At 45.3% G+C, this 144179-nt stretch overlaps 2 protein-coding genes across 6 annotated transcripts; both read left to right on the top strand.

Annotated features, from left to right (window-relative positions):
* The first annotated feature begins 37814 nt into the window (after positions 1–37814).
* On the top strand, positions 37815–40037 carry LOC143777056 (uncharacterized). The gene is made up of 3 exons (XM_077266999.1): positions 37815–37983; positions 38137–38299; positions 39049–40037. The coding sequence occupies exons 1-3, from the start codon at positions 37887–37889 to the stop codon at positions 40028–40030; spliced, it is 1242 nt and encodes a 413-aa protein (XP_077123114.1). The 5' UTR covers positions 37815–37886; the 3' UTR covers positions 40031–40037.
* Positions 40038–54904: 14867 nt separating this feature from the next.
* On the top strand, positions 54905–142257 carry MARK3 (microtubule affinity regulating kinase 3). Of its 5 annotated transcripts, XM_077266941.1 has the most exons (18): positions 54905–55343; positions 73784–73975; positions 76639–76692; positions 87235–87283; positions 88936–89001; positions 91892–91962; positions 93641–93697; positions 95117–95353; positions 95817–95936; positions 97180–97279; positions 98006–98118; positions 111870–112023; positions 112433–112644; positions 113255–113358; positions 126058–126315; positions 136516–136542; positions 139474–139518; positions 141451–142257. In XM_077266941.1, exons 1-18 carry the CDS (start codon positions 55293–55295, stop codon positions 141794–141796), a joined length of 2256 nt encoding a protein of 751 aa, XP_077123056.1. In that variant the 5' UTR covers positions 54905–55292; the 3' UTR covers positions 141797–142257. The 5 variants fall into 5 exon arrangements, with proteins under 5 accessions (XP_077123056.1, XP_077123065.1, XP_077123072.1 ...); XM_077266950.1 differs by lacking the exon at positions 136516–136542; XM_077266957.1 differs by lacking the exon at positions 139474–139518.
* Positions 142258–144179: the final 1922 nt, after the last annotated feature.

Genomic DNA, 144179 nt, shown 5'->3' with positions numbered 1-144179 from the left:
ATGTGTGTCCAAGGCCTCTTCGGGACAGGCAAGGGCAAGAGCAACCCGCTGGCACGAGAACAGCAAGGCTTAGCTCGAGCACAAGTCCCACAGGACTGCACAAATGACCGCACATCCCGTGACAAGGAAGGCCACCAAAAGGACCTAGCCACCAGATCTCTGGTGCCAAAAATTCCCGGATGCCCTGCCAACACCGAGGAATGAACCTCGGAAATGACTCTGCTGGTCCACTTATCAGGAACAAACAGTCTGTCAGGTGGACAAGAGTCAGGTCTACCAGCCTGAAATCTCTGCAACACACGTTGCAAATCAGGAGAAATGGCCGACAAGATAACTCCCTCTTTAAGAATACCAACTGGTTCTGCGACTCCAGGAGAGTCAGGCACAAAGCTCCTTGAAAGAGCATCAGCATTCACATTCTTTGAACCTGGTAAATACGAGACCACAAAGTCAAAACGGGAGAAAAACAATGACCAGCGGGCCTGTCTAGGATTCAGGCGTTTAGCAGACTCGAGATACATCAAATTTTTGTGATCAGTCAAGACCACCACACGATGCTTAGCACCCTCGAGCCAATGACGCCACTCCTCAAATGCCCACTTCATGGCCAGCAACTCCCGATTGCCAACATCATAATTCCGCTCAGCAGGCGAAAACTTCCTAGAGAAGAAAGCACATGGTCTCATTACCGAGCAACCAGGGCCTCTCTGCGACAAAACGGCCCCTGCCCCAATCTCAGAAGCATCCACCTCGACCTGAAAGGGAAGTGAGACATCAGGCTGGCACAAAACAGGCGCCGAAGTAAACCGGCGCTTCAACTCTTGGAACGCCTCCACGGCTGCAGGAGCCCAGTTAGCAACATCAGAACCTTTCTTGGTCATATCCGTCAAAGGTTTAACAACGCTAGAAAAATTAGCGATAAAACGACGGTAGAAGTTAGCAAAACCCAAGAACTTCTGAAGACTCTTAACTGACGTGGGTTGAGTCCAATCATGAATAGCTCGGACCTTGACTGGGTCCATCTCCACAGCAGAAGGGGAAAAAATAAACCCCAAAAAGGGAACCTTCTGTACTCCAAAGAGACACTTTGAGCCCTGCCCCAATGGCAGAGGGTCTCAGAAATAATTACTAAGTCTGCAAACACAAAAAACCAGCTCATAGGGCAGTGGTAACTGAGCTGACCATATATCTAATCCTAGCACCACAAATAGAAGCAGCCGGGGAACGTGCCTACGTTGGTTCTAGACGTCTCGCGCCAGCTGGAGAACTAACTAACCCTAGAAGGGAAAAGAAAGACCTTTCTTGCCTCCAGAGAAAAGACCCCGAAAGTAGGATACAAGCCCCCAACAAATAATAACGGTGAGGTAAGAGGAAAAGACAAACGTAAGAATGAGCTAGGTATTTAGCAAAGAGAGGCCCACTAGCTAATAGCAGAATATAGTAAGATGACTTATATGGTCAGCAAAAACCCTATCAAAATATCCACGCTGGATATTCAAGAACCCCCGAACCGTCTAACGGCCCGGGGGGGAGAACACCAGCCCCCTAGAGCTTCCAGCAAAGTCAGGAATCACATTTAGTACAAGCTGGACAAAATAAGAGCAAAGCAATTAACCAAAAAACAAAGAAGCAGGACTTAGCTTAATTATGCACGAACCAGGACCAGCAGACAGGAGCAAACAGAAGGATCTGATTACAACGATGCCAGGCACTGGACTAAGGATCCAGGAAGTTTATATAGCAACACCCCTGGACTAACGGCCCAGGTGGGAGCCAAACTGAGGAAAGACAATCCCAGAGTCATATCACTAGTAACGACAAGAGGGAGCCAAAAAGTCTAATTCACAACAAAAGCCTGTTAACTTCCCGAAGGAATATAGTATTGGCCGTTAGTGGTCATTACTGGGTAACAAGGATTTGGTGATGTGGTGTGTAGCCTTAGACTAAGATGTTCACCACCAGGAGCAACACATTTCCCATCCACAAAATGGCCGCCGCCAGAATTACATTTGCCATCCACAAAATGGCTGCTGCCAGCATTAACACATTTGCGATCCACAAAATGGCTGCTGCCAGCATTAACACTTTTGCCATCCACAAAAAGGCTGCTACCTGTATTAACACTTTTGCCATCCACAAAATGGCTGCTGCCAGCATTAACACATTTGCCATCCACAAAATGGCTGCTGCCAGCATTAACACATTTGCCATCCACAAAATGGCTGCTGCCAGAGTTAGCACATGGCTCTGGGCCACCATTATACGATGGTGGCCGCTCACAGGATATATTTTTGTAATACAGATAACTCAAAACTCTACCCTTTTTATTCCTTTCCTCTTCTACCCAATTTTCTCTATACAGACCATCTGAATTTGGCTTAGTGCTAATACGGCAGAACTGCATTAATTTCTCCATCTTTCTATAGATATATATCTATCTATCAAGATAACAATCACCAAACAAACAATAACACGGGGGAGATGACTCAAACCTGAGATTCTAAAGAGAACTGAGTCTGCAGCACACACTTCCTATTCCTTCTTGTCACGTGGTCCCTGTCTGACTTCCGTGTTCCGTACTTTACAAACCAATTATTCCCTACTTAATCAAATTACTCCTAAATTACCAGGCCCCGTGCTGAGTCAATTCACTTGAAGTCACAAGGCAAAACTAAATTTATTAGGCTCGAACTGAGTCATCTCACTCCAAGTTAACGGGCCGCTACACAATTTATTAGGCGCCGAACTGAGTCATCTCACTCCAAGTTAACGGGCCCCTACTAGGCCGAGTCAATTCACTCAAGGTCCTAGTCTCTCCTATACAGAACTGAAAATGGTATCACAGGCGACAACCGTGTACTGTACCACAGACATTTTTTTTTTTTTAAACACTGAAAAATCGGCTTTTATTTATTTTATTTAAACGCTGAAAAAAATCCGCTTGCTCTCTTAACTACAGTCATGGCCAAAAGTATTCACACCCCTGCAATTCTGTCAGATAATACTCAGTTTCTTCCTGAAAATGATTGCAAACACAAATTCTTTGGTATTATTAGCTTCATTTAATTTGTCTTAAATGAAAAAACACAAAAAGAATTGTCCTAAAGCCAAATTGGATATAATTCCACACCAAACATAAAAAAGGGGGTGGACAAAAGTATTGGCACTGTTAGAACAATCATGTGATGCTTCTCTAATTAGTGTAATTAACAGCACCTGTAACTTACCTGTGGCACCTAACAGGTGTTGGCAATAACTAAATCACACTTGCAGCCAGTTGACATGGATTAAAGTTGACTCAACCTCTGTCCTGTGTCCTTGTGTGTACCACATTGAGCATGGAGAAAAGAAAGAAGACCAAAGAACTGTCTGAGGACTTGAGAAACCAAATTGTGAGGAAGCATGAGCAATCTCAAGGCTACAAGTCCATCTTCAAAGACCTGAATGTTCCTGTGTCTACCGTGCGCAGTGTCATCAAGAAGTTTAAAGCCCATGGCACTGTGGCTAACCTCCCTAGATGTGGACAGAAAAGAAAAATTGACAAGAGATTTCAACGCAAGATTGTGCGGATGTTGGATAAAGAACCTCGACTAACATCCAAACAAGTTCAAGCTGCCCTGCAGTCCGAGGGTACAACAGTGTCAACCCGTACTATCCGTCAGCGTCTGAATGAAAAGGGACTGTATGGTAGGAGAGACCCAGGAAGACCCCACTTCTTACCCCGAGACATAAAAAAGCCAGGCTGGAGTTTGCCAAAACTTATCTGAAAAAGCCTAAAACGTTTTGGAAGAATGTTCTCTGGTCAGATGAGACAAAAGTAGAGCTTTTTGGGCAAAGGCATCAACATAGAGTTTACAGGAGAAAAAAAGAGGCATTCAAAGAAAAGAACACGGTCCCTACAGTCAAACATGGCGGAGGTTCCCTGATGTTTTGGGGTTGCTTTGCTGCCTCTGGCACTGGACTGCTTGACCATGTGCATGGCATTATGAAGTCTGAAGACTACCAACAAGTTTTGCAGCATAATGTAGGGCCCAGTGTGAGAAAGCTGGGTCTCCCTCAGAGGTCATGGGTCTTCCAGCAGGACAATGACCCAAAACACACTTCAAAAAGCACTAGAAAATGGTTTGAGAAAAAGCACTGGAGACTTCTAAGGTGGCCAGCAATGAGTCCAGACCTGAATCCCATAGAACACCTGTGGAGAGATCTAAAAATGGCAGTTTGGAGAAGGCACCCTTCTTGCCAAAGAAGAATGGTCTAAAATTCCAGCAGAGCATTGTAAGAAACTCATTGATGGTTATCGGAAGCGATTGGTCGCAGTTATTTTGGCTAAAGGTTGTGCAACCAAGTATTAGGCTAAGGGTGCAAATACTTTTGACTGGCCCATTTTGGGAGTTTTGTGTGAAATGATCAATGTTTTGTTTTTGCTTCATTCTCTTTTGTGTTTTTTCATTTAAGACAAATTAAATGAAGATAATAATACCAAAGAATTTGTGTTTGCAATCATTTTCAGGAAGAAACTGAGTATTATCTGACAGAATTGCAGGGGTGTGAATACTTTTGGCCATGACTGTACCAGTCATCTCCCCTCTTCACAACATGTAACAGGCAGTAGGCAATTAAAACATGTGACGGTTCTTGCAATTAAATGACCAGCAGCGGAGAGACCCTTCTGCTGTCTTACAGATACTGTGAAAACCAGACACGTCAGGAAATCTGCACAGGATACTCCGAAGGACACAGGTAAAGACTGCAGATTATAAAAATCAGCAGACTTACCGTGCTCTGATAAGGAGGTGATCAGTGTCCTGGTTCGGAGTATTCAGCGCGTCCTGCCGTTCCACTCGCCGGTCCTCAGGGTTCAGGGCTCTTCCTCTGCTGGCCCCAGGTTGGGCGGCCAAATATGTTAGGTTGAACAATTAGAAATGTTCACTTCAGTTGCCTACTCCTGGCCTAATGGATATTGATCTGGTGCGCACTAAAGAAATACACCAGACAGACACACAGTCAGATGTAAACTCTCCTTGATCAATCTATGGCTCAGCTCCAAGGGCTTTATTTAGTCAGAACACAGGTTTATATAACCCCTGTAAGGGGGCTCGTTTAGCTCTAAAATGGGAGTGATTGGATGTATTTCATTGGTTAGTGGGTTGGGCAATGAGCAGGTCCATGGGCGGATCCATGAGGTCATCAGGGTGGGTTGGTCCATGAGGTCATCAAGGTGGGCGTCACTGTGGGTGGATCCATGAGGTCATCAGGGTGGGCGTCATCTTGGATACCAGCACATGGTGTGCTGAAACAGGAAATGGAAGCCATCTTTAGTGTCCCACTGATCATCTTGGATATCAGCACATGGTGTGGTGAAACAGGAAATGGCAGCCATCTTTAGGGTCTCACTTTGATCTGAGAAAGCTTATGTAAGGTTAAACAATACACGTTATGTGTTGCTTCTCTCAATCTCTTATGTCTTGAGGTTAATTAGGTATTTGATCTTATGGCTCTCCTCAACAACTTCACATGCCAGAAATGCAAGCTTGTGTCCCTGTTGGAGGAAAAGTTGCAAAATCTAGAAGAAAGGTTAGCTTCATTGAAAATCATTAAGGAAGGTGAAGAGTTTTTAGACAAAGCAGAATTATCTCTTCCTGTTACAGAAAGAGAAGAAATTCGAAGTGCACCTGAAGAAACCGTGGAATGGAAGCATGTGACCCAGAGAAGCAGGAGAATCAAGAGGCAGTCAGCACCCATACTGCTCAGGAACCAGTACCAGGCTCTCACGCAGAACGACTAAGAAATCCATGAAGATAAGACTTTGCCCACAAAGAACAACCTTGGAAGCCCTCAGTGCCCTCCTGGATGGAGAAAGCAAAATGTTGTGAAGAAGCAAAGGAGAGTTGTGGTCATGGGGGATTCCCTGTTGAGAGGAACAGAGGCCGCAATCTGCAGACCGGATATAACTTCAAGAGAAATGTGCTGTCTTCCAGGCGCAAAAATTAAAGATGTGTCTGACAGGATATCAGTACTCTTCAGACCTACAGATGACTACCCATTCCTGCTAATACATGTGGGGACAAATGACACAGCAAGAAACGACCTGGAAACCATCTGCAGTGACTTTGAAAACTTAGGTAAGAAAGTGAAAGAACTGGGAGCGCAGGTGGTCTTCTCATCCATCCTTCCAGTGGATGGCCATGGAACAAGGAGGTGGGATAAGATTCTGCAGGTGAACAACTGGCTACGTCGATGGTGCCGTGAGCAATGATTTGGATTTCTGGATCATGGAGTGAATTACCTATATGATGGACTACTTGCTAGAGATGGGGTGCACCTTACGAAGACTGGAAAACGTGTATTTGGGAGTCGCCTTGCTACACTCAACAGGAGAGCTTTAAACTAGAACAATGTGGGAAGGGAAGCAAAAAGCCAGAAAAAGCCATACACATGACAAATACTATTGAGAACACTGCTATTAGAAGTAGAAGGGAAAAACAGACAAATCTAAAAAAATAAAAATATTGGAGAAAGAGAAACCAATCACAAACTAAAATGTTTCTATACGAATGCACAAAGCATGGGCAACAAACAAGGAGAATTGGAACTACTAACGCAGGAAAAGAAATAGGATGTCATTGGAATCACTGAAACTTGGTGGGACGATACACATGATTGGAATACAAGGCTTGAAGGATACAGCCTATTTGCAAGAAACAGACTTGATAAACGAGGAGGAGGTGTCGCATTGTATGTTAGAAAAGCGTATATCTGCACAGAGATTGAAGCTTCAGAGACTGGGAGTTCTGTGGAAACTGTTTGGGTAAGAATATAAGGACAGAACAATAATCTTTATCTTTATACAGCGCTAACATATTCCGCAGTGATTTACAGTTTGCACACATTATCGTCGCTGTCCCCGATGGGGCTCACAATCTAGATTCCCTATCAGTATATCTTTGGAATGTGGGAGGAAACCCAAGCAAACTTGGGGAGAACATATAAACTCCCTGCAGATGTTGTCCTTGGTGGGATTTGAACCCAGGACACCAGCGCTGCAGTGCTATCCACTGAGCCACCTTGCGGACACCATTGTAGGCATTTACTACAGGCCGCCTGTGCAAGCTGAAGATATGGATAAACTCTTTATGCATCAAATGACCAATCTCCAAAAAATATGACATAGTTGTCATGGGAGATTTCAACTCTCCAGACATTTGTTGGGAATCTCTCTCAGGCAAAACTAAGAGGTCAAGAAAATTCTTATCCTCTCTTGCTGACAACTATATCTTCCAAAAGGTAGGGGAGAAAACAAGGGGATCTGCTACTTTGGATCTAATCCTTATAAACAGGGAGGAAATGGTTGAGGTAAAAGTGGCTGGGACCCTAGGAGGTAGCGACCATGCTATTTTAGAATTTTGGATAACTAGAGGAGGAAGACCTGTTAAGACTCAGATGTCAAGGTTAGATTTCAGAAAGGCAGATTTTAAGGGACTCAGAAAGAGAATCGGTGGGATACAATGGCTGGATATCCTTAAGGACAAAAATGTCCAGGAAGGATGGGAAATTTTGAAAAATTAGATTTTCAAAGCACAATAGTTAACAATTCCGATAAGAGGGAAGAACAGGAAGCATTTAAGGAAACCAGAATGGATGAACACAGAACTTAAACACATGCTAAAAAGGAAGAAAGAAATGTCTATCAAATGGAAAGAGGGAGGCATATCTAAAGAAGAATATAATGCTGTCTGCAGAACCTGCAGGGCACGAATCAGATTATCTAAAGCTGACAATGAGTTAAGGCTTGCAAGAGACATCAAAAGCAATAAAAAAGCATTTTAGGGATATGTCAAAAGTAAAAGTCAAAGATGCTATAGGATTTTTACAGGATGAAAATGATGAAATGGTAAGAAAGGATGTTGAGAAGGCCGAAGTTTTAAATTCCTATTTTGCATCTGTTTTCTCTCAGAAAGAAAATGTAACATCAACTGATTTTCACTGTCCTATTAAGGGAATGGAAGAATCCTGGATATCTATAAACAGAAAGATAGTGAGGAAACACTTAGCTAACATAAATTAATTCAAGTCTCCAGGTCCAGATTACACCCCAAAGTACTGAAGGAGATAGCAGAAGAAATGTTTGAACCACTCTCCATAATCTTTGAAAATTCTTGGAGAACATTTGAATTCCAAGAAGACTGGAGAAGAGCAAATGTTGTTCCTATCTTCAAAAAGGGGAAGAAGGGGGACCCAGGGAACTATAGGCCGGTGAATCTGACGTCTATGCCAGGAAAGATCTTTGAACAAATTATTAAACAACATGTATGTAAGTACCTGGATAAGAATGAAGTGATTAACCAGAGTCAGCATGGGTTTGTAACTAATAAGTAATCTCAGACTAACTTAATTTCCTTCTATGACAGAATCACTGACTGGGTGGATCAGGGAAATGCTGTAGATATAGTATATCTTGATTTCAGCAAAGCATTTGGCAAAGTATCTCACACAATCCTTATTGAAAAAATGACTAAGTATGGCATAGACAAGGCAACTGTTAGGTGGATTCAAAACTGGCTTAGTGATCGGACCCAAAGAGTGGTCATAAATGGCTGTACATCCAGTTGGAAGAATGTCTCAAGTGGGGTACCAAAGGGCTCTATCCTGGGCCCTGTATTGTTCAACATCTTTATCAATGATTTAGATGAAGGAATTGAGGGTAAACTGATTAAATTTGCTGATGACACAAAGCTAGGAGGGATAGCTAATACTAGAGAAGAGAGAGGATTCAAAAATATATAAATAAACTGGAGCAGTGGGCAGCAACTAACAGAATGATTTTTAACAGGGAAAATGTAAAGTACTACATCTGGGCAATAAAAATTAAAAAATCATATACAGAATGGGAGGAATAGGGCTAAGCAACAGCTCATGTGAAAAAGGCTTGGGTTTACTAATAGATCACATACTTAACATAAGTCAACAGTGTGATGCAGCAGCAAAAAGGGCAAATACAATTCTGGGATGTATTAACAGAAGCATACAGTCAAGATCACGTGAAGTCATTATTGCCCTCTACTCCTCTTTGGCAGACCTCATATGGAATACTGTGTCCAGTTTTGGGCACCACATTTTAAAAAGATATCAACAAACTGGAGCAAGTTCAGAGAAGAGCGACCAGAATGGTGACTGGTCTGCAAACCATGTCCTATGAGGAACGTTTACAGGATTTGGGAATGTTTAGCTTGCAAAAAAGAAGACTGAGAGGAGACTTAACAGCTGTCTACAAATATCTCAAGGGCTGTAAAATTGTAGAAGGATCATCTTTATTCTCATTTGCACATGGAAAACTAGAAGCAATGGGATGAAACTGAATGGGAGGAGACACAGATTAGATATTGTAAAAACATTTTGACAGTTAGGGTGATCAATGAGTAGAACAGGCTGCCACGAGAGGTGGTGAGTTCTCCTTCCATGGAAGTCTTCAAACAGAGGCTGGACAGACATCTGTCTGGGATGATTTAGTGAATCCTGTTTTGAGCAGGGGGTTGGACCAGATGACCCAGGAGGTCCCTTCCAAAGCTACCATGCTATGATTCTATGACATGTAATACACTGACTCTCTGGTGATGTCTCTAGTTGAAGTCCTTCTTCTCTTTTCTTCTTTAGCCAGCACAGACCGCCATCACTTCTTCCAGCCAGGACCCATCTCTGCAAAAAAATAACACACAGTCCTTAATAGCTGATCGCTTCCAGAGCACTTTCCCCACTTTTTCCCTGACTTCTACACTACGTCAGATGAAGAAAAAAAGCGACGTAGTGTCGCCCTGCACAGTAACAGGACCCCCCTTTTGCTCCCTCCATGGAAAACAGTTTCCTAAAAAGTAAATTGTATTAAATTAGTAATAATGACTATAATTGGACCCTAAAGAAATTTTGCTCCCCACTAGTCACCATAAACTAATATACCGTATATACTCGAGTATAAGCCGAGAATTTCAGCCCATTTTTTTAGGCTGAAATTGCCCCTCTCGGCTTATACTCGAGTCATTCCCAGGGGTCGGCAGGGAAGGGGGAGTAGCAGCTGTCTAATAATACTCACCTGCTCCTGGTGCGGTCCCTGCAGATCCCTGGTTCTTCGGGCCCTGATAGCTTCTTCCTGTATTGAGCAGTCACATGGTACCACCCATTACAGTAATGAATATGGACCCGACTCCACCCATAGGGGTGGAGACGCATATTCATTACTGTAATGAGCGGTACCATGTGATGGCTCAATACAGGAAGAAGCTGTCAGCGCCCGGAGAACCAGGGACGTGCAGGGACCGCGCCAGGAGCAGGTGAGTATAACGGGGGCATATTCACCTGTCTCACGTTCCACCGTCGGCGCCGCTGTGTCTTCCGTGTCCTCTGCACTGATGCTCAGGTCAGAGGGCGCGATGACGCAATTAGTGTGCGCGCCGCCCTCTGCCTGAACAGTCAGTGCAGAGGACGCAGAAGACACAGCGGCGCTTGGCGGTGGAACAGGGGACAGGTGAATATAGCAAGTGTCGGGGGCCTGAGCAACGAGAGGTGAGTATGTGATTTATTTTTTTTTATCGCAGCAACAGCATATGGGACAAATATCTCTATGGAGCATCTTATGGGGCCATGTGCAGTTATATAGGGCAAATATTTCTATGGAGCATCTTATGGGGCCATATGCAGCATTATATGGGGGCAAATATCTCTATGGAGCATCTTATGGGGCCATAATCAGCATTTGTGCAGCATTGTATGGGGCAAATGCCTGTATGGAGCATCTTATGGGGCCATAATCAGCATTTGTGCAGCATTATATGGGGCAAATGTGTCTATCGAGCATCTTATGGGGCCATGTGCAGCATTATATGGGGGAAAATATCTCTATGGAGCATCTTATGGGGCCATAATCAGCATTTGTGCAGCATTATATGGGGCAAATGTCTCTATGGAGCATCTTATGGGGTCATAATCAGCATTTGTGCAGCATTATATGGGGCAAATGTGTCTGGAGCATCTTATGGGGCCATAATCAGCCTTTGTGCAGCATTGTATGGGGCAAATGTCTCTATGGAGCATCTTATGGGGCCATGTGCAGCATTATATGGAGGCAAATATCTCTATGGAGCATCTTATGGGGCCATGTGCAGCATTATATGGGGGCAAATATCTCTATGGAGCATCTTATGGGGCCATAATCAGCCTTTGTGCAGCATTGTATGGGGCAAATATTTCTATGGAGCATCTTATGGGGCCATGTGCAGCATTATATGGGGGCAAATATATCTATGGAGCATCTTATGGGGCCATAATCAGCATTTGTGCAGCATTATATGTGGCAAATGTCTCTATGGAGCATCTTATGGGGCCATAATCAGCATTTGTGCAGCATTATATGGGGCAAATGTGTCTGGAGCATCTTATGGGGCCATAATCAGCCTTTGTGCAGCATTGTATGGGGCAAATGTCTCTATGGAGCATCTTATGGGGCCATGTGCAGCATTATATGGGGGCAAATATCTCTATGGAGCATCTTATGGGGCCATGTGTAGCGTTATATGGGGCAAATATTTCTATGGAGCATCTCATGGGGCCATGTGCAGCATTATATGGGGGAAATATCTCTATGGAGCATCTTATGGGGCCATAATCAGCATTTGTGCAGCATTATATGGGGCAAATGTGTCTGGAGCATCTTATGGGGCCATAATCAGCCTTTGTGCAGCATTGTATGGGGCAAATGTCTCTATGGAGCATCTTATGGGGCCATGTGCAGCATTATATGAGGGGAAATATCTCTATGGAGCATCTTATGGGGCCATGTGTAGCGTTATATGGGGCAAATATTTCTATGGAGCATCTCATGGGGCCATGTGCAGCATTATATGGGGGAAATATCTGTATGGAGCATCTTATGGGGCCATAATCAGCATTTGTGCAGCATTATATGGGGCAAATGTCTCTGGAGCATCTTATAGGGTCATAATCAGCATTTGTGCAGCATTATATGGGGCAAATGTGTCTGGAGCATCTTATGGGGCCATAATCAGCCTTTGTGCAGCATTGTATGGGGCAAATGTCTCTATGGAGCATCTTATGGGACCATGTGCAGCATTATATGGGGGCAAATATCTCTATGGAGCATCTTATGGGGCCATGTGTAGCGTTATATGGGGCAAATATTTCTATGGAGCATCTTATGGGGCCATGTGTAGCATTATATGGGGGCAAATATTTCTATGGAGCATCTTATGGGGCCATGTGCAGCATTATATGGGGGCAAATATTTCTATGTAGCATCTTATGGGGCCATGTGCAGTATTATATGGGGCAAATGTCTGTACGGAGCATCTTATGGGGTCATAATCAACATTTGTGCAGCATTATATGGGGTATATTTTAATATGGAGCATCTTATGGGGCCCATCATAAACTGTATGGAGCATTATATGGGGCGCATTTTGTATGGAGCATAATATGGGGCCCATCATGAACTGTATGGAGCATTATATGGGTAGTATTTTGTATGGAGCATCTTATGGGGCCCATCATGAACTGTATGGAGCATTATATGGGGCTCCTGATTCAATATGGATATTCAAAAACACTTAACCTACTGATGTCTCAATTAATTTTACTTTTATTGGTACCTATTTTCATTTTTGACATTTACCGGTAGCTGCTGCATTTTCCACCCTAGGCTTATACTCGAGTAAGTTTTGCCAGTTTTTTTGTGGCAAAATTGGGGGGTTGGCTTATACTCGGGTCGGCTTATACCCGAGTATATACGGTAGCATGTTCCTCATTCTGGGCCCCAAACAGTAATTAAGTCCCTCATCCTGGCCCTCTTTATTTAATAATCTCGCCCATCCTGACCCCCTTTATTTAATAATCTCACCCAGTCTGGCCCTGTTCCCCATATATCCATCCTGGCCCCTTATCCTGGCTTCATGGAGAGAGACAGACAGAAGATTTCTCTTACCTTCCTGTGCTCCCAGTGCCGGGTGGCGTCCTTCTCCTCTGCAGGTTCGGCGCACACATAGTAAAATGACCGCCGGCCTAGCAGAGGCCGGCAGCTGATGTGCACCTGTCGCATGACACTGACGTCATACGCCGGTGACGACGGGCACACACTTGCCAGTATCGATTGGGACGTTCGACGCGGCGGCTCAGGTAATAACTGCTGCGTGTGTGCGCCCCTGCGCTTTCTCTGTCTGCGCTTTTAAAGGGCCCGCACCCTTAAAAAAAACAGACTTTTTTTTCTGTTTCTCCTCCTCTCCTTCTTCCCACTGCCAAGGGCCCACCGGGGATTTCCCAGATACCCCGCCAGGCCAGTCTGACCATGACTACGGCCATGTACATGTAGCGCCCCCACTGCCGCAGGGCCGAGGGGTACCCGGTACCGGGCCTCTGAGTCTCTGCTCTGGGGTTGTCACGGTGGCTAGGCCCAGTCCGTGACCCTGCCGAGGGGCGCACAGTGAATGATGTGACGGATGATGGTAGTGGTGGTGAGGCTGTGGTGGTGCGGTGCAGTAAATAACGAGGACACCAGGTTGCAGTCTCTTTACCTCTTTACTGAAGATTTCTGGGTCCTCAGTCCGGAATCCGGATAACCAGGCTGCGCAAGTCCGGCCGGTCCAATGGCACCTCCAGAGTTCTCTTAGCAGGTGGAAATCTGTGCCTTCCTGCTAGCGCTAGGTGTTGTGGTCCTTCCCTGCTGTGCTTACGGAAAGTCCCCACAACTGTTGTGTCTGTTTCTTAAGTTCCCTCACAACTCGATTAGATGATGTTCTGCTAATCCTCCGTCCCTCCCTGATGTTCTGGTTGGAACGGCACCCGTTTGACGGGTAGGCTCGGAGCTCTTCCGGGACCCTAGAGTCGCCCCTCTCCACAAGTTGCCCCCCAAGACTGCATAGGTGATTTAAGTTAGACAGCCCGCCTTAAACTGACTGTCCTGCCGCTGTTTGGAGTATTGCTTGAAGCTGAATGTTATGATACTCCCTCGGCGTTCCGGCCACCGGTAGTGCGCCTCAGTAGGATGTTGCTTCGGTCTTACAGCACGACACCTACTGGTATTTCTCCTTTTGCGTGATCTCGTTTCTCACTCAGCACAATCTATCTCGCTTCTAATCCTTCCTTGGGCACCGCCGCTATGCTGAGCAGGCACGGTCCCGTTACGTTCGTTCAAGTTGCCAAGCCTCTGTCAGGATCCCACCCCTGACAGAGACCCTACTGTATCTTCCCCCACAACACCCTCTGCCACAAGGTGTTGCCTGGTTCCAACCCAGTCAGCTTTCTGATCTAACTTCCTGCCTGACCCCCAGTTTACCCACTATGGTGGGGAGTGGCCTAGTGAATAGAACCCTTAGCTCCCCCCGGAGGCCCGACTGTGAAATGTATTGGTGTCTGTGATACCTGATCAGATGAACTCCTTCAGTGCCATCAGACGTACCATAGCTCCCCTTAGTGGCGGAGCCACAGTACTGCAACGACCAGGACTCTGGGGCGCTGCACTCCCCCCCTGGTTAAACACAGTACTCCGGGACTGGGAAGAAAACAACAATACAGGTTAGCAGAAAGACATACAATTTTTTTGTGAGTGCAATAACAGTAAGCATATTTAAACAGGCTTCCCTTTATGGGAGGTAAGGACACTTGAACGTTACAAACATGGTTAAATATCATAGCAAAATGCTATAACTAACTTTCTTTTACCCAACCGGGTATTCTACTAAGTGCAAAATTGTTGAACAATAATTTAACATCGCCTTTAAGGATGTACACTCTGAATCCGCTAAAGACCTTCTTATAATCACATTATAAGGCAATTTAAGTTTTTCATTCTCCTTCTTTAAATCTGCAGGACCGCCTGTCCTAACGGCACCAGACCTACTGCCTCTCCTTTCTATTACAGGACCGCCCCGTTCAGCCCGGGCCTACTGCCTTTTCAACTACTATACACAGTATAGAGCATAACATTACTTTCAGTTTAAGAGCACCGAGCCATTTCTATATGGCTCCTAGGAGGACTCAGGGTTCACCTTCTATCCCCATTGTCTATCAACATTATCAAGCATTTCCTATAGAACATTAAACTCTCTTCCATCTTTCACTTTCTTTCAGGGAACATCATCAGCATTTCTTCACAATTAACTAGTTGAATACATATAACTTTCTCATGTAGACATTATCATCACTTCCTTTCGTCAAAACATTATTGCTACCTGTCTTAAAGCAATATCACCGTTTAAGTGCGACAAATGAACATCCCCTTTAAGAGGGGACCAAGTCTCTATGAGGTAGCACGTCTTCTCAAGCTACCAGTCCATACTCAGCAAAGGTTCCAGTGTGGTATCTTCACAAAGAGTCCTTCTTTAAGTAAAACCAGTAGGGAGCACCTTTAATAAGGTGCGAACTATGTACAAAGAGTTTGTATCATGCACTGTTCATGATTGCGGCAGTTCTGGAAACTTTGTGCAAAACTTTAGAGAAATCAAACAAAACAATAGGGATCCCGGGTCAACAAAAGGATCCCCTTAAGAGTTAACCCTGGACGGGTCTAGCAGCAACATAAGAGAACAGTAACTATTTACATATATAAAGCATTCATGCTCACTCATTTTTCGGGGAAGAAGGTGGTTTCCTTCCGGGCCTCACCAGACCAACAGGTCGTGCTGCCGATCCAGGAAGTGGTTCTGGTCCCAGCAACGACAGGATCCCTCGCCGCGATGCTCTTTTCACCGAGGATCCAGCACGCCCCCAAGGTACATGGTGGGTCCGGGTTCCCCGCTGCTCCACAGGGTCAGGTTCCATGGCCTTGTCAGCGGGAGGTTCGTCCTCGGATGTTGCAGCGGCGGCCTGGAGCGCGACGCACCGCTGGACGCCCCGCGCCATCCAGTCAGCTTCGCCTGTTGCCCTCCTCCACCTGGTGTAGGTTACCGCATCACCTGGCTCCAGGTCGCGAGCGAACCTTCCTCCGCAGGGCTCCACCTCCTCCCGGTCCACGTGGACTTGTAGCGGCTCCCCGATCTCCTGTATAACCCCTCTTCCATGTCGGGGGTTGAAGGAGACCACTACACCCCAGTGTGACGGCGAGGTTTCTCCCACACTGGTCAAATCAATCTGAGCTGCAGGCTGGGGCCGGCTCCGCCACGCCGTCATCAGGTGCCGCAGGTGTTCGGCCTCCGGCAAGATCCTCATGCCCTGTGTTTGCAGCGTACCTTCAGCCGCGGCCGGGTTGGGAGGAGTCGGGGACACCGGAGATAGACGGATCTCCGTGGGCTGGCCCAGCCGAGCGAGCACGCGGGCATCAGCCTCCAAGCGGCGTGCTATTTGTCGGGCCTCGGCTGCGGCCACACACTCCTCGGACATCTGCCAGTTGGGTCGACCCATCGGTGGTTCCGTAAGGGCCAGTCCCCGCAACGATGGCGTCTCCGAGGCTGTGTCTGGTGATGCGGCTCCATGCCGAGTAAGGTTATCCCCACGCGGTGCTCCCGGCGTCGCCATCTTTATCTCCTCCCCAGTGTCTTCTTCCCGCGGTCTCTTTCGTGGGCGGCCCCGTCTCCATGGTCTCCACCCTCCAAACAGGATCAGGAGGCGGACCTCAGCTGTTGACGGACACGTCCTCAGGACACAGAAATATTTAGACTGGGCGGCCATTGTTGTTCGCGCTCTCCAACTTGCCTACGCCCACTCCACGCCCCTCCTCTTCTCCTGCGCTCTCCTCAGCGCTGTAATGGCGGCGGATTTTGGCGGTAAATGGCGCAGCACACAGTCTTTTACAATAAAGTACAGTCCAAGCACAATAAATCACAGTTCCAAGGCACACATGACCTGATTCTTCAGGCTTAAGTACATCCTGTTCGTGACGCCAAGTTGTAGCGCCCCCACTGCCGCAGGGCCGAGGGGTACCCGGTACCGGGCCTCTGAGTCTCTGCTCTGGGGTTGTCACGGTGGCTAGGCCCAGTCCGTGACCCTGCCGAGGGGCGCACAGTGAATGATGTGACGGATGATGGTAGTGGTGGTGAGGCTGTGGTGGTGCGGTGCAGTAAATAACGAGGACACCAGGTTGCAGTCTCTTTACCTCTTTACTGAAGATTACTGGGTCCTCAGTCCGGAATCCGGATAACCAGGCTGCGCAAGTCCGGCCGGTCCAATGGCACCTCCAGAGTTCTCTTAGCAGGTGGAAATCTGTGCCTTCCTGCTAGCGCTAGGTGTTGTGGTCCTTCCCTGCTGTGCTTACGGAAAGTCCCCACAACTGTTGTGTCTGTTTCTTAAGTTCCCTCACAACTCGATTAGATGATGTTCTGCTAATCCTCCGTCCCTCCCTGATGTTCTGGTTGGAACGGCACCCGTTTGATGGGTAGGCTCGGAGCTCTTCCGGGACCCTAGAGTCGCCCCTCTCCACAAGTTGCCCCCCAAGACTGCATAGGTGATTTAAGTTAGACAGCCCGCCTTAAACTGACTGTCCTGCCGCTGTTTGGAGTATTGCTTGAAGCTGAATGTTATGATACTCCCTCGGCGTTCCGGCCACCGGTAGTGCGCCTCAGTAGGATGTTGCTTCGGTCTTACAGCACGACTCCTACTGGTATTTCTCCTTTTGCGTGATCTCGTTTCTCACTCAGCACAATCTATCTCGCTTCTAATCCTTCCTTGGGCACCGCCGCTATGCTGACCAGGCACGGTCCCGTTACGTTCGTTCAAGTTGCCAAGCCTCTGTCAGGATCCCACCCCTGACAGAGACCCTACTGTATCTTCCCCCACAACACCCTCTGCCACAAGGTGTTGCCTGGTTCCAACCCAGTCAGCTTTCTGATCTAACTTCCTGCCTGACCCCCAGTTTACCCACTATGGTGGGGAGTGGCCTAGTGAATAGAACCCTTAGCTCCCCCCGGAGGCCCGACTGTGAAATGTATTGGTGTCTGTGATACCTGATCAGATGAACTCCTTCAGTGCCATCAGACGTACCATAGCTCCCCTTAGTGGCGGAGCCACAGTACTGCAACGACCAGGACTCTGGGGCGCTGCATACACGTCCTGGCAGAGAAAGCAGAGGCTTATTTATAGTCTACTAGATGGTGGCCCGATTCTAACGCATCGGGTATTCTAGAATATGTATGTATGTATATAGCAGCCACATAGTATATAGCACAGGCCACGTAGTATATAGGAGCCATGTAGTATATAGCAGACAAATAGTACGTGGCCTGTGCTATATACTATGTGGCTAATATATACATACATACATACATATTGTAGAATACCCGATGCGTTAATACAGGCCACACAGTATATAACACTGGGCACGTAGTATATAACACAGCCCACGTACTATATAACACAGTGTCAGGGAGAGACTAGGTGAGCGAGAGCTAATAACCCGGGCCCCTGCAGTTTCCCTCAGACTAGGGAAATCCTGACTGGCCCTCTACCTGGAGTTTACACTGAAGGTGTGCATGTCCAGGCCTCGAACCTCACCCTGTCTCCTGAGCTCAGCCCTAGGTTGAAACCTCCGCCCACCACCCAGTGAAGATGTTATTCCCCAATACCCACAGTTAGCACAGACAAGGATAAAGGAAAATATACACCACGCCGCAGTCACTCAGGAATACACTATAAATGTGCAGGGCAAAATAAATACAAATATAGGAAGGAGTAAATAAGACAAAGGAAAATACACCACCAGCAACGAATCTCCTACCACCAGCTCTCCTCACCAGACCGAGATAACAAGCACAAGACAAAAGCTATAATCGGCGACGCCCAAAGATCAGGAGAACTATTTAAAGGCAGTGGGCATGGCCCAGCTTCCAATCCAAGGATTAGGTAAATTAACCCCGGAACAGCTAGATAAAATCTAGCAGACGCCAATGAGCAAATAGTGGTCAAAAGCGGAATTACCGCTGTCTGTCGAATGACCTGGTCTGAACAGCATCCGACATGACAGTACCCCGCCTTCTACGAGGGACCCCAGGGCCCTCACGGCTAATAGGACCCGGCTTGTCCGGATGACGGCGGTGAAACAACCTGACCAGCCGGTCAGCATGAACGTCCGAGACTGGTACCCAGGACCTCTCCTCAGGCCCATAACCACGCCAATGTACCAAGTACTGTAAAGTGCGACGCACTACATGAGAGTCAACCACCTTGGAGACTTCAAACTCCAAATTACCATCCACCAAGACTGGAGGTGGCATAGGCGCCGCGTCCACAGAACCCACCACCTTCTTTAGAAGAGACCTGTGGAACACGTTGTGTATCTTATACACCGTAGGGAGCTCCAATCGGTACGCTACTGGGTTAATGACGGCGGTGACCCTAAATGGACCAATAAACCGTGGACCCAATTTAAGGGATGGTATTTTGAGTCTTATGTTTTTTTGTGGATAACCACACCCAGTCATCCACACTCAGGTCCGGACCTGGCACACGCCTACTGTCAGCCACACGTTTGTACCTAGCACCCACACTCAACAGGCGCTGTTTAACTCTCCTCCAGACTGATGACAATTGTGTTCCTAACTGGTCCTCCTCCGGAACGCCGGAAGAGCTCCTCTGACTCAAGGTACAAAATTGAGGAAGTAGCCCGTAAACACAAAAAAACGGAGACTCCCCAGATGACTCCTGGCGGTGATTATTGATAGCAAACTCAGCCAAAGGAAGAAAGGTAGACCACTCCTCCTGGTTATCAGAGACAAAGCAGCGTAAGTACTGTTCCAAATTTTGGTTCATACGCTCAGTCTGACCATTTGACTGAGGATGAAACGCCGAAGAATGAGATAACTTGATTCCCAGCCGTGAGCAAAACGCTCTCCAAAATTTTGCCACAAACTGAGACCCCCTATCAGACACGATGTCAGACGGAACCCCATGAAGTCTGACCACCTCCTGCACAAATATTTGGGCCAGAGTCTTAGCGTTAGGCAACGCAGGCAAAGACACAAAGTGCGACATTTTAGAAAACTGATCAACAATCACCAAGATGACCGTGTTTCCAGCTGATGAGGGCAAATCAGTGATGAAATCCATGGAGATTTCCGTCCATGGCTTACTAGGTACCTCAAGAGGAAGTAGTGTGCCAACAGGACGGGAGCGAGGCGTCTTAGCCCTAGCGCACGTGGTACAAGCTGACACGTATGAGACCACGTCCTGTCGGATCTTGGGCCACCAAAACCGACGTGACACCAACTCCAAGGTACCTCTAACCCCTGGGTGACCAGCCAGGACAGCATCATGATGCTCCACCAAAACCTTTAGGCGGAGATGAAGCGGTACAAAAGATTTGTTGACGGGAAGCTCAGATAGTACCTCCTCCTGAGCCTCGACAATCTCATCCTCAACCTCGATAGTGAGAGCCGAAACCACAACACCCTTTTGGAGGATGGGTACTGGAACTTCCCGAGGTTCTCCCCCCGGAAAACACCTGGACAGAGCATCCGCCTTAGTGTTTTTAGACCCCGGTCTGTAAGTGACCACAAAATTGAACCGCGAGAAAAACAATGCCCAGCGAGCCTGCCTGGGGGACAGACGCTTGGCCGACTCCAAATACAGCAGATTCTTATGATCGGTAATAACAGTTACCTGCTGTACCGACCCCTCCAAGAAGTGTCGCCATTCCTCAAAGGCCAACTTAATTGCCAACAACTCCCTGTTGCCGATATCGTAGTTACGTTCGGCGGACGACAGTTTCTTGGAGAAATAGGCACACGGACGTAAACCACTCAAAGATGAGCCTTGAGATAGTACCGCCCCCACACCTACCTCAGACGCATCGACTTCCACAACAAAAAGTTTTGATACGTCTGGCTGCACAAGAATGGGGGCTGAAACAAAACTGTTCTTAAGAAATTCAAATGCGCGCACAGCAGCCTCAGGCCAAACGGAGAAATTGGTACCCTTTTTAGTCATGTCAGTTAGCGGTTTAGCAATGATGGAAAAATCCTTGATAAATTTCCTATAGTAGTTAGAAAACCCAAGGAACCGCTGAAGTGCTTTCAGGTTATCAGGACGTTCCCAACGCAGCACCGCCTGCACCTTAGCGGCATCCATTTTAAAACCAGAAGCAGACACAATATAACCCAAGAAAGGCAACTCTTGAACAGAAAATACACATTTCTCAAGTTTAGCATACAGCTTATTCTCTCTGAGAAGCTGTAACACCTGCCTGACATGATCTAAATGAGTATCACGGACGCAAGAATATATGAGAATGTCATCTAGGTACACAATAACGAATTTCCCCAAAACATGCGAGAACACATCATTGATGAAATGTTGGAACACTGCAGGTGCGTTAGTCAACCCAAACGGCATCACCAAACTTTCAAAATGACCCTCAGGGGTATTAAAAGCCGTCTTCCACTCATCACCTTGACGGACTCTTATGAGGTTGTACGCCCCCCTGAGGTCAAGCTTGGTAAACCACTTAGCACCTGCCACCTGGTTGAACAAATCTGGTATCAGAGGCATAGGGTATGGATCACGAACCGTAATCTGGTTCAACTCCCTGAAATCCAAACACGGGCGTAATCCGCCATCTTTCTTCTTCACGAAGAAGAACCCTGCTGCCACCGGCGAGGATGACGGCCTGATGTGCCCTTTGCTCAAGCTTTCAGCAATGTAATCTTTTAACGCTTGTCTCTCCGGACCGGAGATGTTAAACATCCTTGCTTTAGGCAATTTGGCCCCTGGTTTAAACCTGATAGAACAGTCATAAGGACGATGTGGCGGCAACTCTGAACAACCCTTCTCAGAGAACACATCCACAAAATCTTGAAGTGACTCCGGAACGCTCGAAGTCACTGCAGCCACACATGTGGCCAGGCAATTCTCCTGGCAGAACTCGCTCCACCGAATTATGTCCTGAGTTTTCCAGTCAATTACCGGGTTGTGCATAGACAACCAAGGAAAACCCAAAACCACCTGAGCAGGAAGATTCCTGAGCACATTACATGTAACCCGCTCGGAATGTAGAACTCCAATGTGGAGTTTCACCTCAGCCACAAATTCAGTAATCTCCCCCTGAGAGAGAGGAGCAGCATTGATGGTGACCACGCGGATAGGATGAGACAGTTTTTCAATCCTAAAACCTGCTGTGCGCGCAAACTCCTCATCAATGAGATTTGTGGCTGAACCACTATCCACAAAAACAGTAATTGGCAGCTCACTGCCAGCAACAAAAACCTTAGCAGGGAGCATGCACTGAGAAACCACCATGGAGGATATACATAAGCTCAGACTGGTCTCCTCCACACCCTCTGAGCTTAGAAGTTTTCCGCCGTTGCGTTTTTCTTAGGCAGCAGAGGACAAATGTTAATAAAATGACCCGTTTTACCACAGTAAAAACAGGTTCCCTGCTTCCTGAGCTCAGGGATTGGACCCTTCACATGTGACACCCCTGCGATTTGCATAGGCTCCGTGGGCTCACCTGCAGCAACCTCACGTGAACCTAAACCCTCTCCCATAGGCGGTGTCACATGCTTCCCCTGACGCAAACGGCGATCAATGCGGACAACCAGACTCATGGCGGAATCTAGAGAAGCAGGAGTCTCGTACATCAGAAGGGCTTTTTTAACCCTTCCAGAAATCCCATGTATAAACTGACACCGCAATGCTGGATCATTCCATTGTGTATCAATCGCCCAGCGACGAAATTCAGAACAGTAATCCTCTGCAACTCGCTCCCCCTGGCGAATAGAGCTTATCTTAGATTCTGCTAGAGCCATTTTGTCAGGTTCATCGTAGATTTTCCCAAGACAGGAAAAAAAACTCTCCACAGAGTCAAATGCAGCAGAATCAGATGGCAAAGAAAACGCCTATGCTTGGGGATCCCCACTCAACAATGACAACACCAGGCCTACAAGCTGATCCTCATTACCTGAAGATATCGGGCGCATACGGAAATATAGTTTGCAAGCTTCACGAAAATAAACAAATTTACTGCGTTCCCCAGCAAATTTTTCAGGCAAAGGAAATTTAGGCTCAGCAACTCTTCCTGTCGCTCCAGCTTGCACATTAGACACTGCTAGTCCCTGTTGCTGTACTGCCCCCCTTAACTCCGTGACCTGTAGGGACAGCGCCTCCAACTGGCGGGTTATGGAAGTCATGGGATCCATGACAAAACACAAAAAAAAGAAACCCCTTTTTTTTTTTTTTTTGTGTTGTTGGGCTGATTATAATGTCAGGGAGAGACTAGGTGAGCGAGAGCTAATAACCCGGGCCCCTGCAGTTTCCCTCAGACTAGGGAAATCCTGACTGACCCTCTACCTGGAGTTTGCACTGAAGGTGTGCATGTCCAGGCCTCGAACCTCACCCTGTCTCCTGAGCTCAGCCCTAGGCTGAAACCTCCGCCCACCACCCAGTGAAGATGTTATTCCCCAATACCCACAGTTAGCACAGACAAGGATAAAGGAAAATATACACCACACCGCAGTCACTCAGGAATACACTATAAATGTGCAGGGCAAAATAAATACAAATATAGGAAGGAGTAAATAAGACAAAGGAAAATACACCACCAGCGACGAATCTCCAACCACCAGCTCTCCTCACCAGACCGAGATAACAACGCACAAGACAAAAGCTAAAATCGGCGACGCCCAAAGATCAGGAGAACTATTTAAAGGCAGTGGGCATGGCCCAGCTTCCAATCCAAGGATTAGGTAAATTAACCCCGGAACAGCTAGATAAAATCTAGCAGACGCCAATGAGCAAATAGTGGTCAAAAGCGGAATTACCGCTGTCTGTCGAACGACCTGGTCTGAACAGCGTCCGACATGACACACAGCCCACGCAGTATATAGCAGCCATGCAGTATATAACACAGGCGACGTAGTATATAACACAGGCCAAACAGTATATAACACTGGCCACGTAATTTATAGCACAGCCCACGCAGTACAAAACACAGCCCACACAGTATCTAACACTGGCCACATAGTATATACAGTAGCAGCTACGCAGTATATAACACAGCCCACATAGTATACAGCAATGTGGGCACCATATCCCTGTTTAAAAAAATAATTAAAATAAAAAATAGTTAGATACTCACCCGCTGGGATCCAGCGAAGCTCTGGCGATGCGCGCGCGGCTGCCGCCATCTTCCGTTCCCAGGATACATTGCGAAATTATCCACATGACTTAGCGGTCTCACGAGACCGCTAAGTCTTCTGGGTAATTTCTCAATGCATCTCTGGGAACGGAAGATGGCGGCAGCCAAGCGCGCCTGGGCGGACTACGGAGGGTGAGAATAGCAGGTTTGTTTTTTTTTTTTATTATTTTTAACATTACATCTTATTACTATTGATGCTGCATAGGCAGCATCAATAGTAAAAAGTTGGGGACACACAGGGTTAATAGCAGCGATAACGGAGTGCGTTACCCACGGCATAACGCGGTCCGTTACAGCTGGCATTAACCCCGTGTTTGCGGTGACTGGAGGGGAGTATGCGGGCGCCGGCCCTGACTGCAGGGGAGTAGGGAGGGACTAATCGGACTGTGGCCGTCGCTGATTGGTCGCGGCAGCCATGACAGGCAGCTGGCGAGACCAATCAGCATTGTGGGATTTCCGTGACGGAAGTTGACGATCTTCTCTACTTTTGCAAATACTACACACTAGATATTTTGTCTTCCACTGATCTTTTTGTTGGGGGTGTAAAGTTTTGCAAGTGGTGGTCCTATTCTAAGGATGGTTCTTCTGCAACCTCTCATGGTGCTGTCGTGGGTGATGGGAAAAATTATAACTAAACTAATCAGTAATTAGATTTTCCAGAGCCCATAGCAGCATTCCTGTCATTCCCTCTCTTTTGCTGTAGTTTGGTATAAGGGTCATATCACTTTGGGTGTGCATGAAAAATGTTCTCATTGTTAAGAGGTAACAGGAGGGATGAAGATCTGCACAGTGCCACTATTGTGTGGATGTAACCACACAGCGCCCTCTACTGGAACAAGTGTGTATAGCGGATTTTTGTCACATAACTACTAAGGCTGGTTTCACATTTGCGGTTGTGTCCGCAGCGTTTATACCGCATATATCCGCATGCATTGTGTATTCCTATATTTAACATTAGGGACGCATGCGTTTTTTTTTTTGTGTGTTTTGCCGCGTTTGACGACGCATGCGTCGTTTCGTCGTTTGCGACTTGGCGTGGAAATGCAACATGTAGTAATTTTTAGAGGCGTCAATTTGCCGCCTGGAAACGCATGCGGTCGATTGAGCAAGGATTGCGGCAAAAAAATGCATTGCTGTCTATATGAACGCATGCGTTTCAATAGAGAAAAACATGTCTAGACACTGATAAGCCACCCCCCACCATCAAGGTGATAAAGGGAGGGAGTGGACATTTGCAGGTCACTACTCAGCAGACACTGAAGCAGACGAGACACAGGCTACATCTTGGAGTAAAACAAGACCCTGAACAATGTGAGTATATCCTAGCCAATGCCTTTATTTTCTATTTTCTGTCTCTACATGTCCTAATTTCTTGCATTTCTTTCTTTCTACATGCATCAGAATGTCTTCTTCTTCTGATGAGGAGTTTCGTCCTGGGCAGTCGGAAGTCGAGCATGTCAGTGAGGTGAGTACTTGCCTCGTCAGATTGGTAAGTATTCACTGTCACATCTACACATGTGACAATTTGAATTTTTCATTTTTTTAGAGCACTTCTTCAACTGCGGCACAAACTGGGCAGGAGCAGCGGACTCAAGGTCGGGTGGAAAGACGGCAGCGGGTACGTATACAAGGCTGACTGTTTACTGTATCCTCAGTCTAATATTCTTGAATCTTCTTTTCTTTCCATTCCTATTTCTTAACTTTTTTCTTCTGGAATCCTTTTGTATGTTGACTTTCCTATTCATGCTATTTCTCAGCATCTTTTTTTTCCTTATGTTAATTCACTAAACTTTAATGACTTTATTTACTTTTTAGGTTCCACAACGGGAGGATGACCTAATTGAAAATGACCTCCTCATCTCCCTGGTCCAGGAGCGAGTCCCGTTGTGGGACACCCGGGATCCACTGCACTCAAACAACGTCACGATCCGGCGCCTATGGAATGAGGTGGCCAAAGAGATGTGGGATGGCTGGGACAATATCTGAATCAAAAAAGGCAGCAAATTGGTCCTGCATGTGACCAACTGCTGCAGTTGACCGCAGCGGGTGATGCTGGGTGAAATCGGGCAGTGGGTGTGCAACTGGTTCATCCAGTTCAATGTTCTTAGCCATTATATAATTATGCAGAGCCACACAGGCTTTGACCACCTCGTCGACTGTTTCCACTTTTAGATTTATGGCTGATGCAAGAATGCGCCATTTAGCGACCAGAATGCCAAAGGTACACTCCACTGTTCTTCGGGCCCTGGTCAGTCTGTAGTTAAAGATCCTTCTAGTGTGGTTCAAATCCCGACTGGAATAGGGCTTCAGTAGGTTTTCACACATCTGAAAGGCCTCATCCCCAACCATAACAAATGGCATCGGTGGACCTTGAGTGTTGGGGAGAGGTTGAGGCGGGGGAAAATTTAAATTTTTGCCATACACACGGCGGCCCATATCCGAGTTCTTGAAAGTCTGGGAATCGTTGCCACGGCCAAAAGTTCCAATGTCCACGGCGATGAAGCGACAGTCCGCATCGGCTATTGCCATGAGCACAACAGAAAAATATTTTTTATAGTTGAAATACTCCGATCCTGTTCTGGCAGGTTTGATAATACGGATGTGCTTTCCATCCACCGCTCCTAAACAGTTGGGGAAATCACACACACTCCAGAATTTTTCCGAAATTTCAAGCCACATGTCGACGGTGGGTAGTGGTATAAACTCATCCCGGAGTACATTCCACAAAGCCCGACAGGTGTCCGCAACTATTCTGGACAGGTGGATATTCCAAGCTGGTATTGGAAGTGGAGGGATGATAAACTCTCTCCGGTTGCCAGAAATCTGTAAGAAAAAGAAACCCCCCAAAAATTACAATCTATTCTATTTATGGTGTGGTTACGCTAAAGAAAGAAAGGAAAATACCCAAAACATACATGTCAGAAAACACAAATGTTAGACTGTCATTGTTTTAGATTTTGGAACGTACCTTAATGTAACCAGCAGACGTTCCTCGGATGGAATCGCTCTACGGAGCTGGGTGTCCTGTCGCCGTATGGCTCCTTGGACACGAGCAAGCAAATCACGGAACGAGTCTTGCGACATCCTTGTATATTCATGGAATTTCTCCAGGTTGGCATTAAGCTCGCCATACAGCGTGTGATAGGCTCCACGGCTCTCACGTAGTTCGATAATGGGGTGTCTCCAAAAACGCCTACGTTGTCTCCTTCTCCATCTTTCGCGATTTCTGTCTTACTCCCAAGCTAAAGCACAGGCAAGAAAGAGCTTGAAGCTGAAATCCAGGTTGAAATAAAAGCTCTCCATGTGAAGATCCATCATGACACAGGATACAGGAGCAAAATCTGAAGATTCCAGCTATTCAGGGGTCTATATAAAGAAATCCCATAATACACACCCTCTGTAGTCCCATTGGCGGTGTCTGGTTATCTTGATTTTTCTCTTGTGAAATTTCTCATCATGTGCACCAAAAACGCAAACGCATGAAAAAAACGCAGATAAATGCGTACAAACGAGGCGTTTTTTTAACCGCATGCAGTAACGCATGCGTCTAAAAAACGCCGCGTTTGTACGCGTTTATATGCGTTTTTTCAACCACTTGCGTATGCGGATTAAACGCTGCGGATTTAAACGCTAATGTGAAACTAGCCTAACACTACGGAGCTTCTCTGCAATCAAATGCAACAATATTGATGAATTTGGGGTGAAGCATTTATGCATATTTTAGGCTTTTCACGTTATATGTCCAGAAGTGATACCAGTATTGCTATATTCCACAAAAGTCTTATTGATACAATTTTGGGGTACAAACTATGTTTTGATTGCTTCTTATTGCATTTTTTTTAAGGTGACAACACCCACCTGGACTTAAAAAAAAGTTAACTAATTGAGTGTCAAATACTTTAATTGCTAATGAGAGACAAAACTGAAAAAAGAGCAAAAACTTTTTATTCCGCTCTGCAGCCCATTACATCGTGTGTACAGTTCAGCATGAAAAATTTGGTGAAAAGTCTTCTGTAATTCTTCACACAAACAACCTTTGTGAAGCCTTTGCCTTCATAGCTTAGCAAATCTCTACTCTGCTGAAATGACAGGAAACACAATGACTATGGTAATAAAATTGCTAACTTAAGTGTTGGCCACCAGGTGTCTCACGTCTATTTTTATAGCTGGCACTAACTGTGTTATCCTGCTTTCCTGCCTATCAAACTGTATACAGATATAATAGAGGAGGGCGTTCTAGGCAGTCAAGCCTCTGGACAATCGCAGGAGCAATGTTGGGAAGTAAGAGAACGTTCTAGAACCTACAGTGCTGGCAGAATGCTGATAAAGAGGAAGCTCAAACTTGAAAAGAGTGAATGGCATGTTACGGAGCTTGAGATTCATTATGGTTTCTGGACATAGTAGACCGAGTGTGTTGAAAAAGTCATTTTTTCACCTTACACCCACAAAGTTAAAGGGGTTATGCACTACTAAGACAATCCTTTCTCATTACTCATGTTGGGCCCCGTTAAAATAAAAACAACTATACTCACCTCTTGTTACAGTGTCGACACTTGCGTTTCCGTGACTCATATGACATTGTTCCGTCATGTGAGCCCTGCGTCCAATCGGTGCTGGTTTCACTGTTTCCGTAGTGGACAACTCCTTTAAATGTATTTTATTGGGATTTTCTGTGATATACCAACACAAAATAACAACTATTTGACGTGTAAAGGAAATGATACCTGGTTTTCTAAATATTTACATTTGTATTTGCTCCCCTGTAGTCAGATACCCCTAAATTAAATGGTGAGTGACTAATAGCCTCCAGAAGTCACATAATTAGTCAATTGAGTCCATCTGTGTATAATTTCTTCTCAGTATAACTACAGCTGTTCTGTGAAGGCATCAGAGGTTTCTGTGAGAATATTTGGGATAAAACAGCATCATAAAAATCAAAGAACACACCAGACAGGTCAGGGATAAAGTTGTGGAGAAAAGTAAAGCATGGTTAGGTTATAAAATAAATATCCCAAGCTCTGAACATCTCACGGAGCATTGTTCAATCCATCATCCTAAAATGGAAGGGAGTATGGCACAACTGCAAACCTACCAAGACATGGCTGTCCACCTAAACTGACAGCCCAAGCAAGAAGAGCATTAATTTGAGAAGCAGCCAAGAGGTCCATGGTCAACATCTGGAGGAGATGCAGAGATCCACAGATTAAGGCTGGGATCACACATACGTGAGATAAGGCCAAGTCTCGCAGGTGAAAACCCAGCTCTGGCGCCGGCACTTCGGAGCAGAGCGTGCAGCCTTACAGCAATACATGGACCTGCATGCTCCGCTCTGGAGTGCCGGCGCCAGAGCTGGGTTTTCACCTGCGAGACTCGGCCGTATCTCGCGTATGTGTGATCCCGGCCTACGTGGGAAAACCTGTTTACAAGACAACTATTAAGACATGTTCACACAATCAATATTTGGTACGCTACATCAGTATTTGTAAGCCAAAATCAGGAGTGGGGTGAAAGATGCAGAAGTGGTGACGTTTTGTTTATTATACTTACCCTCTTATTGTCCCACTCCTCGTTTTGGCTTACAAACACTGATGTAAATTTGTTGCCTTAGTCATCTACTCCACATGGAATAGTGGCAAGAAGAAAGCCATTTTTGGAAGAAAGCCATAAGAAGCCCTGTTTGCAGTTTGCAAAGCGCCATGTGAGCATGTGTAAGAAGTTGCTCTTGTGAGATGAGACCAAAGCAGAACTTTTTGAGCTAAAAGCTAATTGGTATGTGTGGCAGAAAACTAACACTGCACCTCACCATGAAAACACCATCCCCACTGTCACACATGGTGGTAGAAGCATCATGCAGCAGGAAAACTTTTCGTACGCAGGGTCTGGGAAGCTGGTCAGAGTTGATAGGAAAATGAATGGGGCTAAGCATAGGCAATCCTTGAGGAAAGCCTATTAGAATCTGCAAAAGTCCTTAAAAGTATTGTTTCGGGAGGGGTTAAATGCAAATATACATCAAAATTTTCAAATGTTTATTTTTAGATTAATGTATGTATCATTTCATTTACACTTCACAAATACTTGCTACTTTGTGTTGGTATATCAAATAAAAAATAAAAAAAAAACATGGATGGTCCGACACCTAAAATGTATTTTACATCCTAACCACTTTTGTAATTTCCTTTATTACATAATACCCTACACTTCTCCCTATCTAGCTAATCCTTAAATGTGCTTTTTTTTTTTTTTTTACTGTACTTCTTGTGATATTTCTCTTGAGAGGAATCTCAAACGTGATGTCACAGGAGGCTGGAGCTGCACTCACTCCCCGTAGCACACATCGCCCCTTCTTGAACAGGATGTCAACAAGGGAAAGTGCTGTAGTTACTTACTAGTTTCTTACATATTTGCCACTTCCTGTATCCTGGGTGAGGGATGCTGTTGGAGATGTGAGTGCAGAGCAGACTCTCTATTTTTGTCTCCACCGCTGCCATAGTTTCTGTAAAAGAAGACAATTCACGTGAGGGTGGTGCGAGAAATCCCCTGATGACGTCTTATTTCACAAAAGTTACGATGGTTACAGAGTCAGAAGCAGAGAGCCAGTGCTGCACTCACATCTCCTACAGCGTTTATCACCCAGGATACAGGACATCTTCAGAGGGGGTGGCGATGCAAGAAAATAGTAACTGGTGACGACCTGTTCCAGGAGGGGAGATGGATGCTGCGAGGAGTGAGTGCAGCCCCGGCCTCCTGTGACGTCACGTTTGAGATTCCTCTCAAACGAAATGTCACAAGACGTACAGTAAAAAAGTAGGGATCAGCTAGATAGGAAAAGATAGTTAGAAAATATGTTAGGTGCCAGAACACCCCTTTAAGCTTTTGGGTGTAATGTGAAAAAAATGTGGGAAAAGTTCACGGGGTATGAATACTTATACACTGTACGCATCAAAAGCAGTTTTAACTTGTTGCAGATAACTGGAACTACTTAATAAATGTAATGGACTAATTAAGAATTTAATTAAGAAACTAAACAAAATATACCAAAAGCAGAAAACACAAGATGTCAAACTCAGTACTGATGATTTGTGAGTAGATTATTTTAGATTAAAAAAGTTGCAAAAGAACAATAGAAAAAGAAAAGAAATACATAAAGAAACAATTATAAAAAAAATAACCACAATTCACTTAATGAAGAACAGAGTGGAAATTCATCATAAGAATGAAATGAGCCTAAATTTAGCTTACCGCCCCCATAAAGTTGTGGGTGAACACAAGTGTAGAATATATAAAACATACTTCCAGTTGGCTCAAACTTTGAAGATTTGTCAAAATTAGGTTTACTGGAAAAACAGAGACCCTACAATATTACTTAGAAGGTACAGTACCAATTTTAAAGGGAACCTGTCAGCAGGATTGTGCACAAAAAAAATCACAGAGAAAAAAGCAGAGATGATTACCTGCAGAAGCCTCCAAACAAATGCACTAGCATCGGGTCCGATGCGCCCTGCTAGTGCATTTGTTTGGAGGCTTCAGCAGGTAATCATCTCTGCTTTTTTCTCTGTGATTTTTTTTCAATTTTCTGGAGGATTTTTAAGTCCTCTTTTTGTGTCTGCAGCATTGTGCACAGTAACATACACACAGTGTCAGGTTGGCGCCGTTATACTGACTACAATGATACCTGGTGATGAAATCCGTCGTGTGGTTGTTGTGTAATCTTTATTTTCAGTTTTGTGTTAATGATATGCTTGTGGTCCGGGGCGGCCTGTGGGGGGTCTTCATGTGGTGCTCTGATTAGGTATTTATAATGCAGAAGGCTGACAGGTCACCGATCCCTCACTGACCTACCCCCTAGTTTATATAATGAATATTATATATACATATTGAAAAAAAAAACTTCTGCAGGGTATTTGCTTAAATTAAGTGTTACCACTTTTGTAAATCAATTAAATCAGTTTTTGCAACAATAAAAAAGTGCATAAATAAGTTAAAAAATACACATGGATTTTAGATGTTTATTTCACTTTAGAAATGCACGAATACAATAAGCACCAAATGGGCAACCGAGGCAAATACCTATTTTATGTAACAAGTCCACCAGTTCAATAAATAGAATATCTCCAATCAGTGCTGTGCTCTGTGGCGTACTCTGCGTAGACACGATCTATGTTTCTATCCCCATACAAGATGGACGATTCTGAACCACAGACACACAGAGGATGGAAAGACAAATCATATGTAGCTCTTGTTCAGGCCACAGAGATGTCACAGACCAAGGTTGCCCATGTCTCTGTGAATTTTTCAGATAATGACTAAAAAATTGTTTATCGGGTTAATGTGTTAAATGGATTAATTTAAATTTATGATTTTTTTTTCAATTTTCTATATTACTATATGCAAAACGAATCAGAAATCTTACACTTACACTAGGCTTTATATCTGTCTCTTACTTATGTACAAAAGATCTTCAATGGTCTCATTATCATCACTAAACAAAAAAAAAAAGAGATGCAAGGCACATCATTTGGCCAATTCATGCATGCCCAGCAACCAACAACAAGGTAGTCTCAAATCTGCTGGGTCCTAATGTGTCTAGAGTGAATACCTCTCTAAGACTGAAGTCTAAATTCCTGGGCAGATGTGAATACCTCTCTTCCAAGTCTGATTTTATGGGTAGGTAGCACCCAATTAAAATCCACCACATGCTGAAGGGCGGAGTGCTCAGTCAGAGAGCTAATATACGAATTACAAAAAGACTGACTGACACTTCCAAGCTAATGTAAATTTATGATTTTTGTTTTCAATTTTCTATATTAATATATGCAAAAAAAAAAATCAGAAATCTTGCACTTGCACTAGGCTTTATATCTGTATTGTATGCACAAAAGACTTTTCAATGGTCTCATTTATCATCACTGACAGGATTGCAAGTAAAGTTATATACAGTATATAACAAAGGATCCACTATTCACAATAGGTGATGTCACAGCTCACCTCCTCCTCCTGTACAATGACTGATAACACCTCTATACACAGTAGATAACACAGGATCCACCATTCACAATAGCTGATGTCACAGCTCACCTCCTCCTCCTGTACAATGACTGATAACACCTCTATACACAGTAGATAACACAGGATCCACCATTCACAATAGCTGATGTCACAGCTCACCTCCTCCTGTACAATGACTGATAACACCTCTATATACAGTAGATAACACAGGATCCACCATTCACAATAGATTATGTCACAGCTCACCTCCTCCTCCTGTACAATGACTGACAACACCTCTATATACAGTAGATAACACAGGATCCACCATACACAATAGGTGATGTCACAGCTCACCTCCTCATGTACAATGACTGATAACACATCTATATACAGTAGATAACACAGGACCCACCATACACAATAGGTGATGTCACAGCTCGCCTCCTCCTGTACAATGACTGATAACACCTCTATATGCAGTAGATAACACCAGATCCACCATACACAATAGGTGATATGACAGCTCACCTCCTCCTGTACAATGACTGATAACACCTCTATATACAGTAGATAACACAGGATCCACCATTCACAATAGATGATGTCACAGCTCGCCTCCTCCTCCTGTACAATGACTGATAACACCTCTATATAAAGTAGATAACACAGGACCCACCATACACAATAGGTGATGTCACAGCTCACCTCCTCCTCCTGTAAGATGACTGATAAAACCATACACGATCCTTTAGGGACGGTCCTCTTTGGCCAGCTCCTCCACATATTGTGATGAGACATGGATCGGCCACAACCCTGAAGAGCCGTTGTCACCGATGCATCACATAGATGCCCATTAATCTAGAAATCAGCAGGGAACATGATGCCATAACTAATCACAGGAGGGGTCCCTGCTAGCAGACAGCTGACGGGGGACGTCCACCATCTGTAAACCTATAAAGTGCTATTAATCATATGGGCATCCCCTAGTGTGATATGTTGGTCCTTTGGGGTGCGAGGTTTGGGTTTCACTGCGTCCCCCTATAGTTTCACCCTACAAAGCTGATTTGGCTCTTCTTGCTGTAGATCTCTCACACAGTCCCACAATGAAGCCGTGTAGGATCCCACCCGCAGGGTCCTAGTAATCCTGTTACACTGGAAACTCTGCTACATTGGTCTATTTCCCATAGAAACTAATGAAACTGTTTTCACCTTGAAAACAGACAATTCCCCCATTTGTAATTACAACACCTGGCCTAATTAAAGAGACACTACCCTGAAACAACGCTGAGCCAATACCTGCTAAGTAAAAGGTGTGTGATGTCATCCTTAAGAAGTATGTGTCACCGGGGCAGATGTCATAGTAATAATAATAATCTTTATTTATATAGCGCCAACATATTCCGCAGCGCTTTACAGTTTAACAGTATATACACAACAGTCATGAGTAAGAACGTTAACAATACAATAATTAACCCCTTCATGACCCAGCCTATTTTGGCCTTAATGACCTTGCCATTTTTTGCAATTCTGACCAGTGTCCCTTTATGAGGTAATAACTCAGGAACGCTTCAACGGATCCTTGCGGTTCTGAGGTTGTTTTTTCGTGACATATTGGGCTTCATGTTAGTGGTAAATTTAGGTTGATAATTTCTGAGTTTATTTGTGAAAAAAACGGAAATTTGGCGAAAAATTTGAAAATTTTGCAATTTTCACATTTTGAATTTTTATTCTGTTAAACCGGAGAGTTATGTGACACAAAATAGTTAATAAATAACATTTCCCACATGTCTACTTAAGGCTACGTTCACATTTGCGGTGTGCGCCGCAGCGGCGTCGCCGCATCGCAACGCATGCGTCGTGCGGCCCTATCTTTAACATTGGGGACGCATGGCGCCGCATGTACATGCGTTGTCATGCGTTTTGGTGCGTCGTACGCCGCATGCGGCGTTAGGGCGCACCTGCCAGGGCGCGGCAAACGCAACATGTTGCATTTTTTGGGCGGCGCAGACTTTTTAAAAAACGCATGCGTCGTGTTTGCGTCGTGTTTGCGTCGTCGATGCGCCTTTTTTCCCATTGACTTGCATTGACAACGCAGACGACGCAAGTACTTGCGTCGTGATGCGTTGTACGACGCATGCGTTTTTCTTTCAAAAATGCAAAACATTGTCTAGACTTTGTCTAGACACTTAAAAAAAGCACTATATGTATAAAAAAAGGGGGGGGGGGTTTGCCATTGTCTTTCACAGAGCACACAGAGCAGACCGAAGAGAGGAGCAACCTGCTTTCCAAACCTGTAAGTATATATTTCTCTTTGCATAATTTTTTTTCTGTGTTTTATTTCTTGTTTTTGATTTAATTTGTGCAATGTTTGCTCTGTGATATTGTACGGTTATGGCACTGTAGGTTGTTATTGAATACTAACATTTTTTTTTAATGTGTTTCTGATATATGCTGGCGTTTCTTGTGTGCGGCCTTGCTGGGTTTGGATTGGTTTTGGATTTATTTTTGGTTGTTCTTGTGTCATGCGGATGTTCAATGCCTTTTTTTTGTAAGATTTTTTATTGTAAAATTGGTGGTGCATGTCTTTTTCTGGCTTCTATTGTTGGGGTAACCGTATGGCGTTTTCTAGGCTCATGTCTTGCTGTGTTTTATTATGCTGTTGGCATTTTTTTTTCTTTCCTTGAGTGTCTTTTCTTGCTGGTGGGGGGGCTACATTTATGATGTTTCATTTGTATTGTATTGTTCCGTGCTGCTATATGCCATTATATGTTCAATTGTATTATGGTTACGTCGTTTTCTGTATGGCTTCCATATATATATCTCCTGTCTTGAATGTTTCCATAGCCAAGTGTGTAGTTAAATTTTTTTTTTTTTTTGTTTGGGCCCTTTTTTCAAAATTTCTTGTGTTCTCTTTTCTATTTGACTATGGTTTTTCTTTTGGTTGCTGTATATTGTAACAGCGGTTGTCCCGTAATGTTTATTGCTTATTATCTAGAATGGTATTTATCGCCTTTTTCAAATGTATTTCTGTGGTAGATGTCACCAGATGGTGTTGTTTTGGATCATGTCTTGTTGCTATTGTAAAGTATGGCGTGCAGTTTGCTATTTCATTGTGCCTTTTTTTTTTCTCTTTATTTTTTAATTTTTTATATTTTAAAATTTGGACATAGGTGTCTATTTTTGCTTAATTTTGTTTGGGTCTATTCTTGTATTGTTTCTTCTATTGTCTTCTCTTGCAATGTATGGCGTTGTGGTGTCGCTTTTTGAGTTTGCATTGTCCTATCAGTCAGTCAATTGTGGTTGTTTTAATGTTTTATTGTATGTGGCATTGTTAGCTTTGGATGTGATTTTTTGCTCATTTTTTCATTGCAGAGCAAACTTCCAATGGCGAGTGACTCACAGCATAGCCAATCGGCGAGGGGGAGTGCGGTGAGTAATTATGTCCATTAGCTTACTAGTCGCTGCCATTTGTAGCATTGTCACTAATTTTTGTATACATTTTTTTACAGGCTTCTTCAAGTGAGGGGGAAGGCACACAGCGGGAGCAGGGAGATCGGTGCCAAGATGTGGCGTCAGGCCGGCAAGTGAGTATTTGTTTTTGTTTTTTTATCTTTTTTTTTGGAGTAGCATCCTGCTGGGAGGAACATTAAGGCCCCGTCTCACTAAGCGATTTACCAACGATCACGACCAGCGATATGACCTGGCCGTGATCGTTGGTAAGTCGCTGTGTGGTCGCTGGGGAGCTGTCACACAGACCGCTCTCCCCAGCGACCAACGATCAGGGGAACGACTTCGGCATCGTTGAAACTGTCTTCAACGATGCCGAAGTCCCCCTGCAGCACCCGGGTAACCAGGGTAAACATCGGGTTACTAAGCGCAGGGCCGCGCTTAGTAACCCGATGTTTACCCTGGTTACCAAAAAAACCAAACAGTACATACTCGCCTTTCGGTGTCCAGGTCCCTTGCCGTCTGCTTCCTGCTCTGACTGAGCCGCCGTACAGCGAGAGCAGAGCGCAGCGGTGACGTCACTGCTGCGCTCTCACTTCTCACTGTACGGCCGGGAGTCAGTGAGAGCAGGAAGCAGACGGCAAGGGACCTGACGGACATCAGAAGGCGAGTATGTACTGTTTGTTTTTTTTTACATTTACGCTGGTAACCAGGGTAAACATCGGGTTACTAAGCGCGGCCCTGCGCTTAGTAACCCGATGTTTATCCTGGTTACCAGTGAAGACATCGCTGGATCGGTGTCACACACACCGATTCAGCAATGTCAGCGGGGCCTCAACGACCAAAAAAAGGTCCAGGCCATTCCGACACGACCAGCGATCTCGCAGCAGGGGCCTGATCGCTGGTACGTGTCACATAGCGAGATCGCTATGGAGGTCGCTGTTGCGTCACAAAACTAGTGACTCAGCAGCGATCTCGCTAGCGATCTCGCTATGTGAGACGGGGCATTTAGGAGCAACCTGGTTTCACTAGGGCTGTTTACTAAGCTTAATTACATATAGCTTTTCAGGGCAGCAAGTATTTGGGGGAAGGTAACATACAGTTGAACTCCCTGCACAAAAACATATACATACATCAAATGGCAAAGGATAGGGCAAAGGTACAAATCATGCCACGTGCTGATGATGGTTGTTTATATTTGCCTATTTGTAACCTTTTTGTTTTCTATTTTTTCTAGGTTGCACAACGGGACCACAGGGAGAGTATTGATGTGGAGCTCCTGATCTCCAGCATCCAGGAGCGTGGCCCGTTGTGGGACAGCCGTGACCCCCGGCACATGGACCAGGTGGTGTCTAGGCGTTTGTGGGCAGAGGTGGCAAAGTCGCTGTGGGATGGCTTTGACAGTGCCTCAGCGAAGGACAAAGGCACCTTTAGTGAGTATTGCTGAGACGCTGCTATGACCCATCTTGCCAGGATAAACACAACCGTGTGTGATGCTATCAACGCCTAAACTTTGCATCACACACGGTTGTTTTATCCTTTTAAAATGCGACATATGTAACCTTTTTTTTTGTTTGCATTCACAGTGAAAAAGTTGAGGACCAGATGGCGATCCATAAAGGACCGTTTCAATAAGGGGCTCCGTGCTGAGGAGGAGCAATCGAGGAGTGGTGCTGCTGCGGCCAAGTCGGTGCCCTACAAGTATAACAGGGCACTACAGTTCTTAAGACCAATCCTTGGCCGCCGACAGTAAGTATTTTGTCCACATACCATATTGCACATTGTACATTGCCCAGACACATAACATATTGCACAGCCACATAGTTCATTGGCCAGCCACGTACATTGTGCATCCACACACATAGTATATTTACAGGCCACTATATCGCAGCCACATAGTACACGTTCTAGCCACGTATCCACATAGTACATTTCCCAGGCACATAGTGTATTGGCCATCAATGTAGTCAGCGTAGCATATTGGCCATCCACGGTAATTTTTTTAGGTTAAGCAAGAGTCCTTGTAGTTCCTGACAGGTTCCGTTCTGAGTCAGTGTAGTTCTGATCGCAGGAATAATGATGACGTCTCGATCACATGATCCTAACGTCATGGACATTCCTGCGATCAGATCAGCAAAGTCTGGTTTTTATTTTTTTTTAATTCTTTTATAGACCTTAAATTTTATATTATTTTTGCAACATAGCCAGCATCTTGAAATTAGTTTTTCACACAATAATTTTTTAAAAATATGACAGGGGTATGCATTGCCTTTGGCAGAGGGAATGTACAGTCATTTTCTGCCGTCGGTATGTCCATGATTGTTATCGTGAGCCCTAATGGTCAGCTGGCGATAACAATCAGCAATTTATTATAGGCCACACAGACTGAGAGACAGGGGATTGTAATGTTTTGATGTGTCATGTAATTTTTTTGACAGGAGTTGGCGTATGTGATAGGTTATTAATTGAAGAATAATTTTTTCATTATCTTTTCACAGGACACACAGCAGCACCCTCCAGCGAGCTCCCCCCTGTGAAGCGGAACTTCATGGATCGCCATCTGAGCCGTCACAGCCATCCCACAGCGACAGCAGGCCTGCACCACCATCATCTGGAGAACCGGCTGCCGGTACGTCAGGTTTTCCCCTGCCCGAGGCCTCTGGCGCACCTTCGTTCGGGTATTCCCGACAGCGCCAGCGGGCCTCGGACAGGTCAGTCATGCCTGAATTTTTGCACTTGGGCACGGTGTTCCAGAACGGTTTCAAGGCGTTGAGAGATGAAATGTCCAGTATGGGACGGCGCCTTGAAATCCTGGAAGCCGAGCTCACAAATCCGGCAAAACATTTCTTTAGCACAATGGCAAAAGGCATGGTGGAAAACCTTACGCCGGAACTCCAGATTTCGGTGATGCAGGACTGCAACAATTCTTACGTGAGGGCTCTGCAGCAGGCTCGGGTCGTGCAGTCAGCGACACTGCCCGTAGTGCCGTCGCTGGCTAGCATGACTCCGACTCCTGCTGCAGAGTCACTCCAGCCACCCCACCCTGGTCCAAGTGCCGAGCGACGCCACCACAGGCACCATAGCAGTGTGCCGCCGACTCCTGCTCCTGCCAGGCCCTCATCCTCCCGCAGCCATCATTCTAGGGGAGATCGGGGAAAGAAAAGAAAAAAAAAAAGAAGCAAGAGGACACGCACTGAGGCTCTGGCTGCTCCAGTACAAACAACAAGTAGACATAGGGGCTCTAGCCGCAGTAGGAGCAGCCAGAGCCAAACAAGAACCTCACAAAGGCTCGTGTTGCCTCCTCCCTCCCCTGCAGAGGTGGCGGTTTGCTCCCCATTAGACCTGCCATCCAGCCTCCTGGACTATAATAGGTCAACATCCTCCTCCTCCTCGTCGTCGTCATCATCCTCATTTTCCGGTCCCCATTCCGAAAAAGATACCTACCATTCCCCCTTTGTGGCACATGTTGATACCCCCTAAGTTTATTTCCCCGTTTTTTTTTTCTGTTTCCCCCAAATAAAAAACTTTGGTTTAAATACAACAATATTTGTTCTTACTTTCATGTATACTTCTCAGCAAGTCACACCGTGCGCCGTCTACACATATTTTGTGTTTCAAACAACTCATATGCAATGTCAGACACTATTTTTACCATTTTTATTTTGCCTTTTTTGGTGTGTCTCTCATTGCTGTATGAGGTGTTTACAAACAATAAAGTGTATGAGGTGTTTTCAATCACTAGGGTATGTGTCCACGCTCAGGATTGCATGAGGATTTGGTCACGATTTTTCATCAGTGTTTTGTAACCCAAAACCAGGAGTGGGTGATAAATACAGCAGTGGTGCATATGTTTCTATTCTACTTTGCCTCTAATTGTTCCACTCCTGGTTTTGTATTACAAATACTGAAGAAAAATCGTGACAAAATAATCATGCAATCCTGAACGTGGACACATACCGTAAAGGTACCTTCACACTTAACAATGCTGCAGCGAAACATATAATGATGCAGATCACAGCAGCATCGCTATTTGGTCGCTGGAGAGCTGTCTGTGTGACAGCTCTCCAGCGACCAACGATGCCGAGGTCCCCGGGTAACCAGGGTAAACATCAGTTTGTTAAGCGCAGGCCGCAGCGCTTCCGATGATTACCCTGGTTACCAGTGTTAAATGTAAATAAAACAACAGTACATACACTCAGAATTGCGTCCCCCGGCGTCCGCTTCCCTGCCCTGACTGAGTGACGGCCCTGACAGCAGAGCGGTCACATCACCGCTGTGCTGTGCATTCACTTTCCGGCCGGCGCTCAGTCAGTGCAGGAAGCATACGCCGGGGGACGCGAAGATGAGTATATGTACTGTTTTTTTTGTAAACTTTCACACTGGTAACCAGGGTAAATATCAGGTTACTAAGCGCCGCCCTGCGCTTAAGCCGATATTTACCCTGGTTACCAGTTTAAAACATCGCTGGTATCGTTGTTTTTGCTGTCAAACACAACGATACACGGCGATCTGACAAACAAATAAATATGTTATATGGTATGGTAGAAATTTTGTCTTTGAAGCAGGGTAGAAAACTTAAGAAAATTTTTTTATTAAAACACAACATTTTAAAAACAAAGGGTTCCAAGTTTTTTAGATAAGGCACATTACATTGGTGAACTATTTTTAGCATAGTCACACCAGAATACAGTCCAACAGTTTACTACACCATATTATCTTGCCATGACAGACGGCCAACATCTGACACAAAATAGGCCGCAAAACGATCCCTCATCTGAGCAATTTCAACACTTGTCCTCAGAGGGTGATCATGGAAATTGGGCAATGGGTTGGCTATGGTTTCATCGAGATCAACGTTCAGTCTCTCTTTGGCCAGAATAAAATTGTGGAGAACCACACACGCCTTCACCACCTCATCCACTGTCTCAGTTTTCATATTAATGGCGGATCCTAATATCCGCCATTTTGAGACAAGGATGCCAAAGGCGCACTCCACAGTCCTTCTGGCCCTGGATAGTCTGTAATTGAACACCCTTTTCGTATGGTCCAGGCCCCGACTTGAGTAGGGTTTCAATAGGTTGGCAGACATTTGGAATGCCTCATCCCCAACCACAACAAATGGCATCGCAGGGCCTTCGGTGTGGGGAAGAGGTCGTGGCTGGGGGAAATTAAAATTGTTAGTATATAATTTTTGGCCCATATCCGAGTCTTTGAATGTGCGCGAGTCATTTGAACGGCCAAACGCACCAATGTCGACTGCAAGAAAACGGCAGTCCGCACCGGCAATTGCCATAAGCACAGTAGAAAAGTATTTTTTGTAGTTGAAGAACATGGATCCACTTTTCCCTGGCTTGGTAATCCGAATATGCTTTCCGTCCACCGCGCCAATGCAGTTTGGAAACGAACACACTTCCTCAAATTTCTCGGCGTTGGCCAACCAGATATCGCTTGTAGGGACGGGTAAAAATTCTGCACGGAGATTATCCCACAGAGCGCGGCAGGTCTCAGCAATAATCCCGGAGAGAGTGGAGACTCCAATCCGGAACTGAAATTGAAGGGATCGCAAGGTCTCTCCGGTAGCCAGGAAACTGCCAAGAAGATAAAGAAATTACATTAAAGTACATTGCAATTTATAAAAGTACATTGACCATACCACCCCCAAAAAAAAATTAAGAAAAAAAAACAAAGGGAAGAACATATCTCAGTCATTCGAACAGCTACGTACCGTAGAGTCACCAGAAGCCGCTCCTCTGCGGAAATAGCTCTCCGAAGCTGAGTATCCTGCCTGGTAATGGATCCTTCCACCCGACGAAGAAGATACCGGAAGCTCTCCTGAGACATCCTGGTGTACTCGAAGTATTTCTCCAGGTTCTCATTCAGTTCGCCAAACAAACTATGGTATGCTCCACGGCTCTCCCGAACTTCCAAAATAGGGTGGATCCAAAATCTGCGACGACTCCATCTCCGTTTTTCTCTTTCTCTTTGATGAGCACAGGCAACAGCATAGGCATGAGCCAAGGCTAAATCCATCTCCATATCCATGACGATACTGTCCATGGGACGCTCCATCATGAATACCAGCAAAATGGGAGGAATTCATGTCTGCCATGGTATATATACACAATTACATAAACACCAACCCTCTTCTAGCCATTGGTGGTCCTTATCTATTGTGTAGACACTTTTTTTGGTGGGTGGGATGAAGAATGACTCACTGCACAAAAAAACGCATGCGGCGCAAAACGCTGCGTTTTTTATTGAAAACGCAACTGCGTTTACAAAAAACGCAGCATTTTGCGACGCATGCGTTGAACGCATGCGGCGAAAAACGCAGCGTTGTGCATGCGGTTTGCTGCGTTTTTGTTTGCGTTGTGCGTTGCGGCGACGCCGCTGCGGCGCACACCGCAAATGTGAACGTAGCCTTACATCAGCACAATTTTGGAAACAAATTTTTATTTTGCTAGGAAGTTATAAGGGTTAAAATTTGACCAGTGATTTCTCATTTTTACAACAAAATTTACAAAACCATTTTTTTTAGGGACCACCTCACATTTGAAGTCAGTTTGAGGGTTCTATATGGCTGAAAATACCCAAAAGTGACACCATTCTAAAAACTGCACCCCTCAAGGTGCTCAAAACCACATTCAAGAAGTTTATTAACCCTTCAGGTGTTTCACAGCAGCAGAAGCAACATGGAGGGGAAAAATTAACATTTAACTTTTCAGTCACAAAAATGATCTTTTCGCAACAATTTTTTTATTTTCCCAAGGGTAAAAGGAGAAATTGGACCACGAATGTTGTTGTCCAATTTGTCCTGCGTACGCTGATACCTCATATGTGGGGGTAAACCACTGTATGGGCGCACGGCAGGGCTCGGAAGGGAAGGAGCGCCATTTGACTTTTTGAATGAAAAATTGGCTCCAATCTTTAGCGGACACCATTTTTTTCACACAAAATTTCTTTTAGCCTCAATTTTTTCATTTTCACATGGGCAACAGGATAAAATGGATCCTAAAATTGGTTGGGCAATTTCTCCTGAGTACGCCAATACCTCATATGTGGGGGTAAACTACTGTTTGGGCACATGGTAAGGCTCGGAAGGGAAGGAGCGCCATTTGACTTTTTGAATGAAAAATTATCTCCATAGTTAGCGGACACCATGTCAGGTTTGGAGAGGCCCTGTGTGCCTAAACATTGGAGCTCCCCCACAAGTGACCCCATTTTGGAAACTAGACCCCCCAAGGAACTTATCTAGATGCATAGTGAGCACTTTAAACCCTCAGGTGCTTCACAAATTGATCCGTAAAAATGAAAAAGTACTTTCTTTTCACACAAAATTTCTTTTAGCCTCAATTTTTTCATTTTCACATGGGCAACAGGATAAAATGGATCCTAAAATTTGTTGGGCAATTTCTCCTGAGTACGCCGATACCTCATATGTGGGGGTAAACCACTGTTTGGGTGCACGGCAAGGCTCGGAAGGGAAGGCGCGCCATTTGACTTTTTGAATGGAAAATTAGCTCCAATCGTTAGTGGACACCATGTCGCGTTTGGAGAGCCCCTGTGTGCCTAAACATCGGAGCTCCCCTACAAGTGACCCCATTTTGGAAACTAGACCCCCCAAGAAACTAATCTAGATGCATAGTGAGCACTTAAAACCCCCAGGTGCTTCACAGAAGTTTATAACGCAGAGCCATGAAAATAAAAAAAATATTTTTCTTTCCTCAAAAATGATTTTTAGCCCGGAGTTTTTTATTTTCCCAAGGATAATAGGAGAAATTGGACCCCAATTGTTGTTGTCCAGTTTGTCCTGAGTACGATGATACCCCATATGTGGGGGTAAACCACTGTTTGGGCGCACGGCAGGGCTCGGGAAGGGAAGGCACGCCATTTGGCTTTTTGAATGGAAAATTAGCTTCAATCATTAGCGGACACCATGTCGCGTTTGGAGAGCCCCTGTGTGCCTAAACATTGGAGCTCCTGCACAAGTGACCCCATTTTGGAAACTAGACCTCCCAAGGAACTAATCTAGATGTGTGGTGAGCACTTTGAACCCCCAAGTGCTTCACAGAAGTTTATAACGCAGAGCCATGAAAATAAAAAATTATTTTTCTTTCCTCAAAAATGATTTTTTAACCCACAATTTTTTATTTTCCCAAGGGTAACAGGAGAAATTGGACCCCAAAAGTTGTTGTCCAGTTTCTCCTGAGTACGCTGATACCCCATATGTGGGGGTAAACCACTGTTTGGGCACATGCCGGGGCTCGGAAGGGAAGTAGTGACGATTTGGAATGCAGACATTGATGGAATGGTCTGCGGGAATCATGTTACGTTTGCAGAGCCCCTGATGTGCCTAAACAGTAGAAACCCCCCACAAGTGACCCCATTTTGGAAACTAGACCCCCCAAGGAACTTATCTAGATGTGTGGTGAGCACGTTCAACCCCCAAGTGCTTCACAGAAGTTTACAACGCAGAGCCGTGAAAATAAAAAATCATTTTTCTTTCCTCAAAAAAGATGTTTTAGCAAGCAATTGTTTATTTTCACAAGGGTAACAGGAGAAATTGGACCGCAATATTTGTTGCCCAGTTTGTTGTGAGTACGCTGATACCTCATATGTGGGGGTAAACCACTGTTTGGGCGCATGTCAGGGTTCGGAAGGGAAGTAGTGACATTTGAAATGCAGACTTTGATGGAATGGTCTGCGGGTGTCACGTTGCATTTGCAGAGCCCCTGATGTGCCTAAACAGTAGAACCCCCCCCTAAGTGACGCCATTTTGGAAACTAGACCCCCCAAAGAACTTATCTAGATGTGTGGTGAGCACGTTCAACCCCCAAGTGCTTCACAGAAGTTTACAACGCAGAGCCGTGAAAATAAAAAATCATTTTTCTGTCCTCAAAAAAGATGTTTTAGCAAGCAATTTTTTTTTCACAAGGGTAGCAGGAGAAATTGGACCCCAATATTTGTTGCCCAGTTTGTTGTGAGTATGCTGGTACCCCATATGTGGGGGTAAACCACTGTTTGGGCGCACGTCAGGGCTTGGAAGGGAAGTAGTGACATTTGAAATGCAGACTTTGATGGAATGGTCTGCGGACGTCACGTTGCATTTGCAGAGCCCCTGATGTGCCTAAACAGTAGAAACACCCCACAAGTGACCCCATTTTGGAAACTAGACCTCCCAAGGAACTAATCTAGATGTGTGGTGAGCACTTTGAACCCCCAAGTGCTTCACAGAAGTTTATAACGCAGAGCCATGAAAATAAAAAATTATTTTTCTTTCCTCAAAAATGATTTTTTAACCCACAATTTTTTATTTTCCCAAGGGTAACAGGAGAAATTGGACCCCAAAAGTTGTTGTCCAGTTTCTCCTGAGTACGCTGATACCCCATATGTGGGGGTAAACCACTGTTTGGGCACATGCCGGGGCTCGGAAGGGAAGTAGTGACGATTTGGAATGCAGACTTTGATGGAATGGTCTGCGGGAATCATGTTACGTTTGCAGAGCCCCTGATGTGCCTAAACAGTAGAAACCCCCCACAAGTGACCCCATTTTGGAAACTAGACCCCCCAAGGAACTTATCTAGATGTGTGGTGAGCACGTTCAACCCCCAAGTGCTTCACAGAAGTTTACAACGCAGAGCCGTGAAAATAAAAAATCATTTTTCTTTCCTCAAAAAAGATGTTTTAGCAAGCAATTGTTTATTTTCACAAGGGTAACAGGAGAAATTGGACCGCAATATTTGTTGCCCAGTTTGTTGTGAGTACGCTGATACCTCATATGTGGGGGTAAACCACTGTTTGGGCGCATGTCAGGGTTCAGAAGGGAAGTAGTGACATTTGAAATGCAGACTTTGATGGAATGGTCTGCGGGTGTCACGTTGCATTTGCAGAGCCCCTGATGTGCCTAAACAGTAGAAACCCCCCCTAAGTGATGCCATTTTGGAAACTAGACCCCCCAAAGAACTTATCTAGATGTGTGGTGAGCACGTTCAACCCCCAAGTGCTTCACAGAAGTTTACAACGCAGAGCCGTGAAAATAAAAAATCATTTTTCTGTCCTCAAAAAAGATGTTTTAGCAAGCAATTTTTTTTTCACAAGGGTAGCAGGAGAAATTGGACCCCAATATTTGTTGCCCAGTTTGTTGTGAGTATGCTGGTACCCCATATGTGGGGGTAAACCACTGTTTGGGCGCACGTCAGGGCTTGGAAGGGAAGTAGTGACATTTGAAATGCAGACTTTGATGGAATGGTCTGCGGGCGTCACGTTGCATTTGCAGAGCCCCTGATGTGCCTAAACAGTAGAAACACCCCACAAGTGACCCCATTTTGGAAACTAGACCCCAAAAGGATCTTATCTAGATGTGTGGTGAGCACTTTCAACCCCCAAGTGCTTCACATAAGTTTATAACGTAGAGCCATGAAAATAAAAAATAATTGTTCTTTCCTCAAAAATTATGTTTTAGCAAGTAATTTTTTATTTTCCCAAGGGTAACAGGAGAAATTGGACCCCAATAGTTGTTGCCCAGTTTGTCCTGAGTACGCTGGTATCCCATATATGGGGGTAAACCACTGTTTGGGTGCACGTCGGGGCTTGGAAGGGAGGGCGCACCATTTGACTTTTTGAACGCAAGATTGGCTGGAATCAATGGTGGCGCCATGTTGCGTTTGGAGACCCCTGATGTGCCTAAACAGTGGAAACCCCTCAATTCTAACTTCAACACTAACCCCAACACACCCCTAACCCTAATCCCAACTGTAGCCATAACCCTAATCACAACCCTAACCCCAACACACCCCTAACCACAACCCTAACCCCAACACACCCGTAACCCTAAATCCAACCCTAATCCTAACCCTAATCCCAACCCTACCCACAACTGTAACCCCAACACAACCCTAACCCTATCCTTAACCATAACCACAAGCCTAATCTTAACCCTATTTCCAACCCTAGCCCTAATTCCAACCCTAAGGGTACCGTCTCACATAACGATTTACCAACGTTCACGACCAGCGATACGACCTGGCCGTGATCGTTGGAAAGTCGTTGTGTGGTCGCTGGGGAGCTGTCACACAGACCGCTCTCCAGCGACCAACGATGCCAAGGTCCCGGGTAACCAGGGTAAACATCGGGTTACTAAGCGCAGGGCCGCGCTTAGTAACCCGATGTTTACCGTGGTTACCAGCGTAAAAGTAAAAAAAAAAAACCGTACATAATCACATTTCGGTGTCCTTCAGGTCCCTTGCCGTCTGCTTCCCGCTCTGACTGAGTGCCGCCGTACAGTGAGAGCAGAGCGCAGCGGTGACGTCACTGCTGTGCTGTGCTCTCACTTTCTGGCCGGCAGACAGTCAGAGCGGGAAGCAGACGGCAAGGGACCTGAAGGACACCGAAATGTGAGTATGTACGGTTTTTTTTTTTTACTTTTACGCTGGTAACCACGGTAAACATCGGGTTACTAAGCGCGGCCCTGCGCTTAGTAACCCGATGTTTACCCTGGTTACAAGCGAACGCATCGCTGGATCGCTGTCACAACGATCCAGCGATGACAGCGGGAGATCCAGCGACGAAAGAAAGTTCCAAACGATCTGCTACGACGTACGATTCTCAGCAGGGTCCCTGATCGCTGCTGCGTGTCAGACACAGCGATATCGTATGGATATCGCTGGAACGTCACGGATCGTACCGTCGTAGCGATCAAAGTGCCACTGTGAGACGGTACCCTAACTCTAATTCCAACCCTAACCCTAAGGCTATGTGCCCACGTTGCGGATTCGTGTGAGATTTTTCCGCACGATTTTTGAAAAATCCACAGGTAAAAGGCACTGCGTTTTACCTGCAGATTTACAGCAGATTTCCAGTGTTTTTTTGTGCGGATTTCACCTGCGGATTCCTATTGAGGAACAGGTGTAAAACGCTGCGGAATCCGCACAAAGAATTGACATGCTGCAGAAAATACAACGCAGCGTTTCTGCACGGAATTTTCCGCACCATGGGCACAGTGGATTTGGTTTTCCATAGGTGTACATGGTGCTGTAAACCTGATGGAAAACTGCAACGAATTCGCAGCGGCCAATCCGCTGCGGATCCGCAGCCAAATCCGCTGCGGATCCGCACATGCCATAACCCTAACCCTACCCCTAACCCTAACCCTACCCGTAACCCTAACCCTACCCCTAACCCTACCCCTAGTTCTAACCCTAACCCTAGTTCTAACCCTAACCCTAGTGGAAAACGAAAAAAAAATATATATATATTTTCTTTATTTTATTATTCTCTCTACCTATGGGGGTGATAAAGGAGGGGGGGTATTTATTATTTTTTTTATTTTGATCGCTGTGATAGAACCTACCACAGCGATCAAAATGTACTTGTAAGGAATCTGCCGGCTGGCAGATTTCGGCGGGCGCACTGAGCATGCGCCCGCCATATTGGAAGATGGCGGCGCCCAGCGAGGAGACGTACGGACACCGGGAGGATCGGTAAGTATGAAGGGGTGGGGGGGGGGTGGATTGGAGCACAGGGGGGGTGATCGGACCACAGGGGGGGTGAATTCAAACAAGGAGGGAGCGGACAGGAGGACGGGGGAGCCGGCAGGCGGACGGAGGGGACCGGACCCCATAACGGAGGACTGGGGGGGCGATCGGTGGGTGTGGGGGGGGTCACTTAAGTATTTCCAGCCATGGCCGATGATATTGCAGCATCGGCCATGGCTGGATTGTAATATTTCACCATTTTTTTAGGTGAAATATTACAAATCGCTCTGATTGGCAGTTTCACTTTCAACAGCCAATCAGAGCGATCGTAGCCACGGGGGGGGTGAAGCCACCCCCCCTGGGCTGAAGCACCACTCCCCCTGTCTCTGCAGATCGGGTAAAATGGGAGTTAACCCCTTCACCCGATCTGCAGGGACGCGATCATTCCATGACGCATACGCTGCGTCATAGGTCGGATTGGCACAGACTTTCATGACGCAGCGTATGCGTCAAAGGTCGGGAAGGGGTTAAAGCGAAATAAGCCGCCCCTGCTCATGAGAGCTTACAATCTACAATGAGGTGGGGGAGATACAAAGTACAGGTGCGTATTTACAATGATGTATTTACACTGATGGTCCAGCCATGTTCAGGGGGTGGGGGGGTAGATGGAGATAGTGAATGGGCTACACACACACAAACATAAAATGACTTTGATTAGTGAATGTGATAGGCCGCTCTGAACAAATGTGTTTTGAGGGAGCGCCTAAAACTATGCAAGTTGTGGATGGTCCTAATATCTTGGGGTAGAGCATTCCAGAGGATTGGTGCAGCACGGGAGAAGACTTGGAGTCGGGAGTGGGAGGTACGGATTAGTGCAGAGGTTAGTCGAAAGTCGTTTGCAGAGCGCAGTGGTCGGCTAGGCCGATAGACAGAAATGAGGGAGGAGATGTAAGGGGGTGCCGCACTGTGGAGAGCTTTGTGGGTGAGAACAAGTACTTTGAATTGTATCCTGTAATGAATGGGCAGCCAGTGTAACAACTGGCGAAGAGGGGACTCGTCCGAGTAACGATTAGCCAGATGGACAACCCTGGCTGCTGCATTAAGGATAGACTGGAGAGGGGAAAGTCGCGTGAGGGGGAGGCCAATTAATAGAGCGTTACAGTAGTCTAGACGGGAGTGGATTAGGGCGACAGTGAGGGTTTTTTCCATGGTGAGAAAAGGATGGATTCTAGAGATGTTCTTTAGGTGTAAGAGGCACGAGCGGGCAAGAGATTGTATGTGGGAGGTGAAGGAGAGATCGGAGTCAAACAAAACACCCAGACAGCGCGACTGCTGCCGGCGTGTTATTATGGTGCCACCCACGGAGAGGGAAATGTCAGATTTAGGGAGGTTAGTAGATGGCGGGAGCAGAAGAGGTTGAGTTTCAGATAGAGAGCGGACATGATGTTGGAGACTGCGGACAGTCAGTGGCGTTCTGTAGTACAGCGGGGGTAAGGTCAGGGGATGACATGTATAGTTATGTGTCATCAGTAGTGTTGAGCATTCCGATACCGAGATCCGATATTTTTATGGTATCGGGTATCGGTATCGAAACAACATTAATGTGTAAAATAAAGAATTAAAATAAAAAATATTGCTATACTCACCTCTCCGACGCAGCCTGCACCTTACCGAGGGAACCGGCAGCGTTGTTTGCTTAAAATTCGCGCGTTTCCTTCCTTACGTGAAGTCCCGGCTTGTGATTGGTCGTGTGCCGCCCATGTGGCCGCGACGCGACCAATCACAGCAAGCCGTGACGTAATTTCAGGTCCTTCAGGATTTTAAAATTACGTTCCGGCGTTGTGATTGGTCGCGTCGCGGCCACATGGGCGGCACGCGACCAATCACAAGCCGGGACTTCACGTAAGGAAGTAAACGCGCAAATTTTAAGCAAACAACGCTGCCGGTTCCCTCGGAGAGGTGAGTATAGCAATATTTTTTATTTTAATTCTTTCTTTTACACATTAATATGGTTCCCAGGGCCTGAAGGAGAGTTTCCTCTCCTTCAGACCCTGGGAACCATCAGGAATACCGTCCGATACTTGAGTCCCATTGACTTGTATTGGTATCGGGTATCGGTATCGGATTGGATCCGATACTTTGCCGGTATCGGCCGATACTTTCCGATACCGATACTTTCAAGTATCGGACGGTATCGCTCAACACTAGTCATCAGCATAAAGATGGTACTGAAAGCCAAATCTGCTGATGGTCTGTCCAATTGGGGCCGTGTAGAGGGAGAAGAGAAGGGGGCCAAGGACTGAGCCCTGAGGTACCCCGACAGTGAGAATAAGAGGAGATGAAGTGGAGCCGGAGAACAGAACACTGAAGGAGCGGTCAGAAAGATAGGAGGAGATGTAGTGTAGTGTAGATGAGTGTAGTGTAGAGGAGATGATAGTATGTTTCTCATGTACAGCACCATGGAATCAATGGTGCTATATAAATAAATAATAATAATGTTATGGCCATTAAATAGTATATAGAAAAATGGCCGCACGCTAGCTTCTCAGGAGAGGCTAGAAGAGCAAACAGAGGCCTATCATCTGCACCAGGGTGGTAGTTACTCTGTCGGGCACCTTGGAGTATAATTAAATGTATTTTGGGCTAAAAATAATGGCTACAATCAGGTTTCGTTAAAGGTTTTGCAGCTTTCTCCTTCTACAGCCTCTGTGTTACTTTGTTTACAGCTGATGGCAGAATGAGTCAACTGAGGATCCATCAGTGAGTTCGTTCTGCAGGGGGGATTTGATTTTTTTCCACATTTTTTAAATATTCAAAAAGAATAATTAAAATAATGACAGAAAGTAAATTAGTTCTAGAAGTTAAATAAATAATAAAAAATAAATAATAACTAGATGGGCATTTCCTGAAGGAAATACATGGTGCTTGAACAGCTCTGCCAGCTTTACAGCAGCACTTACTTATCACACACAGGAAGGGGGGCACTTACTTATCACACACAGGATGGGGGGCACTTACTTATCGCACACAGGACGGGGGCACTTATCACACACAGGATGGGGGGCACTTACTTATCGCACACAGGACGGGGGGCACTTACTTATCACACACAGGATGGGGGGCACTTACTTATCGCACACAGGACGGGGGCACTTACTTATCACACACAGGACGGGGAGCACTTATCACACACAGGACGGGGGCACTTACTTATCACACACAGGACGGGGGGCACTTATCACACACAGGACGGGGGGCACTTACTTATCACACACAGGACGGGGGGCACTTATCACACACAGGATGGGGGGGCACTTACTTATCACACACAGGACGGGGGCACTTACTTATCACACACAGGACGGGGGGCACTTACTTATCACACACAGGACGGGGGGCACTTACTTATCACACACAGGACGGGGGGCACTTATCACACACAGGACTGGGGGGCACTTACTTATCACACACAGGACTGGGGGGCACTTATCACACACAGGACGGGGGGGCACTTATCACACGCAGTACGGGGGGGCACTTATCACACGCAGTACGGGGGGCACTTACTTATCACACACAGGACTGGGGGCACTTACTTATCACACACAGGACTGGGGGGCACTTACTTATCACACACAGGACGGGGGGGCACTTACTTATCACACACAGGACGGGGGGCACTTACTTATTGCACGCAGTACGGGGGGCACTTACTTATCACACACAGGACGGGGGGCACTTACTTATCACACACAGGACGGGGGGGCACTTACTTATTACACGCAGTACGGGGGGGGCACTTACTTATCACACGCAGTACGGGGGGGCACTTACTTATCACACACAGGACGGGGGGCACTTACTTATCACACACAGGATGGGGGCACTTACTTATCTTACTTATATACAGACATCCCCCTATATACAGACACTGTACATTTCCATAGCTGTCATCTTTGTAAGGTCAGCGCACCTGCACTGTGGCTTCAATCCATGTCAGTTGGGGGTCATGGAAAGGTCACCATTAATTTCTATGGGAAATTTTTTTCTTAAAATGCGATTTTTTTTAAAACTACAAATCGGATCGACTCCAAAAATACATAGCACACCTGTCCCCACCGAGGGCTTCGAAACGCCGCCTGAACGGGGTCTCTACGCCGAGCGGTTCGGGCCGCATTAATTGCGGAGAATAACTAGATGGGTATTTCCTGAAGGAACTACAGATAGTGCTTTGGAATGGTGCCCGGGCTGCCCCTGCAAGACTTTCACACTTGGGTGCCCCTCAGGCACTGGTTTGGTAGTTGTAGCCCCTCAGGGTTGAGGACTTGGCGGGTGGGTCCCCTGGGGGTCCGATTTGGCGGGCGGGGCCCCTGGGAGTCCGATTTGGCGGGCGGGGCCCCTCTGGGTCCGATTTGGCGGGCAGGGCCCCTGGGGGTCCGATTTGGCGGGCGGGGCCCCTGGGGGTCCGATTTGGTGGTGGGGCCCCAGGGGGTCCAATTTGGTGGGCGGGGCCCCTGGGGTCCGATTTGGCGGGCGGAGCCCCTGGGGGTCCGATTTGGTGGGCGGGGCCCCTCATGGTCCGATTTGGTGGGCGGGGCCACTCGGGGTCCGATTTGGTGGGTAGGGCCCCTTAGGGGGCGATTTGGTGGGCGGGGCCCCTCGGGCTGATTTGGTGGGCGGGGCCCCTCAGGATCCAATTTGGTGGGCGGGGCCACTCGGGGTCCGATTTGGTGGGCTGGGCACCTCAGGTGCCAATTTGGTGGGCGGGTCACTTTAAGAGCTGATATTATCTGCCAAAACCTGTGTCCTAGTGGGGTCATGAAGAGTTCGTAGGCGTTGGCATAGTAACTGGGTCTGACTGCACATATCTATGAGCTAATCAGCCAGGTGGCAGTTGGCAGTTATTTTGAAATTGCCTCAGAAATCAGGCTATTTATAACCTTATGGGAAAATTTCCCTATTGAAACACATTGAGACAATATTTTCAAACGCAAATTGCGCCAAAACTACAAATCCGATCGACACGAAAAATACTTAGCACACCTCTCAGGAACGCTGGCTTCGAAATGACACCTCACTGGAGTCTGTGAGTGCAGCGGTTCGGGCTGCATTAATTGCGGACTGAATAATAATAAGAAGAAGTTAACTACGATGGAATAACAATATAGTGCTTTGTGCCAAAGCACTATAATAAAATATAAGAAATCGGATTACAATATGGTGCTTGAACCTAGAGGGTCCCAAACCTAGAGGGTTCAAGCACCATAATAACCCTGAATGCTCATGATGGGCACCGCTGCTCCACTGTGTCACAATATTACGTTATTTTAACGCAAAAAAATCCCATCGCTCCTAAATAAGAAAACGCAAGACAAAAAGGATCTAAGCATCGCACAGACCCCAAAACGGTATGGCTAACCGCGCCAGCTCGCCCCGCAAACACACAAGCCCCCCCCCATCCTTACAGACGGGAAAAGACATCGAGCAGTGTTGGGTTTGGGATATGGTGACAAGAAAAACTTTTATTTTTAACAAAGTTTTGAACTTTTTTTCAATCACTAAAATAATAATGAAGTGATAGTGACCGGGAGAATCGTGTAACAGGGAATGCTGTAAAAACAAAACCCCCAGAAAATAATGGCGGAATAGGGTTTCTTCACCATTGAGGCCAGCCTGTGAGTGACAGGCTGACAGTGGCGGAACTACAAGTACACGAATGCCCTATTGCCCTGGGACAGCGCCCCCTGCCGCTCAGGACTACACACAGGCCGCCATTCACAACACCCAGCCCGAGTCGCCCCTAGCAACAACAACCTGCCGCGACCTCCAATCAGCGCCGCGGACTGCGCCGACGTCACTTCCGGCGGCCGCCGCTGGGCTCGGCTATGAGGATCCGTCCGGAGGAAGCGGGGCGGCCATCTTGGATGGTGTAGTAGTAGCGGCAGAGCGCTGGTCGGGGCGGAAGAGACGGCACACGGCACCCCCGCTCCCAATGTCCATAGGAGTCCGGGGAACGAGGAGGGAGCCGGATACAAGCGCAGCGGCGGCACCCGGGAGCCCGCCCCTCCGTGCGGACAGCCTGTGAGCCTCGCCCCGGTGACCCTACATCTCCGCTCCGGGCCTCTGTATGGACATGGAGGAGACCGCGGTGTAATCTGCCGGTGTAGGATGTGCCCGCAGGAGGCCGCAGGGTGTGAGCACCGGCTGTGACCACAGTGACCCCGCACCCGGCGCTTCTCACCTCACAGGGGCGAACAAGGGCAGCAGCGATGTCCACCCGAACCCCGCTCCCCACCGTGAACGAGCGGGACACGGAGAATGTAAGTCACCCCCCCCCCCCCCACACACACACACTGTCAGACGGTACAGGCCCAGGACGTGGTGTGTCCGGTGCCACTACATATACTGTCTGCTGCTGTATACCAGCTGGCGCCACTGTATATACTCCCCGCTGCTGTATACTGGCTGGTGCCACTGCATGTACTGCCCGCTGCTGTATACTGGCTGGTGCCACTGCATATACTGCCCGCTGCTGTATACTGGCTGGTGCCACTGCATATACTGCCCGCTGCTGTGTACCGGCTGGTGCCACTGCATATACTGCCCGCTGCTGTGTACCGGCTGGTGCCACTGCATATACTGCCCGCTGCTGTATACTGGCTGGTGCCACTGCATATACTGCCCGCTGCTGTATACTGGCTGGTGCCACTGCATATACTGCCCGCTGCTGTATACTGGCTGGTGCCACTGCATATACTGCCCGCTGCTGTGTACCGGCTGGTGCCACTGCATGTACTGCCCGCTGCTGTATACTGGCTGGTGCCACTGCATGTACTGCCCGCTGCTGTACACTGGCTGGCGCCACTGCATGTACTGCCCGCTGCTGTATACCGGCTGGCACCACTGCATATACTGCCCGCTGCTGTATACTGGCTGGTGCCACTGCATATACTGCCCGCTGCTGTATACTGGCTGGTGCCACTGCATATACTGCCCGCTGCTGTATACTGGCTGGTGCCACTGCATATACTGCCTGCTGCTGTATACTGGCTGGTGCCACTGCATATACTGCCCGCTGCTGTATACTGGCTGGTGCCACTGCATATACTGCCCGCTGCTGTATACTGGCTGGTGCCACTGCATATACTGCCCGCTGCTGTATACTGGCTGGTGCCACTGCATATACTGCCCGCTGCTGTATACTGGCTGGTGCCACTGCATATACTGCCCGCTGCTGTATACTGGCTGGTGCCACTGCATATACTGCCCGCTGCTGTATACTGGCTGGTGCCACTGCATGTACTCCCCGCTGCTGTACACTGGCTGGTGCCACTGCATGTACTCCCCGCTGCTGTACACTGGCTGGTGCCACTGCATGTACTCCCCGCTGCTGTACACTGGCTGGTGCCACTGCATGTACTCCCCGCTGCTGTACACTGGCTGGTGCCACTGCATGTACTCCCCGCTGCTGTACACTGGCTGGTACCACTGCATATACTGCCCGCTGCTGTATACTGGCTGGTGCCACTGCATATACTGCCCGCTGCTGTATACTGGCTGGTGCCACTGCATGTACTCCCCGCTGCTGTACACTGGCTGGTGCCACTGCATATACTGCCCACTGCTGTATACTGGCTGGTGCCACTGCATATACTGCCCGCTTCTGTATACTGGCTGGTGCCAGTGCATATACTGCCTGCTGCTGTATACTGGCTGGTGCCACTGGATATACTCCCCGCTGCTGTATACTGGCTGGTGCCACTGCATATACTGCCCGCTGCTGTATACTGGCTGGTGCCACTGCATATACTGCCCGCTGCTGTGTACCGGCTGGTGCCACTGCATATACAGGTCCTTCTCAAAAAATTAGCATATAGTGTTAAATTTCATTATTTACCATAATGTAATGATTACAATTAAACTTTCATATATTATAGATTCATTATCCACCAACTGAAATTTGTCAGGTCTTTTATTGTTTTAATACTGATGATTTTGGCATACAACTCCTGATAACCCAAAAAACCTGTCTCAATAAATTAGCATATCAAGAAAAGGTTCTCTAAGGCCATGTGCACACGTTCAGGATTGTTAGCGTTTTTTTCGCGTTTTTTCGCTATAAAAACGTGATAAAAACGCGAAAAAAAACGCTTACATAAGCCTCCTATTATTTACAGGGTATTCCGCATTTTTTGTGCAAATGTTGCGATTTTTTCCGCGAAAAAATCGCATAGCGGAAAAAAAAGCAACATGTTCATTAAAAATGCGGAATTGCAGGGATTCCGCACACCTAGGGGTCCATTGATCTGCTTACTTCCCGCACGGGGCTGTGCACACCATGCGGGAAGTAAGCAGATTATATGCGGTTGGTACCCAGGGTGGAGGAGAGGAGACTCTCCTCCACGCACTGGGCACCATATAAGTGGTCAAAAAATAAGAAATAAAATAATAAACAGTCCTATACTCACCCTCGATGTATTCCCGCCTCCTCGCACGCTGCCGTTCGGTTCCTGTAGCTGGTGTGCGCTGAAGGACCTCGCCGAATGACGTCACTGTCCTGTGATTGGTCGTGAGCGGTCATGTGACCGCTCACGTGACCGTGACGTCACGGGAGGTCCTGTGCGCACAGACCAGCTAGAAGAGGAGCCGGACGGCCGCTGAGGAGATGTCTGGGTGAGTATAAGCATTTTTTTTATTTTTTTTATTATTTTTAAACATTCTATCTTTTACTATAGATGCTGCATAAGCTGCATCTATAGTAAAAAGTTGGTCACACTTGTCAAACGCTATGTTTGACAAGTGTGACCAACCTGTCAGTCAGTTTTCCAAGCGATGCTACAGATCGCTTGGAAAACTTTAGCATTCTGCAAGCTAATTACGCTTGCAGAATGCTAAAAAAACGCAAAAAAAACGCAAAAAAAAAAATGCGGATTTCTTGCAGAAAATTTCCGGTTTTCTTCAGGAATTTTCTGCAAGAAATCCGCAACGTGTGCACATACCCTAAACGACCTATTACCCTAATCTTCTGAATCAACTAATTAACTCTAAACACATGCAAAAGATACCTGAGGCTTTTAAAAACTCCCTGCCTGGTTCATTACTCAAAACCCCCATCATGGGTAAGACTAGCGACCTGACAGATGTCAAGAAGGCCATCATTGACACCCTCAAGCAAGAGGGTAAGACCCAGAAAGAAATTTCTCAACAAATAGGCTGTTCCCAGAGTGCTGTATCAAGGCACCTCAATGGTAAGTCTGTTGGAAGGAAACAATGTGGCAGAAAACGCTGTACAACGAGAAGAGGTGACCGGACCCTGAGGAAGATTGTGGAGAAGGACCGATTCCAGACCTTGGGGAACCTGAGGAAGCAGTGGACTGAGTCTGGTGTGGAAACATCCAGAGCCACCGTGCACAGGCGTGTGCAGGAAATGGGCTACAGGTGCCGCATTCCCCAGGTAAAGCAGCAACTGGACTGTTGCTAAGTGGTCCCAAGTACTTTTTTCTGATGAAAGCAAATTTTGCATGTCATTCGGAAATCAAGGTGCCAGAGTCTGGAGGAAGACTGGGGAGAAGGAAATGCCAAAATGCCTGAAGTCCAGTGTCAAGTACCCACAGTCAGTGATGGTGTGGGGTGCCATGTCAGCTGCTGGTGTTGGTCCACTGTGTTTCATCAAGGGCAGGGTCAATGCAGCTAGCTATCAGGAGATTTTGGAGCACTTCATGCTTCCATCGGCTGAAATGCTTTATGGAGATGAAGATTTCATTTTCCAGCACGACCTGGCACCTGCTCACAGTGCCAAAACCACTGGTAAGTGGTTTACTGACCATGGTATTACTGTGCTCAATTGGCCTGCCAACTCTCCTGACCTGAACCCCATAGAGAATCTGTGGGATATTGTGAAGAGAAAGTTGAGAGACGCAAGACCCAACACTCTGGATGAGCTTAAGGCCGCTATTGAAGCATCCTGGGCCTCCATAACATCTCAGCAGTGTCACAGGCTGATTGCCTCCATGCCACGCCGCATTGAAGCAGTCATTTCTGCCAAAGGATTCCCGACCAAGTATTGAGTGCATAACTGAACATTATTATTTGATGGTTTTTTTGTTTGTTATTAAAAACACTTTTATTTGATTGGACGGGTGAAATATGCTAATTTATTGAGACAGGTTTTTTGGGTTATCAGGAGTTGTATGCCAAAATCATCAGTATTAAAACAATAAAAGACCTGACAAATTTCAGTTGGTGGATAATGAATCTATAATATATGAAAGTTTAATTGTAATCATTACATTATGGTAAATAATGAAATTTAACACTATATGCTAATTTTTTGAGAAGGACCTGTACTGCCCACTGCTGTATACTGGCTGGTGCCACTGCATATACTGCCCACTGCTGTATACTGGCTGGTGCCACTGCATATACTGCCCGCTTCTGTATACTGGCTGGTGCCACTGCATATACTGCCCGCTGCTGTATACTGGCTGGTGCCACTGCATGTACTGCCCGCTGCTGTACACTGGCTGGCGCCACTGCATGTACTGCCCGCTGCTGTATACCGGCTGGCGCCACTGCATATACTGCCCGCTGCTGTATACTGGCTGGTGCCACTGCATATACTGCCCGCTGCTGTATACTGGCTGGTGCCACTGCATATACTGCCCGCTGCTGTATACTGGCTGGTGCCACTGCATATACTGCCTGCTGCTGTATACTGGCTGGTGCCACTGCATATACTGCCCGCTGCTGTATACTGGCTGGTGCCACTGCATATACTGCCTGCTGCTGTGTACCGGCTGGTGCCACTGCATATACTGCCCGCTGCTGTGTACCGGCTGGTGCCACTGCATATACTGCCCGCTGCTGTGTACCGGCTGGTGCCACTGCATATACTGCCCGCTGCTGTGTACCGGCTGGTGCCACTGCATATACTGCCCGCTGCTGTGTACCGGCAGGTGCTACTGCATATACTGCCCGCTTCTGTGTACTGGCTGGTGCCACTGCATATACTGCCCGCTTCTGTATACTGGCTGGTGCCACTGCATATACTGCCCGCTGCTGTATACTGGCTGGTGCCACTGCATATACTGCCCGCTTCTGTATACTGGCTGGTGCCACTGCATATACTGCCCGCTGCTGTATACTGGCTGGTGCCACTGCATATACTGCCCACTGCTGTATACTGGCTGGTGCCACTGCATATACTGCCCGCTGCTGTATACTGGCTGGTGCCACTGCATAAACTGCCCGCTGGTGTCACTGCATAGGTAAAGTCAGTAATCACTGCACTCATATCAAAGAGAGATTTATTTTGCTTCAAGCGAGAATGTTTGTTTATATGAGTGATAAGCGACAGACAATACATTTTTGACGTTTCGGCCACTCTGTGGCCTTGATCACAATGTCGCGTAATATTAGTGTATCAACAAATTGTACTTTCCCAACGGGGGGAGAGAGGTATGTTGATGGATATGTCCACACAGAATGAGGCATATGTTGAAGTTTACAACATTGGTAGGTTCATTGGTGATTGAACAAGTACAAGAGCAGATACTGATCTGGCCAAGATGTGGAAGGTTGTGTACATTCTTAATGATCTCGTGGTCTGCCGACATTGGTTGTGGAGTGGGAGACCTAACAGGTCTGTGGCCAGGAGGAGAGAAGCTTCTCTCCTCCTGGGCACAGACCTGTTAAGTCTTCCACTCCACCACCACCGTCGGCTTATACAGCCACGACCGGAGACATACCAGCAGATCACCGGATCCCCCGTTGGGAATGTACAAGTACAACTTGTTGCTACACTAATATTACGCGACATTGTGATCAAGGCCACAGAGTGGCCGAAACGTAAAAAATGTATTGTCTGTTGCTTATCACTCAAATAAACATTCTCACTTGAAGCAAAATATATCTCTTTGATATGAGTGCAGCGACTACTGACTTTACCTAGCTGTGGGATCATTTATTCCGTTCACTATCGCCATACACCTAATCAACAGTCGAGTGCTAGCCATTCGTTCTCTGTGGTGTCACTGCATATACTGCCCGCTGCTGTATACTGGCCGGGAGTCACTGCGTGTGCTGGCCGCTGCTGTATACTGGCCGGGAGTCACTGCGTGTGCTGGCCGCTGCTGTGTGCTGTCCGGGAGTCACTGCGCGTGCTGTCCGGGAGTCACTGCGCGTGCTGTCCGGGAGTCACTGCGCGTGCTGTCCGGGAGTCACTGCGCGTGCTGTCCGGGAGTCACTGCGCGTGCTGTCCGGGAGTCACTGCGCGTGCTGTCCGGGAGTCACTGCGCGTGCTGTCCGGGAGTCACTGCGCGTGCTGTCCGGGAGTCACTGCGCGTGCTGTCCGGGAGTCACTGCGCGTGCTGTCCGGGAGTCACTGCGCGTGCTGTCCGGGAGTCACTGCGCGTGCTGTCCGGGAGTCACTGCGCGTGCTGTCCGGGAGTCACTGCGCGTGCTGTCCGGGAGTCACTGCGCGTGCTGTCCGGGAGTCACTGCGCGTGCTGTCCGGGAGTCACTGCGCGTGCTGTCCGGGAGTCACTGCGCGTGCTGTCCGGGAGTCACTGCGCGTGCTGTCCGGGAGTCACTGCGCGTGCTGTCCGGGAGTCACTGCGCGTGCTGTCCGGGAGTCACTGCGCGTGCTGTCCGGGAGTCACTGCGCGTGCTGTCCGGGAGTCACTGCGCGTGCTGTCCGGGAGTCACTGCGCGTGCTGTCCGGGAGTCACTGCGCGTGCTGTCCGGGAGTCACTGCGCGTGCTGTCCGTTATACATTCTGCCCTGGTGCCAGCACTAGAGCCACTTGCGGATACCTCCCGGTAGTCACCGCATATACTGCCCAGTTATATATACTGCCTGTTGCCATGCTGGGAGTCATTGTGGATACTATACCGTTATATATATATCGCCCCGGGAGTCACTGCATACACTGCACCATTATATATATTGTATAGGTGCCGGCCCGGGAGTCACTGATTGGACAGCAGTGGGGCGCTCTACTGCCCTGTGCCGGTCATCACTGCATTTTTGTACAATCAGATGTAGCACATGGGGGTTTTCTTTGGAGGGTGAGAGGACTTTATAATACATGTGGGATTATGGAAAAAATGTTCACCCCCCCCCCCCCCCCCCCCCGAATCCAGGGCCCCTCTGGGGGTCTCCGCCATGACTGGCCCATCAGTCACCTGACGACAAATGGGTCAGGTAAGGCTACTTTCACACTAGTCCGTCGGTACGGGCCGTCGCAAACCGTCTGCCCGACGTACCGATGGACAGTGTGTTAATTAAGCACAACGGGGGCAGCGGATGCAGTCTTACGACGCATCCGCTGCCGAGTTTGATGAGCGGGAAGGAGGCGGTGGGGTTCCGGCCGCGCATGCGCGGTCGGAAAAAGCGGACCCGACGGACAAAAAAACGTTACATGTAACTTTTTTTGTGCCGACGGTCCGCCAAAACACGACGCATCCGTCGCACGACGGATGTGACGTGTGGCACTCCGTCGCAATGCGTCGCTATGTATAAGTCTATGGAGAAAAAACGCATCCTGCAGGCAACTTTGCAGGATGCGTTTTTTCTACATAACGACGCACTGCGACGTGTCGAACGACGCTAGTGTGAAAGTAGCCTAACCTGGGTAAACAGGATGTCATTACTTCCCACCTCAGCAGAGGCTTCTCATGGTGTAGCTTCATTTTAGGACGGGTTCCTATGATCTGACAAGTTTTGGAAAGTTCATGAAAGCTTTGAACGGTCATCAAATTTCTACAAAACTGGAGGTTCTTCTATTGACCATCTCAAATTGAGAAGACAATAGTCTCCCGTGTTGTTTAGACTCTTTATGTGAAGTGTTGCCTGTCTCTTGTATAGTGGTCATCTTGACGGTGTCCGGGACCTTGCACCCAATATCTCACTATGTGACTCCTGTGTGGCTCACCTGTCTTGTTGCCGTGTGTGTGTGTGTGTGTGTGTGTGTCAAATCCGATATTAAAGCACCTGGATCCGTTACAAATGCTGCAACAACGGCTGCACACTTTGCTTTCTGTGCTGCATCCATTCTTACTAGACTTGTCTGAACCCCTCCATCATTCTGGGCAGGTGCCTGACCTAGAAAACGGATCTGTAAGATGACCGTCCGTTTATGTATTTCTTATAGACTTGAATATTTCTATATAAAAACAAAATCCAGTGGCGATCAATTTATTTATTTTTTTTGGCTGGACAAAAAGAATTGCTTCTGGTTTACCAGTCAAGCGGAAGACATTGTAGGACATTTCCCTCCAAATTGAATGGATCCCAGAACAGAAATAACACGTGAACCGGAGCCTGCAGTATGGGACGATTGTATACACTGCATGTGTACATTGTGTGTGTGTGTGTGTATATAGTCCTCCCATACCATTTCTTTGAGGAGGGTGCCTCCTTACCCAGACTGGGGTTTCCTATGATGGATCCCCTAAAGAACAGTAGGCGCCCTTTTTTGGGAGTCTTTTCAGACGTGACTGCCATGTGCACACACAAACTGTCGCCTCTGAATCTACCGCCCCCGATGATACACACACACTCATCCTCTAGATTGGCTGAGCTGTCTGCTCTTTTCTTTCCTGGTGACTTCCACAGTCGGTGCTCCTCTTTCCATGTGGATTGTTCTATTTATCCTGTGATCTATCACATTGTTGCGAGTGTGTAACATTAGAGATTTGTTACAAGGTGTATTTGCCAGGCTGGGAATGTGCGGCTTCGGGCTGTTTTAGAGGTATTTGCTACAGTCCTACTAAAGTGTTATCCATGGGGATTTATGGCCCTTTTCTGCATAGTTTGTTGAGGACACAGAAGAGCACTAGAAGAATGGGTTTCGTTATTGTCTTGGTTTCACCTGGGAGAGTAGATGGGATATTGTTACTAACAAAGTGTTATATTGACCCTTGACACACAGGTGTCAGTGTAAAGGCGATGTTTCACATGTCCAGTAGTCATCAGTTAGAACGGATCCAGCAGTAATCCGTTGGTAAAAAAGTTGTGCAGCCAGCAATAGCTGATCTCTGCTGGATCCGTCCTTTTTAACATTGAAGTCTATTGACAATGGATCAGTTAGTTAGAAATCTGTTTTTCATTTGTATCAGATCTGTTTGTGCTACCTGGCTCCGTTTTATACGAAGGATAATGGATGGCTGCTTAACAGTTCGTTGATTACCAGATCATTTTCCATAGACTTCAATGTTAAAAAACAAACAAAACAAAACCCTGATCCAACAGAGTTCAGTTACTTAAAAACAGAGTAAGGCTATGTGCACACGTTGCGGTTTTTGCTGCGGATCCGCAGCGGATTTGACGCTGCGGATCCGCAGCAGTTTTCCATGCGGTGTGCAGTACAATGTTAACCAATGGAAAACAAAAACCGCAGTGCACACGCTGCGGAAAATTCCGTGCGGATTCGCTGCGGAAAAAAAGAAGTAGCATGTCACTTTCTGCGGATTCCGCAGCGGTTTTCAACCTGCACCAATAGGAAAGTGCAGTTGAAAATCCGCAGAAGAAACCGCGTGAAAATCCGCAGTGAAAACCGCAGTGGTTTTGCACTGCGGATTTTACAAATCCGCTGCGGAAAAATCTGCAGCAAAATCCGCAACGTGTGCACATACCCTAAAAAGTTGTCTGCACAACTTTTTTTTTTTTTTAACCAGCAGATTGCTGCTGGGTCCGTTCTAAGAGATCACTACTGGGCATGTGAACTTAACTAGCAGAGGGTATTGCTCCTCAATCTCCCCCTGTCTGTTCTAGTCCGGTAGCTCTGAGGATGTCTCCATTGCAGCTTATTACTAGGGCTTTCATCATAAATATGGCAGTCTTTCAGGGGATCTAAACAGCAGGCGACAGAAGGCACGGCCATGGATATGGTTGAGATTTGTCATCTTGGAGTTAATGGTGCTGCTAAGGCCCCATTCAGATTAGGATTATTTTTAACTTTTAGCGTATGAGTAAACTGACCTTTTTCCATTGGTGTGTAGGATCAATTTTTCAACCATTTTGGTCTGTCTCCGTTTTTATCAGTGAGATGTCCATTTTCTTGTAGGCAAATAAAAAATAAATCTAAACTACTTACACATCAAATAGTAAAAAATGGATGGTATCTGTGTGCTGTGTTTTTTCACGTCTCTGATTTTAATGGGGTGAGTTTAATCTGACACTTGGTCCGCAAAAAATTCCCAGATATGTGAACATGACTTTGAGGCTATGTGCACACGCTGTGGATTTTGCTGCGGATTTGACGCTGCGGATTCGCAGCAGTTGCCCATGCATTGTACAGTACCATGTAAACCTATGGAAAACAAAATCCGCAGTGCACATGCTGCGGAAAATACAGCGCGGAAATGTAGCGTTTATTCCGCAGCATGTCAATTCATTGTGCAGATTCCGCAGGTGTAAAACCGCAGGTGAAATCTGCACAAAAAATGCGGAAAAACTGCGGTAAATCTGCAGTGTGGTTTACCTGCGGATTTACCAAAATCAGTCCGGAAAAATCTGCAGAGTAATCCGCAACATGTGCACATACCCTGAATATGTACTTGTCCTTTTGATAAAAGATAGAACGTGGGAATCTACATGTGATTTCTAACCAAATCGCTAGGTGCAAATGTGAACATGGCTTATCGGGGATTTCTCATGCTGCATCTTAAGAAATGCCTCCTGTTTGCTCCTGAAGAATGACAGCTCGGACCAGCATCGTGATTGCTCCAAACTGACCACTCATGTAGGCAGGTTCGCCTCTGAGTGACGCACAGGGAGAGTAAAAGTTTGCACCCACAACTTGTAGATCCACCCTAAGGATGTGCGCACCCTGTCTTTTTCAGGCAGATGACTTGCTGTTCATAAGTTCAGGCTTTTAGACCTCCTTTGATGCACTTCAGGTTATTTAAAAACGGCAAGCGATTAAAACATGCAGGGAAAAACGCCAGTTTCCTGGAACGTGTTCTGCTTAAAAAATTTGGTGGGTTTGTCAGAGTTTAAAAGACGTCATGTGCTCGTACCCTAAAGTCATGTACACACGTAGCGTTTTTCCATCATTTTTCTCCTTGCACCCAAAAATGCAGCGTTTTACTGTCCTAGAAAAGCAATAAGGTTCCTGAAGTCTCACGCACACCCTGCTTATTTTTTCCTTGCAGATTTGCAGCAGTTTCATATCTGCAGCCTGTTTGTTCCCTTAGCGTTTTTTTCACTTTCTATTGGCAGAAAAACTGCACTTTTTTTTTTTTTTTAAGCAGAAATATCTACCGGAAATACTTGACGTGTGCACATATCCTAAGGCTATGTGTACACGATGCGGATTTAGTGCAGATCCGCACTGTGATTTACAGTACAATGTAAATCAATGTGAAAAAAAAAAGCTGTGCGGAAAAATCAACGCGGAAACGCTGCGGATTTAAGAGAAGTGCATGTCACTACTTTTGTGCGGATCTGCAGCGTTTCTGCACCCTTCCATTATAGAAATCCGCAGTGGTAAAAAACGCAGAAAATCCGCATCAATTCCACATAAAAACCACACAAAATCTGCGGCAAATCTGCACCTGCGGATTCTGCCAGGAGATGCGGATTTTGTGCAGAAAATTCTGCACCCCATTCCGCAACGTGTGCACATAGCCTAATAGGTTTCAAACCATTGGCTGGTGTGTGGGTTTCATCATCGTTTGTCCAGTTTTCTGTCCAAAAATCTCTGCCGTCTGATCTGTGTTTTTTTTGCCCTGTTTATGCTCCTGTAATCACAATTCACTATAGAGCATCCTATTTTACAAATTGTGAGTTGAGATGTCCTCCAGTTATTCACAAGATTAGTCAGTGAGGCAGATCCAATAGAGATGGGCTAAAATTATTAGTACGCTTGGGCCACTTTAAAAATTGTCATAAAGTTGGAAAATGAAGTCTACATCTCCTCTGAATAAGTTTGAGACTCTTTAAAGGGAATCTGTCACCCCATTTTTCTCCTATAAGCTAAGGCTAGGTTCACATTGCGTTAATAGCAGCCCGTTAATGTATGTGTTTAACGGGCTGCTGTTAACGCAAGTGCCGGTATGGCAGCGCGCTAGCGCAGATAGAGCTAGCAGATGCTCTATCTGCGCTAGCGGTGACGGACCCGGAAACGCTGCAGCCTGCATCTCAGGGTCCGTCACTCAATGACGGCACATCGCCAGCGCACGCCCATTGTGGTCGTGCGCTAGCGATGCGTCCGACATTGGATTCAATGGCGGCGTTAATGGACTACGTTACACCGTGTTATGCCGCGGTGTAACGTAGTCTGTCTAACGGACGCCATCAACGCAATGTGAACCCAGCCTAAGCCCACCGCCATCAGGGGTTTATCTACAGCATTCTATAATGCTGTAGATAAGCCCCCAATGTAACCTGAGAGATAAGAAAAATAAGTTAGATTACTCATCCAGGGGTGGTCCCGCTGCGGTCCGGTCCGGAGCCTCCCATCTTCATGCAATGACGTCCTCTTCTTTTCTTCCTGCCGTGGCTCCGGCGCAGGCGTACTTTGTCCTGTTGAGGGCAGAGCAAAGTACTGCAGTGCGCAGGTGCCGGGCCTCTCGGACCTTTCCCAGCTCCTGCGCACTGCAGTACTTTGCTCTGCCCTCAACAGGACAAAGTACGCCTGCGCCGGAGCCGCGACAGGAAGTAAAGAGGAGGACGTCATCGTATTAAGATGGGAGGCGCCGGACCGCAGCGGGATCATGGATAGGATGGATTTTTCTTGAGTTCAATTTAAGCAATTGATTTACAAAAAATAAAAGAATTTGTCAAACATGTTGGTTCTGGCCCAATTGCTAGGTATAATTAATTTTTTTAATATGTCAATGTTGATTTGGGAGTGGGGGTTGATAATGACCCCTCAGTAGCAAGAAAAGTGACTATAAAACTTTTAGCTTGGCAACTTCTTGATCAGCATCACTTTTGTTTTTTTTTGTTTTTTTCCATTTAAATGAGATGATTAGGGATTCCATACTCCTCGTTACCATCAGACTGAAGTTTTGCAAAAATTATCTCTACATATTAAATCTGTTAGACTGGTGTGATATCGGCAGTTATTGTCGGCGCAGGTTGTATTCCCAAAAGTAGTGGAAAGCAATCACACAAAAAATCCCCTCTGCTTTCAGCGGTAGCAGGCGATGGATTACAGGCTGTTGTAGGATCTCTGGTTACAAAGCCCCTGTCCTCTGAGCTGGCTGTCAGGAAATGCGTCAGTGCTTTGTGGGGAGAGCCCTGCAGATGACGATGTCAGTTATGCATCCTGCAGACGGGGGGCCGGCTCCACTCTGATGCGGCTTTGTTTCCTGGCTGTTATACACAGGCCACCGCTCTGCAGATAAGTGCTGCGCCGTCTATACACAGGCGCTGACCCTGTACCTGTTCCCAGAAACGATTGGGATCACTAAAGGAGCTTTTTATTTATTTTGTATTCATCTACCAGTTTCCTTCTATAGTTTTTGACTTCCAATCGTGTGGATCAATATTTTACATGGGGTTATTTGCTGCGCTAAGCAAGTTGCCATTTACTTCTGTACAGGTCTTGGAATCACCGGATTGGGGGACTTGGATCTCTTTTTCTCCACTGGTCGCGAGATCAGAGGTCCCTGTCACTACGAGCACATTGATTTTTAGTGGGTTCAGCTGTGTCCCAACAGGAAGGGATGGGGCATCTTGAATTTCAACATGTCCCATCCTTTGTTCTAAGTGGTGATAAGTTGCCGCTAAACGGGTGTGGCAGTGTCTTTTTTACCTTTCCAAATTGAGAGCACGTGCACGCTCATCCGAGATTAATAGGAGTAGCTGTAGGCTGAATGTGTCTGGCAGTAATATACGGCAGTGCTCCTCCATATTGGGCAGGCCCTAATTGTTGGTGAGGCACTAGTGTTCGTCATGGATGAAACCCAGGCATCTCCTTGGTATGTCTGGTGAGGCCCCGGAAGGAAAATGCTTGAGAAGCCCCTATCTAAGCAGCACCGCCGCCTCTATGGACGTTTCTGCCAATCTTCCATTTGTCTAGTTAGGAAATCCACCCACAAAATGTAGCAAAAAAACCCTTCAGATATGTCTGCCACATGTGAATATGTCCCTAGCAGGGTTTACGTGCAGCAGCAGATGTTTTATGTATGGGGCTGTGACCTGTATGGAAAATGTGTTTTGTGGATTTTTTGGGTTTTTTTTTCCGCCGACCTCTCCAAAAATCTGTAGTGTATACAAGTGCTTCTCACTAATTTAGAATATTCTCAAAAAAGTTAATTTATTTCAGTTCTTCAATACAGAAAGTGAAACTCATCATATAGTTATTACAAACAGTGATCTATTTCAGGTGTTTATTTCTGTTAATGTTAATGATTATGGCTTACAGCCAATGAAAACCCAAAAGTCATTATCTCGGTAAATTAGAATACTTTATAACACCAGCTTGAAAAATGATTTTAAAATCCGAAATGTATGTTCAGTAAATGCACTCAATACTTGGTCAGGGCTCCTTTTCCATCAGTTACTGCATCAATGCGGCGTGGCATGGAGGCGATCAGCCTGTGGCACTGCTGAGATGTTATGGAAGCCCAGGTTGCTTTGATAGCAGCCTTCAGCTCATCTGCATTGTTGGGTCTGGTGTCTCCTTGGACCACTGAGCAACAGTCCAGTTCTTTTTCTACTCTGCCCAGATAAGACACTTCTGGTGTTGTCTATTCGTCATGAGTGGCTTGACACAAGGAATTCGACACTTGTAGCCATGTCCTGGATACGTCTGTGTGTGGTCGTCTGCACCTTTTTCTACCACACTTTTTTCTTCCACTCAATTTTCCATTACAATGCTTGGATACAGCACTGTGTGAACAGCCAGCTTCTTTAGTAATGACCTTTTGTGGCTTTCCCTCCTTGTGGAGTGTATCAATGCCTGTCTTCTGGACATCTGTCAAGTCAGCAGTCTTCCCCATGATTGTGGAGCTTACTGAAATAGACTAAAGGTACCTTCACATGAAGCGACGCTGCAGCGATAGCGACAACGATGCTGATCGCTGCAGCGTCGCTGTTTGGTCGCTGGAGAGCTGTCACACAGACCGCTCTCCAGCGACCAACGATGCCGAGGTCCCCGGGTAACCAGGCTAAACATCGGGTTGCTAAGCGCAGGGCCGCGCTTAGTAACCCAATGTTTACCCTGTTTACCAGCGTAAAATGTAAAAAAAACCAAACAGTACATACTCACATTCGCGTCCCCCGGCGTCCGCTTCCTGCACTGACTGAGCGCCGGCAGTAGCAGGGCACAGCGGTGACGTCACCGCTGTGCTTTCACTTTCACTTTGCGGCGCTCAGTCAGTGTGGGAAGCGGACGCCGGGGGACGCATTTAAGTATGTACTGTTTGGTTTTTTTACATTTTACGCTGGTAACCAGGGTAAACATCGGGTTACTAAGCGCGGCCCTGCGCTTAGTAACCCGATGTTTACCCTCGTTACCAGTGTAAAATATCGCTGGTATCGTTGCTTTTGCTGTCAAACACAACGATACACGGCGATCGGACGACCAAATAAAGTTCTGAACTTTATTCAGCGACCAGCGACATCACAGCAGGATCCTGATCGCTGCTGCGTGTCAAACTAAACGATATCGCTATCCAGGACGCTGCAACGTCACGGATCGCTAGCGATATCGTTACAAAGTCGTTTCGTGTGAAGGTACCTTAAGGGACCTTGTCAAATGCTTAGGAAGCCTTTGTGGGTGTTTTTGTTAATTATTCTAATTTAATGAGATAATGACTTTTGGGTTTTCATTGGCTGAAAGCCATAATCATCAACATTAACAGAAATAAACACTTGAAATAGATCACTCTGTAATAACTATATAATGAGTTTTACTTTTTGCTTTGAAGAACTGAAATAAATTAAAGGGAACCTGTCACCCCCAAAATGGAAGGTGAGCTAAGCCCACCGGCATCAGGGGCTTATCTACAGCATTCTGGAATGCTGTAGATAAGCCCCAGATGTATCCTGAAAGAGGAGAAAAAGAGGTTAGATTATACTCACCTGGGCGGGCTGTCCGATCCGATGGGTGTCGCGGTCCGATCCGGGGCCTCTTATCTTCATAGGACGACGTCCTCTTCTCTTCACGCTACGGCTCCGGCGCAGGCGTACTTTGTCTGCCCTGTTGAGGGCAGAGAAAAGTACTGCAGTGCGCAGGCGCCGGGAAAGGTCAGAGAGGCCCAGCGCCTGCGCACTGCAGTACTTTGCTCTGCCCTCAATAGGGCAGACAAAGTACACCTGCACTGGAGCCACAGCAAGAAGACAAGAGTACGTCATCTGATGAAGATAGGAGGCCCCGGACTGGACCGCGACGCCCATCGGACTGGGACCGCGACTGCCCCTGGGTGAGTGTAATCTAATCTCTTTTTCTCATCTTTCAGGTTACATGGGGGGGGTGCTTATCTACAGCATTCCAGAATGCTGTAGATAGGCCCCTGATGCCGGTGGGCTTAGCTCACCTTCCATTTTGAGGGTGACAGGTTCCCTTTAACTTTTTGATATTCTAATCTAGTGAGAAGAACTTGTACATGTGTGAATGATGCCTCACAATGCAGCAGAGCAGGTTGTCACTTCCGTGGATTACTTGTGCGAGAGTTTTGTATAGCAGTCATATCCAGGTGCATTATACAGGCATTTTGCCTCGGTAGTCTCTCCCAGTTGTGAGGTATAAGATTCCTGATGATTCTTGGCTCTTCCTGTTGTCGCCCATATACAGAGGCTTCTATGCAGATCCATATATTTGTGAGCGGGGGAAAAGGGTCTAAAGGGTCTCTCCAGTGAAAATGAGGGATCTATCCACAGGACAGCTGATGAGTTAGGGTACCGTCACACAGTCACACTTTGATCGCTACGACCGTACGATCCGTGACGTTCCAGCGATATCCATACGATATCGCTGTGTCTGACACGCAGTAGCGATCAGGGATCCTGCTGAGAATCGTACGTCGTAGCAGATCGTATGGAACTTTCTTTCGTCGCTGGATCTCCCGCTGACATCGCTGGATCGTTGTGTGTGACAGCGATCCAGCGATGTGTTCGCTTGTAACCAGGGTAAACATCGGGTAACTAAGCGCAGGGCCGCGCTTAGTAACCCGATGTTTACCGTGGTTACCAGCGTAAAAGTAAAAAAACAAACAGTACATACTTACATTCCGGTGTCTGTCCTCCGGCGTCTCAGCTTCTCTGCACTGTGAGCGCCGGCCAGCCAGAAAGCGAGCACAGCGGTGACGTCACCGCTCTGCTTTCCGGCTGCTGTGCTTACACAGTGCAGAGAAGCTGAGACGCCGGAGGACAGACACCGGAATGTGAGTATGTACTGTTTGGTTTTTTTTACGTTTACGCTGGTAACCAGGGTAAACATCGGGTTACTAAGCGCGGCCCTGCGCTTAGTAACCCGATGTTTATCCGGGGACTTCGGCATCGCTCCAGCGCCGTGATTGCAACGTGTGACCGCAGTCTACGACGCTGGAGCGATAATCATACGATCGCTGCGACGTCACGGATCGTGCCGTCGTAGCGATAAAAATGGCATTGTGTGACGGTACCCTTATAGATTGGTGGGATTTGCACCGATCGGCAAAATGAGGGGTACTGTTGTCTCCATTACACATGCTTGACCGACCAGAGTATGTGTAACAGAGACAAACCCCTGTTTTGCCAATCAATAAGCGATCGCCTATCTTCCTTGGACAACCCATGTAATGGTTGCATTCTTTATATACGTAAATGCAAATCCAGACATTGATGTGATAGTTCACCCTTCATAAAATTATCTGAGCAGAGAATGAAACGGTTCTATTTCAGGAACCTTTTCAGTTTTCCCTTTTTGTGTGGATTTGTTTTCATCCCCTGTAGACTGAGCCCTCGTAGTCAGGGTCCTCTCACCCTCTGTACTTGCGTGGGCTTTGTTTTACTCATGTTTATTGTACTTGTCTATACTTGCCCCGTTCACATGTAAAGCGCCATGTAATAAATGGCGCTATAAAAATGAATAATAATAAAAAAGCATTTAGTGCAATGGCTGCATGAAGTTAAATCCTGTTCATATGCCCCCAATTTAAGCATATGGACGTTGTAGTGGGGTCTCTGATCAATCGCCTTTGAGGGCTGATCGGTGAAGACTTGTCCTAAGAAAAGGGGGTCATTCATACCTAGGTTCGGAAAACCCTTTTATTTGGATAGTCATACCTCGTCGTAGGCTCAAGCTTACCAGTAGGGAAACCTAAATTATCATGTCTGATACCACCTCCATCCCTGTAATGACTGTCCTTAGGAAATGGGAGAGTGCACACTATTGACTTTTGAGGTCACTGCCATGGTGCCACTCCGGTGTGTTCGATTTGGGTTTGCATTGTTGGACCACAAAAAGCATAAATGTGTAATCAGTGTGGAGTCAACCATTGATCTTGAGCCTTTTGAGAATGGTGTCATATTGAGCAAGTGCGACCTCCTGCTACATCCACCGTCTGTAGGAGTGGTGGTCGCTCATGCTCTCTACCACCCCAGTCACACAGGGGACTTTAGGACCCCATTCCCGGGATTGTTTGAGGGCTTGGCATCTAGATCCCCATTGAACAGGTGATAAGTTTTTGGGTGTCCCTTTTCAACAAGCTTTGCAGTTGCTTTTCTGTGCATGTAGAGGTTGAGCGCTCAGATGTTTAGGGATAGAGATCAGATATATTTATTTTTTTAATAAGAATGTTTTTGTTTTTCTTTCTCATTGCAGCACACATCTCACGGAGATGGCCGGCAAGATGTCCCGTCCCGGCCTGGCCGTTCCGGAGCCCGAAACAGGAACTCGATAGCTTCTTGTGCTGATGAGCAGCCGCACATTGGAAACTACAGACTTCTAAAAACAATCGGCAAAGGAAATTTTGCAAAAGTAAAACTGGCTCGGCACATCCTCACCGGCAGAGAGGTGAGTCCATGGGATTACTACGTTCTCCAGTCACTCTTCTCCCCGGCCTGTTACATAAGGGGGAGAAGAGCGCCTGCGTATGTCAATGTCACCGTGTGCTGGAATGTTATTAAGGCTCGCCTATCGTTCCGAGACCTCATTGTGTATTCACTATAGAGCTCCACTGGAAATCTGTGCTCTGCGCGCTCCACTACACAATCCGCCTGATTGCAGGAAAAGGTCACAGGAAGACTTTATGCACAAATTCAGATAACTTTTGTATTTTCTAATCATTAGAAGCAGGGCACATTTAGGAAATTACTTGGCTGCAAATGTATTTATTTATACATATCGTTTGTACGGAGAGCAGTTTTATGTGGGTCTCAGATTCTTGGGCGATCATTAATTACCTCTTCAAGATGAAGTCGTTTCACAGCGTTTGATCTTCTGTATGAATGGACCTCACACTGGGGTAATGGGAGCACTCAGAGAATTGTTTTTTTTTAATTTTCTTCCTTTTCCACTGAAGATCAGTGACTTTACAGCTGATTGGCAGCCACTTATGGTTAATGGACAGCTACACTACTTCGATAAAGATTTATCCCCTCCCCAAAAAACTAAAATGATTTGGTTAGGGCTCTGTGTGCAAAAGTAAATGCACCCCAGAAGGCATGTGCAGACGCTCTTACAGGATAAGTACAGGTTTGCCTTCTTTACTGAAATGGGCAAGCCTGCACAAACCAGAACAATCTGGGAACCAGTCATGCCAAGCTTCTTGTGAATTGCTGAATGCTCGCTTTTGGCATCCAGGGAACTAAAAACCTGTCTAACCATGTGGGCATTCTAAGTTTAGGGCCAAACTAGACCCACTTAAATGGTGCATTAGCTTTTCAGCCACACAAAACATTTGTGTATCGACAAGATCTTGAATGCATTGAGTCTTGTTTGGTGGAAAACTTCACTCTCTGTAATTGGTGAGTAATGTAGGGAAATTGACTGCTCTGTTGCATCACTGCCAAGCTGGTGGCATCTCCATGCATGTTCCTCTGTGGCACCACTGCCAAGCTGGTGGCATCTCCATGCATGTTCCTCTGTGGCACCACTGCCAAGCTAGTGGCATCTCCATGCATGTTCCTCTGTGGCACCACTGCCAAGCTAGTGCCATCTCCATGCATGTTCCTCTGTGGCACCCCTGCCAAGCTAGTGCCATCTCCATGCATGTTCCTCTGTGGCACCCCTGCCAAGCTAGTGGCATCTCAATGCATGTTCCTCTGTGGCACCACTGCCAAGTTGGTGCCATCTCCATGCATGTTCCTCTGTGGCACCCCTGCCAAGCTAGTGCCATCTCCATGCATGTTCCTCTGTGGCACCACTACCAATCTAATGACTTCTTTCCACCATTGCCATTTAAACCCTTCAATCTAAGTATATTCAATGGAAAAGCAGGCTTTGTATTTGTGGTCCAGCACATTATATTGATTTCAATTTTCACGGAGAAATACCATAAGGCACACATTTAGGCCGGTTTCTCATATATATGCAACTCCCAATCCGATTGCGGGCTGTGCTTTGTGCAATGGCCGCAGGTGTCATGATCTGAGCTCCTCTGTCTTGGTTATGCCCATAAGACTGCTGCATTTGGGTCAGCGGATCATACTAGGCCCATGATTTGTAGGGTTATAGCATGCGGGAACACCCAGGCATGATCGGCGTCGGATGATCTCCAGCCGCTGAGTCTTTACTGACTGATGATTTATTGGCTGCTTGATGGTTCTGTACAGATCTAAGATTTCATCATATCTATTCCCTCGTCCGAGATTGGAGCAGCGTAGAGACCGTCATGGTCTGTGTGTAGGAGACATTCATCAAAGTGCGTTACATGATCACATCTGTAATAGTAACGCTTCCCATGTCCCCATACACTTTAGATAGATGATGGCCTTTCCTGACTCTCGTGCACTTTGCTGGTTGCCTTTTGGCAGCGTGCTATCTCCTGAAGAACAAGGAGACTTAATAAAAAAAAAAGTGCTTTAGATTTTACAGTATTTTTAATTTTTATGTCTGTAACTAAATGTTGAAACATTCTATATCTATCTATCTAATCTATTTTTGTAAGATTTTTCGTACTATTGATTGGTGGTGGCCCGGGTCCTGAGACCCCTACTGCTCTTTAGATGCACAGAAGGGATGGAAGCTTGCAAGGTGGTGTACGGAGGGAGATTAGTTGTCACAGTGGCAAGTCTTCAGGGTCAGGCCCCCCACCCCGGACTCTCTCCTGGTTTGGGTGGGGTCTCTAGAACCTCTACTCCCACCTATCAAAAATGCTGAACAAGGGACCACGGCAGAACAAAAATTCCTTAAGTTCAGATCACTTTGTGCCATTGCTGTGGGGGCCTCAAATCTGATTTCCCAATAGAAATCACTGCTTATCTGACTTGCTGACCGCCCCCGCCATGCCCCCATGTGGTTGTGATCTGTAGCCAGGCTATAGTTTGGCTTCTATGTATATTATGCTTTGAACTGCATCCGGTTAATATTGCGCCCTGGTAAGTTATCCGGTATTGGGTTGCATGCCAGGGTCCAGGTGCCCCATGAGCACAGGAGCGCCAGCAACATTCAGTATTGGCTGCACAGATTTACAAACTCTTAACCTTTTTTTTTTTTTTCTCCCTCTTTTTTTCCAGGTTGCAATAAAAATAATTGACAAAACCCAGTTAAATCCGACCAGTCTGCAAAAGGTAAGGTCCGTGTCTGTTACATACTGGGCTATCGGCTTACAAGTTGGCACAAACTTTCTTTAGCTGCTTTGTCTTATAATCCAGGACGGCAGAGCAAGGTGACTTTTATGCGGAGGCGTCCTCCTGCGTGTGAAATCCACCGTGTAGATCAAGGTGCAGCAGATGTTGGCAGGGTCGGTGGTGCCCCCGGTCTTGCACCATTGTACCACCGAGACGTCCCCATAAAAGATGCCATCAGTCAGATACCTGGGGACTAAGGTGCTACCTGGCAGAGACTTTTATCTTTTGATGTCAAAGGAGAATTTCATTAACTGCACTAGATAAAGTAAATCATCAACCAAGTTTTGTCTTAAAGGCAATGTCCATTATTGGATATATATATGGCAGCTTTCGTTCATTTAGAGCGCCTCCCTTGTTTAGCGGTTATGTGCGGCACTGCAGCTGAGTCCCATTCACTTCAGTGGCAGTAAGCTGCAATTCCACGCATGGACAGGAGTGGGGCTGCTTTTGGAAGAAGGCAGATGAGTTTCTCTGATTCTGCTTTCAGGACTTGACAGTTCCTTTTTTTGAGGAATTTGAGAGATTTCTCAGACATATACAACAGACCGTCATGGAAGGTATTGGCATACAGTGGCCATTTAATATAGATAGATAGATAGATAGATAGATAGCAGCGTTCCCAAATATAGGGAAGCATTTGAGAGTATAAAATAAAGGGATGTTCTTGTAAGAAATGTCACCTATCCAGAAAGTACAGTGCCGATTTAAAAAAAAAAAAAAAGAAATCTGTACAAGTTCAATGAAACCACAAAATGTTAACATGTTAGAGTTTTATTGTGGATATTTGGCTACATTTATTATTTTGCCATGTCACCCTTACATCCTGTCACTATCTGCAGTAGTTTTGGTGTGGGCACGGCTGGTGAAGTATGTGGAGTCCATGGTCACCCGCGGCGTCTTCAGCTCCTCCTGTAGGTCGCTAATGGTGCCGGCTCATGACTCTTGAACCTTGTTTATCATTACTTTCTTGGCATTTTCCATGGGGTGAAGGTCAGAGGATTACCTGACCACTCTATAATGTTACTGTTCTGTCATTGTGAAACGTTGTCACGCTTTGGCTTTGTGGGCAGTAATCACACTGGTGAGTGGCCCAAAAACTAAGCAAATGTCCTTCCAAAACATGAATAGAACGGCTTGCTTTCATACTTACATTCTTGGGAAGGAAGTACAAACCTGCCTGGCCTATCCGTCCACTGACTGCCCCCCACACATCACACCGGCGGGGTGTTTACGGTCTTAACCGTATATTAGGGGTTATACCGTGACGCCGTACAATTTGTGAGCCTTCCCTGACCAGCCTGGAGTGCTCATCACTAAACATCACTTTCTTCCACTTCTCAGATGCCCAGTCTTGATATTTCCTGCAGAAGTTGTCTTTTCTTCTCCATTGCTGCTGTTAGCGGGGGCTTCTCTGCGGCATGGCGACTTGGTAGACCCAGGTCCTTCTGCAGGCGGTGGCGACTTGTCCTAGTTGCCATGTTCTGGAGGAGCGCAGGGGACTTGTCAGTCATTGGTGAAGTCATCTTAGGTGCGCCAGAGCCTGACGTCCTCTGTGGTACCGTGCCAGGAGACAGTGATGCCGCCGACCGCTTCAGCTGCGACACTCCCAGATCTCTAGCCACTGCAATCATCGAATCCCCCTTCTCTAGCAGAGTCACTGCACCGGATTTCTCTTCCATTTTAAGCTTCTATTGACCCATTGGGGGGGGGGAAGATAATCAAAAACTGTCTAATAGCAAAAGTGGCTTAAATTCCCATAGCAACCAGAGTGCAGCTTTCATTCTACCAGAGCAGTGTCAGAAGTGAACGCTGAGCTTTGATTGGTTGCTATGGGAAATTAAGCCAGTTTTGCTGTTAGACAATTCTTGATTATCTCCCCCATTGTGTGCACTTTTAAGAAGTGAAATCATGGCGTGGATTTTGCATGTGATGTGGAAATCGATGAGTCCACCCGCTTGCACCCCTACTATCGCCTGTATTGGGGAATAATGTCCCTTGTTTGGATGGAGTCCATCGCCTGTTATCTCCGCTAATCCAATGGAGAATGAATGGAGTGGCAATAAAGCATGGACGCCTTGGCACCATTCAAGACTGGGAACAGAAGTCTCCATTCCTGCCAATAGATGGGGTCTTGGGAGTCAATCATCACCGATCTAAAAGTTCTCACCTATCGTGCGTATGCCAAGTAAACGCTCTGTTACATTCCATGGTATTCATGATATCTGTGGACATGTTGGGCAGGTGTCTTAGGAGCTTTCTTGGTGCTGACACTGCTCGTAAAGAAGTGTGACCAAAGCCCGACGGGAAAGAAAATGATCCGTCTTATTTGACATATCCGGGTGTACACAGGGGCCTAAATAGTTTAGAAATTGGCTTGTGTGGATGAATCCCTTCAGGCCAGGCAGTGACCACAGCCAGAGACTTCCTTTTTTTTGCTGTCATCATTTCTATCATTCGTGTAAATGAATAAAACAAGTTCCCAAATTCTGCAGCAGTTCATTAGTGACAAGTAAACTGGCTTAAAAAAAGACAAGAATGTGGAGTTGGCCAAACTTTGCATGTGATTTGGCCTGTGCAGTTCCTGGAGTCTGACACAATGCCAGACTGACTGGTAATCCATCATTTCACGGCTGTTGGGTACGTTAGTTGCAGATCACACATGCCTCATGTCCCAGGAAATCCTCAGCCTAGGTACCTGGTAGGATATTGTTGCCTGTGGCAGCAGGGAGCCGAGCATTTATCCGATGGAGATGAGCTAGTGGACCCTAAAGTGCTTCACAACCATGGTGTGCTGATGGCATGGCCACCACCTTATAGAGTGCCCTCTGCAGGCCACAGACATCACTCGTGGCTGACGTTGGTCCTCTCTAACTGGGGACAATCAGATCTGCATGAAGAATGATCCTCCTCTTCCAAAGTTTCCCAACTTAAAGTGGTTGTCCCTTTAAACGGCAAATATCACCTATCCTGGATGATGAACCCCCGCTGATGACAATAATGTGGTCTTCTGTGTGAATCGGCCTTTTCTCATCATGTGCCCCCATTTCTCTATTCATGGTGTATCGGAGTGGTGGATGCACTTGCTTCACTCACACAGGGGGCTTTGAGCCCCCATTCCCAGGATCATGATCCAGCGATCATAAAAAAAATTTTTGTTCCTGTTTAAGGAGTCAGATCTCCCAAATCCACACAGCTGAGCCCCCCTATAATATCACATGTTGAGTTTAGTTTGCCTCTACCAGAGCATTCTTCAGTGCCCTGATTTAAAGGGGTGTGTGACATATTGAGGCGGCAATGTCTGTAACATCCTGTTGATGATTGCTCTGCAGCATGGCTTGAGCAATCCCCCTTTTTTTTTGTCTATTTCTCCACATTGTGCCGGCCTGCACATAGTAAAGTGATGCACAACGAGGCTCTCGGTGTCCTTGGCCCGTAGATCGCGCAGACTTGTATGTCCCTACAAAGAAAGACATTTTTCTATTCTTGCAGCGGTTGCCTAGACATGAAGCGTCACACATCACAGCAGTCACATATGGGGTCAGCAGTCAGCTGTCTTTCCCATCCCCATAGAGGAAGGTAGGAAGAACTGTTCCCATAAGCAGCAGTTTCCTCCAGCTCCTGTTATCCTGCTGTCACTTCAGCCCAGAGAGATCTGTAAGAATGGGACAGAGGGGGAGGGGAGCAGGAATGCCATTCTGGGACAAAAGTCCTGTTCATGCTTTAGTGCCACAGACCCTGGGACATTCATCTTTCTTCTAAACTGCAGAGTCTGAACTTTATTTTTTCCCGTCCTTGGCTTTAATAATACCACAACTTAAAGGGAACCTGTCAGCAGATTTTGCTGCTATAAGATGCGGCCACCGCCTTTCAGGGCTTATCTACAGCATTCTATAATGCTATAGATAAGCCCCCGGTCCGACCTGCAAGTGAAGAAAAATAAGTTATATTATACTCATCCAGGGGGTGGTCCAGTTCGATGGGTATTGCAGGTACGGGTTCGATGCCTCCCATCTTCTTGCGATGCCCCCCTCCTGTTGCTTAATCACTCCCCGGTATCGGCGCTCCTGCACAGATGTACTTATCTGCCCTGTTGAGGGCAGAGTAAAGTACTGCAGTGCACAGGCGCTGGGCCTCTGACCTTTCCTGGCGCCTGCGCACTGCACTACTTTACTCTGCCCTCAACTGGACAGAAAAGTACGTCTGTGCAGGAGCGTGATGCCGGGGAGCGATGAAGAAGCAGGAGGGCGGCGTTGCAAGAAGATGGGAGGCATCGAACCCGTACCTGCAACACCCATCGAACCGGACCACCCCCTGGGTGAGTATAATATAACTTATTTTTCTTCACTTGCCGATCGCATCGGGGGCTTATCTACAGCATTATAGAATGTCAGTGGCCATATCTTATATCGGCCAAATCTGCTGACAGGTTCCCTTTAACTCTTCTTAATACACATCCTTTATAAAGGAGTTGCTCCCTGTTTAGTCCCATACACATTAGACTAAAGTTGTCCAAACTTAAGATTGGCTGATTAATTGTATGAGGATCTCCCGACTCTTCCCCCAATAATGTCTGGAAAGAAGGATCTGGACCATTGGAATTCCAGCAGCCGATCCATAAGGTCTTCGGGAGATCAGCCATTCCCACAGGAGTCTGACATCGACCCTCTTGTAAAGCACACTGGAGTCTCCATGAATTAGGAGAAAGCTGTCTGCTGTGCAACCATTCAGTTCACAACTGTCTAATATATATGTAGAATCGGTAGCCGTGTAGTAAATGGTTTATTTATTTTTTTAAAGGGGTTGTTTCACTAATATTTATTATCCACTAAATAGGTAAATGATTGTTGAGGCCCCACTAAAAAGTCCCAAAGTCTCCTGTGTGCAAGGAGCACTGTTGAGCCTGTGCGACCACTCTGGTCTACACAGGTAGTGGTCGCACATGCGCAGTACCGTTCAGAGGAATTTGAATCCCAGTTCTTAGTAACAGAACCCCCAGAGATCATACATTTATCCTCTATCCTGTCGAAAGGTAATAAAGGTTTGTTACTGCCCCTTTAAGTGTACATATATTGTATTTTGGTGGGCAATATAGTGGTACCTCATTAAGCCTTGGGTGATATTTAATTATTGTTTTAATTGGGCTCGGCAGGAGATATGGATACAGCGAACATAAAGCAAGCCCAGCAGAACTGCCATTGGAGTGACTTATCGGAGGCAGACCCAACCTGCGGCTCGCTGGGGCGCCATCTGCTCTGTCACCTAAGCTCACATGTTGTAGCTTTGTGCACATTGCTCTGAGCAGCATGTGGCGTCTGATCCGGTCCGCACGCCCCCACGACCTGTTAGAGCGCTGGCAGAGAATTAGTGCCGCAGTGTTCTGCCCAGTCAGCAGTGCCCCGGATTAAGCTCCTGTTTCTCCAGTGTTTGGCGATGGGCACAGCCGCTTCCTGCTGCATGTTTGATCCCGTCTGTGCCTTTCACTGAAGGTCTGGTAAAGGGTGGCACAAGGGCGGCTATGGGAGTAAAGTTGATTGCAGTATATAGAGGTCTGTTGTGTGCGAGTGTTAACAATGCATTCAATGGCTTCTTGGTAGACGCATGCTTCTTCAGTGAAGGTCATTGTGTCAGCCTTTATCTGTTACAGACCATCCAATGACTGCTCACACTCCTGAATAAAAGATCCGGTGGGCTTTGCTTGCCCCAGGTCATGGGAATTTTAGAGGTTTCATTAATAGGAATAATCTGACGCTGGAGAAGCCACTGACTAGGTTGGTAATGGATCATTAGCTCAATTCATATGCAAACAGTGGGACCATCGACAGAAAATGACTTTAACATTTGAGGATGTCTTCGTTCAGGATCGAATTCACAGTGCATTTTCCTGTCAGTGTCAATGCTGTGGATAAAACGTCATGAAATCTCAGTTAGTAAAACTGCCTGGTCTATTCACTGAGGCTCCCAACATTGCATGCAGTTTTTTTGCAAAATAAAGGCTGAGTCTGCTGTAAATCTGCAGTTTTTTTGCAGCAGAGTCTACGCTGAAATTTGCACCATTTGCTGCCGATTTCGCCTCTGTAAATGTACCATAAAGAATTATTTAAGGAAGTTTCCAGTTTTATTTTTCATTTTTTCAATTAAAAGAACATTTTTGCAAATGTAATATCAATTTTCTCAGTTTTCACATTCTCTGATTGCTGTCAACAAATTAAGATATTGAGATTGAAGTGTTGATACCATCCGGATAGTTCACACTTATCCTCAGGAATAAGTGTTTAACTTGCTGTTTGCTTGGGGGTCTGACCGCTGAGGCCATCACCCTGCACTGATCCCAATAGCAAAGTTAAGAAATTTTCTTTTAAAATAGAGTGAAGGCGGACTGTCGGAGGTAGCGGTGCCCAGCGCTCCATTCTGGTAGCCCCTGTTCTTGGGATCGATTTAAGATCCCATGGACTGGACCCCCCTGACCCTCAGCTTTCTATGGATAAATCCCAGGCGCTAAACCATGCATTTAACGTTTCATATCTTCTTTTTTTTTCTTGCATGTTTATTCTGTTAAGGACCCTATAGCTGCTCTGGCCAATAAAACAGTCATCTTGACTCCTGGGGTCAAATTGACCCCTAAAATGTATTGGTTTTTTTGTTGGACCCAGTTATAGGGGACGAGCAGATGGCTGCAATCATGGTGGAGAAACCCAGCACTGGAAGCTTTTACTGATCCCTTTGCAGGCAGTGATCTTCAGCTCTCTCTTTTTTTTTTTTTTTTTTTTTTCTTTCCCCCCTTTCCTCCCCACCCAGCCAAGTTATCACCTATTGACAGAGCCATATTCTTAGAATCAGTAGGGGTCCCAACAGTCAGACCCTCACTGATGACAAGCAATCGCCTATTCTGTGGGTAAAGGTACCTTCACACGAAGCGACGCTGCAGCGATAGCGACAACGATGTCGATCGCTGCAGCGTCGCTGTTTGGTCGCTGGAGAGCTGTCACACAGACCGCTCTCCAGCGATCAACTATGCCGAGGTCCCCTGGTAACCAGGGTAAACATCGGGTAACTAAGCGCAGGGCCGCGCTTAGTAACCCGATGTTTACCCTGGTTACCAGCGTAAAATCTAAAAAAAACAAACAGCACATACTTACATTCACGTCCCCCTGCGTCCACTTCCTGACTGACTGAGCGCCGTACAGTGAGAGCAGAGCGGTGACGTCACCGCTGTGCTGCTTTCACTTTCACTTTGCGGCGCTGAGTCAGAGGAGGAAGCAGACTGCAGGGGACGCAATGTGAGTATGTGCTGTTTGTTTTTTTTACATTTTACGCTAGTAACCAGGGTAAACATCGGGTAACTAAGCGCGGCCCTGCGCTTAGTAACCCGATGTTTACCCTGGTTACCAGTGTAAAACATCGCTGGTATCGTTGCTTTTGCTTTCAAACACAACGATACACAGCGATCGGACGACCAAATAAAGTTCTGGACTTTATTCAGCGACCAGCGACATCACAGCAGGATCCTGATCGCTGCTGCGTGTCAAACGAAACGATATCGCTAGCGAGGACGCTGCAACGTCACGGATTGCTAGCGATATCGTTATAATGTCGTTTCGTGTGAAGGTACCTTAAGTTATCAGTTATGGGCCACTATCCTCATTCATGCACACAGGGGGCTTCTGGTTGGGTCAGAACATTTCTTCTAACTGCAACCACGCGGCGGGAGGGGGGGGGGGGGGGGTCTGGTTCTGATTATCAGAAGGACTCTAGTGAAACCAGACTTCCTCAAAGCCCGTTCTTCCAGTTACAAGTAATATGTCCTGTCTCATTTGTAAGTGATCGTCATAGACTGGTGGTCTGTAATTATGGGGGGGCTATGACTGTTATGGTGCCTCGTTAAGATTATAGAAATGTTACGAGGGGCCGTACGTAATGGAAGTTTAGCATGCAACAGGACCGTTGACTCTCTATGTATATGAAGTGTGTACAAAGCAAAGGGCTGTGGTCATATGTGGGGGGCTCAGCTAGGAGCCCTTCCAGCACATAAAAAAACCCAAAAAACTAAAATACTAAAATGTATATATGTTCATGTGATTGGAGCAGCAGTGAGCATGTGTGTGCCACCAGTGAATGGGGAGCTGTGGTCGCACATGCTCACTAAGGCTCCTCCATTCTCAGAGGACTTTGGGCCCCCTTGTGTTAAGTGGTGGTCCCTCCAGTGATAAACATTACACAACGATCTACAGGATAGGTGATTAATGTATTATGGGAGTTTTCTTTGTTTAGCTTTTATTTTAGCTCGTAATTCTCCTATAAAAAGTGAAGTAAAGAAACAGAAGGTGGCGTGATGATGGTAACTGCCAGTGTGGGCAGGATGGGATGATTCACTGGTAAATGGTCTGGCAGGCAGAAGCCATTCTACAAGCAGACACTGGATCATTGTTTCACATGATGCTTCTGATAAATCTTACAACTTTAGCTCCTTTTTACAAGGATGGAGATTAACCAAGCGATACATAAGTGCTGTGGGTTCCCGCGAAGGTCTGCAAAGTGATCTTTACCTTGATATTAGTCACTCTTTCCACATTCTGATATATATCCTTGGGATGAGCAAACTTAAAGGGGCGTGGCGCCACCATTCTGCACTGAGAGATCAGCAACGATGAAGACACGGCCTTTGTATCGTTCACCTGTCCTCTAGATATAGCGCTCTCCTTTTCAGATCTGATTGCGGGTCACTGTCACCATTTTTCAGAATTTTCCCCTATTTTCATGTGAACTCCACTTCCCTATGTTCGTACCCCCCCCCCTTCATATGAAAGATCTAATCCACCTCTATTGCCCTATATGCCATATAGATTGTCCATTGTAAATTAGTGTTGCCAAACTGTTTAGAAAGCAAACTTGTTATTTGTATGCAAGTTAGGTCTCAAGGGTCCAGTGGGCGGTCCTCAACCAGACAAGTGCCCTGGAAACTAGTGTCACATGCATGGCATTTCCGTGAGCGGCAAGAGAAGACTGGACAGTCAAGGCAATGGAGAAGGTGTTGGAGAGGTTTGTGATGACTAGACTCGCTTAGGACCGCCCACTGGACACTTGCTGACTAATTTGCATTCAGATTTAAGGTTTTTCGCAGCAATGATGCATCATGAAGAAGAAAAGTAAATTTTTAAACGTGTTTTCAAGCAGGAAAACCCAATAGGGAGGTTATCTGCCAACCTGCAGGAGTCTGTCAGAAGAGCTGGCTCCTCAAATTGGGCATACAGTGGTGAATATAATTCACATTTTATCTAGGAGGCTAGCAGAGGATACAGAGCAAACCCACTTACTATATGGAGCTAATTCCAATATGCGACCTACATTCTCGGCCTGATTTGCATCCCAGGTTAATCTTATGCCGCTGAGATCCCCACCCAGTGCAAAGCTTTAATTGACTGTGTCTTTTTTTGTTTTTAATTTATCTAGATGTGTTAATGAGGTGTTTACACTGACACTCTGAGATTAAACATCCTGCTGACTGTTTCCTCAGCTTTTTATTTACATGTCTGCAGAAGAAACGCAAACGGTCTTGCCGCTCTCCTCTGCGGCATGGCTGCCCTCTTTTCCCTGTGGCGCTCAGACAGCCGGGGTGGAGTAGGAAGCGAGGAATCCCATTTATAATTTACGGTAGCTCTTGCATCAATCAGCTGACGCTCGATGGGAATGATGATTTTCATTCTAAATTTAGGAGCTAATTCAGTCCGGTTCTCCAGTTCTTTCACAATGTGAATGTCATTTGTCGTAAGACTTGTTTCCTCCCAGCCTCCAATAATGCGCTGCTTGTCCGCCACTGGGAGTGCAAGAGAAGCAAACCCAAACCCCATCCCTGGGAGAAGCTTATGGATCTCGTACGATTCCATACATGCCCTAGATTGGACTACAGAGGTTGATGTCATCTTTTTTGGGCACCTCCACATGCTCCCTTTGCCTTTTTTTTTTTCTATACACTAAAGGACAGATGGCAGCTATAATAATAGATCTTAATGATATCATGGTCTTAAAGGGATTGTCCACTACTTTTTACAGTAGTAGTTTACTACTTTTTACAGCTTTAGCGTATAGAGTGCACTATAAAACAAAAAAGGAATACCAATTCTAGGAGCGGAAGAGATGACGTCATGACCACCAGTCACCTTCTCTTCTGCTCCTGGTGGCTCCTATCAGACCGGCTGCGCTGGAGCAGCAGGAGGGAGAATCTCATGGTCAGTATTAGGTTTTGGGGTTTTTTTCCCTGCAAATCCGAATGGGAAATCCACAGTATATGCACCATATGCAGGTGCACGTGGAGCGTATACGCTGTAGACTTCCTGTCCGTATTTTGTGGAAGGAGAATCGGGTCCACTACTGCCCAAGGCAGGGAGCGAAATTCTGCCGCAAAGTTTGCATTTTCCCAGACTGAAGTAACTCGGGCTTCTGTAGTTGCCATTTTCATTAACGCCTTGCTTTTCATTGTTTCCTCAGCTCTTCAGGGAAGTACGGATCATGAAGATATTGAATCATCCTAATATAGGTAAGATTAGAGCTATAGATATATTTTGCCTTTTTTTTCTTCTTTTTTTTCACTTGCATAGCTAAAAGAAAATAATTTGGTTTCATAGAAAATAATGCTTGCCTTGCTTTTAGCAGGTTCTTTGTGTCAATGCACAAATATTTGCTTTGGAGTGATATAACTGAGGATTGGTCAGTGAGCTTATTCTGATTGGTAGATTGTAACCACCCATCCCTTTTGTGCTTGTTTGAGCAGATTTATGATCACATCAGAGTTTAGATTGGCTTGTTTTGCGTTTAGGTAAAAATTTGACACGTAGGTGTCTGTGCACTTAAAAATTCTATTGCCTTATAATGTGGTCTGTTGGTGGCAAGAGCTGTGCAGATTATGTATCCTTATGTAAAAAAAAACAAAAAACCTTGTGTCGACTTATCCTGATCATCCTGTTGGCATGTCAGCCATGAAGTGATGTCTCCTGTCAAACACCAGTTGCTTCTCCAACATCACGTGTCTATTTAGAAGGTTCCCAGGATTATGAAATTGATGGCCTATCCTTAGATGGATTGGAGGGTGACTCTTGGGACCACCACGGTACAGCTGACCCAAGGGGGAATTAGCTGGTTAAGCTTGAAGATGCCCAGAGCCGTTCTACCATGATTCGTGCAAGATACTTTGCAGAATAATAAGTGACAATAGTGACCAGCGAATCACAGAATATACAAATCTAAAGATTTTATTTGACTTAAATGCCATGGTCAAATCTGTTTTCTAAGCATATTCTATTCTGCCACAGTCTGTAACCTCTGGAGCTCCTTGCTGTTTGGACAGATGGAGGGGGCTCCCTCTGTCAGCCCATCGACCCTCATGATGGGTCTCTAGCTACCGTGGCAATGCATGTGCACCCTTTGTCAGCCACCTACCAATGGCCCCGTAGCTCTCATCATGGTCCTCCTATTAGACCACGAAGATCTGGGTCTAGTAAAATGCCTGTCAGCAGTATGGTAACAGCCCTGCAATACACAAGTATACACAAGTAGTGCGGGGTATTATGGCTGTGAACATAATTCTGATACTACTTAATGAAGTATTGTCATTGTTATGTGTGTTATGTGAGAGGTCTAGTCCCCAAGTAGAGCTAGAATTCAAACTAAAAGAAAAAGTTGTAAATAAAAAAAAGCTTTTCTTTTAAACAAACAGAAAACCGTGTAATTGATAGTCCTATCCGTAACCACCCTATAAATTAAGTGTACGGCATTAGGCACCATCCTCATACCATACTTTATATTAGATCCCTCACTAAAAAGGCAAAGACTAAACTTCTGTCCTGAGTTTTCTTTCTCCAGTAGATTGTTGTTGATCTCGCTTCCACATAGCTCACTAGTTTTGTTTGGTTGCATGTCCGTGCGGCGTTTCCTGGAAATCCCTGTCTGTAGCACAGGGGATAAATAAAAACCCTTACTCATAATTTCCCGTACTATTTGCTAAGCCCCTGGACGCGGCAGGGTTTTGCTTTGTGTTTGTGCTCGGGTTCTGTGGTACGCATGATCGCTGCTTTCAGCTGAGCGCTCGTGTCGCCTGCCCATCACCGCTCTGTGCTCGGGTTGGAGAATTTTGCATTAATTGTATATTCTATAGAGATTTCGGCTTACACAACTTTTCTTACTTCCCTACAGTTAAATTATTTGAAGTCATTGAGACGGAAAAAACACTCTACCTAATAATGGAGTATGCAAGTGGAGGTAAGTGGCCCTGGGGGCTATAAGGAAGGTTGCTGGGGTGGGGTCCCACCTTTTGGAAAGATTGTGACCGGCAGAGTTTGTGGTGACTGGTAACTTTGACGTCAGCAGTGCCGTTTATAAGGTCATCTTTTATGCCCGTCATGTGTTTCCTAGTCCTTCAGTTGCAGCCGCGCTGTTTCCTGATACACCGCCATCACTTCTGTACTGTATGTATGTGCATCTAATGGTGGTTAGTGAGCAGTTTCCTGTTCTCATAAGAGTAAGATGCCAAACATCCTCTTAGTACTAGAAAGTATATATCTGTGATCGGTATGTACATATATCTCTGCAGTCAGTAGTGCGTGTTTACTTTCATAGCCTTGGGTCATACAACCCTAACCCAAGGCCCCTGAAGCGCAGCCGTATAACAGATGGCAAAAAGCATCCGTGTGTGTCCCAACACAAAGGGATATTGTCAGGGAAGCCCTGGACTGTCTCAGTCCTTCTGTAAAAGACTCCCATCTCAGCCTTAAATAGTGGGAGACGGGTAATTTATTCATGCTACAGCAGAGACAGGGTGCTGGTGAGCTGTGACATCTATTATGAATGGTGGATCCTGTGTTATCTACTGTATATAAAGGTGTTATCAGTCATTATACAGGAGGAGGAGGAAAGCTGTGACATCACCTATTGTGAATGGTGGATCCTGTGTTATCTACTGTATATACAGGTCCTTCTCAAAAAATTAGCATATAGTGTTACATTTCATTATTTACCATAATGTAATGATTACAATTAAACTTTCATATATTATAGATTCATTATCCACCAACTGAAATTTGTCAGGTCTTTTATTGTTTTAATACTGATGATTTTGGCATACAACTCCTGATAACCCAAAAAACCTGTCTCAATAAATTAGCATATTTCACCCGTCCAATCAAATAAAAGTGTTTTTTAATAACAAACCAAAAAACCATCAAATAATAATGTTCAGTTATGCACTCAATACTTGGTCGGGAATCCTTTGGCAGAAATGACTGCTTCAATGCGGCGTGGCATGGAGGCAATCAGCCTGTGACACTGCTGAGATGTTATGGAGGCCCAGGATGCTTCAATAGCGGCCTTAAGCTCATCCAGAGTGTTGGGTCTTGCGTCTCTCAACTTTCTCTTCACAATATCCCACAGATTCTCTATGGGGTTCAGGTCAGGAGAGTTGGCAGGCCAATTGAGCACAGTAATACCTTGGTCAGTAAACCATTTACCAGTGGTTTTGGCACTGTGAGCAGGTGCCAGGTCGTGCTGGAAAATGAAATCTTCATCTCCATAAAGCATTTAAGCCGATGGAAGCATGAAGTACTCCAAAATCTCCTGATAGCTAGCTGCATTGACCCTGCCCTTGATGAAACACAGTGGACCAACACCAGCAGCTGACATGGCACCCCACACCATCACTGACTGTGGGTACTTGACACTGGACTTCATGCATTTTGGCATTTCCTTCTCCCCAGTCTTCCTCCAGACTCTGGCACCTTGATTTCCGAATGACATGCAAAATTTGCTTTCATCAGAAAAAAGTACTTGGGACCACTTAGCAACAGTCCAGTGCTGCTTCTCTGTAGCCCAGGTCAGGCGCTTCTGCCGCTGTTTATGGTTCAAAAGTGGCTTTACCTGGGGAATGCGGCACCTGTAGCCCATTTCCTGCACACGCCTGTGCACGGTGGCTCTGGATGTTTCCACACCAGACTCAGTCCACTGCTTCCTCAGGTTCCCCAAGGTCTGGAATCGGTCCTTCTCCACAATCTTCCTCAGGGTCCGGTCACCTCTTCGCGTTGTACAGCGTTTTCTGCCACATTGTTTCCTTCCAACAGACTTACCATTGAGGTGCCTTGATACAGCACTCTGGGAACAGCCTATTTGTTGAGAAATTTCTTTCTGGGTCTTACCCTCTTGCTTGAGGGTGTCAATGATGGCCTTCTTGACATCTGTCAGGTCGCTAGTCTTACCCATGATGGGGGTTTTGAGTAATGAACCAGGCAGGGAGTTTTTAAAAGCCTCAGGTATCTTTTGCATGTGTTTAGAGTTAATTAGTTGATTCAGAAGATTAGGGTAATAGGTCGTTTAGAGAACCTTTTCTTGATATGCTAATTTGAGACAGGTTTTTTGGGTTATCAGGAGTTGTATGCCAAAATCATCAGTATTAAAACAATAAAAGACCTGACAAATTTCAGTTGGTGGATAATGAATCTATAATATATGAAAGTTTAATTGTAATCATTACATTATGGTAAATAATGAAATTTAACACTATATGCTAATTTTTTGAGAAGGACCTGTAGAGGTGTTATCAGGCATTATACAGGAGGAGGAGGTGAGCTGTGACATCACCTATTTTGAATGGTGGATCGTGTTATCTACTGTATATAGAGGTGTAATCAGTCATTGTACAGGAGGAGGTGAGCTATAATATCACCTAGGATCCACCACTAACAAATGATTGTCACATCTTACCACCACCTCCTCCTGTACAATGACTGATAACACCTCAATATGCAGTAGATAACCTAGGATCCACCACTCACAATAGGTGACCTACTCTATATAGAGGTGTTCCTATACAGGAAGGAGGAGGTGGTGAGTTGTGACATCGCCTAGTATGAATGAAGGATCCTGTCATCGATCGTATAAAGGTTCAGTCCTTGTTCAGGAGGAGGTGGTGAGCTGTGATCTGTTGTGAATGGTCATTGTATATGTAATTGAGCTACTGCACGATGAATGTTAATCCAGTGCTTTTCTTGCTACACGTCTATTGAACAATCATGATTGGGGCTGAAGTAGAAAAGCTGATTTTTGTTCCCTCCGCTATAACACTGCATTATCTCCTCGTCTTTCCTCATTGTTTCCTCTATAGGGGAAGTGTTTGACTATCTGGTTGCACATGGAAGAATGAAGGAAAAGGAAGCCAGAGCCAAATTCCGGCAGGTGTGTGATCTTATACGTTTCCTGTTTCATATTTTTCCTTTTTTTAAAAAAAATGTCTAGTTTTTGAATGCACATTTCCAAATTCATTTTTTGCTCTCTTTTTTTTTTTTTTCTCCCCATCTTTTGACAAATCGGATTGACTTGTGGCAATGACATAATTTTGTATAAATTAGTCTTCCTTTTTTAAAACTTGTTTTATCATTTTATCACTTGGTCATCTGCAGACTTTCATTAGCTTCTTTTTTTTTTTTTTTATATATATACGTAAGCAAAATGCAAAGGTTAATACATCCGGTCTCTGACATCTAATTTGCCCAAGGTTATACTGTAGTAGTAGCATCCGTGTCTTGCCTCGCTCGCTGTAGTGGTAGGGTCCTAATACTATATTCAGCCATACTAAGCAATCTGATTTATTTACCGGGCTGCACACCTTCTGTTCGTATTGAATCACATAGGAGAAATCTGTGAAAAAAAAACCCCTCCACATTCAAATTTTTTTTCTTTTATTATTGCATTGAAGATAAGAAATGAAGCAATGAAGTGATTTTTGCGAAGTAATTGATTAAAAATTTGATTTGCAGCTACTTTTCCAGTAGTGTTTTGTTTCCATGGTAACAACATTCATGCAAACTTTCTACGATTTGAACCCTGCAGTGAATCTTGTCCCCAATTACTTAGCGTCCTAGCAAAGTTTGTAGGGATTGGGGGATATTTGGAAGGAATCATAACTGCAAAATCCAACTACATTTGTTGTCTGTTACTATGGAAACATGCAGACTTGTAAAGGAGACATTTTTTTTCAATATTTATTTAAGATTACTTCATTTTATGTACATGAAATCCATTTGAAAAAAAAAAAATGGATGACCCTTTCCACTAATGTGAAGGCCACATGCATCTGATGGATGTGGATTTTTCGTCTGGATTTAAAGTCCACAGTGTCAAAGCACGAAACCTCGCCCACACCCATGAAGACAGTCTGAAGTAGAAGTTGACTTCCAAAACAATGTCCATTTATGCTGCAGATTTTAACGTTTTTTTCTAAATCAAAGAGCAAAATTTGGCCAGGAACAAAATCCAAAACGTTTCTTGGTAAGCTTGTGATGCTGCAGTGTAAAGCATGGCGGATAACTGCAGCATTTTAAACAGGAAGTGAATTTTGGATTCTCAGTCTTCTGATTAAGGCCTCTTTCACACTTCCATCTTTTACCTCCCGCCATAATCTGTCGAGTTTTGACTAAACAGGATCCTGCAAATTTTTCAGCAGGATCTATTTTTTTTCTCATAGACTTGTATTAGCGATGGATTGTGACGGATGGCCATCCGTTTCATCCGTCGTGCACTGGATCCGATGGAAAATAATTGTCCGGGTGGAGAAAACATTCAGAGGAACATTTTTTTCTGCACGTAGGAAAATCGCTCAGTGACGGGTCCTGCGCTGCTCGTCGGCGGCTATAATGGAAGCCTATGGGCGCAGGATCCGTCGATGACAGTCAAAAACAAGAATCCTCTCTTTTACATTGAAATTCGACGCATTCTGACGGCCGCCTGCCGACGGAAGTGTGAAAGAAGCAAACCATCCATCTGCCCTACAGTCTCTGATCGGACCTACATCCTAAAGAATGTTACAATTCTGTTTATTATAGTGTAACTCATGATTTCATTGTCCTTTTTACAGATTGTATCCGCGGTGCAATACTGTCATCAGAAACACATCGTCCACAGAGACCTGAAGGTGAGTACAGTGTTGTAGCTCGTTACCTACCTAATAGGGTTGTCGCTGAGCTTTCCTTAGGATGAGTCATTCATATCTGATGGGTACCAGTCCGACAAAAAGCTTTCCCTTCCTTGATCAGCTGTTATTACCTTGGATGTAATAGGTACAGCATAGCGCCATACTCTAGTGGTCATTTTGGAGTACTGCAACCTTGCTCCCATTGAAAATACTACGTGCTGTTCTGCTGCACCCAGCAGTGGCCACTACACATTGAATGGAGCAGAGCAGCTCTGCTCCGCTGCATTCGATATCCACATCTTCTGAGGCAGGCGCGAATTCCAGCTTAGTGGGGTGGAGGCGTGATGGTGCCGGATAAGGCCTCTTTAACATTTCCGTTGGTACAGGCCCGTCGCAATGCGTCAGGCTGATGTACCGACGGACGTTGTGAATTCTCTGCACGACGTGGGCAGCAGATGGACGCATCCCCTGCCCATTCTGCAGTCAGGGGAGGAGGGGGCGGAGTTTCGGCCGCGCATGCGCAGTCGAAAATGGCGGACCCGTTGCACGAAAAAACGTTACATTAAACTTTTTTTTTTTTTGTGACGATGGTCCGCCAATTACCGACGCATCCAGTGCACGACGTATGGAACGTGTGTCCATATGTCGCGATGCGTCGGTAATACAAGTCTATGTGCAAAAAACGCATCCTGCGGGCATCTTTGTAGGATGCGTTTTTTGCACAGAACTACGCATTGCAACGTCTTCAAAAAGACGGAAGTGTGAAAGTAGCCCAAGACCTACACCCATTTGATACAATATTGATGGCCTACTCTGTTTTATACCGGAAAAATGTGCTGTTATATAGTACTAGATGGTGGCCCGATTCTAACGCATCGGGTATTCTAGAATATGCATGCCCACGTAGTATATTGCCCAGCCCACGTAGTATATTGCCCAGCCCACGTAGTATATTGCCCAGTGACGTAAAATAAACATATACTCACCTTCCGAAGTGCCGTTGAAGTCCTGGCGCCTGTGTACAGTGCACGCGGCAGCTTCCGGTCCCAGGTTTGGTATGAGCGCAGGACCTGTGATGACGTTGCGGTCACATGACCGTGATGTCATGGCAGGTCCTTCTCGCACAGGCGCGCAGGACCTGTGATGATGTCGCGGTCACATGACGTGGCAATGGTCGTGGGCGTTTTGCCGCGACCAATCAGCGACTTGGATTTCCATGACAGACAGAGGCCGCGACCAATGAATATCCGTGACAGACAGACGGAAGTGACCCTTAGACAATTATATAGTAGATTTGGGTGGGTCTGGAAAACAGTAGGATTTGTGGTTGGATTTAATTTTACTTATTTTTTTGGGTGGGTGCCATGTTTTTGACCACCTTGTACTGTTCCTGAGCCCTTTTTTACCTTAATCATGCAGGCGGAGAACCTGTTGCTGGACGCAGACATGAACATCAAAATAGCAGACTTTGGATTTAGTAACGAGTTTACGGTCGGCAACAAACTGGACACTTTTTGTGGCAGCCCGCCGTACGCCGCTCCTGAGCTCTTCCAGGGCAAAAAGTACGATGGACCCGAGGTAGATGTGTGGAGCTTAGGGGTTATCCTTTACACCCTCGTCAGCGGATCCTTACCCTTCGATGGACAGAATTTAAAGGTGCGTGTGGATATTATAGAAGTCTGTAGGACAGGAAAAATCCTATTCTTCACTGCTTACAGCCCGGAGCCAGCTGCAGTTTCCTATACTGATTTCTTAGCCTTCTCTATAAAGTGATTTCTGACATGAGCTGCTGCCCGTATGGGCACTAAATCTAAATTTACAGGATCCTGAAATGTAAGTTCACACATCCTTCTACTCAGTTCTGTCATTAGTGTCTGATTTTTCAGGGGTTATCTGGGACCCTCAGATACTAAAAATGAGAGGTCCCACTTATGTTTCAGCATCAAACTGGTCTAAAATGTCACTTTATATGATAAAAATAACTTTCCTGCGTTTCCTCAAATGGGAATATTTTTGCAATTTCTGGCAAGGCATCCGGCCAGGAGTGGTGCTGTTTTATCATAGGGGGAAACTTCTTCTGGTACTGAAAAAAGTCACCAAAATGCTTTTTCTTTGCAAGGAATTAAGGGAAAGAGTTCTAAGGGGGAAATACAGGATTCCCTTCTACATGTCCACTGACTGTGAAAACCTTCTGAAGCGTTTCCTGGTGCTAAACCCAACCAAAAGAGGCACTCTAGAGGTAAGGGCTCCGAGGCCAGCAGATAAGTAACAGATTTGTGTTATCTATGGAGGTTTTTTGTCACAATAACAGTCTTAAAGCTGTGAATTGAGAAAAAATGTGAAAAGAGAAATCTGCAGGATTTCACCCCCGAACCATTCATATGCACATGTAGCTCTTTCAAAGACAAGTTCAGCAATATTTTTAGATGACTGGTCCGTTCCTCCTTTATGGAAAAGTCAGTGTTTGGATTGATATGCAAATGAGGCTGAAAAGCTATGGTAGATCCAAAGCCTCTGTCACTCCAGCGCCTCTGTCACTCCAGCTCTATTCCTTGGCTTCTGTGACCTCTTACAAAGAAGCCGTTGGTCAGCTAGGAGGAGGCGACGCATGTATGTACGTATGTTCAGTCCTGCTGACAGATACCCTTTAAACCGTTTCTCTTTAAAGAAACCAGTTAAGTATGGCATTATGCAGGCAATGCTCCATGGAGGGAAAAGTTTGCAAATTTGCTTTCTTGCAGATATTGCCTAGGAAAGGCATCTACCCAGTTGATCAGTAGCCAACATTTAGCGAGCCTAGGTCAGAAGCTAGTCTACAGAGAGCAGTTTCAGGGTGTTATGAACATTTCTTGCAGTCACATTTCAATTCCTCAATGTAAAGACGCGTTCCCCACGTGAAAAATCCAGATTACCACTGCAGCCAATCGTTAACTTTAGCATGTGCGACAAGGGACATCTGGAGTTGGTGGTTGGCACATGCATGTACAGGATGACAGTTGAATATGTTTGGCCCTTCTCGTTACACAAGTCCCAACAATAAAACCCCTTTAATATGAACTTTTCTTGTATGATGGATCAGCAGGACAGGAAAACCTTTACATGGCAGATCAGAAGTTGCAGAATTTTAGCTGCTCAGATCCGAGGAGTCTGTTTGGTAAATAAGAACGCCGGGATTATCCCTTTGAAGCCGATCAGTGGGTTCCCTGGATGCCTCTGAGCGCCAGGCACCCCACTCGGCAGGGTTGTTCTTGGAATGAGCGACTTGGTTCAAAAAAACTTGGTTAATGAGCACCATAAAGTCAACTGGATGCAGGCAGTGACATGGGGGCAGAATAAAATCCCCCTTGAAGATCATATGCCTAACTGATTTCCACTAGATCTAATGTTTTTTGTTTTTTTTAACTTCAACCCTTTCCTGCCCAGCAGTATTATAAGCTGTGCTGTTCATGTTCTGCCTTCTTTTTTTTTTTTTATCTTTCAAGCAAATTATGAAGGACCGATGGATTAACGCGGGACATGAAGAGGATGAGCTCAAACCATTTGTTGAGCCAGAGCTCGATATAGCCGACCAGAAAAGAATAGGTAACCGATTTGTCATTCACATGAGGGCAAATAATGGTTATTTAATAAAGGAAAAATGGGTTTGTCCGGCTGCGGTCACTTGCGTATCGGAGTTTAGTGATGGACGTTAACACCTGACATACCGGCAGAGACGCTTGTATTGTGCACGCCTCCTGTTCCTTAGACATGTATGTGGGACGTTGCTTCTGATGTGGAAGTAAGCTGCAGCGGAATACCCCTTTAAGTTGTCAGGAATGAATGAAAATTGAAATTCTTAACTTTCGGGACATTTTTGATATTTAACTTGTCATTCGGCTTCTCTGTGCTGCCACCACGTCAGTCATTTTATCGTCTGTTTAGACAGGCAGACACTCAAAATCATTAATGCTAACATTTTATGTGAATAGGGCATCTGGTGGTCAGCAGCACGTCTCCTGTTAACGAAGGACAAAGTGCTGCCGAGAGCTATAACTTTCAAGAAAGCTTTAAAAAAAATCATCTCCCCTAACGAACAAGTGTTTTGCTCATTTCTTGGTTGATTGGTAGCGGGTTAGTTTTACAATGAGCATTTTTAGGAGCCCTTGTTCCTGATAAGCGGCCAACTTCAATGGTCCCAGAATTAAAGCGCAGAGTCTGGGGGGCTGCAGGGGCTCTGTAGTTGGTATCTGTAGGGCTGCAGTTTGCTGTGAAAAGCTTGGTTAATGGTTTTGTGTTTTTTTTTTTTGTTTTTTGTTTTTTTTCCCTCAGATATAATGGTTGGAATGGGTTACTCAAGGGAGGAGATTCAGGAATCCCTTAGCAAGATGAAATATGATGAAATCACTGCAACCTATTTGTTACTTGGAAGAAAATCATCCGAGGTATTACTAGATTGCCGGTCTACAAATAACAAATGTCTTCAAGCAGATCTAATTCGCTTCTTGAAGGAACAATATGCCTAGAAATGTGAAAAAACTATTCAGTCGTCATCACCGATTGTTTGAGGCTCATGAAAAATGTATGCAGCGAGCTAAATCCCCCACTTCCCCATAAACATCTAATGTGAATGGGAGCTGTTTTGGACTGCCAATTGTATTGATTCCCAGAGATAAGCCATTGCCAGATATGTCTGGTGACGGCTTACATAGAGAATACATGATGTACTAGCGCTCAGTCGGCAGAGATGGCTACCAACCTGAACTATGAATAAACAGCCATCTAATGTGTATGGCGGACTTGACTGTGTCTTATAGGAATCCTGCAGATAACCAAGGGCTTCATATCTTGTAGATCAGTTAGATCAGTCCCATCTTGCATCCTGAGATGCAAGGTTTAATTATATTTTTTTTAGTTTGATTTGTAATATTAAATAAGAATATTAAATGGAATTTGTTAAAAAAAAAATTGTTTAGTTCTGTTAACACTCACGACGTGTGGTTACCTCCCACAAATTGACCTTACTGGTACATTATGCCGATTATGCAGGCACAGGACCGGCGCCCGCATGATAGTCGGCGAGAGCTCGTCTTAAGTGATACTTGAGTTCCTGCTGTCACAGCCAAGATGTCCCGTACCGCCTCCGGCTACGTAACCCTTTTAAATGTCGTGATCAATAGCGATCATGGCATTGAGGAGGGGGAGGAGGGCTCCCTCTCGCACACGATTAGCACCACTACAACCTAATCGTGGCTACCAATGGTTGTAATGGCAACGCGAGGCAAAATAATGGATCCGCCAGCTATGGTGGCCTCTTACACCATGCCACGAGCACGGTCTAAAAGGTGTTTTGTCAGAGTAATACTGACAGGTGTGATGCTTTGCCTAGAGGGACTAAGAAAAAAAAACTATATATATATATAATGTGTGTGTGTCATGGAAAAAATAAATAAATATATATATATATATATATATATATATATATATATATATATATATATATATATATATATATATATATATATATACATATACATATACACATACTCACCGGCCACTTTATTAGGTACACCTGTCCAACTTCTTGTTAACACTTAATTTCTAATCAGCCAATCACATGGCGGCAACTCAGTGCATTTAGGCATGTAGACATGGTCAAGACAATCTCCTGCAGTTCAAACCGAGCATCAGTATGGGGAAGAAAGGTGATTTGAGTGCCTTTGAACGTGGCATGGTTGTTGGTGCCAGAAGGGCTGGTCTGAGTATTTCAGAAACTGCTGATCTACTGGGATTTTCACGCACAACCATCTCTAGGGTTTACAGAGAATGGTCCGAAAAAGAAAAAAAATCCAGTGAGCGGCAGTTCTGTGGGCGGAAATGCCTTGTTGATGCCAGAGGTCAGAGGAGAATGGGCAGACTGGTTCGAGCTGATAGAAAGGCAACAGTGACTCAAATCGCCACCCGTTACAACCAAGGTAGGCCTAAGAGCATCTCTGAACGCACAGTGCGTCGAACTTTGAGGCAGATGGGCTACAGCAGCAGAAGACCACACCGGGTACCACTCCTTTCAGCTAAGAACAGGAAACTGAGCCTACAATTTGTACAAGCTCATCGAAATTGGACAGTAGAAGATTGGAAAAACGTTGCTTGGTCTGATGAGTCTCGATTTCTGCTGCGACATTCGGATGGTAGGGTCAGAATTTGGCGTAAACAACATGAAAGCATGGATCCATCCTGCCTTGTATGGAGCATCTTTGGGATGTGCAGCCGACAAATCTGCGGCAACTGTGTGATGCCATCATGTCAATATGGACCAAAATCTCTGAGGAATGCTTCCAGCACCTTGTTGAATCTATGCCACGAAGAATTGAGGCAGTTCTGAAGGCAAAAGGGGGTCCAACCCGTTACTAGCATGGTGTACCTAATAAAGTGGCCGGTGAGTGTGTGTGTGTGTGTGTATATATATATATATATATATATATATATATATATATATATATATATATATATATATATATATATATATATATATATATATATATATATTTATATATATATTTATATATATATATATAATTATATATGTGTGTGTATATATATATATATATATTATATATGTGTGTGTGTGTGTGTATATATATATATATATATATATATATATATATATATATATATATATATATATATATATATATATATATATATATATATAAAAAATATATATATATATATATTTTTATTTTTTTTTCATGACTATGAAAATTGTACACTCTCACACTGAAGGCATCAAAACTATGAATTAACACGTGGAGTTATATACTTAACAAAAAAGTGTGAAACAACTGAAATTATGTCTTATATTCTAGGTTCTTCAAAGTAGCCACCTTTTGCTTTGATGACTGCTTTGCACACTCTTGGCATTCTCTTGATGAGCTTCAAGAGGTAGTCACCGGGAATGGTTTTCACTTCACAGGTGTGCCCTGTCAGGTTAATAATTTCTTGCCTTATAAATGAGGTTGGGACCATCAGTTGTGCTGTGCAGAAGTCTGGTGGATACACAGCTGATAGTCCTACTGAATAGACTGTTAGCTGCTTTTTTCTTGCCATAATACAAATTCTAAGTAAAGAAAAATGAGTGGCCATCATTACTTTAAGAAATGGAGGTCAGGCAGTCCGAAAAATTGGGCAAACTTTGAAAGTGTCCCCAAGTGCAGTGGCAAAAACCATCAAGTGCTACAAAGAAACTGGCCACATGAGGACCGCCCCAGGAAAGGAAGACCAAGAGTCACCTCTGCTTCTGAGGATAAGTTTATCCGAGTCACCAGCCTCAGAAATCGCAGGTTAACGGCAGCTCAGATTAGAGACCAGGTCAATGCCACACAGAGTTCTAGCAGCAGACACATCTCTACAACAACTGTTAAGAGGAGACTTTGTGCTGCAGGCCTTCATGGTAAAATAGCTGCTAGGAAACCACTGCTAAGGACAGGCAACAAGCAGAAGAGACTTGTTTGGGCTAAAGAACACAAGGAATGGACATTAGACCAGTGGAAATCTGTGCTTTGGTCTGATGAGTCCAAATTTGAGATCTTTGGTTCCAACCACCGTGTCTTTGTGTGACGCAGAAAAGGTGAACGGATGGACTCTACATGCCTGGTTCCCACCATGAAGCATGGAGGAGGTGGTGTGATGGTGTGGGGGTGCTTTGCTGGTGACACTGGTTGGGATTTATTCAAAATTGAAGGCATACTGAACCAGCATGGCTACCACAGCATCTTGCAGCGACATGCTATTCCATCCGGTTTGCGTTTAGTTTGGACCATCATTTATTTTTCAGCAGGACAATGACCCCAAAAACACCTCCAGGCTGTGTAAGGGCTATTTGACCAAGCAGGAGAGTGATGGGGTGCTACGCAAGATGACCTGGCCTCCACAGTTACCAGACCTGAACCCAATCGAGATGGTTTGGGGTAAGCTGGACCGCAGAGTGAAGGCAAAAGGGCCAACAAGTGCTAAGCATCTCTGGGAACTCCTTCAATATTGTTGGAAGACCATTCCTGGTGACTACCTCTTGAAACTCCTCAAGAGAATACCAAGAGTGTGCAAAGCAGTCATCAAAGCAAAAGTTGGCTACTCTGAAAAACCTAGAATGTAAGACATATTTTCAGTTTCACTTTTTTGTTAAGTATATAATTCCACAATGTGTTAATTCATAGTTTTGATGCCTTCAGTGTGAATGTACAATTTCTCCTACGCCTCATTGGGGGACACAGGACCATGGGTGTTATGCTGCTGCCACTAGGAGGACACTAAGTAAACAGAAAAAATAGCTCCTCCCCTGCAGTATACACCCTCCTGCTGGCTCTCAGTGAACCAGTTCTTGCTTCGTGTCTGTAGGAGGCACTTGGGTCTGTTTCAGACCCCACCGTTTTTATTTTAATTTTTGATTTTTTTGTTCTATTTTTTCCTTTAAAGGAGCGAATGGGGGCGACGGATCCCTTCTAGGCTCCGATCTCCCCCGAACCATCAACAGGCAAGTACGTGGAGCGTTCCTCCCGTATCCTTTCCTGCAACATTGGATGCCAGCCCTGAGCTCACATTACGGGCGACGGTTCCTTCGCGTTCCGATCTCCCCCCTCTATAGCAGGCCACCACATGGAGTAGCCCTCCATCTACCTCTCCTGGAGCCAGGTGCATAGCCGGACATGATATATATGGCATCCGTGCAGCCCCCCTCTGCATCACCACTGATATAGCGGATGACGCATGGCGGCAGAAGCTCTCCACCCCCTCCCTGACTATGGCGACGGTGGATTGAGCACCGGCCCACCGCATCTACCGTGAGTACACTGTGGGGGCCGAGGCGCTGGGGAGTCCTGGTCCCCGGGGTATGGGAGGTCCGCACCTTAAGCCTGTGTCCGTTAGTGGTCCTTAGTTCGGCAACCCCACGAAGGAGTGCAGCTAATGATGGCGCTAATAGCGTCCGCGGCGCTGACGGCTGCAACCGCAGAGAGAAAAAAAAAATTCCCTCAATTCAGGCCAGAGTTTTGGCCACGCCCACCAGCAGTTAGCCCCACCCACTTTTTCTGGCACTTCTCGTTCCCTGTGATGAGCTCCCACTTCCTGGTCTCTGTGGCCATCTTGGGACACCCACAGCCCTGATGCTGCAGCACTGCTCCAGCATTTCCTGTCACAGCCCTCAGGACTAGCGTTTTTCTCTGCCTACACTGCGGACCTGCTCTGGGGACTCAAGACACAGGACCTGGGTAAGCCGCGGACACATAGCTTAACCCTTCCCCTGCTAGTAAGCGCTTTCCTCCAGGCTTTACTATGTCTCAACCAAAGCCTCACAGTCAGGGAAAACCCACACTGAATTTTTCGCTGCATGTACCTCTTGTAAGGTATCATTACCCCAGGGTCACAATACTGCATTGTGCACAGCTTGTGAACCGGTGACGGCTCAGGAACCACCTGTTGCTGATACTGAACCCAGTGAGCCTAGTCCCCCTGAGTGGGCTACCTCCCTTACCCGTTCTCATGCCATATCCCCAGACCATCAACGGTTTTCGGGTTCTGAGCGATCCATTTCTCGCTCCCCTTCCATTGGGGCTAGTAGAGAACCTGTTTCAGAGGACGATTCTGATACGTCCCTAGATGAGGAATTTCATCACGATCAGGAGACTCTCGACTCCCTAATTGAGTCGGTGAATAAGGCTTTGAGACTTGAGGAGGAACCCTTATCTAACACTGATCATGCCATGTCCTTTAAGAGGACCAAGCAAGCTCACAGAGTGTTCGCCACTCATCCCGAGTTTAAGCAAATTGTTGAATCTCACAGGATCCGTCCAGATAAACAATTCACAGGGCAGAAGCCCATGGAGTCCAAATATCCCTTTGTCCAGGATCTAAGAAGAGATTGGTCACAATCTCCCCCAGTAGTTCCTCCGGTATCGCGCCTGGCTACCAAATCTGTTTTATCCTCCTCGGAGGGTACCTCTATCAAAAATCCAACCGATCGTCAGATCGACAATATGGCGCGTTCAGCCTTTGAAGCCTCAGCGGCCGCACTCTTTCCATCTTTTGCCGCTACGTGGGTGGCTAAGGCTATGACCCACTGGGCTGAGGTCTTGTGTTCAGCAGTACTGGATACCAATCTTCCCCCCCCCCCCCCCCCCGAGATAGCAGACCTCGCTACTCAGATAGCCAGAGCTGGAGATTTTGTAGTGACTGCGCCCCTGGATTCCACTGACTGCGCTTCTCAAGCAGCAACAAATGCCATCACCATCCGGAGGTCCTTATGGCTCAGGGACTGGCGTGCGGATTCTACTTCCAAAAAGTCATTGACTTCTCTCCCATATCAGAGCGGTCGCCTTTTTGGCGAAAAGCTCGACCAGTTAATTTCTGACGCCACTGGAGGGAAGAGTAAATTTCTTCCACAAGAGACCCTCTTGGCCCTTTCGGAACCTGCAACCACAGGCTCGTTACCGATTTTTATTTTTATTTCCCCCCCCCCCCCCCCCCCCCCCCCGTTACAACTCAAACTGGTCCTCTACTTCCACATCTCCCGGTTCCGGCCGGGCACAACGTGGAGACAGAGGTTCACAGGCCTCTTTTAAGCCTTCCCCTTCATGGAGAGGCAGGCCAAGGCACCCGGGATCCAGAGGTGCCAGAACGGGCAGACCTTCCACACAATGACTCCCTGCGGTATCCGGGGGGACACCCTCAAAGTAGGCGGCCGCCTGCTTTCCTTCAGTGCCGCGTGGCTCTCGGTCGTTCATGACGAGTGTGTCTGCGATCTAGTGTCCTCCGGTTACAAGATTGATCTCTTATCTCATCCTCCAAACCGTTTTTTCCTGTCTTCTCCTCCCAGGGCAAAAGCATCAGTTATTCAAAGCTATAAGCTCTCTGAGAAAAGACAGAGTTTATATTCCGGTCCCTGGAAGCGAAAGGTTTCAAGGTTTTTATTCAAACCTCTTCATTGTTCCAAAGAAGGACGGTACAGTACGGCCCATACTGGACCTAAAACTGCTGAACAGGTTAGTCAGGGTACGACGGTTCCGGATGGAATCGCTTCGTTCTGTCATCGCCTCCATGGAAAAAGGCGAGTTTCTGGCATCTATAGACATCCAGGACACATACCTCCACATTCCTATTTTACCTTCTCACCAAAGGTTTCTTCACTTCGCAGTTCAGGAAGATCACTTCCAATTCGTTGCTCTGCCCTTCGGCCTCGCCACCGCTCCCAGGGTATTCATTCAAGGTCATGGCGGCTGCCGTGGCCATACTTACACCCGAGGAGTGGTGGCGCTCCCGTATTTAGACGATATCCTCATCTAAGGCCCCTCTTTCCGCTCCTGCAAGGAAGCCGTGGCCATCACAATAGATACCCTTTCTCGCCTGGGATGGAAGATAAACTTCAAAAAATCTTCCCCAGTACCGGCTCAGCGAATTTCCTTTCTAGGAATGATACTCGACTCGTCCCGGGGGTTGGTTCTTCTTCCCCCGGAAAAGATCTCTTACAGCGAGAAGCTCTCTCAGCCTCGCTCTCACTCTCTGCGCTTCAGTATGAGAGTCCTCGGCAGGATGGTAGCAGCTATGGAGGCGGTTCCATTTGCCCAACTACACCTCCGTCCTCTACAGCATGCCCTCCTGGCTGTTTGGGACAGGAACCCGTTCTTCCCCAGCGAGTCAGACAGTCTCTCAGGTGGTGGACATTGAAATCCTCCCTGAATCAAGGAAAGTCTTTTCTTCCAGTACACTGGCTGGTTGTGACGACAGACGCCAGTCTTCTAGGCTGGGGAGCGGTGTTCCTTCATCACACTGCTCAGGGCCACTGGTCCCCCCAGGAATCACGCCTTCCAATCAACATCTTGGAAATCGGGGCGATCAGGCTGGCACTTCTCCAGTTCCATCCCTTCTAGCAGGTCGCCCAGTCGGGATTCAGTCCGACAACGCCACTGCAGTGGCATACATCAACCGCCAAGGGGGAACCCGCAGCAGGGCGGCCATGACAGAGGTAGTCCACATCCTCCGATGGGCCGAGGAAGAAAGTTGCTTTTCTAGTTGCGGTCACCTCTATCAGACGAGTCTCCGAGCTGGCAGCTCTGTCCTCTCAAGTTCCGTTCCTGAATTTTCATCAGGATAAGGTGGTTTTGAGGACATCCCCGTCTTTTCTACCGAAAGTTGTATCCTCTTTTCATCTCAATGAGGAGATTGTCTTACCCTCACTCTGTCCGGCACCAGTCCATCGCATCGAGAAGGCCCTTCACACACTGGATTTAGTGAGAGCTCTTAGGAGATACATCTCGTGGACAGTGTCTTTCCGCAAGTCAGATGCCCTATTTGTGCTCCCGGAAGGACCGAGGAAAGGGTTTCCCACTTCCAAGGCGACAATAGCCAAATGGATCCGTTCGGCTATTCAGGAGTCCTACAGAGTCAGAGGTCTTCCTGTCCCAGCAGGGATTAAGGCTCACTCCACTCGGTCAGTGGGTGCATCTTGGGCCATCCGGCACCAAGCTTCGGCAGCACAAGTTTGTAAGGCTGCGACTTGGTCCAGCCTGCATACCTTTACAAAATATTACCATATTCACTCTCAGGCCTCGGCAGATGCAACCGTCGGCAGACTACTTTTGCAAGCGGCTGTGCCGCATCTGTAACTTGTGGGTGCAAGTAGCAATTGCAGTTGTTTCCCACCCAGGGACTGCTTTAGGACGTCCCATGGTCCTGTGTCCCCCAATGAGGCGTAGGAGAAAAGGAGATTTTTGTGTACTCACCGTAAAATCCTTTTCTCTGAGCCAATCATTGGGGGACACAGCACCCACCCTGTTAGCCTATTGGCTTTGGTTTTTGTTGAGTTAATTTACTTTTTGACATAGTTCATCCTTGTTAAATATTAAGCTCCTACTGCTTTGTTACCGAACTGGTTTACTGAGAGCCAGCAGGAGGGTGTATACTGCAGAGGAGGGAGCTATTCTTTCTGTGTTTACTTAGTGTCCTCCTAGTGGCAGCAGCATAACACCCATGGTCCTGTGTCCCCCAATGATTGGCTCGGAGAAAAGGATTTTACGGTGAGTACCCAAAAATCTCCTTTTTCATAGTCATGAAAATACAGAAATTTCTTTAAATGAGAAGGTGTCCAAACTTTTCGTCTGTACTATGTGTGTGTGTGTGTGTGTGTGTGTGTGTGTGTGTGTGTGTATACACACACACACACACACACACACACACACACACACACACACACACACACACACACACACACACACACCAGAATTATTAGGCAAGTTGTATTTTAGAGGATTATCTTTATTATTGATCAACAACTATGTTCTCAATCAACCCAAAAGACTCATAAATATCAAAGCTTAATATTTTTGGAAGTTGGAGTGGTTTTTTTTTAGATTTGGCTATCTTAGGAGTATATCTGTCTGTGCAGGTAACTATTACTGTGCAGAATTATTAGGCAACTTAATAAAAACCAAATATGTTCCCATCTCACTTGTTTATTTTCACCAGGTAAACCAATATAACTGCACAAAATTTAGAAATAAACATTACTGACATGCAAAAACAAAACCCCAAAAAATTAGTGACCAATATAGCCACCTTTCTTTATGATGACACTCAACAGCCTTCCATCCAAAGATTCTGTCAGTTGCTTGATATGTTTACGATCAACATTGCGTGCAGCAGCCATCACAGCCTCCCAGACACTGTTCTGAGAGGTGGACTGTTTTCCCTCCCTGTAGATCTTGCATTTTGAAGGACCACAGGTTCTCTATGGGGTTCAGATCAGGTGAACAAGGGGGTTATGTCATTATTTTTTCTTCTTTGAGACCTTTACTGGCCAGCCACGCTGTGGAGTAGTTGGAGGCATGTGATGGAGCATTGTCCTGCATGAAAATCATGTTTTTCTTGAACGATACCTACTTTTTCCTGCACCACTGCTTGAAGAATTTGTCTTCCAGAAACTGGCAGTAGGTCTGGGAGTTGAGCTTCACTCCATCCTCAACCCAATAAGGTCCCACAAGTTCATCTTTGATGATACCAGCCCATACCAGTACCCCACCTCCACCTTGCTGGCGTCTGAGTGAAGCTCTCTGCTCTTTACTGATCCAGCCTCTGGCCCATCCATCTGGCCCATCAAGAGTCACTCTCATTTCATCAGTCCATAAAACCTTTGAAAAGTCAGTCTTAAGATATTTCTTGGCCCAGTCTTGACATTTTATCTTATGTTTCTTATTGAAAGGTGGTCGTTTTTCAGCCTTCCTTACCTTGGCCATGTCCCTGAGTATCGCACACCTTGTGCTTTTTGTTACTCCAGTAACGTTGCAGCTCTATAATATGGCAAAACTGGTGGCAAATGGCATCTTGGCAGCTTCACGCTTGATTTTCCTCAATTCATGGGCAGTTATTTTGTGCCTTTTTTTGCCCAACATGCTTCTTGTGACCCTGTTGGCTATTTGCCATGAAACGCTTGATTGGTCGGTGATCACGCTTCAAAGGTTTGGCAATTTCAAGACTGCTGCATCCCCCTGCAAGACATCTCACAATTTTGGACTTTTCAGACCCCGTCAAATTTCTCTTCTGACCCATTTTGCCAAAGGAAAGGAAGTTGCCTAATAATTAAGCACACCTTATATAGTGTTTTGATGTCATTAGACAACACCCCTCCTCATTACAGAGATGCACATCACCTGATTTACTTAATTGGTAGTTGGCTCTCAGGTCTGAACAGCTTGGAGTAGGACAACATGTATAAAAAGTATCGTGATCAAAATACAATTTGCCTAATAATTCTGCACACAGTGCGTGTATGTATATATATATATATATATATGTATAATCAGCACAAAAAAGTGGACTTTATTGCCCAAACGGCGTGGCAACGTTTCGGATATAGATAGAGAGAGAGATAAAAAGAACACAGCAGCACATGTACATGAATCTAGGCCATGTGAAAACAGACAAATATTCAATATGAATTATACTTCTCAAAAATATTTTTCACAAATGTTTTCAAAAATGTTTTCAATAAAACTTACAGTAATAGATGAAATGAAGATTCTTAGCCCATAAATTGGCCAATTCATGTGTGCCCATCAACCACGGCAAGGTGATCACCCTCTGATGTGTCCTACTCTACCGTACATGCCACTCTTGGGCCACCAGCCTACAACTATGGACAAAACATGTCACTCTGGGCTAAACCTACAATTTATGGGCACAAAGAAAAATTACACCAATAAATACGTATATATATGTAAAAACAAAATAATTACTTATTTTGTGTCCCCATATCAAGAACGATCTTCTCTAAGACTCACTTAAAACCTAAAGTAAACACTGTTAAAATGGCAAAGACTTTGCATTTCCTTCCATTTTTTGGTTGACTGTGATAAAACAATCAAGTCGTACGCAAAAAACAAGCCACCAAATAGCTCCATCAGCAGAGAAATGTTATAGCTCTCAGAATAAAGCAATACATAAACAATGCTTTTTTCATATAAAATTGTTTTGTGTAAAAGCGGCAAAACATAAAAATATATATGGTAGGCACTGTAGTCATACTGATCCCAACAATAAAGTTGTCTTATCCCTTTTACCACACGGTTAACTGCGTAAAAAAAGGAACATTTCTGAATAGCTGTTTATTTTTGTCTCCCAAAAAGCGAAATAGAAAACGATTAAAAAGAATGTTGTGCCTGAAAATATTACCAGCAAAAACTCGCATCTCATCTCAAAGAAAACAAGCCCCCTTTTTGACTGTCGGCAGAGGACAAAAAAATATGGTTGCAAAAGACTATATTGTGAAAAAGCTTTTTTTTAATGTGGGATAAAAAAAAAAAAAGTATAAATCTGGTATAGCTGTAATCGCACCGACCCAAAGACTAAAGCCTTTTAATCACTTATATGGCATGAGGAACAGTATAAAAAATCCAATTCTTAATCTAAGTTAATTCTGCCTTGCAAAGATTGCAGTAAGGCTCAGCTCACCTTTATGCTTCACTCTGCGCTGAGTTCTTACACCAGGGTTTTTGTGTAAATCTGTGAAAAACTTGATTCGGACAAAAAAATCCCAGATTGAAAAATTCCTATGAGGCAGATGGAGGCACTGTGGACTAGATCTGGCCTGTGTCAATATTTAGTCATGCACAAAAGCGCAGTCAAACACCGTTTTATGTATCTTTATGGAAACACTAACTGCGGAACAGAGGCCAGTCTGAGTCCAGAGTAACACTGCCGCCTCATTAGTGAATGGATTGGTTGGAGCTGTCATCTTAGTCACTTATTTTGATCATGTAAATGGTAACGCCGATGTAAGTGCTCAGTATAGAGCGCAGGATAAATGTGAACTGATCAAAAATATTCTGTACCCCAAAATGTTCCTAATAAAATCTTCAAATCAACCCACAAAAAACAAGTCCCCACTCAAATACGTCATTTGTTAACAGAAATAGAGGGGGTAACACACAGGCTCTGGAAAAGCGCCATAGCTTCACCCAAAAAGAAAAATTCCACAAAATTATTGTAGCTAGGAGAGCCCACTTAATTTAGGGGGTCCATGACTCCAGAAACACAATATATTGGGCATTACAATGGCATATTTGCAATTTTAATTCTGCAACATTCACTTCATTTGATTCCAGGGTTTTTTTTCCAGAAACAAAATGGTCACTACATCCATAGATGAATTCCCAGAGGAGTGCAATTTACAAAATGTGGTCACTTGAGGGGAGATTCTGTAATTCTGGCACTTAGAGGCTCTGCAAATGGAGTCCACAAACTAGACTAGGAAAATCTGTTCTCCGAAAGTCAAATTACGCTTCTTTCACGAGCCCTGCTGTGTGGCCGAAAGATACTGAATGTGAGGTATTGCCATCTTCAGGAGGAATTGTGTAATACTTTATGGAGTCATTTTTGCCCATTTCCCCTTGTGAAAATTGGAAATCTAAGGCTAAAATATTTGTGGCAAAAATGTAATATTTTCTTCACCGGCCAATAGTAATAAAATTTTGTGCGCCTGTGGTGTCACTATGCTCACTTCAACCTTAGATGAATTCATTGAGAGGGGTAGTTTGTAAAATACTTTCACTTATGAGGGGCTTCTGCTGTTCTGGCACCTCATGGGCCATACCAATGTGACAAATTACCCGCAACCCATTCCAGAAAAATGTACTGTTATATGGCGCTCCTTCCCTTCTGAGTTTTGCACTGTGCCTGAAAAGATGTTTTCAACCACATATGGGGTGTTATTGAACTCAGGAGAAATGCCTTTTTGAAAATTGAAAACTTGGGGCCAAAGCAACTTATTAATGGAAAAAAACAATTTTTCATTTTCACAGCCCAATGTTACACAATTCCATGAGTTACCTGAGGGTTAAAAATGCTCACTACAACACTAGATGAATTCCTTGAGGTGTGGTTTCCAGAATTTGGGTAACTTCTGAGGGGTTTCTGCTTTTTTTTTTTTTTTTTTTTTTGGCATGTCAAGGGTTCGTCAAATGTGACATGTCATCCACAATCTATTGCAGCCAAAATGGCACTCCAAAACTCAAGTACCATCCCTCCCCTGCCACACACCCAAAGAGTAGTTTATGACAAGATTTGTGGTATCAAACAAAATGTACGGCCCAGTTTATCTAGCTACCCTTGTGAAAATGACATAAATGCGGCTAAAGCAAAACATTTAAGGAAAAAAAATGTAATTCTTCATTGCCACAGCATGATGTTATACAATTCTGTGAATCATGTGTGGGTTCACAATGCTCACTGCACCCCTAGATAAATTGAGTGGTTTCATTTCCAAAATAGGGTCACTTGTGGGGGGTTTCTACTGTTTTGGCATGTCAGGGGCTCTTCAAATGCATCATTGCGTCGTCAATCTATTTCAGCCAAAATTATGCTCCAAAAGTCACACTACTCATTCCCTTCTGAGCCCTGCTGTGCACCCAAAAGTAGTTTTCCCCCACATATGGGGTATCGTTGTACTCAGGAGAAATTGCACAACAAACTGTATTGTCCATTTTCTCCTGCAACTCTTGCTAAAATGAAAAATGTGCAGCTAAAGCAGCAATTTTGTGTAACTATAATTGCATTTTTAATTTTCACATCCTAATGTCATAAAATTCTATGAAGCCCCTGTGGATTTAAGATGGCCTCTGCACCCCTAGATGAATTCCTTGTGTTTCATTCACAGTTGGATGCCAGTGATTCCAGCTCTAGCAGCAACTTGTCACTTGCTAAAGTCAGACCGAGCAGCGATCTGAACAACAGCACTGGGCAGTCCCCTCTCCACAAGGTGCAGCGAAGCATCTCTTCCGGCCAGAAACAGAGACGGTACAGTGATCACGGTGAGTGGGACCCTCGTAATTTACTACTTGCCAATCGATACTCCCTAAAACATGGGGCCAAGGTGGATTTATGTATGTATGATATATTGCTTTATATATTGTGCATGTATTATTATATTCCTTGAAAGTTGGAATACTTATATAAAAGTTTAGGTAGAGCAGCTTCTGGTTTTCCTTGCCGGTGATGATATATTTTCTCTAAAATGGGCAACATGGGGTGGTTTATAGACTGGAGGAGCAAGTAGGTTTGTGGCACTGTTGACTTCGCCAGGATCCGAGATTGGTGCCCATCTGTAGATGCTGGAAGGCTGAAGTCCTCTGAGCCAGCGAGTCCTAATTAACAATTTTTCCTAATTATCTGATATAAGCTCAACTTAAACTAATTCTAATCTTTGTCTCCCGGCTCTAGCTGGCCCCGCCATCCCTGCTGTTACAGTTTACCCCAAACGAAGCCAGACAAGCACTACCGATAACGATCTGAAGGAAGAGGTGCAGTCTCGAAAACCAAGTAGTGCGGTTAGCGGCCGAGGAGTCACTCCTCCGAGCCCAATGCTCGGCAACGCCAACAACCCCAATAAAGCCGATATCCCCGATCGGAAGAAGAGTTCGGTTGTTCCCACTGTAAGTATCAAGGACCCGCTGCTCGTCTTGTCCAGAAAGTGAGTCCTAATGGGACTTTTGATGTATTAGCTATGGGTTTTCCGCAGCAGATTTGCAGCATTAATATACACTCCTAAGAGCATGGATTCTCGTGTGGATTTACAGTGAAGAGCGAAGTTCATGGTGAACGTCTGCGCGTAATGTGACAGATGTTAAATCTACAGTGTTGGTCAATTTCCTGTGGATTTTCAGTATGAACAATCCCTAAAGCTTTTTTGTATTTAATGCCGTGTTGACGGTGACTGTTCCCATTACTTAACCTTTCCTAGTGCATATATTTTTTTTTCTTTCTTACTCCTCCTCCCTCCTGAAAGTGTTGAGCCTGCCAAAAATCCTGGGTTCCAGCTTCACCCTTCTTCTTGCTCTGGGAAAATAACTTGAGCTAAGAAACTGAAACTTAAACAGGATTAGATTGTGCCCCAAACCCTCCTGGCAAAATTGTAAATGTTAAAGGTGGAAGTCTAGGTCAGAGTTCAAGAATTGTGCGGAGTGAGAGGGCGCTTGTACTTTTTTTTTTTTTTTTTTTCCTTATGTTTAACCCACATCGGCCTTTTTTCCTTCCCCAACTTAGAGTAATTCAACGTCCAGCGGAATGACTCGTCGAAATACTTACGTGTGCAGTGAGCGCGCCTCCACCGATCGACATTCGGTCATTCAAAATGGCAAAGAAAACAGGTAAGACTTCCTTTTCCAGGACCCCAATAGTAGATGATGCCAAGTAATACAGTTTATGTGCACACATTTATAATAGGGCAAACATGTTTAGAAGGACAATTTCCAATTTTTAATGCAATCGCCTAACCAGAGGATGGATGATGACTTTCATATCCGTGGGACTCCTATGTGGCTCTCGGAGTTGTGGTGGACGCACATTTGCACAACTGCTCCGGACTTTTTTGACGTGACTGTTGGAGATATGTTTTTTGTCAGTCTTGTTAAGAATTGTGAATAGTTTAGATCCCCCCCCCCCCCCCCCCACCAACCATCTGCAAGTTATCACCCATTCTTTGAAAAGGAGAGTTGGAAATGACCCTTTAAGTATAGTTGAGCAAAAAGGTTTGCTGGACCGTTTGTAGTCCATGGCCACTCGACCAGAGCCCTGCGGGGCCACCACCTGACCGCTGGCTTGCCCGATTATTAGGCTTGACATCACAAATATGTTGTGACCTCACACCAGATCTACTAATCGGTTTGTGGGGCTGTGTTCCCGCGGCCATAAACTGTCTTGGCCCTCCGGACAGTGCCCTGCAAACATTTTTGCTCACCTCTTCTTTAGATTACTGCAACTCCTTATTTCTATTCCCTTGATGAGACCTTTCCAGTAGAATTATAGCAAATACGTGTAGAAAAGCTTTTGCTGTAAATTTGCATAATGGCAGCTGACATGGTAGAGAGATGTCGGTGAATTGAAGCAGGCAGCTTGTCGCATACCCCCATGGCAAGCGGCAGACAAAAGGAGGAACATTTTACAAGCTGCTCACCTCCTTTAAAGTTTAACATTTATTTTTAATTATGCCCAGAAGCCCTAAAAGTCTGAATTTATAGCACTTAGCTTAAAAATGAAACTAGGGACCAGAAATGATATGTTCGAAATGGAAGTGCAGGGAAGTTATTTATTTTAGTGGCAGGACTGTCTGTGGTATTGTTTTGGGGTTTTTTGTTTTTCTTTTTATAGTCTTCCTTTTTGTGCTTTTTGCTATAATTTGCGCCTGTGTTATTATGAGTCCATTCTACTTTGTCTGCCCAAACCTATTTCTACCCCCTCCCCACCATCACAGCCTGACGGGAATTTTCGCTTACGCAACTAGTCCTGCCTCAGTATGTGCCATATCGTCAATCTTTGCTCGGCTGCGGCATCCGAAATCAATGTCCATGTCCGCCTCCAGGCACTCCGAGACGTTGCCGACAAATCCCAGTGAAGCCGAACACTTCGGGCCCGCGTAAGAATGATTTAAAATGACCGCACAAAAAAATAAAACTTAAAATCCTTAAAAATAAAAAAGTATCTGTCAAATTAACATATTACCCATCGCCCCCTTAAGTGTCCTGGTGTCTCCCACCCTGTCGTGGTTCAAGGCCTTTGTTGCATTTCCCTTTTGAGTCCATTGTAATTTTTTTTTGTCATTTTTTTGTAGCTTAAGCCGTTCAGTGTCCCTCATGGTAATAATGATGTCCTCTGTGGAAACCCAACTAAAGTATATTTCTTTATCCATTTCTACAATACCTGCTAGTTTGTTTTTTCGTGTTGCACTTATGGGGGTCAAGCGGGGCTAAGATATTGATGACCTATTTTTAGTTAATCATTTTGGATCCAACCCCCGGCACTACCATGACTGCTCCTTAAAAGCCCGGCTCCATACCCTGTATAATGCCCGTGTGCAGCACAGCTCCTATTCATTTAATGGGGGGCTGATCTGTAGTACCTGGGAACTGCCACTACATTTAATGGTGCTGTGTTTTTGTTCTTTTTGTTTTTTTGCTGCAGCTGATCGTTGGGGCTGGCCAGGACCACTGCTGATTCTACAGATTGGGACTTAATATCTTGGTCCCTAACAGCCTCTTTACCATAAAGTGCAACAATGGCCATGTCGAGTTTTAAGAACCCCAAATCTGTGACATGACCCTTTCTATGTGTAACATGTGTGAATTCGAACCTCACTGAGATGTTGTCAATCCCCCCGTTTTAATACCAAAGAATCAGCTTTTCTATTACTTTGTATAGACTTAATGCGCACCTCCACCTAGAAACTACCTATGGCTGTACTACTGATCCCATTCTCCACTCCTGCCATCGTCAGTGGTCTAAGATAGATATATATATATATATATATATATATATATATATATATATATATATATATATATATATATATATATATATATATATATATATATATATATATATATATATATATATATATATTAGTCCTGTAGGGAAGTTAGGTGGTAACTAGTGATGAGCGAATGTGGTCTGATGAGGTGTAATCCGAGCATGCTCAGGTGCTAACAGACACTTAAACATGCTCAAAAAATGTTAGTCCCTGCAGCTGCATATCTCGCTGCTGTTCGACAGCCGCAACACAGGCATGGACTGCCTAATAAGGCCGCAAGATATTCAACTGCAGGGACTCAAACATATTTTTGGAACACGGCGAAGTCACTCGATTAGCCTCCGAGCATGCTTAGATAACACCTTATCCCAGCACGTGTGCTCATCACTAATAGTCACCATTGCCACTGATATCTGTTAGCGCAGTGCAAGCACCCTCCTTACAGCAGCCTCTATAGACCCGCTATGAGATGGGAGTGGGGATGTGGGATACTGAACTTCTCGGTTCTGGGATGTGGTGTGCTTTAAGACTTGGTACAGTTTTGTATATTTTTGCATTGACCAACAATCTTAAGTCCGGAGTTTAGCAGGTTTATTGGTTTGGGAACATGGGGTGCATCCGCAGACTATTTTCCATCAGCATATTGCAGTAACAACGCTGTGTATAGAGGGTATCTGCAGCATGTCGATTTATGGTGCAAATATTAAAGGGGTATTCTGGCCCCGATCACCTCTGCACCGGGTGGGACCGATCAAGAATACAGAGATCTGGTGGCTTGCAGATGGTATTGTACACCAGTTTGTTTGTGACGTCACCAACCCCGATCGCCACCCAACTGGGCCGGATTACCATTCTCTGCACCATTTTCACAACTAAATCCCCAGAGGCTTTTCTGCTGCTGATGGTGCTCAGCAGTAACGTACCCAGTGCACATACTCTCTAATGGTGCTCAGGACGACTGTTGTGACTTAATGTGACAATTGCACAGCACATTTCCAGTTTCCCTAAAACAGATGAGTAGATTTGGGATTTACCAAAAGCTTAGATTTTTTTATTCCTTTGAAAAGGTTATCCCCATCTAAAATAATCAGCCTATCGTTAGGTTCTTCCATGGGGTCCCACCTTACTGATATTGAGGAGCATCAATGTAGGGAATAGTCTTTTGTGTTTTTTTTGTTTGTTTTTTTGCACATAGCTTCAGCAACTGCTTACATGTAAGGGGTGTTCCCATCCCGTACACTAAAGGTACCGTTACACTAAACGATTTACCAACGATCACGACCAGCGATATGACCTGGCCATGATCGTTGGTAAGTCGTTGTGTGGTCGCTGGGGAGCTGTCACACAGACAGCTCTCTCCAGCGACCAACGATCAGGGGAACGACTTCGGCATCGATGAAACTGTCTTCAGCGATGCCGAAGTCCCCCTGCAGCACCCGGGTAACCAGGGTAAACATCGGGTTACTAAGTGCAGGGCCGCGCTTAGTAACCCGATATTTACCCTGGTTACCATTGTAAAAGTAAAAAAAAACAAACAAACAAAAAAAAAACACTACATACTCACATTCTGATGTCTGTCACGTCCCCCGCCGGCGTCCACAGGGTTAAAACTGCTTTCGGCAGGAGCGCGTGCTAATGCTGCGCTGCTGCCGAGAGCTTCCTGCACTGAATGTGTCAGTGCCGGCAGTAACAGCGGTGACGTCACCGCTGTGCTCTGCTTTACGGCCGGCGCTGACAGTCAGTGCAGGAAGCTCGGCAGCATTAGCAAGCGCTCCTGCCGAAAGCAGTTTTAACCCTGTGGACGCCGGGGGACGTGACAGACATCAGAATGTGAGCATGTAGTGTTTTTTTTTTTTTTTTTTTAACTTTTACTATGGTAACCAGGGTAAATATCGGGTTACTAAGCGTGGCCCTGCACTTAGTAACCCGATGTTTACCCTGGTTACAAGTGAACACATCGCTGGATCGGCGTCACACACACCGATCCAGCGATGACAGCGGGTGATCAGCGACGAACTAAAGCTCTGGACTTCTAGCTCCGACCAGCGATATCACGGCGTGATCCAGAACGCTGCTGCGTGTCAAACACAACGAGATCGCTATCCAGGACGCTGCAACGTCACGGATCGCTGTTGTTCTTGTTGGAAAGTTGCTCAGTGTGAAGGTACCTTTATGGCGCAGGGGATGCGGATACCTCAAAGGGGTCCCGCATCTGTTTTGAAAACGTGGCCCCATTCAACACTGCTGTCAGTAAAGGGGAGGCTGGAGTTCCCATGCAAATGGCAAAAGTTTCCATCTCCTCTCCATAGACAACAGCGCATGTCGGGGTCCGTTCTTAAGACCGTTTCAGGTCCCTCTTTTACATTTCTGAAAGATCCTATAGATATGACATAACTTTAGTGGAATTCCTATATTATATTTAAGTTGCAACACAGTGCAATGAAAGTCAGGGGCCTAGTACACGGGCTGCCTGTGCATAGGGTATAGCAAGTATTACAACCCTGAGTTCTTCCTTGCAGTGGCACTTAAAAATTTGGACACCCCCAGTCTAAATTAGATATTATGAGCAGTTGAAGATGAAATGGATCTCTCAAGTGGCTAAAGATAACACATTTCCTTTAAATTTTAGGCAAAAAAAATGGCGAAGCAGCGGGTCACAGGAGGCAGGAGCTTGTGGCTAACTCCTGTGCCCGCTGCTAAAGAGAAAATAATATTCACTGCATTCCACGCCTATGAGCATGAAAGGCAGTGAATATTTCTCTTTAATAGCGGATATGCTGTTAGCCGCAGCAGCTGGCTTCCTGTAGCTGCCGGCGATGTTGTGTGCCTGCTACTTAAGGCAATGAATAGTCACTGCTCTCCACTCCCATAGGCGTGGAATGCAGTGAATATTCTTTCCTTTTAATAGTGGGCACACGTGAATGCCCGGCAGCTGTGGCTAACGCTGTGCCCTCTATTGAAGAGCAAAGAATATTCACTGCTCTACACACACTGAGTCCCGGCGTGGAGAGCAGTGTGTATTCTGGCAGCTGTCCTTGGCTTGTAAGCAGTGCATTATGTACCTGCCATACGCTGCTTACAAGCGATAGGGGGATATTAGTACAGAATTGACCACACTTTTTGTTTAATTTTTTTTCTAATTTCCTCCTCTAAGGCTGGTTTCACATTTGCGTTTACCTGATCTGCGGACGGCTGCGGACTTCCTCCGTGAAGCCCCGTCCTCGGCCGCACCTCCGCCGCTAGCTCCGCCTACTTCTGCATGCGGCCCGCATGCTGCCTGCGTACCTATCTTTAACATTAGGTACGCAGGTCGTGCGGCTGTATGCGGATGATGCCACATGCGTCGTTTTGACGATGCGGCGACCAGCGTAGGACGCAGCCTGTAGCATTTTTTTTTTTTTTCCGCATCGTCAATACGACGCATGCGGCATCATCCGCATACAGCCGCGCGACCAGCCGTAAATCATGCAACTGATATCTCTGAGCAATAACAAATTCTCGAAGGTCACCCGAGCAACGAATACACTCGCTCATCACCACAACAGACCTTCGGAAAAATTTATAAGACTCTGGAGTTGTGTACATTGTTCTACTGTTCAGAGACACCTGCACAAATACGGCTTTCATGAAAGCATAATTGGAAGAAAACCTCTCCTGTGTCCTCACTATAAAATTCAGAAGTATGCAAAAGAACATCTAAACAAACCCTCACACATTCGGGAAGCAAGTCCTGTGGACCCAATGGAGGTTAAACTAGAAGTCTTTGGCCACAATGATCAAAGGGGGGGAGGGAATAAGGGCACAGAATTTCAGGAAAAGGACATTTCTCTTTCACCTCATTGAGGGACACAGACCATGGGTTGTATGCTGCTTGCCACTAGGAGGCGGACACGAAGTTAACACAAAGTTAGCTCCTCCTCTTCAGTATACACCCTCATGCTGGCTCCCAGAGAACCAGTTCTTGCTTGGTGTCCGTAGGCGGCACACGGACGGGTCTGCTATTCAGACCCAAAACTCTTTATTTTATTTTTACAACGGATCCTCCTCAAGCCGGGAGCAGTCGGTCAGCAGGGGCCGAAAGCACTCTAGAAGCTGTCAGGCACCTAGAAAACAGATCCATAGCACGTCTCCTGAGCAGACTTGTGCCTTGTCGCCTCACAGCTCTCTCGCGCACTCTCTCTCTCTCCTTTAGATCCGGATTCGCCAGACTTTAAAAAGACAGTGGATTCACTTATTGAGACAGTCAACCATACTTTAATGGTTGAGGAAGATCCCGGCTCCTCTCCGGATCACACCTTGTCTTTTAAGAGAACTAAACGCTCTCATTAACTATAGCACTAAATTCCAGATGAATAGCAAATGCCTTATAAGCACAGAGAACGCCCGGATAAAGGCTTCACAGGACAAAGGCCTCTTGAAGCCAAGTATCCTTTTTCAGCTGATCTGAAAAAGGATTGGGCGGAATCTCCGGTGGTAGACGCCCCCAGTATCCCGCCTAGCATCTAAAACTCTCCTGTCAGTGCCAGATGGCTCATCCATCAGACATCCCACGGATCGTCAGATAGAAGTCTTGGCCCGCTCTGCTTTTGAGGCCTCAGGCTCGGCCCTCTATCCATCGTTTGCTGCAGCATGGGTAGCAAAGGCTATGGTTTTCTGGTCAGAGACCTTAGCTAATTCACTTCAAAACAGTAACCTTCCTCCAGAGGCGGCGCAACTTGCCAACCAAATTTCCCAGGCAGGCGATTACCTGGTACACGCATCCTTGGATGCGGCCGTTTGTGCGGCTCAGTCAGCAGCCAATGCCATCTCTATCAGAAGATCTTAAGGCTCAGAGAGTGGAAGGCAGACTCTGCATCAAAAAAGTCTCACCTCCATTCCTTATCAAACCTGTCACTTATTCGGAGAAAAGCTGGATCAGATCATTTCAGATACTACGGGAGGAAAGAGTAAATTCCTTCCCCAACAGAGACTTAGGCTTCCCCTTTCGGAGACGGCCACAAATCCGCTTCCGTTCCTTTCCTTTCACTCCAAGCTTGGCCACTACCACTACTTCGTCCGCTTCAGGACGTTCTCCACGAAGAGATGGAAGAATTCTGGTATCGTACAGACCTAACCAGCAGTGGAAGTCTCGACCCAAACAGTCGAGGCCTAAGGGACCTGGGTCCCAAAGATTTTCCTCACGCTGACTATCAGTGCTATCCGGTCGACACCGGCAGGGTAGGCGGCCGTCTACTTCTTTCGTCAGGTCTGGCTTTCTGTCGTCTCTTAACGAGTGGGTCAGAGATCTGGTGTCTTCCGGATACAAAATCTACTTTACTACGTGCCCCAGTTCACTTTTCTTTCCTTCCCGTCCTCCCTCTTCATAGGCAAGGGCAAGCGCGTTCTCCCGGGACATAGATACTCATTGCGTCACGATGGCGTCATTGTCCCTGTTCCAGAAAGCAAAAAGTTTCAGGGTTTCTATTCAAACCTTTTCGTCGTCCCAAAGAAGGATGGAAAGGTGAGACCCATACTAGACCTCAAACTACTATACAAGTTTGTCAAGGTCCTGTCATTTCCCCATGGAATCTCTGCGTTCAGTTATCTCTTCTCTGGAAGAAGGGGAATTTTTGGCCTCAATCGACATCCGAGACGCTTACTTACACATTCCAATCTTTCCCCCTCACCAGAGATTCCTGCACTTCGCCATTCGCGAACATCACTTCTAATTCACGGCCCTGCCCTTCGGCCTTGCTACTGACCCCAGAGTGTTCACAAAGGTCATGGCGGCCGTCATGTCCATCCTGCACTCTCGGGGCGTGATCGTTCTGCCCTATCTGGACGACCTGTTGATCGAAGGTCCGTCCTTCCACAACTGCGCGGAGTCCGTTCGCATTATTTGCGATACCCTTTCTCACCTGGGCTGGCTTTTAATCTTAAGCAAATCCTCTCCGGTCCCATCCCAGCAGATCTCCCTTCTAGGATTGTCCTTGGACTGGTCTCTGGGGTTGGTAATTCTCCCTCCAGACAATGTCTTAGCCCTTCAACAAGGAGCCCAAGCGCTTCGTCAGTCTACCCCTCACTTCATCTGGTTTGCAATGAGGGTACTAGGAAAGATGGTGGCCGCAATGGAAGCTGTCCCCTTTGCGCAACTGCACCTTCGTCCCCTTCAACACGCCCTTCTGGCAGCTTGGGACAGAAACCCTTTCTCCCTCGACCGAAGGTGCCGCTTATCCCTGCAGGTCAAACAGACTCTCAGGTGGTGGACATTGAACTCTTCCCTCAACCGGAGGAAGTCCTTTCTACCTGTTTAATGGCTAGTGGTGACTACGGATGCCTGTCTTTCGGGCTGGGGAGCAGTCTTCTGCCACCACTGCTCAGGGCCGCTGGTCAATTCGGGAATGAAAGCTACCGATCAACTTTCTGGAGATCCGTGCTATTTGTCTAGCCCTGCAGCACTTCCATCATCTTCTGGCGGGTCACCCCATCCGTATCCAATCAGACAATGCCACAGCTGTGGCATACATCAACCATCAGGAGGGTACCCGCAGCAGGATGGCCATGTCCGAGGTAATTCACTTCCTTCGATGGGCAGAGAACAACTCTGTGATCTCAGCGGTACACATTTCAGGAGTGGAAAACTGAACGGCAGATTTCCTCAGTCATCAGTGTCTCACTTCGGGGGAATGGCAGCTCCATCCGGAAGTCTTCTCCCAGATTTGTCTTCGGTGGGGGATCCCAGACATGGACCTCATGGCGTCCAGACTGAATGCCAAAGTTTCCCAGTTTATAGTGAGGTCTCGTGATCCAAGAGCCGTCGGTGTCGACACCCTGGTTCTTTCATGGCGCCAATTCCGCCTTCCGTACATTTTTTCCTCCTCTCCCATTATTCCCCTCCCATTACTCCCCAGAGTAATCAGGAAAATCAAGGCTGATGGAGTACCAGTGAATTTGGTTACTCCTGATTGGCCTCGCCACGCGTACGCCTCGTCGCCGACATACCCTGGAGACTGCTGGATCGGCCATAGCTGCTCTCCCAGGGCCCCATCTACCACCAGAACTCAGGGGCACTGTGTTTTAACGGTGTGGCCGTTGAATCCTGGGTCTTATCTCAGGCAAGGTTTTTGCAGCAGGTCATTTCCACCATGGTTAGAGCCCGTAAACCCTCATCGGTACGCACTTACCATCGTATTGGAAGACATTTTTTGCTTGGTGCAGGGATCGGGGTCTTTCTCCTCTCGTCTTCTCGGTCCCCACCATTTTAGAGTTTCTACAGGTCGTTCTGGACTCCAGGCTGGCACTCGGCTCTCTCAAGGGCCAAATCTCCGCTATATCAGTCTTATTTCAGAGCCGCATCACATCAAGACTCCAGGTTAAAGCTTATCTTCAGGGGTTGTCACATGTTGCTCCTCCTTATCGCATGCCTTTAGAGCCTTGGGACCTCAACTTAGTGCTAAGCGTCCTTCAGGAATCGCCCTTTGAACCGCTTCATTACATTTAGCTGGTCTTTCTGTCCTGACGATCACGTCGATTAGACGGGTTTCGGAGTTAGCCGCCTAATCCTGCCGGGCGCCTTTCCTTAACTTCCATCAGGACAAGGTTTTCATCAGGCCGTCGTCGTCCTTTTTGCCAAAGGTCGTTTTGTCCTTCCATCTTAACGAGGACATTGTTCTTCCTTCCCTTTGTCTGGATCCTATTCACAGACTTGAAAGAGCTCTCCCCACTCTAGACCTAGTCAGAGCTCTGCGAAGGTACGTCTCAAGGGCGCCATCCTTCTGAAGAAGAGATGCCCTGTTCGTTATCCCGGAAGTTCGCAGGAAAGGTCTTGCCGCTTCTAAGGCCACGATAGCCAGGTGGATTCATTCAACCATTCAGGAGTCATACCGAGTCAGAAGCCAGCCCACCCCATCGGGGATCAGAGCACACTCCACTCGAGCAGTGGGGGTTTCTTGAGCTATTCGGCATCAGGCGATGGGCGGAGCAGGTCTGTATAGCGGCGACTTGGTCCAATTTACATACCTTCCAAAGCACTATAATATTCACGCTAAGGCTTCAGCGGATGCGAGTCTGGGCAGAAGAATTCTGCAGGCAGCGGTGGCGCACATTTAGGCAGTTGTTGCATGAAGCCTAATTCTTTCTGTTGTTCCTACCCAGGGACTGCTTTGGGACGTCCCATGGTCTGTGTCTCCCAATGAGGTGAAGGAGAAACGGGGATTTTTGTGCGCTCACCGTAAAATCCTTTTCTCCGAGCCACTCATTGGGGGACACAGCACCCACCCTGTTAGCCTATTGGCTTATACGGCTTTTGCCTGTTCTTTTAAGTTGACATGTTGTACTCTATGTCGTTACTATTTGTTCCTACTGCTTTTGCACCAAACTGGTTTTCTGGGAGCCAGCATGAGGGTGTATACTGCAGAGGAGGATCTAACTCTTTTTGTGATAACTTAGTGTCAGCCTCCTAGTGGCATGCAGCATACAACCCCTGGTCTGTGTCCCCCAATTAGTGGCTCGGAGAAAAGGATTTTACGGTGAGTACACAAAAATCCCTGTATTGTCTACCTTTAAGCATGGGAGTGGATCAATCATGCTATGGGGTTAAGTTGCAGCCCAACGGCACAGGGAACATTTATTTCACGGGTAAAAGAGAATGGACTCAGTGAAATTTCAACAAATTCTTGATGCAAACATAACACCATCTGTGAAAAGAGGATGGCTTCTACAAATGGATAATAATCCTAAACACAAGTCAAAATCTACAATAGACTACCTCCAAAAGGCGCAAGCTGAAGGTTTTACAATGGCCCCTGACTTGAAACTATGTGGCTAGACCTGAAAATAGCAGTCCATGCAAGACGACCCAGGAAACTCGCAGAACTGGAAGAACTTTCCAAGGAAGAATGGATGAAAATCCCTCAAAAAAGAATTGAACGACTCTTGGCTACAAAAAGCATCTACAAGCTGTAATACTTTCTAAAAGGGGCGCTACCTGGGTGCCCAAACTTTTTTGCTTTGACCCATTTTCCTTTGTGTAATTTTTAAAATGTAAAGGATGAAAATTATTTTTTGCCTAAAATACAAAGTAAACGATAACTTTAACTTTAGGACTTTTAGAGATAATTTCATCTTCAACTTGATTAACTGTTCACAATAACAGTAGAGATTAGCGAACGTGATCAGATAAGGTGTTATCAGAGTATGCTTGTGGGCTAACCGAGTGTCTTCGGCGTGCTCGAAAAATATGTTTGTGTCTCATTGCCTATTTGTTAGACAATCCCTGCATGTGTTGTAACTGTCGAACAGCCACGAGACATGCTGCCGCGGGGACTCTGAACTTATTATTTGAGCAGGCTGAACACACTGGATTATCATCCGAGCATGCTCCAATAACACCTTATCCCAGCACATTCGCTCATCACTAAAAAACAGTAATTTTGACCAGGTTGCCCAGATTTTACATGCCACTGCAAATAGAATCTCAGGAAGATAACTCCTCCTAAGCCTTCTATATGGGCATGCAGGTCTTAGGAAGATGAATAACATGATATGTGATCTGATCTTATTCCAGAGCAATACTTTTTTCTTAATATGTAAACGAGCTTTTAAGATCTATAGGCCGGACATAGATCTCCCCGAGAATCTGCCTCTGAGGCTAACTATGTATGAAAGGAGATGTTACTAGTGTGAGACATGTAATAATTGACAGCCTGCTCCCCCGATCTACATGTCTCACTGGTAACATCTCCTATAATTTGCAATAAGCTCTGGAGGCAGATTCTTGGGAGATCTATGTCTGAACCATAGATCTTAACAGCTCATATACATATTCCAGAGAAATGCATGTTTTTCTCATAAGATATTTCATTGCGGATATCAAGATATCATTTTATTCCACTTCCTGTGACCTTGGGGTTGATCCTACTTTTCAAACAATGCCCCCTTTATGTAGTATAATGCTCGGTGTCACAATAAAAGGTAATGATAGCAGTGTGCCCACTATACAAGAAGTAATGCCACACCCACATAAAAATAAATCTAGTTTGCCTAATCCAAGTGACCACCTTACATAGTGATGCCGACATCTTGTAGGTTCTTGGTTCACCACTGCCTACGAGATGGAGACCGGTGGGGCAGGGAACCTGTGGCTCCCTGCTCTACCATAGGATCTGACTGTATCGGCCTAATGTTTACGTCGATACAGTAGAAAGTGTCTCTTGCACAACTTTTGGGCCCATGGCAACTGCACCCCCATTCCCACCACATCACCCCTAGTGCTGTACAATTCCCTGAGCTCGCCCCCCACAGTGATGGCATATCCCACCATTAAGTAGCCTGATTGCTGGAGTTTTGCTGTAGTAATCGCTTGGCACCATTACCTACATCTCCTGTCACAGACCTGCACCCCATGCTCGGAGGTGTCTGATATCTCCTGAATTTGCATTACCTTTGTGACTCCTCCTGCTCGTCTTGTCACACGCAGCAACTTTTGCATTAGTTGGTCAGTGGTATGTATGTGATTAATTACTGTATGTGATGACAAGCTCACACCTGCCTCTTCTTGTCACAGCACAATCCCAGATCAAAGAACCTCCGTGGCCTCAACGCACAGCATAACAAGCACCACTACTCCAGACCGCATGCGCTTCCCCCGAGGAACCGCTAGCCGAAGCACTTTCCATGGCCAGCTCCGCGAGCGACGCACTGCAACCTACAACGGACCACCCGCCTCGCCCAGTTTATCTCATGAAGCCACCCCTCTGTCACAGACTCGAAGTAGAGGCTCCACTAATCTTTTTAGTAAATTAACATCCAAATTAACTAGAAGGTAAGTTTTTTTTGTGGTATGGGAAGTTTCACCCGTCACTCGCTGCGTGCCATCACTCCCATAAAGATCCCTTCATCGCGGAACTGTATGTTTTGTATCTATATACTTTGTGCCATATTTATAGCCTTGTCCTGTTATTTTTGTGTATTGTCACCAGACTCTGACCCATTCCATGCACCAGCAGCCTTTTTTTTTTTCTTTTTTTTTTATTCGTATCTAAAGGGGTGGGGGGGTCAAAATCCCTGCCCTTGAATTAATGTGTAATTATGTATGCAAATTGCCTCTGCTGAAAAAAAGAGGACTTAACTCTATAGCGCCACCTATTGGAAATTATGGTGATAACATTGGTGAGGGTGTGCTGTTTTATACCTAGTTATCTTATCTGCAGGGGTAGTTTAATGTAAAGCTGATGCTTAACAAGCAGTAAATGTCCATATTTTGATTTCTCAAAGGGGCAGGCTCTCTTTTGCTTTTATCTGAAGCATTGCAAGTAGTCGCAACCTCCAACATGCAGAACAGGAGACAAGTGAAGGGCTGCCCGACTCCTAAGAAATTGTCGGGGTAATATGTCATGGGATCTGTTGGATCTGCTTTTATACTCTGGGCAATTTAAAGGGTAGTTGTAATGTGTGACCACTTCCCTGTAATCCCATTTTGCTTGAGTAAAGGCCACTGCCACATTTTGCAATCATTTTTTTTGCTAATTTACTGCTCGTTAAGTATCGTTACTGCTCGTTAAGTATCTTGCCGTAGTCATACACCGCAGTGCAATATTAAACCAGATGCCTTCTATTTGCTTCTGACCTGGACCCAGGGATGAGAGCGCGGCCCGCTGAGCCATTGAGATGCCGTAAAGTATCCATGTACGGTTGCTTTGTCTCGTAGCGTAGCTTCCCGCTAGTGTAAAGTGTTATCCTAGAATATATAAATGCATTTATCATTTGCAGAAGCTGTTGTAGTTGTAATACTACGGTCTTCACTCCTTGTATCCCCCCTCGCTTGTGTCCACTCTTTCTAGTAGTTTCCTTGATATAAAATATCTAGAAGTTGGATTCTCTGAAACGAATGTACAATGTAACTGTAACACTAAGTCTACCTCCAGGCTTTACCTGCTGCTGTAATCTGGGATTGCACATTAATCTGTTCATTATGGACTCTAGTGTTTTGTGTGGGGAAAGGGGCGAGAGATTTGTTTTATTCTTTTATTTTTTTTTTTGAAGAGGAACATTTTTGAAGCTTACACCTAGGTGACTCATTTTCCCATTTTTTGTGAAAGAGAACCTGTCAGAAGCCTTAAAGGGGGTTTGGGCTGCCCACGAAAGGCGCCATTTAGGGCGGCTGCCCACGAAAGCTGCCAGTCGGGGGTGGGCCATATCCATTTACTACCTTAAAAGTAGATCTGGTCTTTCATTCATTCCAGTGCCCAGAAATATAACTAGTTTGGTGACCCCAGAGCTTCGGACAGCTTCTCTGAGTTGTTTTAATGTATTTCCTTACTTTGCCCCTTTCTTTGCTTTTTCTTGCGCTTACTCCTTTCATCCATAGAATGCAGCTACCAGGATGATGTGCCCTAATAACCGTATATCCGTCTTGGCTTAGTCATATATTCAGGGGGCTTCATCCTGGTTGCCCCCTCTAACGTTACCAGTCTCACAGCAGTACCTCCTGCTTGTTCAGGGCTTACACAGATTTCTGGAAGCATCTAAATTCTGGACAAAAAGGAAGTAATGCAAAATGGTGATCAGAACCTGGTTCATCCCCCTAATAACTAGACCAGAGAGCCCTGCAAGCTGGAGCTTTTCATTGAGTCACGCAACAACCAACTGGTAGTCTACCATTGCTCTCAGGTGAACAATAGCTTCCTCCCTAAGCAGCCTGTCATTTTAGCTCATGCTGCCTCTCTTCCTGTGCTTTACAGTGCAGCACTGCTCTCTGATTCACTCCTTCACCTGCTCACACCATGTTCAGCCGTCCAGCCTGCCCAGTCACTAGGCAGGAGATACAATATGGCTTCCTCCTCAGTGCGTTTCAGGAATGTTCCTCTTCCTCTGACCATCTCTCTCCAGATCTTTTTGCTGTGACTATTGTGTGGTTTAGTGGGAAGAATGATGAAGCTTTAGTGTGAATTGTAGTCCGCAGAGTATTCCTAGAAGAAAAAAAAAAAAAAGTTTTGGGTTTTTTATTTTTCCTGTGCTGCCGGGTGTCGAGTCCTCGAACAAACACCTAACTTGTATTGTCTGTCTTATGATGAAAGTATTCCCGCTGCCTTAATCATGTCTTTAATCATTTTTGGGGGCCAAAAAAAACAACCAAAAAAACCCCAACCTACTAATATAACGGAGACTGAGCCGAACCATTTGTCTTGTACTGTGTTTTGCAATATTTGGAGTTTATGCCGATCTGTTATACATTGATGTCTATGGTCTGTGTGTTCGCCACCATTTACATGAACTCTAAAATCGAAAAAAAGTTCTCAGGGCCAAATAATCAACTCTAAAAGTGATGTACTAAATCCAGCATAAGACCCTCTGGTGAGAGCGGGGGGACATCTGGCAGGTCCAGAGGCTCTAACGTGGAAGAGTCTGATCCCGCCACCGCCGCTGCGTCTCAACTAACAAGCTTGAATTAAATGTCTGTAAAATTAATATTTTTTTTGACACATTAGTTTCGAGCCTAAATTGCTTGTAAAAAACAAACAAAAAGCTTAATAAAACTTTCAGAATGATCATGTTTGTGTGACATAATTAGTTTTATGGTAAGATAAGACATTTCCACGTACATTAACATTTAGAAAACCCGTTATTTCAGTAAAACATGGGTATAGCGCAATAATTCTAAATGTCCAATCCGGTGCCAGAACACAGGACAAGAGGAGTTATCAGAAGTTTAAAAAAAAAAAAAGGTTTGGCAGGAAACAGCGCCACTCTTGTATAATAGGTTGTGTCTGGCATTGCAGCCCTGTCTGTTCATGTGAAGGGCTAGCTACTATGGCAGACACAAGTAACTTGTAATATGCAGTTTCCGGGAAGGCTGTAGGAACGTTTTGCTAGTCTCAGACAAAGGCCTAAAGAGCATTCTTATTGCCACCACCAGGTCTATGTAAAGGGAGGTGGTCGCCACAAAAAGACCAATTTTTAAATAAGATTTGATACACTTACTTTAAAAAAAATAAATTAATTAAAAAATAATGTTTCACTGTTTTTCAATTACAATCTTCTCTAAATAAAAAAAATAGTAATCTTAGGCTAAGTTCACACGTTGCAGAATTGCCGCGGAAATTTCCGCGGCAATTCTGCGCCTCCTGCCGCGGGTATATCGCATGCAGAATTAGCATGCATATACCCGCAGAAAACTAGCGTTTTGCAAGCATAATTAGCTTGCAGAATGCTAGAGTTTTCCAAGCGATCTGTAGCATCGCTTGGAAAACTGACTGACAGGTTGGTCACACTTGTCAAACATAGTGTTTGACAAGTGTGACCAACTTTTTACTATAGATGCAGCCTATGCAGCATCTATAGTAAAAGATCGAATGTTTAAAAATAATAAAAAACATGGTTATACTCACCTGCAGACCTCTGCAGCGTCCGTTCCTATAGCTGGAGTGCAGTGAAGGGCCTGCGATGACGTCACTGTCTTGTGATTGGTCGCGTGAGTCACATGAGCGGTCACGCGACCAATCACAAGACAGTGACGTCATCACAGGTCCTGAACCACACCATCTATAGGAACGGAAGAGAGATCATGCACCGGAGAGGCGGGAACACTTCAGGGGCCATCAGAGGGTGAGTATAGGACTATTTATTATTTTAATTCTTTATTTTTTACCAATTATATGGTGCCCAGTCCGTGGAGGAGAGTCTCCTCTCCCCCACCCTGGGTACCAACCGCACATGATCTGCTTACTTCCCGCATGGTGTGCACAGCCCCGTGCGGGAAGTAAGCAGATCAATGCACTCCTAGGTGTGCGGAATCCCCGCAATTCCGCAATTTTAATGAACATGTTGCGTTTTTTTCTGGAATGCGATTCCGCTCAGGAAAAAAATGCAGCATGTGCACAAAAAATGCGGAATGCATTCTATTACATAAGATGCTTAATGTAAGCGTTTTTTTCGCGGTTTTATAGCGAAAAAACGCGAAAAAAAACGCGAAAAATATGCTACATGTGCACACAGCCTTACACTTAAACAGTCGGGCTGTTTTAGATTCCTGCTTCCTGTCTTTTTAGAAAGTGTTTTTATCAGGCTCAATATCTACTGAGGCAGGATTACAGTGACTGATAACACCTCTATATGCAGTAGATAACACCGGATCCACCGTTCACAATAGGTGATATCACAGCTCCCCTCCTCCTCCTGCACAATGACTGATAACACCTCTATATACAGAAGATAACACAGGATCCACCATACACAGTAGGTGGTCACAGCTCACCTCCTCCTGTACAATGACTGATAACACCTGTATATACAGTAGAGAACACTGATCCACCATTCACAATAGGTGATATCACAGCTCACCTCCTCCTGCACAATGACTGATAACACCTCTATATACAGAAGATAACACAGGATCCACCATACACAGTAGGTGATGTCACAGCTCACCACCTCCTGTACAATGACTGATAACACCTGTATATACAGTAGGTAACACAGGACCCACCATACACAATAGGTGGTATCACAGCTCACCTCCTCCTCCTGTACAATGACTGATAACACCTCTATATACAGTAGATAACACAGGATCCACCATTCACAATAGATGATGTCACAGCTCACCAGCACCCTGTCTCTGCTGTAGAATGAATAAATTACCCGTCTCCCACCTTTAAGGCTGAGATGGGAGTCTTTTACAGAAGAACTGAGACAGTCCAGGGCTTCTCTGGCAATATCCCTGATGACTGATAACCTCTCTACATAGCAGAGAACACAGACTCCATGATTCACAATAGGTAATGACACAACTCGCATCCTCCCTCCCCTTGTACATCACCTATTGTGAATGCTGGATCCTGTATTATCTACTGTATATGGGTGTTATTAGTCACTGTGCAGGTGGAGGAGGAGGTGAGCTGTGACCATCTATTGTGAATGGTGGATCTTGTATTATCTACTGTATATAGAGGTGTTGACTTTGTAATCCTGTCACTGATAAGACCATTGAAAAGTCTTTCATACAGACATCACCTATTGTCTATGGTGGATCCGGTGTTATACAGGTCCTTCTCAAAAAATTAGCATATAGTGTTAAATTTCATTATTTACCATAATGTAATGATTACAATTAAACTTTCATATACTATAGACTCATTATCCACCAACTGAAATTTGTCAGGTCTTTTATTGTTTTAATACTGATGATTTTGGCATACAACTCCTGATAACCCAAAAAACCTGTCTCAATAAATTAGCATATTTCACCCGACCAATCAAATAAAAGTGTTTTTTAATACCAAACAAAAAAACCATCAAATAATAATGTTCAGTTATGCACTCAATACTTGGTCGGGAATCCTTTGGCAGAAATGACTGCTTCAATGCGGCGTGGCATGGAGGCAATCAGCCTGTGACACTGCTGAGATGTTATGGAGGCCCAGGATGCTTCAATAGCGGCCTTAAGCTCATCCAGAGTGTTGGGTCTTGCGTCTCTCAGCTTTCTCTTCACAATATCCCACAGATTCTCTATGGGGTTCAGGTCAGGAGAGTTGGCAGGCCAATTGAGCACAGTAATACCATGGTCAGTAAACCATTTACCAGTGGTTTTGGCACTGTGAGCAGGTGCCAGGTCGTGCTGAAAAATGAAATCTTCATCTCCATAAAGCATTTCAGCCGATGGAAGCATGAAGTGCTCCAAAATCTCCTGATAGCTAGCTGCATTGACCCTGCCCTTGATGAAACACAATACCAAAACACGAAAACAACACGACTAAAAAAGCTCCAAGATTATTTATATTAATCCAATATATATATTTTATTAAGGGAAACAGGTACAGATGAAAAACAGGAAAAAGGAGGGGGTACAACAACTAGCACATGCCAGAAATGGACGCTCTACAAGACATGTGATAATGTGACAGGCAGAGAAAATAACGGTATTCAATATACCTATTGCGCTGATACCACACAGCCTGACTTAGATATTAGCCCAGCACAGGAAGAAATAAATAGGTAAAAGACATGGCACATTAGGGTGGCATATTACCCGTATATACGGCCAGGAAATGTCCAGGAGCGTCCTCCCCGACGCGCGTTTCGGCGCTGTAGCCTTTCTCGAGAAAGGCTACAGCGCCGAAACGCGCGTCGGGGAGGACGCTCCTGGACATTTCCTGGCCGTATATACGGGTAATATGCCACCCTAATGTGCCATGTCTTTTACCTATTTATTTCTTCCTGTGCTGGGCTAATATCTAAGTCAGGCTGTGTGGTATCAGTGCAATAGGTATATTGAATACCGTTATTTTCTCTGCCTGTCACATTATCACATGTCTTGTAGAGCGTCCATTTCTGGCATGTGCTAGTTGTTGTACCCCCTCCTTTTTCCTGTTTTTCATCTGTACCTGTTTCCCTTAATAAAATATATATATTGGATTAATATAAATAATCTTGGAGCTTTTTTAGTCGTGTTGTTTTCGTGTTTTGGTATTGACTTTTTGCGACTGATCTCGGTCTTAGGTCCTTAGCGATAATCATCACAGTACCACCATGATTGTAATTATAGCTTAAAAACATCCTGTGATGTTTCTTTTCATGAAGTGTGTTGACCTTGATGAAACACAGTGGACCAACACCAGCAGCTGACATGGCACCCCACACCATCACTGACTGTGGGTACTTGACACTGGACTTCAGGCATTTTGGCATTTCCTTCTCCCCAGTCTTCCTCCAGACTCTGGCACCTTGATTTCCGAATGACATGCAAAATTTGCTTTCATCAGAAAAAAGTACTTGGGACCACTTAGCAACAGTCCAGTGCTGCTTCTCTGTAGCCCAGGTCAGGCGCTTCTGCCGCTGTTTATGGTTCAAAAGTGGCTTTACCTGGGGAATGCGGCACCTGTAGCCCATTTCCTGCACACGCCTGTGCACGGTGGCTCTGGATGTTTCCACACCAGACTCAGTCCACTGCTTCCTCAGGTTCCCCAAGGTCTGGAATCGGTCCTTCTCCACAATCTTCCTCAGGGTCCGGTCACCTCTTCTCGTTGTACAGCGTTTTCTGCCACATTGTTTCCTTCCAACAGACTTACCATTGAGGTGCCTTGATACAGCACTCTGGGAACAGCCTATTTGTTGAGAAATTTCTTTCTGGGTCTTACCCTCTTGCTTGAGGGTGTCAATGATGGCCTTCTTGACATCTGTCAGGTCGCTAGTCTTACCCATGATGGGGGTTTTGAGTAATGAACCAGGCAGGGAGTTTTTAAAAGCCTCAGGTATCTTTTGCATGTGTTTAGAGTTAATTAGTTGATTCAGAAGATTAGGGTAATAGGTCATTTAGAGAACCTTTTCTTGATATGCTAATTTATTGAGACAGGTTTTTTGGGTTATCAGGAGTTGTATGCCAAAATCATCAGTATTAAAACAATAAAAGACCTGACAAATTTCAGTTGGTGGATAATGAATCTATAGTATATGAAAGTTTAATTGTAATCATTACATTATGGTAAATAATGAAATTTAACACTATATGCTAATTTTTTGAGAAGGACCTGTATACTGTACATAGAGGTGTTATCGGTCATTGTACAGGAGGAGGAGAGCTGTGATATCACCTATTGTGTATGGTGGATCCTGTGTTATCTGCTGTATATAGAGGTGTTATCAGTCATTATACAGGAGGAGGATGTGAGCTGTGATATCACCTATTGTGTATGGTGGATCATGTGATCTACTATATAGAAATTTTCCTTTATTGTATTTTTCCCTGTGATGAGACTGCTGAAGTTTTACGCACATGATGGGCAGCGAGTCTAGTGTTGCGCTGAGTGGCTAGGGTGATTATTGATATTTCTAATATATTACAAAGTAAAAAAATATATTTTATGCTAAAAAACCTGTTAAAAACAAGTTATTTTCTGAATACACATTCCCTTTTAAGAATGTGAAATATAGAAGCACTACTAGAATATGCCTAGTAACCTTGTCATCAAACTAAAATGACTATTAATAAGAAACATCAGAACATCTCTACCATTGCTTTCACCACTCATTGATTTTTTTTTTTGTTTGATGTTGTGATGTCGCCCTGTAAGTACTGCTTAATATTGACCTAGTACAATATTTTTCACTCCATATTTTGTATCGATTATTCCGTCCCATCTTTCTTTTGAAGTGGTTTAACTTCCTGTACCAAAGTTGGCACTTAAGCAACCAACACATGTTTTTCAATCGTTATTCTTTATTTCTGCAAAATGACAATGTCCACCATCCTCGCGCAATCTGCAATACCAGATGCAGCCTGAGACAAGAGTGGTGCTGAGTCCTGCTCCTTATTTGTCAGATTAGGGCCAGTCTTTACACTCCGCCCACAGCTCTCACCACACATTACTGTTGTAATTATTAATCTTACCTGTTGAAGGTCTGTTTAATGGCTTTTTAGGATTGTATTTAATCATCTAACCGTTGCTATTCAAGTTAACTTCTGGATAAAAAAATCTTGCTAAAGTAGTCGAAGGTGGAAATTGTCAGCCTATGCCTACAATCAACTATAGTCTGTTATTAAAGGGTTTGTCTGCTACTTAGGACAGGTAGGGGCAGGGTACAAACAGCTGCAGACAAGAATATTTGTCATTTATTACATTCTATTTTTTTAATCTCACTGGTTACACGATTTGTTTCACATTTTCTTACTGATATTTCCCCCCCCCCCCCCCCCCCCCCCCAAGTACAAATACTGATGTAAAATACTGAAAGTGTGAACTTTGCCATAGAATCCATTCAGGTCATAAAATACAATTACAAATGTGTCTTTGGCTGTTAAAAATGGAGATTTGGGTTTATAAAGTAGTAGACATCCCCTTTAAGAGAATTTTGGATATGTCCGCATAAAACAAAGGCACAGTACTGTTGAATGCTTGGATACCTGAAGAGATGGATTCCTTAAGGCAATCTATGCTACACGTCGGTCCACACTCCGCATTGTACTGCAACCCCAGGGCTCAAAGTCTGAGGAATAACACATTGGACTCCTATATGCTCATACCGAGCACCACGGGGTAGTGTAAGAGTGCAGAGGTGGCAATTACGTCTTTGGAGTCTTTCTACAGCTATTTATTCTTTGTAAAAGGTTGTTTTTCACAATGACATTTCCTTTAAGCTTCAAGGTTTTGTTTTTTTTTAGTTTAAAAAAAAAAAAAAAAATGAGCAAGGTTTTATTTCTTACCATGATCTTTTATAAAAACAACAAAATTGGTAATCTTGTCATTTTCTTACTGGCCACTAGGTTTCTTTTACACTTGTGCTTCCTGTCCTTTTAGGAAGTGTTTTCAGTAAGCTCATTATCACCAAAGATGGGAATACAATGACTGATAACACCTCTATACACAGCTGATAACACCGGATCCACCAATCACAATAGGCAATGTCATGCCTCACCTCTTCCTTCACCTTCTGTGCAGTGATTGATCACTTCTTGATACATTACTGATAACACTGGATTCACTAATCACACTAGGCGATGTCATAGATCACCTCCTCCCCTTCCCTTCACAATTACCTTTGCTCACATTCATTAGATGCTTCAATACAAAAAATAGTCAATCTGTTTTTTGTGGGTAAAAAATTCTGAAAATTGCACGATTTCTATTTTTCTTTTTAATTCTGATTGTAATATTGGATAATAATTGCCAAAAATACACACACACCTGGTTTAAAAAAAAAAAAAAAAAAAATCTAATGAATATTCCCATCTCTACATGTGGTGGAGAATGCGGGCACTCGCAGAAATGTAAATACCATTTAATGGGGATAACAAGCCTCACAAATCTGAACTCTGGTTTGTTTTATGCTTAGGTTTTGTGTAACCTCCCTTTCTCCCAGTGTTTGTTCCCATCAGTACCAGTGACTCTAGGACCTGTTGATTTACTGGATGTGTCTGTTGCCTAATGCTCAAGACCTGATTGCTTTTTTTATATATATATTTTTTATTTTTTTCACATCTTTAATTTTTTTTATTTTTTTTTTTACTTTGACTTTTCTTGTTTTTTAGAAACATGTCATTCAGATTTATAAAAAGGTAGGATTTAATTTGCAATCTATTTATTTTATTTATATATTTTTTTCCCCCTATATAACTGTCTTTCTGGATCTTGATTTTTCTAAATACTAAACTTTCTGTTGAAAACTAAATTTGATTGAGATGACAACGTCCTTTCCAACTTTTAATCAGCTAAGCATGTCTTGTGCACTTTGCAACCATTAGTCTTGAGTGTCGTAAAACTTCATGTTTTTGTGTTCTGTTTTATTTTATTTTTTTACTAATACACACTTTTGGCATGTGAACCGCAGGTTTGTGGTGTTAATGTTAGTTTGTTAATGTAAGGTAAGTTTCTAACTTTTAATTTTTTTAACTTTTTCAAATTGTTTCTCTACCAGTCTAGCCTGGCAAACACATGTATGTCCTACAGTGCAGCAGTCACATACTAAAATATCCATTACTGTGGGGTTTGTATCTTGCAGCTCGTATTTCATGTTAACAATCATTATTAGTGATGAGCGAATATACTCGTTACTCGAGATCACTCGTTGTTCGAGATTTCTCGAGCACGCTCTGGGGTCCTCCCGAGTATTTTTTAGTGCTCGGATATTTAGTTTTTCTTGCCGCAGCTGAATGATTTACATCTGTTAGCCAGCATAAGTACATGTGGGGGTTGCCTGGTTGCTAGGGAATCCCCACATGTACTTATGCTGGCTAACAGATGTAAATCATTCAGCTGCAGTGAGGAAAACGAAATCTCAGAGCACTAAAAAATACTCGGAGACCACCCGAGCATGCTCGAGAAATCTCGTATAACGACTGATCTCGAGTAACGAGTATATTGGCTCATCACTAATCATTATACCTCTTTAATACCATTTTTTTTTTCCTTTGCTTTCTCTAGATGTAAATGTTTTGTGCTCAAAAGTCCATTGCCCACCAGGTTTTGTGCATGCGTCCTTATTCCAGTAGGACACATGGATGACACTGGATGTTCATTCGACGGCTGCCTGTCCCATCCGACGTGGAAATAAGCGGCTCAGCACAATCCCTTTAAGACCTAAAAACCACCATGTGGCCCCATTCTACCTAATTAGTAAAGGTACCTTCACACTAAACGATATTGCTAGCGATTCGTGACGTTGCAGCGTCCTGGATAGCGATATCGTTTAGTTTGACACGCAGCAGCGATCAGGATCCTGCTGTGATATCGCTGGTCGTTGAACAAAGTTCAGAACTTTATTTGGTCGTCAGACCGGCGTGTATCGTCGTGTTTGACACCAAAAGCAACGATACCAGCGATGTTTTACACTGGTAACCAGGGTAAACATCGGGTTACTAAGCGCAGGGCCGCGCTTAGTAACCCGATGTTTACCCTGGTTACCAGCGTAAAATGTAAAAAAAAAAAAACAGTACATACTCACCTTCGCGTCCCCCGGCGTCCGCTTCCCACACTGACTGAGCGCCGTAAAGTGAAAGTACAGCACAGCGGTGACGTCACCGCTCTGCTGTTAGGGCCGGCGCTCAGTCAGTGCAGGAAGCGGACGCCGGGGGATGCGAATGTAAGTATGTAGTGTTTGTTTTTTTTTACATTTTACGCTGGTAACCAGGGTAAACATCGGGTTACTAAGCGCGGCCCTGCGCTTAGTAACCCGATGTTTACCCTGGTTACCCAGGGACCTCGGCATCGTTGGTCGCTGGAGAGCGGTCTGTGTGACAGCTCTCCAGCGATCAAACAGCGACGCTGCAGCGATCGGCATCGTTGTCTCTATCGCTGCAGCGTCGCTTAATGTGAAGGTACCTTTATTGCGTGACTAGACGTACAGGGCTCATGCACACTTGCATCTAATTTTGTGCATATTTTGAGTCTGCAGCTCCTATTGTACCAGGTCCTAAACGTTAGTGTATGCGAACTTGTGTCCTCAGGTCGTATACTCCACATGACATACACATGCATCAGCAGTTTATATATAACGGGAGCTAAAGATCGGGCATGTTTTAAATTCAAGATGCCCAGTCGTTTACCTCTAGGGTAGGGTATCGGTCATTAATGTCCAATATAACGCTTAGTACTTTAATAAATCATGTAAACAAAATTTCTGTGATGCTATATGATCACAGAAAAAAGAAATCTTTGAAATGATTATCAAGAAATCACTTTGGGAATAAATATAAAAACATAATTAAAAAAATCTATGTAAAACCAGGAGTACCACCTAGTTGAAGGACACTAGAAAAGATGATTTATGTAATAGCAACAGTATAGATCATTTAGCTAAGCCTATACAGAAGGGGGAGAGTTTAATGCCAGTGCATGTGAAAACATAGAATATCCTTCCCATTATATTTTAGGCTGGCCGGTGTCTTAACATAGAATCCTAATCTCAACAGTACCGTTTTTCCAATTTGAAATATCCTTTAAATATGAATGGTATATTTACCTATAGTCACTGAATTTACTGCTACTAAGAGATCTGACAGGCTAGTGTCCCTCTAACCCAACGCGCGTTTCGCCTTGCTTCCTCTGAGGGACATGATTTATTTTTTTTTACCATTTCTTAGATCTTTCTGCAATCATATAATATCACAGAACTTAGTTTACTTGAAGGTATGATGGCTTTTTTTTCCCCAATTAGCAAATACAAAAAAAAAAAATCTTTAAAGTCTCGATTCACATCATGCCTGTTTCTAATGTAACATTAGCGGTCAAACTTCATTGCAGCTTTGTTTCTCCTTTTTGAGCCCAATCATTCACTTAGTGAGAGGTCACCTTCACATACCCCAATCAGGCGCCTCCTTGTCTACAGGATGCAGGGACTTCATTATGTGGATTGCTCTAGATGTCTTCGCATTGAAACCTTTTTTTTTTTAAATCTTATCCGCTGACTCGTTGGTCTGAGATTTTGAACACCAGTGTAAGATTTCTCTTCTCTTCTGCTTGTCTTTGCTTTTTGCATTGTTTTCAATGAGGCTCCCGACTGAAACTGAGAGAAATGGGAGATATGAGGGCTCCAGGTGAGGGCAATATATTTTTTTATATATATTTATTATAACATCACCCACATGCTTTATTAAGCCTTTCCTGAGAATGTTTGCATGTCAGTCTTGCATTAATTCCTTTTTTTTTTTTCCTCACATGGTTAATTATGTGAATGTTTGCATGTGAATCTGTAGCATTGTATGTGATGGGGGTGGGGGATATGCCTCTTTTAAAGGGAATTATAATAAGTTGGCTTGTTATATATAATCAGTGTGAACTGGATATAAATTTTTGTTGTTGGGTTGATTTCAATCCTATAGATGTTTGGGGTGTACATAGTGTCGGACTCCCAACGATCAGCTATTTGCTCTGCGGTCACCGGATTTTAATAGTGACCAGAGGAGAACACAACAGTGCCATACTCTGCATAGTGGCCTATCTCGGGTACTGCAACTCATCTCCTATAGAAGTGAATAGTACCCAGAGCTGTGCTGTTCAGGCTTTGTACACTGTTTGCACCCAGGAACCATCAGAGCTGCTAATTGCTGATCAGTGTAATGCCACTGTGTCTCATAAACCCCCCCTCCAATATCAGATATTGATTACCTATCCAGAGTCCTCAATAAGGGACCCTCTCTATAGGCTTATACAAGGGTCTGTGATTTTTGTACGTAGACATGCACATAGTTGAGACTTCCAATTTGTAATATCTCCTCCTTTTATGGTATATAGACTTTTGCAATCTTTTTATTATTAATTCCAAAGCTCTAGTTTTGTGTATGCAGCTCTTGTCGCTATGGTCCTGTACTTGTTACTCCATTCCCCTTTGCAATGCTGTAGACTGTCAAAGAACGGACCAAGGAAAGGGAGTAAGACCACCACCGACTGTAACAGTCTATCTGCATAAGAGCTGTAAATTCCATATATATATATATATATATATATATATATATATATATATATATATATATATATATATATATATATATATATATATATATATATATATATATATATATATATATATACATATACATGCATATGCATATACATATGCATATACATATGCATATATATATATATATATATATATATATATATATATATATATATATATATATTTTTTTTTTTATTAAATGTATTGGGTAAAATAATATTACAAATTGATTGCAAAAGTCTACATACCCTCATACTCATTAAAAGTGCCTCTTTGGGCTTATGCCAATTATTGTAATCCATCTACTAAAATTACTGAGAACATTTTTAAAATCTGTTTCTGCGGAGACTAGCAACCTCTGATTGGACCCCAATTACAAAGCACGTGAAATGTACAATTTTATCACTAGGCCGATGATCTTTGAAATCCCAATGACTGCCCCTTGTGATAGCTCTAATGGGGGCCATATGCTTTCTCCCAAAATTGTCTCTGTACCGAATAATTTACCTTTATAGAAGAGACTGATTCCAAGGCTTTTTACAGTCACTTGCCATAAACATGTAACTTATTTTTTTTTTTAAGCTGGTCTAAATGCCGCTGTTCTCCTGAATCCGGCGCTGTTTTTCTTTTGTTCCTTCGTGCCTCTGTTCCTGAGATATGGCCTGCTGTTCCCTGTAGTTAAATGTAGTCTTATTAGCCAAGGGGGTGTGGTGCACCCCCCGAATAAATGAGGATGACACCCACTTCGATAATTAGAGTAGATTTATATACAGGAAAGAGGCCATATCTGAGGAACGGAGAGGAGCAGGAACAAGAGAAAAACAGCGCTGGATTCAGGAGAACATCAGTTAAAAAAAAACAAACATATTTATGGCAGGTGACGGATGCTCTTTTGTTACAAAGCTTTAAAAAGTGGACTCCTCACCAAATACAGACTATTCTGGTCCCCATGGTTCGTTGATCTTAGGGTGGCACTTAGAATGGAGTGTAGTGATGGTCTTCAAAAAGAGTAACTTCTCTTTTCTTCTAGTCGTAATGTGTCAGGGGACCAGAAAGACGAGAACAAGGAATCGAAGCCGAGGTCGCTGCGGTTTACCTGGAGCATGAAAACCACCAGTTCCATGGACCCCAACGACATGATGCGCGAGATCCGCAAGGTTCTAGACGCCAACAATTGTGACTATGAGCAGAGAGAGCGCTTCTTACTCTTCTGCGTCCACGGGGACGGCCACGCCGAAAATCTGGTCCAATGGGAGATGGAAGTGTGCAAACTGCCAAGGCTCTCTCTGAACGGGGTGCGCTTCAAGCGGATATCCGGGACATCCATAGCTTTCAAAAACATTGCTTCCAAAATTGCCAATGAGTTAAAACTGTAAAAAAAAAAAAAAAAGGGGGGTTTTGGGGGGGGGGAGAAAGGGCCAACAATCAAGTTGTAAATTACGTAGCAATTCAAAAGGTGTTTCCCCCTCCCCACCCCCGAGAACACTGGTGTAATGTATAGGATTATTTAGGCAATAATTCTGCATCTCCTGAATTATGATATTGCAAAATGGAACAAGCTGCTGGAACGGGAGGGAGAGTTGGATTTTTTTTTTTTTTTATGTTATATAAATATATATAAGTGCACTACAGCATTAAAGTTGCCTATCATGTAAATTATTTACTTTTTTGGCCTTTTTTTTTTTTTTTTTACTCCTATGGGTGATTGGTTTCACCTTTTATTTCCATATTGCTATCCATCATGTATGTGTGTGCAAGTATGGATGTTACATATGCGTTGAACACACAGAACTGTTCCCAAAGAGTAAAATAAATTCTGGCTGATATTAAAAACAGACCCCCTGTAACACTTTTTTTTTTTTTTTTTTACTTTACTGTGTGATATATATAATTTTTTTTTTTACGATTTGCACATATTGTCAGTATTTTCATTGTCCTGTTTTGGAAGGCTAAAGAAAAGTGTGAGAATTGTAACTTATGAGAGTGGTATCTGGGCAGCGATTAAACAGTGTTCCTGCTAAAGAAACCGGCCGTGAAGTCTTTGTTGTAGACGCTCAGGTCGCCCTGCAGAAATGGTTTCTCTACATCTTACATCCCATGTTTCGTAAAGGCAAAATGTTCATGCAGTTGTCTTTACACCCCAATCTGGTCCGCCTCCCTGTGACCTGTAGTGCTCCTCTAAGCGCTTTTTCAGGGGTTCCAAAATTTGACTGCAACAATTGCTGAAGTGTACAGAGCTGCCAAAAAACCTGACGCCTATTCTAAATCTATGGAGCAATTACAAATGGATTGTTATAAACTGAAGCCATCCTGCTATTGTGAGCCAAAGCTTAAAGGGGTTTTCTGGGACTATTTTTTAAATTTTTTAATTTTTTTAAACTATTGGCCTAAGAACTAACAGGCAGGTAATTTGTAATTACTTGCCTGCCGATGATCATTGCCGGCTCAGAGCAGTCACAGACCGCTCTTTCTGGAAATTCTGCAGCTCAGGCTTACAGAGCAGCTCTTCCTCTTCTGGGCTGCTCTGTTGACTTGGTGTGACTGCCTGCATTTAGGCCTGTTAGTTATTTGACCCATAGTTAAAGAAAACAAAAAAACAATTTAGTCTTATGTGAACCGTTTAGGAGTATGTGGACACAGTCAGTAATGCTGCGAGTTGGATGCTGTGTACTTCAGCATCCAACCCGCAGAGGCCAGATGTTACAGCATAGTGGATGGGATTTAAAAAAAAAAAACCATGCCCCACTATGTGTCCAGAGAAGCCTGCAGAGACGGACATGCGACTCCTCTCTCCAGACCGCAGCATCTCTATTAATCTTGCGCGTCTCCGCAAGATAAATTTCACCCTTACAATGTATTGACGCAGTGAATCCGCAGTCAGCGATCACATGCGGATTCATCTGTGTTCAATAGACAGCGGACGTGCTGCATCCAAAGCGCTGCCAATTCCTAATTGTGTGCACATACTCTTAAAGACCACATGTAAATTTGTTTTCCATATTACCTATATTGAAAAATAGTAATAACACAGGATCCACCATTCACAATAGGTGATGTCACAGCTCACCACCTCCTGTACAATGACTGATAACACCTCTATATACAGTAGATAAAACAGGATCCATCATTCACAATAGGTGATGTCACAGCTCACCTCCTCCTCCTGTACAATGACTGATAACACCTTTATATACAGTGGATAACACAGGATCCACCATTCACAATAGGTGATATTACAGCTCTCCTCCTCCTGTACAATGACTGATAACATGTGGATCCTGTATTATCTACTATATATAGACATGTTATCAGTCATTGTACAGGAGGAGGTGAGCTGTGATATCACCTATTGTGAATTGTGGAGCCTGTGGCATCTACTATATATAGACAATTGGTGATGTCACAGCTCACCACTTCCTGTACAATGACTGATAACACCTATATACAGCAGATAAAACAGGATCCATCATTCACAATAGATGTCACAGCTCACCTCCTCCTCCTGTACAATGACTGATAACACCTCTATATACAGTAGATAACACCGGATCCACCATTCACAATAGATGTCAGTTCTCCTCCTCCTCCTGTACAATGACTGATAACACCTCAATATACAGTAGATAACACAGGATCCACCATTCACAATAGGGGATGTCACAGCTCACCTTCTCCTCCTGTACAATGACTGATAACACCTCTATATACAGTAGATAACACCGGATCCACCATTCACAATAGATGTCACAGTTCTCCTCC

Source organism: Ranitomeya variabilis, chromosome 1 (assembly GCF_051348905.1).
Source record: "Ranitomeya variabilis isolate aRanVar5 chromosome 1, aRanVar5.hap1, whole genome shotgun sequence".
Classification (NCBI taxonomy): Eukaryota; Metazoa; Chordata; class Amphibia; order Anura; family Dendrobatidae; genus Ranitomeya; species Ranitomeya variabilis.
Note: the sequence above shows the minus strand (reverse complement) of the source record. Positions and strands in the feature narration are given on the sequence as shown.

What these genes read in the sequence shown, in the direction of transcription:
- LOC143777056 (XM_077266999.1), top strand. Translation starts at nt 37,887, where the DNA reads ATGGACCAGGTGGTGTCTAGGCGTTTGTGGGCAGAGGTGGCAAAGTCG. An exon ending in GAAGGACAAAGGCACCTTTA is followed by an intron (nt 37,984 to 38,136) that starts GTGAGTATTGCT and finishes TTGCATTCACAG; the next exon opens with TGAAAAAGTTGAGGACCAGA. An exon ending in CCAATCCTTGGCCGCCGACA is followed by an intron (nt 38,300 to 39,048) that starts GTAAGTATTTTG and finishes ATCTTTTCACAG; the next exon opens with GACACACAGCAGCACCCTCC.
- MARK3 (XM_077266941.1), top strand. Translation starts at nt 55,293, where the DNA reads ATGTCCACCCGAACCCCGCTCCCCACCGTGAACGAGCGGGACACGGAG. An exon ending in ATCCGACCAGTCTGCAAAAG is followed by an intron (nt 76,693 to 87,234) that starts GTAAGGTCCGTG and finishes TTGTTTCCTCAG; the next exon opens with CTCTTCAGGGAAGTACGGAT. An exon ending in CCAAAAGAGGCACTCTAGAG is followed by an intron (nt 95,937 to 97,179) that starts GTAAGGGCTCCG and finishes TTATCTTTCAAG; the next exon opens with CAAATTATGAAGGACCGATG.